At 37.9% G+C, this 143,391-nt stretch overlaps 10 protein-coding genes and 2 pseudogenes across 17 annotated transcripts; 8 read left to right on the forward strand and 4 right to left on the reverse strand.

Annotated features, from left to right (window-relative positions):
- The first annotated feature begins 5,614 nt into the window (after positions 1-5,614).
- LOC126595892 (peroxidase 24-like) lies at positions 5,615-7,559 on the forward strand (annotated as a pseudogene).
- Positions 7,560-18,355: 10,796 nt separating this feature from the next.
- LOC126597174 (probable 1-deoxy-D-xylulose-5-phosphate synthase, chloroplastic) lies at positions 18,356-22,400 on the reverse strand. The gene is made up of 10 exons (XM_050263943.1): positions 22,020-22,400; positions 21,738-21,869; positions 21,472-21,636; positions 21,202-21,352; positions 20,455-20,726; positions 20,074-20,347; positions 19,525-19,832; positions 19,097-19,378; positions 18,715-18,999; positions 18,356-18,605 (listed from the first exon to the last, which is right to left on the reverse strand). Exons 1-10 carry the CDS (start codon positions 22,143-22,145, stop codon positions 18,456-18,458), a joined length of 2,145 nt encoding a protein of 714 aa, XP_050119900.1. The 5' UTR covers positions 22,146-22,400; the 3' UTR covers positions 18,356-18,455.
- Positions 22,401-41,265: 18,865 nt separating this feature from the next.
- On the reverse strand, positions 41,266-42,654 carry LOC126596381 (uncharacterized). Of its 2 annotated transcripts, none has more exons than XM_050262949.1 (2): positions 42,512-42,654; positions 41,266-41,638 (listed from the first exon to the last, which is right to left on the reverse strand). In XM_050262949.1, the coding sequence occupies exon 2, from the start codon at positions 41,634-41,636 to the stop codon at positions 41,463-41,465; it is 174 nt and encodes a 57-aa protein (XP_050118906.1). In that variant the 5' UTR covers positions 41,637-41,638; positions 42,512-42,654; the 3' UTR covers positions 41,266-41,462. The 2 variants fall into 2 exon arrangements, with proteins under 2 accessions (XP_050118906.1, XP_050118907.1); XM_050262950.1 differs by lacking the exon at positions 42,512-42,654 and adding an exon at positions 42,209-42,483.
- Positions 42,655-42,678: 24 nt separating this feature from the next.
- Positions 42,679-44,595, forward strand: LOC126596380 (NADH dehydrogenase [ubiquinone] 1 alpha subcomplex subunit 8-B-like). The gene is made up of 2 exons (XM_050262947.1): positions 42,679-42,958; positions 44,308-44,595. Exons 1-2 carry the CDS (start codon positions 42,771-42,773, stop codon positions 44,438-44,440), a joined length of 321 nt encoding a protein of 106 aa, XP_050118904.1. The 5' UTR covers positions 42,679-42,770; the 3' UTR covers positions 44,441-44,595.
- Positions 44,596-44,719: 124 nt separating this feature from the next.
- LOC126596379 (serine/arginine-rich SC35-like splicing factor SCL28) lies at positions 44,720-48,510 on the reverse strand. 2 transcript variants are annotated; one of them, XM_050262946.1, is made up of 7 exons: positions 48,171-48,510; positions 47,725-47,802; positions 47,372-47,536; positions 47,171-47,232; positions 47,009-47,048; positions 45,374-45,646; positions 44,720-44,940 (listed from the first exon to the last, which is right to left on the reverse strand). In XM_050262946.1, exons 1-7 carry the CDS (start codon positions 48,353-48,355, stop codon positions 44,931-44,933), a joined length of 813 nt encoding a protein of 270 aa, XP_050118903.1. In that variant the 5' UTR covers positions 48,356-48,510; the 3' UTR covers positions 44,720-44,930. The 2 variants fall into 2 exon arrangements, with proteins under 2 accessions (XP_050118903.1, XP_050118902.1); XM_050262945.1 differs by having other exon boundaries at positions 47,171-47,235; positions 48,171-48,508.
- Positions 48,511-58,982: 10,472 nt separating this feature from the next.
- Positions 58,983-61,702, reverse strand: LOC126597710 (uncharacterized). Its single transcript, XM_050264521.1, has 5 exons — positions 61,356-61,702; positions 61,031-61,266; positions 60,704-60,775; positions 60,267-60,345; positions 58,983-59,986 (listed from the first exon to the last, which is right to left on the reverse strand). Exons 2-5 carry the CDS (start codon positions 61,218-61,220, stop codon positions 59,896-59,898), a joined length of 432 nt encoding a protein of 143 aa, XP_050120478.1. The 5' UTR covers positions 61,221-61,266; positions 61,356-61,702; the 3' UTR covers positions 58,983-59,895.
- A 2,030-nt stretch (positions 61,703-63,732) lies between these two features.
- Positions 63,733-73,650, forward strand: LOC126595706 (uncharacterized; annotated as a pseudogene).
- Positions 73,651-79,581: 5,931 nt separating this feature from the next.
- On the forward strand, positions 79,582-85,665 carry LOC126596314 (squamosa promoter-binding-like protein 7). Its single transcript, XM_050262860.1, has 10 exons — positions 79,582-80,308; positions 81,479-81,651; positions 81,759-81,982; positions 82,079-82,153; positions 82,260-82,367; positions 82,481-82,598; positions 82,721-82,856; positions 83,348-83,510; positions 84,091-84,654; positions 85,110-85,665. Exons 1-10 carry the CDS (start codon positions 79,746-79,748, stop codon positions 85,431-85,433), a joined length of 2,448 nt encoding a protein of 815 aa, XP_050118817.1. The 5' UTR covers positions 79,582-79,745; the 3' UTR covers positions 85,434-85,665.
- Positions 85,666-91,236: 5,571 nt separating this feature from the next.
- Positions 91,237-95,259, forward strand: LOC126596315 (sugar transporter ERD6-like 16). Of its 2 annotated transcripts, none has more exons than XM_050262861.1 (18): positions 91,237-91,600; positions 91,939-92,001; positions 92,088-92,177; positions 92,278-92,337; positions 92,468-92,533; positions 92,678-92,743; positions 92,847-92,922; positions 93,023-93,087; positions 93,204-93,296; positions 93,388-93,468; positions 93,573-93,657; positions 93,754-93,797; positions 93,884-93,946; positions 94,035-94,094; positions 94,196-94,249; positions 94,355-94,414; positions 94,509-94,623; positions 94,737-95,259. In XM_050262861.1, exons 1-18 carry the CDS (start codon positions 91,394-91,396, stop codon positions 94,877-94,879), a joined length of 1,491 nt encoding a protein of 496 aa, XP_050118818.1. In that variant the 5' UTR covers positions 91,237-91,393; the 3' UTR covers positions 94,880-95,259. The 2 variants fall into 2 exon arrangements, with proteins under 2 accessions (XP_050118818.1, XP_050118819.1); XM_050262862.1 differs by having other exon boundaries at positions 91,460-91,600; positions 91,855-92,001.
- An 11,098-nt stretch (positions 95,260-106,357) lies between these two features.
- LOC126595265 (uncharacterized) lies at positions 106,358-107,616 on the forward strand. The gene is made up of 3 exons (XM_050261620.1): positions 106,358-106,719; positions 106,987-107,173; positions 107,533-107,616. Exons 1-3 carry the CDS (start codon positions 106,358-106,360, stop codon positions 107,614-107,616), a joined length of 633 nt encoding a protein of 210 aa, XP_050117577.1.
- An 11,828-nt stretch (positions 107,617-119,444) lies between these two features.
- Positions 119,445-124,565, forward strand: LOC126596563 (LEC14B homolog). 5 transcript variants are annotated; one of them, XM_050263188.1, is made up of 10 exons: positions 119,445-119,602; positions 119,881-120,358; positions 120,503-120,622; positions 120,881-120,958; positions 121,685-121,858; positions 122,035-122,112; positions 122,482-122,657; positions 123,242-123,400; positions 123,632-123,692; positions 124,113-124,565. In XM_050263188.1, the coding sequence occupies exons 2-10, from the start codon at positions 119,969-119,971 to the stop codon at positions 124,302-124,304; spliced, it is 1,428 nt and encodes a 475-aa protein (XP_050119145.1). In that variant the 5' UTR covers positions 119,445-119,602; positions 119,881-119,968; the 3' UTR covers positions 124,305-124,565. The 5 variants fall into 5 exon arrangements, with proteins under 5 accessions (XP_050119145.1, XP_050119146.1, XP_050119147.1 ...); XM_050263189.1 differs by having other exon boundaries at positions 123,245-123,400; XM_050263190.1 differs by having other exon boundaries at positions 122,482-122,654.
- A 706-nt stretch (positions 124,566-125,271) lies between these two features.
- On the forward strand, positions 125,272-126,058 carry LOC126596564 (uncharacterized). Its single transcript, XM_050263194.1, has 2 exons — positions 125,272-125,570; positions 125,667-126,058. The coding sequence occupies exons 1-2, from the start codon at positions 125,423-125,425 to the stop codon at positions 125,807-125,809; spliced, it is 291 nt and encodes a 96-aa protein (XP_050119151.1). The 5' UTR covers positions 125,272-125,422; the 3' UTR covers positions 125,810-126,058.
- The last annotated feature ends 17,333 nt before the right edge of the window (positions 126,059-143,391 follow it).

Below are 143,391 nucleotides of genomic sequence, written 5' to 3' on the forward strand. Positions count from 1 at the left end.
TCTCTTCTCCATTTGCTTCTCCTTATCCTTGTTGCTGTTTACGACACAAGGAGAAGGAGAACAATCAACCGGAAGTTGAAGTCGAACCTCTGATCCAGGTTACTTGCTTGGAAGTCTGATTGCTTACCTTGTCTGTTACCTCTTTCGGTAAATCTCCTAACTCGGCAACTTGGGGGACTCCTACTATAGGGTTTTGTATCGCACTTGACCAAGCCTGAAACTACAAGTAAGCTTCAAGTGAAATTGATACATTACCTTGTGCATCTTCATCGGTTAAAGATACCACCCCTGGATAGAGGAAAAGTACTTCCAAAGAACATGCCACATCTACGTATGAGACAGATAAGGCAAGTGAAAATGATACCACACTTCGGTACTTAGAAGTTTCGTGATTACTCAATGGCTTGGATCTTGCAAGTCCCCAACCGAGGAACTTCCCTCACTCGGGAACTTAGGGGAGCATTGTTTGTACCATACTTGACCAATCCTGAAACTACTGAGCACCGGTCAACGTTATACCGTCAAGAACCCAAAAAAGTTTCCCTCCAACCAGGAGGCCAATCACAGCGCGACACGCGTCGACATCAGAAGCCAATCATAGCGCGACACGTGTCAACATCAGAAGTCAATCACAACACGACACGTGTCAATGTCATAATGAAACTAGAAACTCTCTTCTATAAATAGAGATCATTCTCTCACAATATTTCCTAATGTCATTTGTATTAAATCATTCACTAGTACTCACTAAAGGAGAGCTTAAACCTATGTACTTGTGTAAACCCTTCACAATTAATGAGAACTCCTCTACTCCGTGGACGTAGCCAATCTGGGTGAATCATGTACATCTTGTGTTTGCTTCCCTATCTTTATCCATTTACATACTTATCCATACTAGTGACCGGAGCAATCTAGCGAAGGTCACAAACTTAACACTTTCTGTTGTACCAAAGTCCTCACTGATTTTGTGCATCAACATATTTTATTATGGATTTATGAGATGAGGCTTTGAGCTTTTGAGCTCCGATGATTTGATATGAGATTTGAGATACGTTTTCGGTGCTTATCTAATGGGTTATCATACAACACATACACATAACGGAGGATGTAGACGTCTATGGCCATAGGACACAATTGATAAGATTTATGACATATTCCCAGCTTCACTAGCCCGGGGCTAGAGTTGTACAGCTTCACCTTCGGGTGATGGACCCCTATTTTCTTCTCTGGCATAACCCAGAGTCGTACAGATTCACCTTTGGGTGATGGACCCCTATTTCTTTCACTAGCGTAACCCGGTGTCGTACAGCTTCACCTTTGGTGATGGTTATGCCTTCGGGCCACTATGATACCCCTAGTTGAGTACATCATTGATGAGATTTACAGATTTACCTTCGGGTGGCGATATCAACGTTATTGCGCATTATTTTACACGTACATGTTTTATGAATGTTTTCATGACATGCTAGAGTTTTCAGAAAACCTACTATGTAGTACTATATATGTGTTTTCAAAATAGGAGGTTAGTATGTTCAGAAAGAAAATGGTTTTCTTATTATTAATATTAGAATTATAAACTTTGGTCCACTCACCCTTTGTTTTGCGCCCCCTTCAGGAGTTAGAGTAGAGGCATACAATCCCTGCATCAGGGCACTTCCGCATAGGTATCTTCGAGTTTTCTCAGAGTAGAAACCACTCTTTTGTTCGTATCATTTTATATTAATTCTTTCACATTATTCTTAATTAGTTGTATGCTTTGAACACGTTCCTGCAATTGCATACTTCATTGTATTCAAATTTACATATTTTATTTACGTTCGTTCCTTCTTTCTAACTTGCATGCATGTTGAAATAGCTTCGTCACTCTTGGGTGTCAGCCAGCACATGCCTACCCTGGTATATAAGGATATTGGGGTCGGGGCGTGTCATTTCTCCTCGTGTGACTTAATTCCGAAGCATTGAAATTAGAAAAATGAGTGGCTAAAATTGTCTAATACTCTCTAATCCATGTTCTCTTGCAAACCACAAAATTAAAATTTAAAAAGCCACACTTTTTGAGGAACAAGGGATTTGAAGCCATACTTGCTCTCTTGTGGATGCAAGCAACGACACATCCTGAACTAAAACCAATATCTCAAAAAATCACAAATTTGAAACACTCCAATATTTGTCGGTAAAACCCACATTAAAGGTTGGTGAAAACGATTATGAGGGATTTAGTTCAAGATTTCAAGTGTCTTTGCTAGTGCGTTTTCAATAATTACAGTATTGCTTTTGTGCAAATGATGATTAGCATTTGAGGAAAGTAGATCTAATCACAAAATGAAAAGTAAAATTTGGGGATTAAAAACCCATTTAGAATGATAATCAAGTACACGAGTGCTTCATTCCCTTGCTTTATTAGTGCTTCAATTGTGTTGGTTAACCATTTGAGAGATACTTTAAACTGTTGTTACCCTAGCAGTGGATTGCACCGACAAGACGGATCAACTCCTTACTAATCAACACCGATAATTTTTCATAACTTGCATATTGGCATAATATGTGTGAGGAGCACAAAAGGGATCAGTATAATTAGTTACTGAAAGTCATACATTATATATATATATATATTATAATTTATCAAACTTTTGAGGCAATTCTTTCATTTCTTGATATAATTAATAGTGAAACCATTCATTATATTGTAAAGCGTATATAACAGTATTAACTTCCCGAACATGAAATTTGTACTGTGTCTAGATTCTTGTGAGGAAGATGAATAGCAAGGTACTTTGAAAAGATGGAGTGGATGGATGACATAAACCCACCACGAAATTGGAATGACAAGCAAGAATTAACCTACCACATTTTGACCAAATAGGAGTGACGAGTGCGTTTTGTCACTATTGCATCAACAAACAGGAAAAGGAAAACGTTTTAAACCACAGCCCTAGCTATAAAAAAAAAAACTAATCAAGATCAAAACCCACCTAATTAAACCACCACAAAGTTAACTAATTTCAATAAAATAGTAGCGGTGAAGATTATGGCTTGCAAAGAGGGTAATTTTGTTGATGTGTCTTGTTTCTTTTTGTTTGAAGGAAGTGCAGATTCAGAGGCAGCAGATCATCAGACTACTGCTCCTCTCAGAGCTAACAACACTAACACAGCACTGGTACTACTTGAAGATGATAAGGACGCAGAGTCATGTAGCTCTGGTACATTTGGTGTTTGCGTTCATAATTACTCTAAGGATCGCGTAGAAGATCAGCGTCCGCCACAGAGTTGGGGTCGTAGCATGGTGTGGCTGCAGTACTCAGATGGAGCAGCCAAAGGATATGAGGAAGAAGAAGTGGAATCAAAGCTGGTTGGTGTACTTGGCAACATGGATGAAATGGAGGATAGCCTCTTTTGGAAAACTTGCATGGCAGTAGGGTACCCATGAATATTTTATGAATTTAAGTGTTGTTTTTTTAAATAGAGAAAATGTCACGGGATATGTTTATACTACTTATTTTGATGCATGTCATATGTGTGGGCGTTAGTATTACAGTTTAATGTATTTTTTTTTCATTTGTATGTGAGAGATCTTAAGTTCGACTCTTATGGATAATGAGTTCGATACCTAATTGTAGATGGCTCATTGTGTGACTTAGTTCAAATTTCCCCACTAATATTGTTGTATCAGAAAGGAAAAAAAAAAGAAAGACAAAGATCAATGTGTACATAGTTTGTGTTGTGAGTAGAGTGAGAGTCTGGATTCTTGCTCTGACCTATCGTCAAAAGAAGGCACGAGAAAGATTAATATTGGAAATGATAAATTTTTGCAGTTGTGGGTAGAGTGAGAGTCTGGGTTCTTGCTTTGACCTATCGTCAAAAGAAGGTACGAGAAAGATTAATATTGGAAATGATAAATTTTTGTAGTATTGATAATAAAAGTCACATGCATACACTATTTTTCTTGCTAGTTCATGCATTTGTTGCTATTTATGGTGGCCCAGCTTTTTGTTTAAGTTGTTTGAGAATGACTTTAAGGATGGTATAGTGATATATAAACTAGAAAGTTGATTAACATTAACATTAAATTAATGTTATGAATATTATTGGACTATTGACTGCATTTATCCAAAAAAAAATTCAGTATCCGGTATCCGGAATACGGGCATATACGTAATATGTCATTATATAAGTGGAGGAATAAAAAAGAAAACTTCCCTTCACTTGTATAATTATAACATATGACATACATCCTGTATTTTGAGCATACTGAGAAATGTCTCATTTATCTACACAAAGATCATAATTAAGGATCCACACGGAGAGATTAACATGAGGTTAATTGGAAGCCATTCTCAATCTCAAGAATATCCAAAACAAATCTATGATTTGAAGCTATATCCCCAGATCGAAGAGAACATGCTGTATTATGCTTTGAATGAATGAGATCTTCACTAGTATTTGTAATTCATATTTCCCAGATTTTCGCGGATCCTTCTTCATATGCAAGTGTGAACAAAGTCCACGAGCGGACGTACATGGCTCGAAAACGAGCTGTCCTAAATTTTTTAATGGTTATGTGTGCTTTATGGCCGTAAAGCTTCATATATATACACAGACACACACATACATATCAGAAACTAATTACAAAACGTCGAATTATCATTTGCTTTGCTTTCTTTTTACTCTCCATGAAATGTGCTCAGATCTCTTTCCAACAAAATTGAAACTCCACAATTTCCAGCCATTACATATTTCTTATGTTTCTTAAGTAAAAACAACTACAGACAACTTAGATAATTGATCGTGGGACGTGCAAAATCATGCATTATATTAACAGAAAGTATATACCTTGAGCTACCAAGAAACATTGAATTTATGTCTACTTTCCAGACATTTTGCACGCATTTTATGTATATCCCTAAGTGGCCCCAACACTTGCCATGACTGAGTTGACAGTTTCCAGACATTTTCGCTCATTTTCATCTTGTAAGCTTACATAATCATCAATACAGTCTACTTTCTAGTTCACCTTTTAAGATCAACTCTGCAAAAAATTAATTAATTTAAGAATCTTTTAACCGTTCGAATAACGTTGTCCAAATTTCAGTGTTTAACTGAAAAACATAGTTCATGTATTATTCTTGTATAACCGTAATATGACTAATAGATTTAAATTTGGTTGGTTTTTAACAGGAGTTGATCTTTGAAGGACGACTTAAAAAGTAAACAATTCAAATCATTCATTCACATTGTAAAATGAAAAAGAATGATGAGAAAGTAGAACGAGAAACAAAATTAAATAAGAAGATTCCACTCTAACCCTAATATCCCAATTTATAGATGGAAAGTTACGTCTACATTCGTTCCCCTAGCTATTATTCCTCTTTTTGCTTTCCATTTGGTCAATGGCGGCCATTATTCAACGTATAACAAGTGCGATGATTAGCTAGCAGCTGCATCCTGCATGTATGTTGCAATTAACAAGTAGTTGACTAAACCAATCATATACTTCAATCATCAAAATGTATCATGAAGAACATTATAATGTTATACCATTTGAATACCGAGATCACTTAAATAAGTATTTAATTGATTAATTTATTGCTCAAGGAACCAAGAATCTACTTCGAAACTAGGTTTTCCACGGCTATAAATACTCCTAGAGTCCTGTTGCTTTTCATATTGCACCTTCAAAAAACAAACTCATACTCATAAGTTGGGTTTTTGGATACGTATATTTGATAATGAAGCCTAGCATAAATGCGGTGTTAGTTTCTCTTCTTCTGCTCATTGACGTTGTTAGCGTTTGTCATGGCGGTGGTGGTGGCCGTGGCGGTGGGCTGAGTCCGGTGTTCTATGACAAGAGTTGCCCTCAAATTGACAGAATAGTGAGGAACATCACATGAAGCAAGGTTGCAGAAAATTCTACCATGGCACCGAAGCTTCTACGGATGCACTACCATGACTGTTTTGTTAGGGTACGTATATATGAGGACAAATTCCTTTCAATTAAAGTTTATCAACCACATGTTCATGGATCATTTAAAAAAACCTTAAGACACACCTTAATTAGAATATATATTTACACACACATACATGTTATGCGTCTTTGAGAATATGTTATCCTAGTATTATAGAATTGATTTTGGGGGTTGGATACTCTAATTCTATCATTTAGAATGTGGATCGGACTTATTGTCTTGCTATGTATTAAAACCTCATCATGTGTTGACGTTTATATAGTGGCGATGAGTTGTTCTTAATTAATTTGAAATTAATTAGCTTGCTTAATTTTCTCTAGTGTACGTTGTAGGGCTGTGATGCATCATTATTGCTAGATTCAACCAGCGGGAACCCAGCGGAGAAGGAAGCAATACAAAACAGTAATATTAGAGGTTATGAGGTTATTGATGAAATAAAAACCAGATTAGAAGATGAGTGTCCCGGCATCGTCTCATGTGCTGATATTGTTGCCTTGGTAGCCTGAGATGCTGTCTCTTATCAAGTACGTGCCATGCACTTAAATCAGTTTTATTATTAAATAATTGTTAATATAATCATTGATATAGAATATCGTTATTGATGGCAATACTACGTGACATATATTTAATTAGTATGGATCATTGTGTAGTTTGGAAGGCCCATGTGGCAGGTTTTAACCGGGAGAAAAGATGGAAAAGTCTCCCTTTCGTCAGAGGCTTCAATAAACTTACCCTCCGCAGGTGCAAACTTCACCACACTCTACCAGCAATTTATTGGTTTGGGGCTGAACATCATAGATCTTGTGGCTTTATCAGGTATGTATCAAGTTTTCTCTTCTCCGTGGATAATCAAACAGTCACGTCATGTGATATGTATTCAGACAGCTAATCTAAATCACACATTCAAATGAGAATCTATATATATAATCAATAGTTCGGTTTAACGGATTAAATCTCGTCTAATAAGGGAACATTTTTCAATGTGAAATTCACTATGTTAATATATTGTGACGTTAATTTTAAACTTTTGTAGGAGCACATACAATTGGAGTGGCACATTGCGCAGTATTTCAAAGGAGACTGAACGTAACCGGAAAGGGTGACATAGACCCTACACTTGATCCAGAATACGCAGAGTTCGTGAGAACACAATGCACCAACCCGGGCGTCGCCGTGGCACTGGACGCCAACAGCTCAGCTTCCTTTGACAGCCATTACTTTGCGGGGTTGAGGCAAAACAAAGGCCTCTTGAGATCAGATGCTGCGCTGCTCACTGACCCGCGTTCGGCTCACATTGTAAGACGTTTTGAGAAGTTCCCTGTTTTCATGACCTACTTTGGGAATTCAATGAAGAAAATGGGTTCCATTGGAGTCATAACACGAGAAGAGGATGGCGGAGAGATTAGAAAGAATTGAAGGGTTGTTAATGCTAATTAACTGTTAACTAATAAGATTTTCATAATTTGTAATATATATTAAATTCCAATTTCTGTAATGTCATAGATGCTGTAATTTTTTTATATTCTCCAATGGAATAAATAATTAAGCAGGGCTTTGGTTGCAACAGCTAAAAGCTATACTGCAAATTTTATGAAATCTCTTGTTTTTTTTAAGGGAAAACTTAATATAAGTTCAATTTTACAAGCCATTAGTAGTTATAGTTTTGTTTAATTTTTTACTTAAGTCCAGTAATTTATTGTCCACATCAGCTTGTTTGTATTCTCTTGCTACATTTACCTTATAAATTGACTAATTAAGTAATTACTTTTTTTTTTCAATTTGTGAGTAATGTTAATCTTATCCTTAATTATAGGATTATTTTTAGGGATTTAAATCTCATTTTGTTCTTCTCCTTCCACAAACCGTTCATTTTCCTTTTCTTGTTTCTCCCTCACAATATCTTTCTCTTCCTGCGTTATTCTGCCCAATAATCTTTTTCCATAATATTTTTCTTCTGCTCCTCCTCCTTCCATAAGGATGATCGATATACATTTGATTGGATTAAAAAAAAAGAGATTGCACTAGTCAATCTTATGTTTTGGGTTTCTACAAAATCACTTCTTCTTTCTTCCACGAATTGCAGACTCTTATGATTCTCGTTTATGCATATATAATTGCAAGCTCTCACGATTAATTTCTTCTTCAGTTTTTTGGTATGTATTAAGTAGAATAAATCTACTTTGTAGGTATAAAGTATTTGTCTTCCTAAAGAGTAGGTATACATAAAATTGAATGTATCTGGGAAATAAAATCCTAAATGCCCCACCAAAGGAATAAACCCTCCATCCCCAGCACTCATAGTCACCAAACTGCTGCTCCACTTTGATCTGCACCTTCCACCAATTCAGGTAAACAAAATTTTGTTTCGTTTTTTTGGGACAGAAGGGAGAATATTAAACAAATTAAGATGACATCATAATTAAAGATCCCCAAACACGAAGGTACAAGCACAAAAACTAAAACAAGCTTTGAATCAAAGGAGTTTTAACGAAAAGCCCGTGGTACTGTTCACTTTAATGAAAAACCACATTTTACACTCAAAAGTCAAACCTGGTACTATTCACTTTACTCTTTATTTTATCCTTATCGTTAAAACTCAAAGTTTTCAAGCTCTTTTCATTAGTTTTCATTTGAATCAAATGGATATATACAAACTCTGCCATACGAGGATGATGGATTGGGTGCACCATGAATTATACACAAGGAGGATTGAAGATGCATATATCATTCCACCAAAATAGGTAGATAAAAATAAATTAATTAATTCCACCCATAGAGGTAGAATGAAAACCCTTTTCCACCCATAGAGGTGGACAAAAACACATAACTTACGTACCTCTATCACAGGTTTTAATTTTTTTTATCTACCTCTCACAATTGTTTTACTTCTATTTTTGATAAACTTATCATATTTGTTGTATATGGATTTTAAATTTTTTTTTTATGAGAAAGTAGATAAAGGCATTTGAAATTCAAATTTAACAAATAAAAATATATTTTTATTTTTACTTTGAGGGGCAAAATGGACATACTAACGAATCAAATGAAACTGGACTTGATTTGAAAGTAGGTGATTTTTTTGGACTTGGATAAAAATGCCCCTTTTTTTAATAGGATAATTTACACTAACTTCTTTTAAATTATGAGTAGAGATACGATTTTGAACTTGAGATGCAGTGAATTAAACAAGAATGACTTAGCCAATAGGACAATCCACCACTTGCAACTCTCTTTTATGTTTGTCAAGTTTGTTTATGATCTCATTAGGCCATAAATTTATTATCAACTAACCCTTAATTTAGTAGTATTATTTTTCATAATGGTAAAAATGTGCCCTAAATTCGAATCTCCCTATATATCTTGGTATTTTAACGGATCAAAAGGATTAAAAAAAAACAAAAAGACTATAACATGGCTTGGCCCTAAAGAAACAAAGGCAGTCCCAAATTCAAACTAATTAAAACCAAAGTAAGAGTGCTTTTAAGAAAATTTAATTATCATTTCGAGCATTTAGATGAAAATTTTAGAGGATGTTCCATAGTCATGTCGTTTTTAAATTTTTATTTCATTTTTTTTAAATTAAAAACTAAAAATTAAAAGCTACAATCTAAAACTAAAAGCATAAGGAAAAAAACCTTAAAACTGAAACGATTACCAAACGGGCCAAGTAAATTGAAAAGAAAAAAAATAATTATATCCATGTCATTTTATGCTTCCTACTGTTGGAATCCTATAGTTTAACAACATTTAGTCTCAACTTTGTTGAAAAATATTATTGAATTCAAATCTCATGTCCGTCCGGTGTCGTTGAAAGAAAATGTTGGGTAAATATATAACATCTTAACTTACATTCTTAAAGTAAAGTGCTTAAACTAAGTTGGTAAGATTTATGTTTTGAAGTGACAAAGAGAGATTCAGCAGTTAAAAACGTTAGAACATCATTGAAAAAATCGCCGTGAAAAAAATAAGGGACAATAAATAATAAGTTTTAATTCGTTTCCGACCAAGAAAAGGGGCATGTAGGTAATTTGATACTCGATGTAATAACCGCTTTTACCAAACACATGCATATATTTACTGAGCTACCCTTTTCTCTCCTTATATTTACCAAACACATGCAGTTAACTTGCATGTTTTGCCTTCTCGTCGTCAACAGTGTCAATGGGAAAGAATAGGAAGAAAAATGACCAGGAATTCGAAGTAAGATTCTACGTTTTAACCCGGACTTACCTTTTACCTTTACATCTGAGACTCCAAATTACAAAATCAAATTTCGTCTTCATTCATTCACAGGTTGTATACATACAATGTAAAGTATTTGTTTTGTATATTTTATTTTCATGAGCAATAGGCCAAAGTGGCCTGACTTTTCAGTTCAAGGGAATGTTTTGGAGATATCACATACATGAGATATGATTGGAGGACTGAGAGATGTGGGTGTATCACTTGGGAATGTATTTATATGCATCAACAGATTGTTGGTATTTCGTTTTCCTTCGGCAAGAGATGACATGACATTTCATGACACATACTTTGGATAATGTGATTTCAAATCAATCACCACTAACTCATTTCCAGCCTACACATATATGGAATGTTGTGTCTTGGCCAAACCCTCTTAGAAATACCACAAACCCAATTGCTCTCTCTCTCTCTCTCTCTCTCTCTCTCTCTCTACTAAAACATGTCAATAATCCCTTAATAATACATTATTGAATTAAAATATTACCGTGATGTTGAATTCATTCCATATAAATTGCTCTTGTCACTTACGGTCTCCTTTGGCCACGATTACAATATGGAATGCATAATGCAATGCATGTGAAGCTTCCACCATCGACCCACATTGTGGAGCAAAAAATAATCAAGAAAAATGTGGAGGTAACATGTGGACTTTTGGGTAAAAAGACAAAATTACCCTTGAGGCACACTAGGACTCTCATGGGCATGCAATGGACAATAACGGGTCAATCAAGGTCAAATATGATCAAAAGGGTATTTATTCAAACTCTATTTCATCAATCCTCATCAAATCCTCCTCACAAGGCAACCCCTAATTATTCTTTTCAAATTAGGATTAATTAGCTAATTAATTGATTAATGGCCTAATTGATTGCAATTACACTCAAATCACCACCATAAGTGGTCGGTCCCTATTTCTCCAAATAGGGCCGGCCACACCCCTATATATAGCCACTCATTCTCTCCAAAACTTAAGTTCATTCTTCTCCTAAAATTCTCTAAACACTTTCTCTCTCAAATTCTAACTTTGGCATCGGAGATTCTTCGGCCAAAGCCCCCCCCCCCGTTCATCGTGGGCGCTTGAGGCTCTTGGCTTTGATCTTATGTGTTAATTGTTTAGCAGGTGCATTTTCGTCCAAGAAGAAGAATGCGGAAATTTGCATCCACAAATTGGTGTTTTCATTAAGAGTCTTGATTCAAACACTTGTAAAAGACTCTCGCATTCAAGGTTTTTGTTTTCTTGTTCATTTGTAGATTTTTCGTACGTTCTTATTCTTGGAATTTTTATTTATAAAAGTTCTTTGATAATATGTAAAAGAAAAGTACAATGACTAGAAACTCGAAAACCACAACGAACGAAAATTCCAACGTTCAAGAATTGGGACCACGACGATCCACAAGGCTCAACACAACGACAAGTGGAGCGACACCACCACGATGGGGCGCCACCGTAGCAGCCACCACGGCAGTAGCCGCCATGGCCAACCTTGGAAAAGCCCAAAACCACGGTGCCCAAACAACGGCCCAAGGCTCGTAAGACCAAGCCATGCCATTCCAACCTACATATGCCTAAGCCCAAGGCGAGCCAGCCCGAACCGCGATCTGGTGCAAGCCCAGCACGCTCCCGAGCCGAGCCTAAGCTTAGCACCCACATGTGCCGCAACCCATTCCTGTGGTCCAGCCCACTCATGTGGTGTCTCAAGCAGCATAAACCGGTCCAAGACTTGTTCAACCATCCCAGCTCTAAATTTTTGGGCCGATGATTGAACCGGGGGCATTTTCACTATATTTCTCTATAGATTTGACATTTTTCAACTTAAATCTCTCGCCTAAAGTCTACCACACTTCCATTGCTCAAGGAGACTCATTCCGTCCAAGCTCTTCCAACCCAAATGGAGAACAACACTTGTCTCGACCAGTCATAGAGTGACGAGCGCCCTCGCACAGCAAACGACCTTGGTGAATCAGCTCTTGCAGTGCACCGAGATGCAACGTGCCCTTGACGAGGTGTCCTAAAGTAGGACAATAGAGAACGAAGAACCTCTCCAGCAACGTCTCGGCAAACAGCCGGTGATCAACAAGAGAAACCTTCCAGACGAAGTGTTCATTCCCAGTTAGGCCCGTAAGAAGCATCCACCACCTCACATCAAAGTAGGCGGCACAACGAACGGAGAGAAGTAGTCACTCAATCCGGCTTAAGTTCAACTGCAGCCTGCGAGAAATTCACTCGCCTGCTAGGGATGTACCACATGCACTGTAGTCGCGGTATAGATGAGCCGAACATATAAAAGAGCAGCCTAGACCAGCAGGTCAAGATCGGGGGTAGTCGAGAGCTCCGCTACCCTAACAAAGGAAAATTCAGAAAGAAGTAGAGAGGCTCTTGAATGAACGATTGTGTGACTTCCAACGCAACGAGGTCACCAATGAAGCACTACGACGGGACATGACCAACATGAGCAGGTCACCTTTCACTGATGAGATCGAGCCAAAAGAGCCTCCACGCAAGTTCAGCATGCCATATTTCAAATATTTCAAAGGAGTTTGAGATCTGAAAAGACACTTGAAGCATTATCGAAGCACGATGATCCTTTATTGGAACAACGATGCCCTTATGTGTAAGATATTCGTCACCACTTTGTAAGGCGAGGCACAAGATTGATTCCACACCTTACCGCCATGATCCATCCAGAGTTTCGATGATCTTTCTTTGGTTTTCACCAAAGAATACTCGTTCTACCGCTCGATCAAGAAAAAGTCCGACCACTTGTTCACCGTGAAGAAGAACCCAAATGAGTCACTCTGCGACTACGTGAAGAGGTTCAAAGTAGAAAAAGCGAAGATAGTCGAATGCGATAACTCGATAGCAAGTGCAGCCTTCCAAAAAGGACTCCCAGCAGACCACCCACTGTTTGGAGAATTGATCATGAAAGAATATCTAACTCTGGTAGACTTTTTTGCTCTAGCAGAGAAGCATGCATTTTGGGACGAGGCTCGGCGAGCAGATAAGGCGCCTGAACAGTCTCAAGTTGCAGAGAAATTGAGGCAGAGATATTAGACCCCTTCAAAGCAGCAAGCTCATATTCCAACCTCTTGATCTTCTCGGCCGAGGAATAGGCTTCGGCTGCCATAGTCTTTGTCATCCCCTTGGCAGCCTTGGTATCCTCTTGGTCAATGAGCATAGACTTGGCTGCCAGAATCGTCGTTTTCTGCATCATAGCAAGCAGAGCAGTCATCCTATACTTGGTCGTATGCTTCTCAAAAGAACTTGGGCAAACAACCCATTTAACGTCATCAACAAACTTGGCACATGCATCCATGTCTTCAAGCAGACAAGGTTTCAAGAGTGCACAAATCTCAGCAGCCTCTCTGGAAACAGGCTTGGTGGATTTCTCATAACTACCCACACGAACAGTCTCATTCTTCTCAACGGGTGAATTAGTCTCAACAGTGAAGGGAATGGGTTTTAACGCCACTTTAGTAGCAAAGTCCACCTTATCGCTCTTTATAGTAGCAAGTCTCTCTAAATGTGAACCAAACTTAGCCCCCGACAGATGTTTTGGCATAAATTTCGGCATTGAAGGCACGGCGAAACTTCTCCGCTGAGCAATCCTATCAGCAATTAAACTAGCCACCTTTGGGACGGCAGGCGTCATGGGCACAAATCTAGCAGCCTCATCTTTCTCGCCCTTAGAAGAAGTCAAGTCATTCACAAGCCTGGGGGTAGCCGACGAACTCTCACAAGCAACGGAAGAAGTCATTGGCTTTTTCTCATCCGACATCTCTTGAGAATGCAGGGAATATCTCTTTCCACCTTCATTCACAACAGGCTCCACTACAATGATCGGACAAGCTAATGCATCAGCCTTGATTCACTTTACTTCCTTTCTCGGGGGCAGCCCACCTTTATCTTGGCACAAAAAGCTAAGCAGCCAACGCCACTCACGGTACTCAGAAGGAATGCCTAGTGCGATATGCACCTTCTTTATATCTAAAGAAGTCTTAGAAGCCGAGTTGAATTCCAAATCTACAAGAGTAAAGGAAGACAATTAGTAAATCAGAGAATAGCTTAGCAAAAGTACAAAGTATCAAAGGGACTGAGCAGTCTACTTACTGGAGATGAAAACTGTCAGAACACGTAACTCGAGAAAGGAATCAAACTCCCATTTTTCGCTAATTTCCAAAGTCTCCTTGGCCCAATCATGGTTTCCCTTGCTCGAGTAGCCAAAAAGCCTATGGCGAGATCGCAGTTGCCCAACTTCTTTAATGTGGTCGATGTCAAAGAAGTACCAAAATTCGTTGACAGTCAAATCCAAGTAAAAAAATAGGCTTAGATTAAGGAACTCCACCATCACACGAACCGTATTCGGAGAACATTGAGTAAGGGCACACTTCATGGAACAAAGCACATCTTGGAAGAAACACAGCATGGGAAAAGTAAATCCCAACACAAAGTAATAGGGGTGAAATTTGATGGCTCTCTGAGCCCCATTACATGGCTCATGACTGTTATTTTCCTTGACGCACTTCACACGCACCCCAAACTGAATGACATGCCTATAAGCCTTAAGAAAGTCTCTAAACGAGTCATCTGAGCTAATTTTGAAGTGAACAGCCTTGAAGTAGCCCACCTTACTCAAGGGCCCACCTTGACAATACAACGGTGGTACATCATCATTACCCTTGTTACTTGAAGAAGACATGCTCAAAGAAACTCTACAAAGGCGCGAGGAAAATTCGTTAGACGGCTACCCACAAAAAAAAAAAAAAAGCAGTCAACACAAATAGGCCAAGCCCAAAGGCCCAAGGTCCCTCTCTCTTTCTCTCTTAAGTGCACGAACTTGAGCCCAGTAGCAAAAAAAAAAAACTCACGGCCCAAGCCGCAGGAGCCCAGCAATCGCGTTAGGCCCCACAGCCTGGCCTAATACATTGTCGACTTGCAAGCCTCACGACCCAAATCAAATGGAATAAGGCTGGCGCCCCGCGTCTCATCTCTCTCCCTTTCTCGCATGGGCTAAGGCCCAACTTAGCACCTCTACACTCCTATCAGCTCGGCCCAAGCCGAGCCGCTCCTGGCCTAGCCAGCCAACGTCGCGCCAAGCCACACACGGCAACAATCTAAACATGACTTCCCAACCATCTTTTCACGCTTTCTCAACCCTCGTCGAGCCAAATTTCAAGCCCTGAGGCTCCCAAAAATTACGAAGATAAGGAAAAATTAATCTTTTCTTACCTTGGTGTGGCGTGAATATGAAAAAAGCAATGAAAGACAGTCCTTTGCACATGCAAGTGTAGAAGATTGCTAGGTGAGGGGGAACAAATATCCTCTAGCTTTCTCTCTCTTGCAGGGTAGAATAAACTACTCTCTAAAGTTGATTTAATAATCAACTTAAGTAGACTTAAATAGACTTTAGAAGTAATTTATTTCCCTTTCCTAGAATGATCTAATTTCCAATTAAAGAGGGAATATACATCAAAATAGGAAACAATCCTATGTTTCCTAAAGCAAGAAGATCTCTACACCTGCTGCCCTTTCCTGCGAGCAGTCGCATTTGTGGAGCCAAAAATAATTAAGAAAAATATGGAAGCGACAAGTGGACTTTTGGATAAAAAGACAAAATTACCCTTGAGGGACACCAGGACTTCCACGCGCATGTAATGGACAATAACGACTCAATCAAGGTTAAAGGTGATCAAAAGGGTATTTATTCAAAATCTCTTTCATCAATCCTCATCAAATCCTCCTCACAAGGTAACCCCTAATTATTTTTTTCAAACTAGGATTAATTAACTAATTAATTGATTAATTACCCAATTAATCGATTAATTGCCTAATTGATTAAAATTACATTCAAATCACCACCATAAGTGGCCGGTCCCTATTTCTCCAAATAGTGCCCGCCACACCCTTAGCCTCTCATTCTCTCCAAAATCTAAGTTCATTCTTCTCCTAAAATACTCTAAACACTTTCTCTATCAAATTCTAACTTTGGCATCGGAGATTCTTCGGCCAAAACCCTCCCCATTCATCGTGGGTGCGTGAGGTTCTTGGCCTTAATCTTAAGTGTTAATTGTTTTGCAGGTGCATTTTCGTCCAAGAAGAAGAAGGCGAAAATTTGCACCCACAAACATCTAGTTTTAACATATCCTATTGGGATAATTCATACTTCTGAACAATGTTTGTCCTACTTCATCAAATTTTCAGCACAAAATCAAATATGAGAAAATGAATTAAAATTCCCAAGTCTTGTTCCACTTCTTTTATTCCCACTATCTTGTATAGTATGTATTTTTCTCGATACGAGCAATAATTTACACTAAATTAATCTAAATTAGAAAAAAAAATTATTCAAACTTGAGTGCAAAGGGCGATGAGGTAACTAAAGTTAAAAATTCAAGATTGACACCATGCAAAGACTTAGACCAATTCCAACTCATGGCCTAAAACCTATACTAAAACTTGAAAAAATAAAATAAAAAAAGCCAAATTTCGACCAGGTTTTAACCTAGAAAATGGTGTGGACTCCCACCAGTGAGAGTGAAACTCGGTGCTTGAGCGCCAGACGAAGGGTTGCGACGCTCGCATGCAAGCGACGCGCCAAAGGGACAGACTGGCATGGCCCCTCCCACATGGGCATATCAGCCACTTGCGTCAGATTCCAACGGCTAGTTTTTCAACCAACAGCTGAGATCAACTGGCCATTGGTTGATCCAACGACCTACATTCAAATATTTTTTGTTTGTTTTATATTTATATATTTATTGAATCTAATGGCTGAGATCGAATATAATCAAATCTAACAGTAAAAAAAAATTTAACGGCCCAAATTTAAATCCAACTGCTAAAATAATTAAAAAAAATATTTAACTCAAAATTCACCAAAAAAACTCTATAAATACCTATGTATTTGTTCAAACATCCACACAAAACTCACTTTTCTCCTACAATTCTTCCAATTTTTCTTTCTACCATTTCTTCCAATTTCCAAATTTTTCAAGGTGGTAAAAGAGCATATTAGAGGTCGTAATTGGACCTTTGAGGACGATGTTGCTTTATGCTTGGCATGGGTTTCTATTAGCGAAGATGGTGTCGTGGGCACGAATGCATGTGTGAGCTTCTGATGAGGTGATAGACTGTGCCAGCCTACGACATCTATCTTCTTTGCAAAGTAGTGGTCGTGATGGACAACTGCGTTCAAGATGCTTTCAAAAAGCTCTCTGCTCATCCAATACCGCCTCCGAAAATCATGATGAGGATATCTCGGACGTTCAATGAAATAATCTTTCATCATCCGGTCATGACACTCTTCTCTATCATGCTGCACAAAGCAATGTCCCGTGACAGAATCACGATAACTAGATTCGGCATGGTGCTCATATTGCATAAGCAAGTTTGCAAATTTGGCTTCTTCATTGTTCATTTCTACATCCACAATTGCAAGGCTTACTTGGTATTGTGCCATCTGCATTGACAAGCTACGCCTTCTTCTATCACCCATTGATGAGATATTGATGATGTTGAAGGTTTGCGTTTCATGTGTGTAGGTTTGTGTTTCTTGTGTTTTGTATGTATTTGGTATGTGTTTCGTGTGTGTCATGTGTTTCACATGTTTGGTGCGTTATACATCTCTATCATGTGTTTTGTATGTGCTTCATATCTGTTATGTGTGTCTTGTGTGTTTCATGTATTTTGAGTTTATACATCTCTATCATGATTTTCATATTCTTCCATAGTGTTTCATAAGTTTCATGTATCAATTTAGTGATTTTTCAACATTTATCGGAATTTAAATATTTTTAGGTTAAAATGTTCATAAAATTAATTTAGGATAATTTACATTTTTTTTATAAAAAAAAAAGTTAATTTAAAAAAAAATAGCCTAAATTCATTCTTTAATAATCTAGGCTAAAATTTTAGGCCATAAGGGTTGGAGCAGAAGAACTGTTTCTAAGTTAAAACCTATATTGTTTGGGCTAAAAATTTTAGGTTTTAGACCAAGGGTTGGAGATGGTCTTAGAAGAGTTTTCTTCCAGTTAGAAATCAGTTCTTGCATTTATAGGACATGTTAAAAGCTCACGTACCTCAACTAGTTGGAGCTACTAATTGATGAACTGGATTATTTAGGTTTCCTTCAGCTACCTAATGCTACTCCTTGCTCAGATGTGGACTTTTTATACAGATGGAAATAGAGAGGATTACAGTTTCGGTTTTGTATACAGAGAAAAAATGGCGCTGCTTTGTAATTTCTGTTTTCATGACACTATCTCCAGGGCCTCTCTTGATTGTCCAAGCATATTGAATACTGTTGCTGCAATGTGTGAAGGGGTGAGTCCGGCTTCGGCCAATTGATCAACAGGGGAACCGTGGTCAATGTACCGGTCAGGAAGAACAATCGGTCTCCACTACAAGTTATAGACATCAATGTGAGTTTTTCAGGAATTTGAGTATAATGTTAATGCAAGTCATTGAGACATCATACTAAGTATGTCGTAACAAACGACACATTCATACCTTGAGTTTTCCATCAAGAAGGCCATCGAGGGCCAGGAAATGAGCAACGTGAGAACCAAACCCTCCGATGGATCCTTCTTCGACGGTAATCAAAATCTCATGTGACTTCGCAAGGCTTCGAATGAGAGCTCGGTCCAGTGGTTTGCAAAATCGTGCATCAGCAACTGTTAGGCGCAAACCATGGGATTCCACCAAAGAAGAGGCAGCCAAACAGCTCTGTACTGCTGCTCCGTAACCCAAAAGTGCAACTCTTTCCCCTTCGATCAATATTCTTCCCTTTCCTACCTGTAGGCAAATTGCCAAACATTCAATTATCTTGTAAGTATTGAGACATATGTTTGCTATATATATATATATAGTAGTAGAGACTGCTGAAAGTCACCTCGAGAGGAGTGCCTTTATTCCCTAGTGGCAGCTCAACGCCAACACCATTTCCTCTTGGGTATCGGAAACAACTTGGCCGGTCATCTATGGCAGCAGCAGTGGCTACCATATGGAAAAGCTCTGCCTCATCAGAAGGGGCCATCACTACCATGTTAGGCAGACATGCCATGAAAGTGACATCAAAAGAACCAGAATGCGTAGGACCGTCAGCTCCAACCAGTCCAGCTCTGTCCATAGCAAATCTAACCGGAAGCTTTTGCAAATCTACGTCATGTACTACCTGTGGCATGAACGCAGAAGTCAATCTTTAAGTTTATATACTCTTTCAGTAATATTCTGACTACCTAAGAATAGCACCGTATGAGTTTTTTGAAGGACGATAAAAATGATGGAAGAAGTCAAAGATGAAAGAAACTAATAGCTTGCCTGGTCATAAGCTCTCTGCAAGAAAGACGAGTAAATTGCACAGAAAGGTTTTAGGCCTTCACAGGCCAGACCTGCAGCAAAAGTAACTGCATGCTGTTCTGCTATTCCAACATCAAAGCATCTTGTTGGAAAACGGCGGAGGAAGAGATTCAACCCTGTTCCACCTCCCATTGCAGCATGGATCGCAACAATATCTTTGTCCGCTTCAGCTTCGGCAATCAAAGCCTCTGCAAAGTATGTTGTGTAAGATTGTGTACTAGCACTGGCCTTGAATTGCTTTCCGGTTGCAGGATCAAACTTGGCCACTCCTGCAATATCAAAAGAAAACTACTTTATTCATCTTTCATTGACTTTATCCAAATTAAGCATATGCAGACGACATGAATGAGATCTTTTTAACTGCATTAAAGACGCTCAGTCTTCCTTCTATAGCATTATCAGCGAATAAATTGTTTCCATACAATAATGGATTTAATTTCAGAAAATAATTCAATGAATAATAATGCACTCGTGTGCTCAACTGCCTCTTCGGAAAGAAATGTATATTACCATGGTACTTGTCTGCCGCTTTTTCTGCATACGGATATCCCCGGCCTTTCTCAGTGACAAGGTGGATCAGGACAGGACCCGTTGTTTTGGTAATTTTAACCTCTTTGAGAATGGAAATAAGATCATCTATGTTGTGACCATCAACTGGACCTATATAATATAATCCAAGCTCTTCAAATAGTGATGAACCAGTACCACTGATCATTCCTCGAGCATACTCATCAACTTTTGCTGCCAGATTATGCACAGAGCCACCAATTTGTTTGGTAACTCCCTGCAAAAATCTCAAATCAAAGTTGAACCCTAATTAGACTTGGCGCATTTTTGGAATGCAAGTGTTTTCTTTATGCTTAATTATGTTTAGACTTCAGTATTACTTACCTTGGCAACCTCTCTTAATTCTCTGAGTGGCCTGTTTGATTGTAATCTACTGAGAGCACTACTCAAAGCTCCTACTGGCGGGATGGGTCCGTCGAGACTGGCAGTAGGTAAAGAAACCTGCTTATTGTCATTAAGGATAATAATCATGTCAGAATCAAGGTACCCCGCATTGTTCATGGCTTCATATGCTTGTCCTGCTGTCATGGCACCATCACCTATTACAGCAACTACATGATTGTTTCCTCCCCTTAGATCCCTCCCTACTGCCATCCCTGCATTTTCAATAACATCCCAGATTATAAAAACCAAAAACAGGAACGGACCTTGCGACCTAAGAATGTAATCCGGACTCTAGAAATTAAATAGAAGTCAGTAAAAGGAATCTGATTTTTCCAGCGTGAGGATGATAACATTTTTCCATGGCATTAGATGCATGATGCAATATCAATTCGTAAATAGTTACATGAGAGTATAGTAAAAGGAATCTGATTTCTTTCATATAGACAATTATAGACATATTGTTAAAGTTAGGTTTCTAATTTGTTCTAGAATAAATAATCTTATCATTGCAGTCTGCAAAACTTACCGAGGGACATTCACTTGATCTGATCCCGATTGTTAAACGGAAACCTTTTACCTCATATCATCGGTTAATATTCTAATCTTAAACTCAATTGCTAACCAAAAAGGAACACTAACAAGTTCAATACACTTGAGTTGTCAATGTTGAGCAGAGAAGGAAATTACCCAAGCCTGCAGAGATAGTGGTAGAACTGTGACCAGTGCCAAAGCAATCGTACTCGCTCTCAGAGCGCTTAGTGAAGCCGGCCAACCCATTTGTCTGTCTCATGGTGTGCATCTTATCTCTCCTTCCAGTCAAGATTTTGTGTGGGTAAGACTAGACAAATCAATAAACAAAATTCACAATCAAACATGGAAAAAGTTGAAGTTATCACATCAAAGCTTTTTCGATATCAGAAAAAGAGAGCAACCCAAGAAAGAAGGTGAGGTTGAAACCTGATGGCCAACATCCCACAAAATTCTGTCCTGAGGAGCATTGAACACATAGTGAACAGCCACAGTGAGCTCCACAACACCAAGGCTTGAACCCAGGTGTCCTCCAGTTTTAGAAACATTGAAGATCACATCAGACCTCAGTTCATCTGCTAGTTGCTTAAGCTCCTGAATTCAACAGTTAATTACCACAAACAAACAAGAAAAATTAAAACCAATGCAAATATATATTAAAAAAAAAACTAAATTAGGATAAAAAGGTTATGTACCTTGACAGAAAGATTTTTCATGTGAATTGGATAGTTGATGGTGTCCAATAGAGGAGTGGGAGGTCTCTGTGAGTAATACTCCTCTCTCTCTGACAGTGATGCACAAATCCCGCTTGGCCCTTTTCTCATCACCTGCTCCAAATGATAACAAAAAACAACTAAATTTTTTTTCTGAATGATGAAATTGACATTTTAAACAAAACCCATTTATCCAAAACTCAAATCATCCATGAAATGAGTGCCTTTTCTGAAATCACAGGAAAGATGCAAACTTTTTCTGACCTGATTGAGCTTCTGCTGAGATGGGCATGGCAGAGATGTTCCCACAGAGAAGAGGGATTTCTGAGCATCTGCAGATGCTGCTGATCTGCTGATATCTGCAGGAAAAGAGAATGTGCAGAGAGCCATTGCATGTAGAATAACAAGGAATGGAGCTCAAGAACTTCAAGTTTGTGATAAGAGGGGAAAAGAAGAAGAACCCAGAAAAGGGTCTTGAGAAATGAAGGTCTCTGGGACTCTCAAGAGTTTATCCCATTGAAACGGTGATAGTGTCAGTGGGAGTTACAGAATAACATATGAAGAGAGAGAGAGAGAGAGAGAGAGAGAGTGGATGGTTGGAAATTAAGAGCCTTTTTTCAACGACCAAAAATGGTGAGTTTGTAACTGTTATTACTTCCATTCCATAGCTTTGCTGTTTCTGGGTGACTGTTTTGCATGGGCATTCATTGGACCACGTCATCAGAAATCACAGGAAGGATAGAGTGGATGATAGGTATGAATACACCAAAACATTTTTCAAATTGTGTTGAATTACTGACGTGGCTATCCCAGGATTTGCCACATCAGCAATTTAATAGTTGACAAATTTTGTAGCGTATTGTGTTGGAGATCAACTATACACCAATGCAAGAATGCCATGTACTGAAAATGAAATGAAATGATGTTGAATTGTTGAGTTGATTAGTCATACCAAAGAGTTGAAATAAAATGCTAATAACTAAGACATTTATTATATTAGAGCATTACAATTTTCCCTAGAAAAACAATATTACCTACACTAGGAGTGGGAGAATGGGCTAAGCCTCACAATAGGTTAGCCATAATAATATGGTTCAAATTCACGTTTAGTAAGAATCGAATCTAAAATCTCTCACTTATAAGGGAAGAGGAATAGAGAAATTTTATTTGAACCCTGCAATCTTATCTCTATACCCATTGTTTTTTTTTTTTTTTAAATTATATTCCCATTTTGCCCTAAATAAAAAATGGGTGTAGAAAAAAATTATTGAATTAACAACCGACAAATGGGTGGGTCACCATAAATCAAGAGGGATTGTGGAGTTTGGTTGCTGGAATAGGAGGAATGTTGCCAGAGTTGGATTAGATTCGTAAGAGAAAAGAGAGCGGTTATGATGTTGCAGACGACAGCAGCCTCCACCTCCTCCTTGTCGGCCGCCGTCGAGTAGTGGGTCACCACTCTTTCTCTCTCAATTTTGGTCTCTCGTTGTAACTATAAACCCTAATAGAAAAAAGTATGGTGCATACTCAAATTCACCGTTGCCACCCCCACCCAAATTCTCTATTTTTTCACTTTCGTCCATCATCATACCCAAAATCTTTAGAAAAACATCAACCCCATAATCAAAAACCAGCTTAATCCACAACTCTCTATCTCTCTCTCTCTCTCTCTCTCTCTCTCTCTCTCTCTCTCTCTCTCTCTCTCTCTCTCCCCCAAGCCACAATCGGCGAGCTTAATTATTAGTTCATTGAAGAAAATAAAATAATCGGAATAAGATCCATCCCTGTGGAGGTTTCTCAGAAAAACTGAACAGCGGCGAGTAAGCATAAAAGGTCGACGACAGTTGTTGCTGACGTGCCCGGGTTTCTTTGTTTTTTTGAAGTTACTTTTTAGGGTAAATGGGAAGTTCATGAGGCAAAACTTTTAAGTTGGGTGTTGTGAGATAATATTTGGGTTCAAATAAAATTTCCCTATCACTGGACCATAGTACTCAGTAGCCCCTCTTTCTGTTGTTAGAACCAAACTGATCACGACAGAGTTGTCATTTTCCATGTTCATGGTTAAAACCAAACAAATCATTACAAATTCGCCTTTTTCTTTTCATCGTGGTTAAATTTGAATGGATCATGAAAAAACTGTCTTTTCCTTGATTTTTGCAATTAAAACCAAACGAATTACGGCATAGACACCTTTTTTCTTAATTTTTTCAATTAAAACCAAACGGATTACGATAGAGCCACCCTTTCCTTAGTTTTTGCGGTCAAAACTAAACGAATCACGACAGAGCGTCATTTCCTTGATTTCTGAGCTTAGAACCAAACATATCATGACAAAGCCGTCTTTTCCTTAATTTATGCAGTTAAAACCAAATAAATAACGACAGAGCCACCTTTTCTTTGAATTTTGCAATTAAAACTAAACTGATCATTGGCAGAACAACATGTTTTCTTATTTTGCAATTAAAACCATAATGATCACAACAGAATTGCGGTTATAGCCAGCGGAAAGGGATCCTCTCCGGATTCCTTCATCCTAATCAACCAAGTTCGGGGATCCGGGCTATTAAAATTTGATCCAACGACTACAAACAGGGGCTCACTTTAAAAGTTATAATAACTTTAGCTGTTGGATCAAATTTCAATGATCCGAATCTCCAAACTTGATGAATTAGAAGGAAAGGATCCAGAGATGATCCTTTTCCATAGTCGGCACCCTGTTTTCTTATTTTACTCTGATGTTTGTTTCTTAGCATTTTGGTCTCATGGATGTCGAATGATTTATATTTTGGTCCTACAGCATCCCCCAACAAGATTTCAAATTTGAACTCAATGCTTAAACAGTTGCTTCATACATTTTGCAATGTGTTGTTGATCGGATCATATTTATATATATTTTTACTTCAAATTCACTCGTCTTTTCTTAGTTAGTTCCTTATATTTTGAGCTATTTACGTTTTTTTTGTGTTTATAGGATTTGTTTATGCAAAGAAAATAAAAATGGCACAAATGAGTTTTAAATAATAAATTCATCGAAAATTGCTTTAGTCGTTCTCATTTTGTCATGGGTTATTGGTAGAATTATGTCACGGATTATAGGTCATGGAAGTTAGGCTAAATTTATTAGGTATGCATTAGAAATTATATGGCATTAGAAATTATATGATATATCTAAAATTGAAGTGTTTTGCAGTTGGTGAGTAAAGAAAAGAAACATAAAGAAGCTGCCTTTGCAGCTGGAACAAATGGAAAAAAAAGGGATCCAAGAGACAGCAAAACGTGAAAGAATAAAATAAGGGAAGCTGCCTTTGGGCAGTGGAAAAATAAGAAGAAAAAGGAGAATCCAAGGCATGAGACACGGGGGAACAGATTTTATCCTTGCCTTAGCCACACCTCTCCACCACCATTCTCTCCAAATTCAGCCAAAAATCACCCCTAGCCACACCACCCATCAACCCTAAACATTTCCATACCATTCCCCATCCATTCTACACCATAAAAACCACCCAAAACCGTCCAAAACCTCTAGTGCCGCTGCTTGCAAAGAAGGAGGAGTGCTTGGAGTTGTGCTAGCCATTCCATTGGAGTTGTTGGAGCATTCTAGGTGTATTCTACTTTGTTTTTCTATGTTTAATATCAATTGTTTTTGTTTAATTGCAAGTATGAGGAACTAAAACCTTACTTAGCTAGGGGGAAGTTCGAAGCCATGAACATGCTTGAAATATGAATTGATTTCTTCCAATTGTGATTTAATAAGTTGTGAATGCAATTCAATTAACTACTTTCTCCAAAACTAATTCTTGTATGTTGATTAAGGATGCATATTTAGTTTTCATGCATGAATTTGATGCTAGGATATAAATGAGTTTCACCTAATCGTTACAAGTTTATATTCATTAGTAGTAAAGGTTGCTAGTCACAATCACGTTAAGTAAATTCTTGGCAAGAGTATCATGCTTTTCATAGTTACGAATGCCTCGTCAATGCTTATAGTTTTCACAAAGTTTAATGATCTTTGATTGTATCTCTATTGTGCTTTTCACGTAGGGGACTTTTGAAGAATGTTTTGAATTGTTGTATGCGTTTTCCCGTCCAATTCAATAACTTAAGGAAAACTTGAAGATTAAAAAAGTGATGTTCACGGTTAATCTGGAGTATTGAAATTCACAACTTATTGAAAGAACAACTGAAAATTAATTTAGGTTGCATATGTGTCATGTGTGGAGAAGAACCCTCTAGCTAGTCCGTCATTTATCATTTTACCTTAATTTCATGTTTTTGTCAATTCTGTAATTTAATTAAGTTTAATTTACTTTTCATCAAAACCAAACACCCATCCATTATTAAATTATATTATTTATTTAGTTTTCTTTATTGTTAGTCTTTTAATTTAATTTCCGTCCATTTCAGTTCCTAGTGTTTAATTTAATTGTTTCCATTATTTTGAGTCATTTTAAGTGTGTTTCGAGTTATTAGAGTTTTTAGCCTAGTTTTGTATCCTTGAGTCTTGTTTAATATTTTTAAATTAATTTAGGATAGATTAGCAATCCCTCCTAATCCCCGGCCTAGAACGATACCCTACTTACATCTATACTACAATTGTCAAAAAGAGGGTTTAATTTGTGTGTCAAGTTAATTCTCGCACCAAATTTTGGCGCCGTTGCCGGGGATTAGTAACTTTGCTAATCCCTTTATTTTTGTTTTTGTTTATGTTTATATTGGTGTTTGTGTATTTTACTTTTGATATTTGATTTATTTTTCTTTCTTTGATTTTAGGTTCAAATGGAGCCGAGGGAAATTTAAAGGAAAGATGCGTCCGGCTAAAGACGTTAAATCAAGCGCTTCTTGGGAGGCAACCCAAGCATTCAACGAAGGGAGACTTTGGAATTGCTAACCCAATCAGCTTTGCATTCTTCCACCATTATCTTTACTGCTTTCATTTTGTTTTGTTTAGTTAGTTGTGTTATTTGGTTGATTTCTGTGAGTTTGTGTTATTTAGTTTAAGTGTGGGGGAAGGTTAACCAAAGTCTCTTTACATTAATTTACATATAAAAAAAAAAAAAAGGATAAAATTTAAAATTAATGAAAAAAAAAAAACATAAAAAAAAAAAAATTTAAAAAAAAAAAAATTATTAAAAAATAAATAAAAAAATAAAAAATACATAAAAAAAATTACATAAAAAAAAAAAATGCAAATATTTTACAATAATGTAAACTAATAGTATTCATTGGTCGGGTGGTGCTTCAGTAGTAGGCGGGGCTTCAGCAGTCGGCGGGGCCACAGAAGGAGGAGGCAGCAGAGGTTGATCAGTTGGAGCTTCACTACGCGGTGCCGCTCCAGAAGACGAAGGCAGATGTTGTTGGAACAAACCCACAAACCTCCGATGATCAAGTAAAATTTGACCATCGGTGTCCTGCATCTGGTCAATCTTCCTCTTCATGCTGGTGGCATAGCTGTGTGCGAGCTTGTGCAATTCCTTATTCTCATGCTTAAGCCCTTTAATCTCTTGTTTGAGACTCTGTATTTCAACCACCAACGATTCAACGTGACGGGTTCGAGCATATAGGCGTTGGGCCATGTTGGATACGGAACTCGCACACTGCACACTGAGAGCCAGAGACTCCTTAACCGCCAATTCATCAGACCGTCTAGCGAGCAGTCTGTTATCTTTAGGAGTGACAATGTTCCGGGCCACCACCGCTGCTGTCATATCGTTCTTCATCACCGAAGCCCCAACGGTAAGGGGACCAGTGGGGGATATGAAAGAAGGGCGCCATATGTTGTCTGGTGAAGGAGGAGCTGCCTCTTCACGAATGTTCAAGTCAAAACGTCGATCAGAAGGGCCTGCCATTTTCTGAAGATGTTGAGAAAGAAGTGTCGGACTGATCAAGATTTCGGAAGTGCAAGAAGGGAGTGTTTACTGGAGGGATAAGTGTGTTGTGGAGCAAGATTAACGCCTCTATAAAAAGGAAGAAATCAAAGAGGCGCTCCTCAGAAATTGAAGAGGCGTCCTCTCGCAAATCGAAGAGTCGGGGCTCATTTCTCAAATGCCTGATTCTTTTCTCAAAAGAGGAGTTTCCTTTCTCAAAAGCCGGATTCTTTTCTCAAATGAGGCGTTTAATTTCTTAAAAGTTGGGCTTGCTCAGAAACCACGAGCCGAATCCCGGATTTCGAAAGATCACTTTGTCCAGACGTGTCGTCACTCGTCACATGCAACCGGTAGCTTTGCGGAAATTACGGGCAGCTTTGTCAGAAAGCGCGTAATTTGTACTATTCATCCATCCACCGGCTACCGACAATGAGTGAGATAACAGTTCCGGTTGTGAAGAGAAGTCCTATAAGTTTCTACCTTCGCCTTCCACAGCAAAGGCACACTCTCTCAGCACTTCTCTCTCAGCACTTCTTCATCTCTGAAAATGCATTCCCAAAGAATCCTCCTAAGTTACTCTGTGTTCCTAATTCCTTGGGATACTCTTGCGAACAACCCATTTCAAAGCAAAAGTATTTCATATCATAAAGGTTGAAAGCAAGAGTATCTCATATCATGCTTTCTCCATGTCCTTCTCCTTGTCTTTGTTTTCCGACAAGGAGAAAGAGAGCAATCAGCCAGCATTTGGTATCAATCTTCCGATCTGGAGCCAACTGCCTGGAACCCCTTCCTGATTGCTTACCTAGCCTTGCTCTCGAGTACTCATCTTCTTCATCTTATGCTTCCGTTTTGTCTACCACATCTACTTGGGGGACAAGTAAGGGAGGTGAAAATGAGACCTCGAAGCATGGGGAGACAATTTGCCAATTCATCCTCAGCTAGGGAAGGAGAAAGAAAGCAAGAGGTGGGCACTTGGAAAGATTGAAGAAAGAATCAGACCAAAACAACTACCTTGTGCCTGCCCGCCATGCAGAGGAAACAAGCAGAGAAGAATGCAGCTCGTACAATCAAACCAGCACAAGGAGTCCGAGTTGAAGAACTCGAGAAGCTTCAACAACATTTGGAGGGCACCTTAGCCAAAGAGCAAAGCCTCGCAGTACAATAGCATAAAATCATCACTTGCAAGTGAAAAGCTAAGTGTCACCCTGTTCAAGAGGAAAGCTGTGGAAAGTCAACAAGCACGACCAATGATTACTTATTAGTTTTATTCATTATCTTTTATCGTAATTTTCAATTTTTCGTTTGCAATTTTTTTTAATTAATTTTCTTGCGTTACTTAACTGAATTATTTCTTTTCTTTGCAGGAACTTTTGGTTATTTCCACCCTTGAAGTTGATTGCAGAATTTTAGCTTGGGGGGTCATCGCTTGATTTTACTGCAAATTAGGAAAGTTTTCAGTCCAATTGCTTTATTTTGTTTTTTTTTATTATTTTGTTTATTTTATTTATTTTTGCATTATAGTGTTTTCTGACATTGGGGACAATGTCAAGTTTAAGTGTGGGGGTAGAAATCTCTAGAATTTCATTTGTTTCTGTGTTGTGTTTCTGTGTTGTTGCTTTTTGTTTTCTTATAAAAAAAAAAAAAAATCGGAAAATTTAAAAAATCCAAAAATATTGTCTTGTTTCCCTTATTGTTTTGAATTAGATTTTTGTTAGTTTCCCGACCCAATGATATAATTGGATCAAATTTGAACCATGATCATCAAGAACTTAGTTAACATGTGTTTTGTGAAATTCCTAATTCTCTTGTTAGTTTTGTACATGTTTGACCATCTTTGAAAAACCAAATGCACATAGCCTTGTTAATGTGAAATTAAAGTATGATTTAAAGCCTCATATGTGAATTTAGTGACCATATATATCCTATGTGAGTTTTTGAGCCTATTGAAAGTGTGTGTATTTTTCATACACTCCTATTCTTTCATGTGTGATGAACTTATGTGAGATACATCTCTAGAACTTGCGTAACGATCTTTCGAAATGTTTGTCATTGATTGCATGAACTTGGAAATGATAGAGGCATTAGGTTTACCACTATGGCCCAAATAACCATGTTTCCCAAATAAAAAGGATATCATTAGATTGCCAATTTGAGCTGTGTATGTTGAGCCTTTTATTTCTTATCACCAGATATGTCTACCCTTATGCCTGAAACTTTTTTCCTTACCCTTTCCAAGCAAGCTAGTGAGCAATGTGAGATTGTTTTATGAGAAATGTTTGTGAAGTACTTTGAAGGTGTTTGGCAAAAGAATAAGTGTGGGGGTATTTCATGTTTGTATTAAAAAAAAAAAAAAAAAAAAAAAAAAAAAAAAAAAAAAGAAAGATTGTATACAAAGAAAATGAAAAGTTGTTTAATTTTCAGTTTAAGGGTGTGGTTGGAGGTTTAAGAAGAATCGTTGGAGAGCTTGAGTTCTTATAAATCTAAAGAAAAGAATTACTTGCAATGTAGCTTGGAACTTGTGTTTTCCTATTCTTTCAATAACCATATCCATAAGCCTCATTACATCCAATAAAAGTCCTCTTGATTTAAGTTTTGCAATTATGACTGTGGAGAAGCGATCTTTATGCAAGCTTATGGTAGAACTTTCACATTTGATTCTTTGAGCGAAACACATTAAAACTAAACACATGTGTGATTGAGTGCATACTCCGTGAGAATGTTGCTAGTTTGCATATGATGATTTTAAAAATATAAAAATTTTGAAATTGCATTAGTATGGCTATCTCACACACTACACTTCAAGGATGATTCAAAGATTACTGCTAATATTTGAATAAGGAAGATGAACTTGGATTAGTTCCTTGATGCTAGCTATGGTTCTTGATGATTTGTTTTCTTGAATGAAATTCTATGAGGGTCACATAGAGGGAAGCTAATGTTTTTCATGTTATTACTTTTTCATGTTTTCTTTGTTTTGCTCGAGGACTAGCAAAAGTTAAGTGTGGGGGTATTTGATCGGATCATATTTATATATATTTTTACTTCAAATTCACTCGTCTTTTCTTAGTTAGTTCCTTATATTTTGAGCTATTTACGTTTTTTTTGTGTTTATAGGATTTGTTTATGCAAAGAAAATAAAAATGGCACAAATGAGTTTTAAATAATAAATTCATCGAAAATTGCTTTAGTCGTTCTCATTTTGTCATGGGTTATTGGTAGAATTATGTCACGGATTATAGGTCATGGAAGTTAGGCTAAATTTATTAGGTATGCATTAGAAATTATATGGCATTAGAAATTATATGATATATCTAAAATTGAAGTGTTTTGCAGTTGGTGAGTAAAGAAAAGAAACATAAAGAAGCTGCCTTTGCAGCTGGAACAAATGGAAAAAAAAGGGATCCAAGAGACAGCAAAACGTGAAAGAATAAAATAAGGGAAGCTGCCTTTGGGCAGTGGAAAAATAAGAAGAAAAAGGAGAATCCAAGGCATGAGACACGGGGGAACAGATTTTATCCTTGCCTTAGCCACACCTCTCCACCACCATTCTCTCCAAATTCAGCCAAAAATCACCCCTAGCCACACCACCCATCAACCCTAAACATTTCCATACCATTCCCCATCCATTCTACACCATAAAAACCACCCAAAACCGTCCAAAACCTCTAGTGCCGCTGCTTGCAAAGAAGGAGGAGTGCTTGGAGTTGTGCTAGCCATTCCATTGGAGTTGTTGGAGCATTCTAGGTGTATTCTACTTTGTTTTTCTATGTTTAATATCAATTGTTTTTGTTTAATTGCAAGTATGAGGAACTAAAACCTTACTTAGCTAGGGGGAAGTTCGAAGCCATGAACATGCTTGAGATATGAATTGATTTCTTCCAATTGTGATTTAATAAGTTGTGAATGCAATTCAATTAACTACTTTCTCCAAAACTAATTCTTGTATGTTGATTAAGGATGCATATTTAGTTTTCATGCATGAATTTGATGCTAGGATATAAATGAGTTTCACCTAATCGTTACAAGTTTATATTCATTGGTAGTAAAGGTTGCTAGTCACAATCACGTTAAGTAAATTCTTGGCAAGAGTATCATGCTTTTCATAGTTATGAATGCCTCGTCAATGCTTATAGTTTTCACAAAGTTTAATGATCTTTGATTGTATCTCTATTGTGCTTTTCACGTAGGGGACTTTTGAAGAATGTTTTGAATTGTTGTATGCGTTTTCCCGTCCAATTCAATAACTTAAGGAAAACTTGAAGATTAAAAAAGTGCTGTTCACGGTTAATCTGGAATATTGAAATTCACAACTTATTGAAAGAACAACTGAAAATTAATTTAGGTTGCATATGTGTCATGTGTGGAGAAGAACCCTCTAGCTAGTCCGTCATTTATCATTTTATCTTAATTTCATGTTTTTGTCAATTCTGTAATTTAATTAAGTTTAATTTACTTTTCATCAAAACCAAACACCCATCCATTATTAAATTATATTATTTATTTAGTTTTCTTTATTGTTAGTCTTTTAATTTAATTTCCGTCCATTTCAGTTCCTAGTGTTTAATTTAATTGTTTCCATTATTTTGAGTCATTTTAAGTGTGTTTCGAGTTATTAGAGTTTTTAGCCTAGTTTTGTATCCTTGAGTCTTGTTTAATATTTTTAAATTAATTTAGGATAGATTAGCAATCCCTCCTAATCCCCGGCCTAGAACGATACCCTACTTACATCTATACTACAATTGTCAAAAAGAGGGTTTAATTTGTGTGCTTATATATTTCGCATCAGTTGTTGCCTTGGTTGGTTAATAGACAAGAATCTTTGTCGGTTGCTTAATTCTCAAGCAACGTAGGGTTTGGTCTTATCATTAAACTATTTTTTTTGTCGAAATTTGAATATTATTAAATATGAATTGAAATGTTTACATCAGACACCAAAGTGTTAAATAACCATTCTGGTTCAAAACCATCCCATGAATGAACACCCCCCCACACGCATGACATAAGATGCCACAAGATGCGCAACCTCATTACAGGCACGAGGAGCATATAAAAACTCAATAACACATAATTGTTGCTTAAGATTGCTTAAGAAGATTAATATCCCATAAAATACCATCCATAACTGCCTCCGGTTGCAAACTCCCATGAATTATGTCAACAAGAACTTGTGAATCAGTTTCCACCTGAACAGACTCAAAGCCTCTTTCCACACAAGCCACCAAAGCCAACCTCAGTGCATCCGCTTCCGCCATAATACTCGACATACAAAGGATTCTACCCACACCTCCAGCACCTTTGAAAATACCCACAAAATCCCTCGCAACCCACCCAAAGCCACACATACCAGTATAACTACACCATGCTCCGTCACAATTAACTTTTATTGTTCGAAAATGTGGCTTTATCCACCCTTGAAGGATCTCCCTTCTCCGTTGCAGCCCACGGGTTGGCTACTACAGTGGTTCCCCCTCACACATTGTTATCTCTTCCCATTGTTGTTGAAGTAATTGTAACACGACGATAGGCTCTACCTTAATCTGATCAAACACTAAACTATTACTACACTTCCACATCCTCCACAAACCACCCACTGCATAAGGTTACTAGCATCCCCCTCCTTGACATATTTTTGCACACAAACACTTCCAACATTCTAAGAAATCCTCACCTGCCACCATGGTCACATCTAATTGTAACGGAGAACCAAACCAGAAAACACGAGCAAATGGGCACCTAAAGAAAACATGTACATGTGTTTCCACCTCACCTTTGCAAAGCGGGCAACTAGTCTCCAACGAAATCCCCCTATGTTGCAAATTTGTATGCACTGGAAGGATGTTCCAACACCCCTTCCAAACAAAATGACACAACTTAGGCGGAACCTTCAACCTCCATATATCCTGCCACACCGAATCCTTGTTGTCGGCCCTACTAGATTGACCCACTCATTTCCGTCCAAGCTCCCCATTCTGATTCATTTCTTGAGCCACCATATACCCATTTTCACCAAGTAAATCCCATTTCAAGTGTAATGCCACATCATACGGTCCGAACATCCAAACTGACTAAGCGGTATACTTAAAATAGTACAAGCTTCCTCTTCATTAAAACACATCTCAACAACCTCACGCTTCCATTTACCCCCTTGAACCACCAAGTCGGCAACCATAATAGGCATCTCCTCATGTCATGAAATAAGCTGAAACATTCATGGTATAGGCAACCAAGGATCCTTCTCAATCTAAATATTTCTCCCATCCCCCATGCTCCATCATATACCAGCCTTCAATATTTTCCTTCCCTGCAAAATCCCCTTCCAACCCCAAGAAGTATTCCTACCCATCGGTGCTTCAAAAAATGACGAAGAAGAGTAGTATATGGCTTGCAGCACTTTAGCTAAAAGCGAGTCTGGATTACATATGAGATGCCACCCCACCTTAGCCAACATAGCTAGGTTGAAAGCAATAATCTCCTTGAAACCAAGACATCCAGAAGCCTTTTTTTTTTGCAACCTTATTCCAAGCAAACAAATGAACGCCTTTCTTTGTCTTCTGATCCCGCCACAAAAACCATGCAATAATTTGTTCAATCATAGGCAATTGGAAACATGACATGGTATAGATAGGAAGAGCAGCCGCAACACTCTTAATCAATACCTTATTTCCCACTACCGACAAAAATTGCTCCACCCACCCATTAATTCTCTCATCCAATCTATTATGTACTTCGAACACCTTTTTCTTCAAGGCCCCAAAAACCACTTGAATACCCAAAACCTTCCTGATGTCTAATCCCCAAAACCTGTAATAAATGAGCCTTCAACCCATGCGAACACCCTACACTAAAATGTACCAAGCTTTTATCCAAATTAATGAACTGTCCAGACCCGTCAACATACCGTTGGAGCAAAATTTTAACATTTTGAGCCTCAATCTCCGTAGCTCGACAAAATAAAACTGAATCATCCATAAAGAAGACATGTGATAAAGGCTCGGCGAATGCATTAACAGACATACCCTGAATGCAACCAACCCTCTCTTCATTATGAATTAAGGATGAAAAACCCTCCGCACAAATAAGGAAGAGAAAAGGTGATAGCGGGTCCCCTTGCCGGATTCCCCTACTAGGCGTGATATAACTTGTTGTCTCACCATTAACCACCACACTATAGGACACCGTTTGCACACACTCCATCACCCATTGGTAAAAATTATCTTCAAAACCCAACTTGTGCAACATAGCATTCAAAAATGACCATTCAATCCGATCATAAGCTTTTGCCATATCTAATTTCATTGCCATAAAATTAATACCATCCTCATTCCCATGTTGCATAGAATGTAGGAGTTCATGCACCACTAAAATATTATCAGAAACTTGCCTTCCCGCCACAAAAGCTGATTGATTCTGACTAATCACTTTAGGGAGAACTCTCTTCAACCTGTTTGTTAGAACTTTGGAAATAATTTTAAACACCACATTACAAAGCGAAATTGGGACATTTTCGTGGGATTATCCACTTTAGGAATAAGCACAATATTAATATGGTTCAACTCTTTTAACATTCTTCTCGAGCAAAAGAAAGATTTTACCATACCCATAACCACACCTCCAACCGTCTCCCAATGATGATGGAAAAAACCCGCATTAAATCCATCCAGACTCGATGACTTCGTTAGGTGCATATGATAAATAGTAGTTTTACTCTCCACATCAGTCATTGGGGCAATCAACAAATTATTATCCGTATCCCTCACTTTTGTCGGCACACATTGCAGGATTTCCATAAAATTAGCAGGTTAATCCGTGGAGAACAAGGATGTGAAGTAATCAACGGCAATGTCATGGATTCTGTTCTTATTCGTACACCATGTCACATCATCCTCTTCTAATCCTCGAATAGCATTATGTCGTCTTCGTTTCAACGTTTACACATGGAAGAACCAAGTATTTTTATCACCTTATCATAACCATTGTACTCAAGACTTCATACGCAAATAGACTTCTTCCCTTCTAAGTGCCCGTGTAAGCTCCTCTTCTAAACCTCAAATCCGATGACCGTCAAACACCGGTTGCTGACACGTATCACGAAGCACTTCCTTCAAACGACAAATTTCCTTATGTTCATTGCGCCCCTCCTTTTTCCTCCACATCACCAACCTCTGCTTGACCTTTCGAAAATTATGCACCAGGTTATGTGCATGAGACACACCATGTGCACCACCTTAATTTTCATGCACAACCTCATCACATTTTGGATCCTGATTCCATCGAGGGTCATACATGAACCTTTTCGCTCACCTAGGTTGCTTTACAACCATTGATAACACTAACATTGCATGGTCTGACCCCTTCAACACAACATGTTTTACTATTGCTTGCTGATAACATTGAACCCAATCAAGTGTAGCAAGCGCACGATCCAATCTTTCCTGTATAAAGCCATTCTCCCATCAATTCCTCCACGTATAAGGGTATCCTTCAAATTCCAAGTCCAACAATCTCGCTTGAGCCACAAAAGTTTGAAAATACCTCATGCTAGCAAATGTTCTTCCATTACCCCTTCCTTCTTCGATTCCAATAATAAATCATTGAAATCACACATTAACAAGTATGGCTCAGGATAACACGCAATACGCGTCATTAACACCTTAAATTGTTATGCTCATTTACGCATATCCGTGCTAGCATAAACAACCACCAATCGCCATCTAAGATGTCGCACCCCATCCTCAACTAAGACTTCAATAAAAAAAATCATTATACTTAACTAACACCACATCCTTTACATCCCTCCAAAAGACACGCATACCTCCGGCAATTCCACTAGGCTCAATAGCATGCATACATGACATGTCGAACCTATGCTTCAATAACAGTACCTTCGACTATTATTTTAGTTTCTAATAAAGCCACAACCTCGAGGGAGTGGAGCCGATTTTTCTCCAACCAATCATCAATTGTCAGGTCCGCTACCCTCCGATACCCTAACAGTTCCAACATATAATTTTCATTGCAATCGCAGAGACCCCTCACAGGTGGCCTCCGCTTGGTCTACTACAAACCTTTGGATCTTGTGCACACGAGTCAAACCATCTTCTAACACCGCCTGATCATCACCAGCATCCTCCCAGATCCATTTCATCTCATCCTTCGATACAACCTCAATGATAGGAAAAAGATTAAACGAATCTGAATCCTGATACAATAAACCTTGGTCCATATCCCCATCTACACTGTCCCTACCAAGGACCCCTTCAGACACCTCATCATTCGCTCCCACAATTGGCATATTAAGGTCAATATCACGGCTTGGTTGCAACATTTCAGTACTCTCCCCATTAACCTCAACTTCTTCCGGATGATTCACAAACTCTATTGTCCCTGCACCAGTTGCAATGGACCCTTATGGGCCAATAAGTCATGCATCAAAGGCCCTTTCTCGTTCCAACCACTACCTCTCCTTCTCATCCGCCTCCAAAGTATGTTTTCCACTCGAATTATCATAGATTCTCCCATTCAACGAGGAAGTCGAACTACTCAGCCCATGTGGTCCCCGCTACCCATCTCCTCTCCCCACGAGATAGTTCCCTATCAGGTCATACTCCTCATTAAGCCCTTTGAACGCATATAAAGCCTCTGTGTTAACCTCAGATGCCTCATCCCCAAGTCGTTCCACCTTACACCATCTAATAACTTGCCCTACCTTGCCACAAATAAGACAATAGTTAACTAGCCCCTCATACCGAAAGTCTACCCAAATTGTTCCATTCTTAGGGAATTCCACATTAGTTCCCCGCATAAGCGACTATCGGACGTCGAAAGAAATCTTCACACGTAAGAAACGGCCAACGCAATCCCTACCATCATCCTTATCAACCTTAACAATTGTACCAAGCAAGCCGCATATTGCCCTAGCAACCACCTCAGTGCCTATGACGAGCATCATCTATAACCAAAACCAAATCATGCCTGAATAACCATGGTTTCTCTGCCTCTAACACGCGACACATATCTCGCCGACCCATAAAACGGGCCATGAATTGTGCCTCACCCAAAGCGTTAATGGAAACCCCCTCTCTTCCTCTCCATAGACTCGTGAACTAGTCAATGAAACCATTCTCATTGTCAGGGTTTCATTGAAAATACCTCTAGTACAACACTGTAATGGAACCCTAACAGTGATCCCTCCACCGCCTTCTTTTCGATCTTAACCCCACCCTTCTCCCTCTCCGACAAAAAAAGACTACTTCCAAATTTCGATGCCAAACCCTCCATGTTTTGCATTCCTGCCATAGCCGTGTCCGCAAACCTCAACCCTAACAACCTTCTGCCCAGCACCTAATACTCCATACAGTCCATTTGCATCACTATTCCTTTTACAGCAAGCCTAGTGATGTTGATCACAGTTCCCTAAGGCGCGCTGTCGGCCTTACTTTAGGGTTTCAAAAAACAAATCGCTAATTCCTTTGCTCCGACTTTCTCGGACATAAACTCTTTGCAAGGACATGAAGTCACCTTCAATTTTTTCATGAAACTGTTTGGGTTCAACATTTAGCTGAACCACGGCAGAAGAAGAATAACAAATGATCTTAAGCACATATTCGATGCCAAACCCTCCATGTTTTCCTATTCCTGCCATAGCCGTTTCTGTTTCACAGAACAAAATTTGAGGAGCGGGATACAAATACGGGAATGTAAGTTCAAGAATAAATTATCTTAAGCACATGTCGTTACAATAACAAATGAGAAATCATTGTTGTACTTTCAAAAGTTTTATGTAATTACTTATTAAACATCAAACAGCTAGCTATTCGTCCACTTACCACCATGAAACTAGTACATTGAGACCATCAATATCTCAACCAAGTCAATTGAAGTCAACACAGGAACCTGATACATGTATAAAAGAAAGAATAAATTGTAGCAATGATCCTTTAACTTTAACTGAGTGGAGAAAGAGCACTTTGGTGCCTATCTACAAGAATAAGGGTGACGTACAAAATTGCATGAACTATAAGGGTATTAAGCTAATAAGTCATACAATGAAGCTCTGAGAGAGAGTCATAGAGCATAAATTGAGGCAAGAGACACGGGTTTCGGACAACCAATTCGGGTTCATGCCAGGGCGTTTAACCATGGAGGCAATCTATCTCTTACGAATATTGATAGAAAGATATAGAGATAGGAAAAATGATTTACACATGGTCTTTATAGATTTGGAAAAAGCGTATGATAAAGTCCCAAGAAACATTCGTTGGAGGATTTAAGAGAAGAGATTAGTACAAGTAGCATATATCCAAGCTATAAAGGATATGTATGATGGAGCAAAGACTGCGTAAGAACTCATGAAGGACAAACCGAAAGCTTCCCCATAACTGTTGGGTTACATCAAGGCTCATCCTTAAGTCCTTACCTTTTTGCATTGGTAATGGATGAGTTAACGGGACATATTCAAGATGATATTCCTTGGTGTATGCTTTTTGCAGACGATATAATGTTGATAGATGAAACTCAGGAAGGGGTAAATGCGAAGCTTAACCTTTGGAGAAAAGTGTTGGAATCTAAAGGTCTTAAGCCGATCAAAGACAAAATATATGGAGTGCAAGCTCAGTGCAAATAGAGGCCAAAATGAGTTAGGGGTGAGGATCGGAGATCAGGAAGTACCAAAGAGCGACCGCTTTCGCTACCTAGGATCTATCTTGCAAAAGAACGGAGAATTAGATGGAGACTTCAACCCTAGAATACAAGCTGGATGGATGAAGTGGAAGGGTGCATCTAGTGTGTTGTGTGACTGCTATATGCCACTGAAGCTCAAAGGAAAATTTTATAGGACGGCAATAAGATCGGCGATGTTGTATGGCACGGAATGTTGGGCGGTGAAGCATCAACACGTACATAAAATTGATGTAGCGGAGATGAGGATGTTTTGTTGGATATGTGGGCACACAAGAAATGATAAGATTAGGAATGAGGATATCCGAGGTAAAGTATGAGTAGCTGAAATTGAAGGAAAGATGAGAGAAAATCAGTTACGGTGGTTTGGACATGTGCAAAGAAGGTCTACTGAAGCTCCGGTTAGAAGATGCGACTACGGGACAGAGGTCCAGGGCCGAAGGGGTAAAGGAAGACCTAGGAAAACTTTGGAAGAGACTCTAAGAAAATACTTAGAGTACTTAGATCTAATGGAGGATATAACAGAACCGACCGCAATGGCGTTCTATGATTCATATAGCCGACCCCACTTAGTGGGAAAAAGCTTTGTTGTTGTTGTTGTTGTTGGTCATTTAACTTTAACTCAATTGGAGCAAGAGTCCGTCAAATAAAAATCCATTACCATTGGTCATTCAACTCATCAAAACGTCCAGCTATGGTCCATCAACTAAAAATCCATTAGCATTGGTCCCTCAACTTTAATCCAATTGGAGAAATAGTCCCTCATTTTTAACCTAATTGGAGCAATGGTCTCTCAACTTTAATCCAATTGTAGTAATGGTTCTTCCAATATAACTCATTTTGACAAAATTCTGACGAATTTGAAGAAAATAACCATAGGTACACGTTTTGATGAGTTGAGGGACATCAATTGTAGCCATGGTCATTCCAACATAACTTATTTTGACAAAATTCTGACGAAGTTGACAAAATAGACCGTAGCTACACATTTTAATGAGTTGAGGGACCAATGGTAATGGATTTTTAGTTGATGAACTATTGCTCCAATTTGATTAAAGTTGAAAAATCATTACTACAATTTACTCTAAAAGAAAATACTCAAAGCCATAACTTGTTTTTGGCTTCTGAGCAGAGGCAAGTGCGGCCCTCTTTGCCCGAGCTTCTCTTGCACCCTACTCGACCGGCTTCTTCTTGACATGGAAAAATCCGGTGCCAGCCGCTGAGATGAGTAGGTAGCCTTTCACGACAATTTGACTTGGAGCCGGCTGATCACCTCTTTTTTTAGTGTGCTTTTGCACAACAATTTTGGTCGGCATGTTTAACGTGGTTTCGAGTTTCTTCTTGGTTTCATGATATTCATGATTTTGGTACCCCACATTTTCCATTACCACAAAGAAATCAGTACACTGACCATCAACATCTAAACCCACACAACCTGAAATGTACATTTGCCTCTTTAGATGGGACATAAAACCTAATCAAACTTTGGCGGATGAATCTCCAATCCCAACTCTGGTGACTAGGGCAAATTCTCAGGTACTGGGACTGTTATCCCCAATCGGTATCTCTCTCATCACGTGTACATGCCAGATTTTCTCAGTGACTACAACCCAGAAAACAACCATAAGACAGAAAAGCAAACATCATATGGCCGAGACACAGAACCAAAGAAGACATAACAATGCTATGATAGAATGATGGTCTTCCAAAAAAGAAACCACAACACATTAACTCTTAATAAAGCGAATGCATTTTTGCTCACCATCATTTAGTGTAGGGTATGCTCACCACCCAATTTATCACCATCAGATGAGTTTAAATTTTGAGATTTGTGCTTATCCACTACACGAATCTCGAAATTCAAACTCAACTAACGGTAATAAATAGGTGGTGAGCAAAAATGCTCCCTCATAAAGCTCTTCAATATTTCAATCACCCATGTTTTCGAACAGCATGAGAATAGTAGATTAGCAATCGAAATTTGAGCTTATTATACTTCAGCTAGAGAGAGAGTGTGTGAACTTTCATCAAGATACAACAAAAAACACAAATAATTAACTCAAGTTTTTAGGAGTTGGGTCTACCTTTAAACAGAGTGCCTAGAAGGACTAATGGAAAAAAGATGGACAACAGTGAATAAATCCACATTGCACTGGCAACTTGCTCATTTCATTTTTGCCTCGGTAAATAGAACATGACGATTTACCCGAGGGTCGAATTTCCGGAACTCAAGCTTCTCTTGGACCCTACTCGGCTTCTTCTTGACATAGAAAAAACCAGTCCCAGCTGCTGAGATAAGTCGGATGAACAAGGTAGCCTTCTTCTTCTTTTCACCCATTCCTTAATTCAAACAACAGAAAGAGAAAGCCAATCAAAAGTGACAGAAAACAAAGTTTCACTACACAAATAAAAATATGTTCACACTAAATTTGTGCATCTGCAATCAAAAACAAAATTCCTATATGGGTTCAATATCGCCCCCCAACAAAAAGGAAAAATAATCAAGAGGAACAACAACTATCTGTAATCCAAATCAATTCAAGTAGTTCTCAGAACAGAAAATCCCATCTAATCACACGGGGAGAGGTGTAAAATAGCATCCCCGAAAGGAACCACTTGGGGAAAGTCATAAACATAGGCATAACATCAACAAAGGCCTTTGCACAAACAAGTTTACAGCTTTACATGGCTGAGAATCTGAGATTCATTTTCCCAAGCCCACAGAAAAACAAGGGTTGAATTTCTCTAAATGTAATCACTTAGGTTCATAAATCTGAATAATATCTGAGAGGGAGGTGATTTGTACACACTCTAAATGTAATCACTTAAGTTCACTGCCCCTCAATTGATATGATATTTACCTCTAGACAAACACTCATAAACACAAGTACCCTAGAACCATAATAATACCTTTATCCAACCTCCTTTCAAATTGCTGCAACCCAACTCAAATTACCCAAATCTAGAGAAACCCCAGTTGAATTCTGAGCAGAAACTGTTTCAGATTGGGAAAAAAATAACTGGGTTTTGGGAATCCAAGCGGGTTTTGAACAGGGTCAGATTGGTTTGGTTCTGGGTCTGGTTCAACCTTCCATCGAATCACAGAAAACAACATAACTCCTACAACCATTCTCATTTCAAAACAAAAAACGAGTAAACAGAAAATCAAAAGAAAAGGAAAAGCAGAAATGATTGAAGGAATTTCGGACTTACCGTTCAACTTTTGTAAGCTGCAATCGTCTGAGAGGTACAAAAAGCCGAAATGGAGTCTGAAATACGAGAGTGCAAAGCCGCGGTGAATTCAAGGGCAAGGGTTTAGGGGCTGTTGAAAGACGAAAATGCCCTTTTAATCTTTTCTTTTCTTTTTGGCCCTCCCAAGTCCCCTGGTGTTTGTGGACTTTTCCGAATTAACATTTTTTAGCCTCAAAGTTTGGATCTTTTTTGTCGGGATCGATCGGAGGAGGAGCTGGAGATGGCGAGCGCGGTGGACCCAGCGGGAGATCCAATCCCAACGTCGGCGGTGCTGACGGCGGCGGCGAAGCACATTCAGTTCAGCTGCCAGGCCGAGAACGTGGCTTTCCTCAAGTGCAAGAAGAAGGACCCGAACCCCGACAAGTGTCTGGACAAAGGTCGTCAGGTCACCCGATGCGTCCTCACCCTGTAAGCCAATCTCAAATCCGCTTCCTACTTTTTTTCAATTTTCTGAGTTTGTTGTGAATTCTTACTTGTTTGTATGTGAACCCTTTTGAATCGAAACGTTTCGGTGTTTTGTGAATTGAGGCTTGGTTTGCTCGATTGAGCTCAACGTGGTTCATGGCTTATGCAGCATGCTCAAATTTTTGGGAGACAGAGAACTGATCAATCGAAAATATAACTAAAGGACACTAAACAGATAATAAGCCGTATATAAACCGCGGTTTAATATAGAATTGGGAGAAGGTAATGCCAAAATTTGTAAGGTCTAGCTGGATATACTTTGTATTTGAACACTTTTCTGTGCTTAATTGTTCACCCTCGGTGTTGGAGTCGGTTAATCCCGAGGCTTAATTGAGTTTGGACTTGTATCATATGCCATAAATTTTGAAATCATTAGCTTCATATCAGTTGTGGGGAGCAGATTTCAGGAACTTGGTTTCAAACCTTGTTGAACTTGATTCGACTTGATTCACCTGATGGCTGCTATGTGACCGTTAGTCCGTGTACCCTCAAGTTAACATAGGAAGACCGTTTGGTAACCATTTTTGTTTCTCGTTTTGATACATATTTCCTTGTTAGATAGAGAGGGGAAATAGAGAAAGTGGGAGCGAAGAAGGGGACAAAAAAGGGTGATGAGTAGCAGTTGGAAGAAATGTGTAGAGAACGCACATAAAATGGGAACTAGAAACGATTTTGAGCTGCTTTTGTTTTCATACATTATCTTTCATTTTGCCCTTACTCCCGTCACCCTTATGTACCAGGAAATACTGTATATTTTCCTCTGTTGCAACTTGCATCCATTACAAAGTATAACCCAAATAGTATATTGAACTTGGGTTTTATGACAGTATAGTACAGTGTTCTTTTGTTCAATTGCTTTCATGTTTTTCTTTTATATTCTGAACTCTATATCTTCATTTTTTATCCCGCGTAAACATTTCTTCGTTGTTCCGTGGTGGTGATGCTTGTATGCATCCGTCCTCATTCTCTTACATGACATATAAGCATTTTTCATGTCTTATCAAGTAGCCTAAAAACACTAGAGTATTTCCCCAAAGAGGAAAAAATAGAAAATCCTGCCGGTCTTTGCTTGAATAGAGACACTCCCTAACTAACAGCGTTTGAATTGGATCAGTTTTCAAGCATAATCATTCCCTTTACGTTCTCTTGCCGCAACTTTTTGATATCTGCATCTCGTTCGTTACATGTACACCATTTTCATATTTGGAATTTGTTGTGATTTGATCATCCTGTTAGTTTCACGAGCGGTATGCCTTGTTACGCAGCTAAATACGAGACATTTCTCCGTGCAGGCTGAAAGATCTTCATCAGAGGTGCACAAAGGAGATGGATGCTTACGTCGGGTGCATGTATTACAATACAAATGAGTTTGATTTATGTCGCACAGAGCAGGAGGAATTCGAGAAAAAGTGCCCATTGGCATGAGAATTCGACCCCTAGTTGCTTGGGAAATGCTTCCTTTCCGTGCGGGAAAATTTACACCCTTTTAAAGCATGATTGATTTCTCTTGTATTGCAGTTGGTACTGTAATGGAATAATTGGTTTAATCATGAAAAAACCAATCCTTGGTTTCCTTTTAACTTTAGTATTACGAAAAATCAAAGAAAAATATACCCCCTTCTTCCTTCCTGGGCGTGGACGTGGGATTTATAAATCAAACAAGACTCAATGGGACGGAAACAAGGAGACCAGACAAGGAGTCACTAAAGTGAGAAATGCCAGCAAAATTATCAGTTAGAAAACGTAGATCCACTCGACTAACATATAGATAGAATAAATCCATAGCCGAAAACCGATATAGTCCAAACCTCATATTTACCAAATATTCATCATCTTCCAGAATACTAAGCATATCACTCTAGCTAGCAATGCTCAGAGTACACTTTGAAGCAGCAACCAACGTACCCGACAGGCATCAGCGAGGACTGCAAAGCCCAAAAAAATAATAATCACCACAGTAGTTACGTCTAGCCAACAACAACAACAACAAAGCCTTTTCCCACTAAGTGGGGTCTGCTATATGAATCCTATAACGCCATTGTGCTCGGTTAGCTTACGTCTAGCCAATGTAATTAAATCGATAGGATATAAATATGACTGTACAGCAATAGTTGTAGATATTATCACCACTGTTACCTATTTGGTTAGCCAATTTAAGCATATAGGGTCATACCCGCACACAACTTTAGGGAACCTCAATCACCACCCACGTAAACTCCACTTCCATAAGGGTACCTCTCGCACATAATATGAAACTATACTCCGCAAATTTAAGACCATACTCAGTGGCCTCAACCAATCTTATTAAGATTACACTAGAAATTCTTTACATGAGTACAAAGTGGAAGAGGCACCTACCTGTATGATCGCGAACGAGACCTTGACGGACTGCGACTGCCACCCCTAGGACTCCTTGATCTGCTGGATGCATACTCTCTCACATCACGAGGACTCCGACCATTCTCCCTCGGACTTGGGGACCTCCTGTAGTCTCTAACTTCACGCGCACTTCGACCCTTCTCTCTCGGACTTGGGGACCTCCTGTATTCTCTTCCATCCCGTGGTGAGGGTGATCGTGAAATTGATCTAGACTGTACTGGCGAGCGATAATCATCCCTAGCCCGATGGTCCCTTCAAATGGAAAGAAACACCTTATTATGTTTTGAAAGAAAAAAAAAATTGCAGATGCAACAAGAGAATAAGATATGAAATATTCCAAATGAATAAGAGATACCAACTAAAACCATGTTCATTTTTCACAAGTAAAAAACTTCCCCATTAATAATCCACTACAAGTGCACAAGAAAATGTAATGTGGCCATAGATCAACAATTCAGAACCAATTATCAGTTTCAAGATAACAGAACAACTACTTACATCCTCTTCAAAATCTAACTGATCAAGATATGACCTTTACTTTACCTGAACCTTTACAGGGTTCTGAACAAAAAATATGACACTTGGTCCAAACACTCAGAGTTAGGCTAGTACTGGTTGATCAGCATCTGAAAACTTCATAGCCCACTTTGCCCCAACTTTTCTAAAACCAGATAATATCTTTTCCTTCAACATGTCACCATACTCTACCGGTAAAAACTTTGAGTGGCTTCATTTCTTTGTAGATGATTTCTTTCTTTCTTTGGCCAACTATAAGCTTTATATTCTTTCTTTACTGGATGGTATATGCAAAACAAGATATCAAACTTAACAAATTTTCTTCAAAAACTTACTTAAACAGCTAATATAAGAAGGAAAAGTAAATATATACTAGTAAAGATTCCAATATCTCTAGCACCCTGTTTAGCTTGTCAGTTCAGTCGGTCGTAGAAAGGTCTCACAAACCGAAGTCATAACAATAGGATCCCAATGCCATTTGTAGATGAAAGTTGATGGTGGATATAGATGGTACTTATGGAGAGCATAGGTGGAAGGTAAAGAAGTTGCCCATCACTTGTATGATCTCTTTTCTCATTAAACTTTACTAATCCAGAAGTCTTTAAATATCCACCATAGTACTTATGGAGAGCATTGGCGGAAGATAAAGAAGTTTCCCATCACTTGTATGATCTCTTTTCTCATTAAACTTTACTAATCCAGAAGTCTTTAAACTATATCTGTATAACAAGGCCACCAGAAAATATTACACAATTCACTAAACACATGATACATGCAAAAGATGCGATCTCCATACCTAAAGAAGATTTCATTCTGCAATTTCATCAGAAACACAGGTATGTGAACATAAAAGTTGGATTCAGAGATTTTCCAATGAAAATGTGATCACCCTCTATTGTACTCATTCATGAAAACAAGAATTCAAAAACTATAACCATTAATCAATTTTGGAAAAAATTATATGGCCACATGAACCTGTCGCTGATGAATCTACCCCACCTTTGAAAGGAGTAACCACCCATCCACACAGACTACGGTGTAATAGAAAAGAAAACAGTGTTAATGAATAAAAGATACATCTAGAGATAATATACAGACCTTGAATCACGCCTAACAGGTGATGGTGATGGCGAGTAAGCTGTGACCAAAAAAGTTTGACAACGGTTTAGAAGAAAAATAGGAGCAAAATTATTTCACAAAGGACTTGAAATAAAATCATGCATGTCGATCAAAAACTGCCAAGTAAAAGTTAAAACTGACAACGATATTGCCGTCTTGGGGACCTCGGTGGAGTTCTCCTTCTGGAGCTTCCTCCATGTCGACTACTGCAGATAAATATAAAATAAAATAAAAATTGCATTATAAAATAAAATAAAAATTGTTTTCATGAAGTGAATATGTAATTATATTTGGGGAGGCATAATAAACTATGGGGTAGTATTGGAGCCAAATACAATGTACCTTACGCGAGTAGTTGTGCGCATTTCTTGCGGAGTTTTTCTATTCTCCTCAGCAAACACAATTCTTATCTCACGCCCACCAATAACTGTATGATTCAGTTGTTGCTTTGCTTCTGCTGCATCCTCACCATAACGGTACTTCACAAACCCAAAACCCCGTGGCTCCCTATGGATGGAAAGTAGAAACGCTGAGTAAAAATAACTTACATTTGTGTTATCCAGAAAACCCAGAAATATATCAACTTTCGCAGGAGTATCTATTCCAGCGTGCAAGTTTTACACCACTGAACCACGGCAGAAGAAGAATCGCATTACGTACAATAATTCACGCCATAACAATCAAGAACGGCATACCCTGTGTAGTAATTCTTAGGAAGATACACATCCTTTACTGGGCCAAATCGCTCAAATGGGATCCTAAGATCTTCTGGCCTGCACATAACAGGTAAACAATGAATAAGCCTGGATCTTTAGTAATGAAAAAATAAATAAAAAAGACATGTATCCGTAATTTGGGGTTAATGAACTTGTTGTAATTAACTCAACTAGCTGAAGGATTAAGTCTATAACCATGTAATAATATACTTATTCTTCGATAATATACTAGTATTACCATTAACAAGAGATTAACAGACAATCCCATATTTTGAAAAGTAAAGCACAAAACATTACTAAAAGAATACCAATCATTCATAATTACAACCCAATTTTAGTCACGCATTTGAAGAATAAACTACATAAATATATATACATATCTATGCATACACAGAGATGAGAGGGAGATACATATACATATATACCTAGCGTCGAGAGGGAGATTGCGAACGAGCAAACCGGAAGGGGCGGGAGAACTACGGTCTCTGTGAGACCTACTGTCACGGTGTCGATCACGCGGCTCGTCGTCGTATCGCTTGCGTCCGCGAGGCGGAGTCCGACTGCGTCGACGAGGGCTGTAGCTTCTGCTTCGGCTTCTGTACCTGACCATTGTTGCAGCTAGGACTTGAACCCTGAGCGCGCAAACCCCTAACCCTAGGTCCCCAGTATGATAGTGAAGAAGAACCGAAAGGAACGAGCGCTTGTTGTTTGTGTGGGGAGTTTTGGGTTTCGGATTTGGAAGGAGGAATTGAGTGCGGAACAGATACCGATCGAATGATGCGCGCTCTTCAACTAACTCGGTTCAGTGTGTTGCCCAAATAGTATTAACCTGGCCCACCTAGCTATCAAGGCCCAACCCAATCGATTTTGTTATATTTCTTTATTTACAAGAAACTTCTAAATGCACCTAAGAGCAACGGAGTATAATTCTCTCCCCTCCTAATCTCTCTTCCCTTCCATCCCCTTCAATTTAAACGGTTACGATTACGTCATATCTACATTTTGTTTTGAATTTTTTATGTAGAGAAAAACATAAAAAGAAGAGTAGGAGGGGATGGAAGAGGATGGTAATGGTAGGGGAGAGAAACTTACTCCAAGAACAACTCCACTCCAAGCAATTACTGCCCAGGCTATTCAGCCAAGGCAATTATTGGCTTAAGTGCATTTTTATCCCTAAACTGAATTGTCCAAGCTATTGTTATTAAAATATTACTTTTTTATTATAAAATAGTAAAAGTTAATTTTACCTTTAATTTTGGATATGATTTTTAATCAATCTCTTCACGCCACGTTTCATTATCCGAAAGTACAATTTTTATGGATAGACTTTTTCAAGTACATTTATAGGAAAAATTATAATTCTTTTTAATATTTTTCTGAGTTGTTTTATAATTTTTATCTGACTTAATTAATATGGACCGTTGCATTACATTGTATGTTTTTTCCAAAGACCCAGATTTTGACATGTAATCCCAACAATAATAATAGTTTTTTTTCTGATTTTTTTTTAATTTATAAGCCCAAAAAATTTGGACCGTTGATCGAGATATCTAACCGACCAAAATTCGCCACATGTCCTCGCCGTTAGATTTGAATTCAAATTTTATTAACCCTTGGAAATCCAACGGCGCAAAGTGAGCCACATAGCACCCATTTCTGAAGTGCTTAGTGTGCCTACAGCGCAAGCTTCAACGGTGTTTTCTTGTTTGCTCACTCGCAAATTATTGCGCGTGTAATTCATGTGCCTAGCACAAAAAAAATTAACATGACTAACGTTAGCCTGACATCAGACGCAATCACAAGGTTGGGCTATTCTAGCCCGTGTGCTTGGTCGGGCCTGCTATAGCCCAGCTAATTGGGCAGGGTGGAGTGCTTTTGGGGAGCTTAGGGGATTGGATGGTCTAATAGCCCAAGCAATTTGTGTGAGGTGGAACTGCTCTAAGAGGCTAAGACTCGAGCAAAGGCAGTATAAACTCGTCATTCATATGATTTAAATTTGAGACCTCATACTTATAGGAAAATGCCACTAAATTGGAGTGCTAATGAATATTGGGGTACAACTTTCATCTCTTCACATAACTTGAAATCTCCTGCATTGAAAGTTTTTCCATCATCACATGTTTATTTACTATTAGTGAAAAGGCAAGGTATGCAAGTCATTTTTATCATTGACAAATTATTCGTCAACCAACCAACAAAGGCATGAAAGAAATAAGTCGGCCTCATGCTGAATTATGTGTTCCTTTCCCAATTTCTACAAAATATCATGACGAATTGAGTATGTTTATCTCATACTTAGAACAATTTAAGTATCATTTAATTTTCTAAAAGTGTAAATAAGCTTGTCCTAATTTAATTCAATCCATTATGTTGATGCACAAAACCGGAGGTCTTGGAATAACGTAAACCCGACCGTGAATCTGCAAGTAATGTAAATAACACAAGATGTATCCACTCAAAAGTTCGCTGTGAGCCAACGAAGTACTCCGAGCTTCGTGAGAACCTCCTAGAGCTCGCTGTGAGCTTGGATTGTCCTAAAATGTAACCATTCAAAAGTTCATGAATAGTGCTTAACTCGGAGCTTGAGTTTTCAACGTGATATCGAACGCGTTCTTACCTGAAATGGGTACCTTTGAACTCGTATGGTCCTCACGAACACAATGGTACCATTTTCTTCCTCGATTTGTGAAGATTTGGCTTGGTTCAAGGTTGTCCGTACGAATGAGAGGGAAGAGAGAGTGAGTCCGAGAGAGAGTACGGGAGATAAGAGAGAGAAAAGGTATGGATGTGTGTGTGTGGTTCCAAAATGTACACTAATCAAAACTCTTTAATCTTTTAGCTCTAATTAGGTCCAATTAGTTAGGGATAAAACTAATTGACGCAATTTCTTAACCCAAAATACAAACACACACCCAACGCTCAAGGGTAAATTCATCTTTTCACAACCACGATAATTATTTCTTGGGACGGGCTGTGACAATTTTTCTATCATTTTTTGTGTTTAATTTTCTATTTATGGTTGTCTGAATATTCAAATAATTTTATTTTCTATGGACAATATTCAAATTATTTAAAAGTTGAACCCGTAGCTTAATTTGAGCCCTAATTATACCAATTGAGCGTATTAAGAGAATATGGCATATACTCAGGACTCTGTTTAGTGGTTGCTAAACCACCAGCATACGTGTAATGCCATATATCAAAATCATTGATTTTATTTATTTAGTACTACAGTTTAGTGGTATTCCTTTTCACTTGTAAGTGAGGTTTTAAGTTCGATTTTTGCCAAAAACGAATTTGAACAACATTATTACTAATGCATTGTTAGGCTAAGCCCACACCCTCCCATTTAGTATAGACTAGAAATTAGGCCCGCGCGTAGCCGCGGGAACCAGCTGGTTCAAGCGTAATCAAATGAATAAAACACATTTAAGTTGAATAAATTCACCACAATTATGAACAAACAAAGGGATACATGAGTGAATAAGGTCGATAAGATAAGCAGTTTTGCTTTTATATACATTCAAGTGAGTTGGCATATAAACACATTGTACAATGAGTGGGAATAAACTGAATGTCTTTGATTAGAAAGAGATGGTTTCCCAAAAAGTTCTGTTTCTTTAAGAAACAGAAGAAACATTTAGTTCACATATAATATGTGTCATGCAGTGTAGGCAGCCATTTGAACAGGTAATTAAAAATAGAAAGTGTTGAGGACTTGTTCAAGTATCTAATTTTGTAACCACAACTGTTCAAAGGCTAAAAAAAAGTAGAAGGTTTGTTTGCATATGAAACTGAAGAAACAGAAGCAAGCTGCAGTACACATATTTTGCCGCTGCAGTTAAGACGGCAAAATATATGCCCTGCAGCACATACCTCACTTGTGCAACATATGCCTTAAACTGGAAAAACATCAACAATCGAATACAAATTTGTAAATCATGGACGGATTTTGTTTTACATTTTTATAATCAAATCAAGTGGCAGTGTAGCACATAAAATTACAACCTTGAAGCAACCAGAGAGAGCATAAATTAAGATGTAGAGATATCCTCAAACTTGCAACATACTGTATGAAAGCTAACCGTAGAGGTTTGTGAAGCAAACTGCGGCATGAGTTGCAGTTAATTGAACAAAAACACAGTAGTTTAACTTTGTAGTAAAAACTGTAGGCAAATGAAGAACAATGTTCTCTTTCATAACGAAAAATTTATCTTAACCACTATCTTCATTAGCCAAATCGTTTCACAAATCCAAAAACACAGAATTATATCTTGAACAATGCCAATTAATGATTTCCCATTTACTTAAGCCCAACATCAAAGCCAATGAACTAATGAAAGAGCGAAAAAGAGAAACAAAAAACCTCAATTAAGCAATTAAATGGAGTATTACTTGATAAAGCTGGAAAATTACCCAGTTCTTCAGAGAGAGGATCACGAGTGACTGATGAGAGTTCAGAGAAACGAACGATTGAGAAATTCAAGCTCTGAGCTCAAAAGTTGGGGCTTCCACTTTCCAACTGGGGGAGAAATAACAGAGAAAACACAGAGAACCAATCCACCAAAAATATTAATCAAATGGGTTTCTTCTAATTCAAAATTTGGGTCACCCAAATTCTGATGAAGCAATAACCATTCAAAATTCCAACAGATTGAAGCCCTCACAGACTACAAATTACCAATACCCAGCAATAAAAATTTTGAAACAGTAATAATGAAGGAAAAAGAAAATAAAGCTGCGAGCCATTCTCTAAATCTCAGGCACCAATCCAAATTGCCAGTAATTTGCACATAATGATAAGAATCTAGCAGTATTTCCATTGTTTAAAACCCAAATTCAAGGAATCATGAAAAATGTAAACCTTATATGGTAATTGAAGTTTTACCTGCATATCAGCAGCAGCAAACGAAATCCAATGGCATGTACCTCAAAAGTGAGAGAGAGAGCTGAGAGCTGAGTGAGAGAATCGATAAACAAAACCTCCAAAATCACAAAAGGAAATTTGAAAAGAAAACAAATTTGCAAATCCAAAATCACAAAAACATTGAGAAAGCTGTAAAACTCATCAGGAAACACTGGCTTTTCTGGGTAAAAAAATAATTCGAATCAAATTGAAGAACTGAGGCATCCGTCTCAGCCTTTCCAGCAGCCTTTCCCTGGCGAGCAGACAAACCCAGGAAGTTTCTCGCTCCCGCTCAAAATGCCACTGCTTCCGGCGACCCTATTTCCAGACCCTGGTGGATCCCACCCTGCTTGAGCCCAATTGCTGCCCGCTCCTGCAAACAAACCCAAACACACAATTCGATCAATTACCAAATTGAATTGCAAATTACGAAATTACCAGGAGGTAGGTGCGGTGGCAGTGACTATGATTAAGGTTGTGACTGGCAACTGTCGGAGGAGGAGGGACGGAGTCGAACCCTAGATTGCTGGCGGTTCGACTATTGTAGCGAGACCTCCGGTCGTAGAAAACCTCTGAAGCGCACATCATACACACCAATCGCCTTGTTTTTTTTTTCTTCACCTTGTCCTCTTCAAAACGTGTCTATTTGTTTCAGATTTTTTGACGAATTTATAGTGCTTTTTCGCAGAAACGGTTGGAACGTAATAGGAATGTACTGCTGAGAAAAGGGAGGGATGAGGGGATTTGACGGATGGTTGCAGAGAGAGTCGGGAGAGGAAAAGAGGGAAAGAAAAGGGGATGGAAACGGAGTTGAAGCAATCCACGATCATTGACGCATGGGCGCCCTACATGGATAGCTGAAGCAGAACTGCCATTGTATCCAACATATAACAAATTCGCCAAACTTCAGTTTGGATTTAACAGTGTCATGAGGGCCCACTGGAATCACAAAAAAAAAAAGAAAAGATATAGTTACAATTTACAATTGGCTTAAGGAGATTCTTTAAACAAAGACTATCATCCAAAATAAATGGAAAAAAAAAATCATGAAGAGCATATGTAAGCTAATTTAAACAGGGTAGCAATGAAAACGAAGATACCTCAGACAAAAATGCATTAAGAGGTAAATTCCCACATGCCGTTCTCTCTGCAGCATCCTTATAAGGAGCTTCACTCCAAGGACTGAAATTTTAGTAAACAGCATATTAAAATCTATTTTTGGAGAATAAAAAGAAACCATGATAGGAACATAAATTATTTTATCCACAAATAACAAAAGGGTAAAAGGAACATACTTTATTTTACCCTCACCAGTCATTTCTAAGTCAATCCATACCCGTGGCATTTTGTACTCTTCTGGAGGTATCTCCGTAATTTGCTTACTCTGCTTCTCATTTACCAGCTACGACTCATTTCCACATAAAGATACAAAATCTAGATAATAGCAACTAATGCCAAACCACCCAACTGTCCTTTTACAAACAGAACTGTTTACAAGAAGCATATATAACATGATTTGGTCTGCAGTGCTTTCACCAATAGTTATAAAAACAAAGATTCTAAAGATATGAATGCAATAGAATGACTATTACCTCCAAGTAAGCAGTTGCACGGTTGCAATCATAAGTTGCACATATCATGTTCAATCTGATAGCTTCAGTATAGCACTCGACAACATTATTTCAGGCTTTTCCTTAAATGTAGTATTTCCCTGGGAAAAGATGAGTAAACATAGAAATTGAAACTATACCCATTAGTACATTGGTATCACAGTTCTTTTGCTGATAGAAAATGAAATTAAACAGATATAAGCATAATATTTGACAAACAAAGCAAAGGGAAAGTAATTTTCTGATATTTCATTTAATTACGGGGATGCATATTATTTCTCTTATTTTCCCTCTCTTTCTCAGCAACCAAACAGCAATCGAAAATTACCAAAAACTGAAAAGATTGAAGCACCTGGGCAAGTTGGAATGCCTGGGTTGCCATCACCACTTGGTGTAAAAAAAATCAGGGTGGGCATCTTCAAGAGCACCTAAACCCTTCATCCACAAACGTATGTATAAAAATCAACAAAATAATCTTGTGATTACATTAATCCGTAGAAACAAATATGCTAAAATTCATAGTTGGGGTGCAAAAACCTAATTTTCAGCAATCCAGAGTCACAGATCCAAGGCATTCAAGCACACAACAGAGAAGAGAGTATATTTTGAGGCACAAACCGAGTCTCCACTCCTATCAATCAAACCCTCAACCTTACAATGTCTTATAACTATGCGATTGATTCAAGCATTTCTTTTCTTTTCTTTTCTTTTCAGATACAACCAAATTATGAAAACAAATCATTATGATGCAAATTAGATCAGTTTTAGTTGCCTTAAAGCATTCGAGTATATATTCTCTTTGGATCCGGTAAAAAGTGCGCATAAACAACTTTCACCACTTTGATCATATAGATTATTATATAAATGTAACAGAACAATCAACCTTTTCTTTTTCTTCACTAAAGAACATATTCTCCTTAAACTAAACATATACAGATCTAATCCAATCTATGAACATTATAAATTAGTTTAAATCAACTTTGCCTAATTTACTATTTAGCTACAAAAAATAATAAAACAGAAAATTCATCCGCTGTGAATGCGGTATCTTTCACAGTTCCTAAAATCTCACAGGAAAAGACTCTGTTTGCATAGTTCGTATATGGATGTACAAATCTGTGGAATGAATTCCTTTTATTTCCAAAACACACACCTAATTTTATCTTAGGGCAACACAACAACTACCCATTGATGCTGCTTCCATTTGTATTTGTCTGTAAGAGATGAAGGTTTCTACTGAGAAACTTGTTTGAGAGGAAGGAGACTGATCAGGTTTTATTCATTGTTAACATCACTAATTACTGTGTGAAGCTTAATTACCTTACTACTCCTTATATGAGTCCATATATATATTAGAGTGATGTTCACAGATAACTCACCAGGCATGATCCAGCCTAGAGGTTATAGATGCACTGTTCAGTTTAGAGATTCGAACAAAATACATCTCAAACATAAACAGACTTTATATAAGATGATCAAATTAGTAGTCTTTAATTGAAATCAAGCAAGATGGTATCTTCTCGAATATTCAATCACATATTCAATCCAGACAACATGGCTAATATTCAAAAACATGTGCAATCTTTAAGCACATTTACAAAACAGATTTAGAACATTTTAAAATCCTCTTAGCAGCAGAACATAAACATAAAAATCCCACAGAAAGATAAAGCAGCATACCAGTTCTCTATCTTCTATGCTGTTTTCATGTGGATCTTCCTAACTCATCCCAAAAAACCGTGCACCTAGTTCACCTGCAAGCATCATCCCACAACCAAAAATTAGACAGAACCAACAAATACATAAGGAACCAAGAAATGGGAAAAAAAAAATCAACCAACAGAGGAATGAGAAGCAAACACCAGAAAATTTTGAAGAAGCACAGAAATGAGGACAGTGAAACCCAAAAATCGAATGATGGTTCTAACAAAGCAAAAGGAAAACAAAACAACAAACAATTATTGTCAAACAGTGCATAACCTATTGAATCAGAGGGAAAAACCGAAAGGCCATAACCTGCCATACACCCTTCTCTGACTCTCTCCTCACCGACCCTGCGCACTAACCCATTAATTAATCCCAACAAATGCACACAGCCATGCTTTCTCCTCTCTCTGTCTATCTCTATCTCCCTATCCATCTCTCTCTAGAAAATGACAAATCTCCCAAAACCAGACCTAACATACTAAAAAAATCAGAAAATCCAAGGCAACATTAAAGAATACAATTAAAAAAAAGAAACTTATCTTTGGATTTGAGACATGCAGCGCAAGATCCTGCATACCTCACTCTCAGTAGGGTTTGTTGATGACCCCTACCCCGTCTCCCTGAAATCCCGACGAGCCATATGGTCTTCTCTGACCATACCGACCCTCCCATCTGCATCAACAGTGCCGAGACCCCTACCCTTCCCCCTCGCTCTCCTTCCATCGCCATCTCTCTCTCTCTCTCTCTCTCTCTCTCTCTCTCTCTCGCAAACCCTCCCCGAAACCCTAATTGAACGGCATCAAATGATAGCTGCCCGTTGACCCCCTATCTCACCCAAAACAGAGAGGACAAAATTGCCCTTCTTAATAGACCATCCCCACCATCGGATTGTAATCTTAGATGGGAAAAAATGTAGTTAAATAATTTGGGCCTCACTGAGAGCCGGGCTTCCCAGCCAAAACCAACACATTTGGGCCTGTTTCACACACATAATATGTGTCTTGCAGTGTAGGTAGCCATTTCAACAGGTAATTAAAAACAGAAAGTGTTGAGGACTAACAGAGGGACACATGAGTGAATGAGGTCGATAAGATAAGCAGCTTGGCTTTTATATACATTCAACTAACATCTTTTATTGGCGTAGTCTCCAATATATACGTAAGGTATGTAAGCTGAACACGGAAAGAGAGGAAATGACACAAACGATGTTTTGAGGGGAATGCCAGAACTGAACCATGAGGGGAAACTTACACAGAAAATGACCAGATTTGCTGCAATAGAAATTAAATTAATTTATAGTAAAGTCCAAGTCGTTCATTATACATAGGTAAGGAATTATTATTTTTTTTAGAAGAAATAATTTTATTAAAGAATAGAGTAATACACAGAAGTGGATAAGAAGTCCACCAACTTTATTAGAAAGGAAAATCCCATAGGATTTGGCTACAGCAGCCATTTCTAGACCTAGCTCACTTAACTGCTGCTAACAAATCCCACAATATTTGAGATAGAGAGTAATTATTAAACTCTTTAGTGACCGAAGCCCAAAAAGCTGCCCAATATTTTACTCTCCCCCAAAGTACTTCTGCCCCCACTCCAGTTTAGTCTTCAAAAATCCTTTTGTTGCGTTCCAGCCATATATTCCAAAAAATTGCCGATACCAGGCAACCCCACAAAGCTTTGGATTTTTTCCCTTTTCCAAGTGCCTTAAAATTTGTACCTAGTAGCTCGAAACACCCTTTAGGAATGACCCAACTTACTTCAACCTCCTGAAACAGTTTCCACCACAGTTGGATCGAGTAGGAGCAATGAAGAAAGATGTGATTTACACTTTCCTCCTTGGCTCTGCACAAACTACACCAATGTGGGGATAAACACATAAAAGGGTTTCTCCTTTGAATTATGTCGCAAGTGTTGAGATTCTCATTGACCACAAGCCATACAAGTATTTTAACCTTCAGAGGAGCTTTTGATTTCCAAATCTAAGAGTAGGGTGGATAATAGTGCACAATCCCATTGTTGCTCAGTAATGAACGATAGGATTTGCATGTGAACAAACCTAAAGCTTCCAGATTCCACCTTCTGTTATCCATTTTTGATGGAGACAAGCGAACCTCTTCCACTTTCTGTAATAATGTGGCCGCCTCTTCTATCTCCATCTCATTCAGATTTCTCCTAAAGTCAAAGTTCCAACTCAAGGAATTTGACGAAACTTCCACGAAGCTCGAGATGTTATGACTGTGCTTCCTCGATAGTAGGAATAATCTGGGGAATTGCTCCTTCAGTGGTCCCCCTGCTAACCACCCATCCTCCCAAAACCTCACCCTCTCTCCGTTGCCCACCTCAAACTTGCAACATCTAAGAATGATTCGTAGTTTTACATATTCCTAAAGCGAAGTGTTACCGTGTCACTCCAAAAAGTTCATCATAAACTCCTCGATGTGCAGTTTTGTTCTTATATTTTTATACAAAAACTTAAAAATCTTGGACAACCAAAATGCAAATTGAAAAAAGACCCATATCATGAAAACATAACAAATTACCTATATCAAAGAATGGAAAAGCATCAAGAAAACACATGAAATCAGATAAAAAAACATAATATTGGACAAAACATGAAGAGGGTGAGAAAAGGGAACTGACATGTATGAAGATATTCACCTATGGTAGTGGCCTCGCTTGTCGCAGAGATTGGAACATATCCATGTGTCTGAGTTGTGTGCAAAGAAATGTTGTTGGTAGACTGAATGTACGTAAACTTGTAATCACATTTCCAGAACCATTGACACATTTGAACTATCGTCTGCACAAAACGGAAGCACATAGAATGCAGATGATGAGGTCTCAAGAAGCCGTAACAATATGCAAAATCCACAAAGCACCAACATTGAAATTATTTTGCTACCAAATTTGTTAGATAACCAGCTCTGGAATGCCATTAGTACGTTATTGCTAAAAAATTAATATATAACCACTCAATCAAACCAACTAATCAATAATCACACACCAACAAATTAAAAATGCAAGCTTTATTAATTTCTCACATGAGATTGTATCAATACATGAAATTAATAATTTACCCAATTAAACCAAGCAAGAAGAACCAACCAATGATCTAGGAAGTGAGAGGAGGATGCTCATATCTACTGAGAAGCAAAGAAAGGAATTAACATTGTGACCACGTTAACAAACTGGTCATTACCAAATGCTTCAATCGAAACACAAAATAACCACCAAACATCAGAATTCCAAAAACCTAAAAGACAAAGCAAACAATTACAGTTAAATTAATATTTAGCAAAATCAAGTTAACAAACAATGTATACAAATTCCTTTTCCTATTCTCTCTATTTCCTCTCAGATTCTCTCTTATCCTGCGGCACATATGCTCATCTCAAACGTTAACTCAACCTATTCGTTTATAGTAACTACTATGTGCGCACAATATCAAAGAAGAGCTACCAATTTTCTTAAGTATACAACTGTCCTTTAGTAGTTAAAATTTGCTATAAAACCTGAGTAAGTACTCCAATGAACGTTTTATATTCAACAAAAATGATATAGACAGAGCCACGGTTTCACCATTGCTTTTTTTTTTTTTTCAATAATCATGAAAGTTGAGGTGCATAGCGGTGAGCACAAATAGGGTGATACCTTTAGAAATTCCCTCTGTTCTACATATTTCCTGAGAATAGTTTCCCCAGTAGCATTGGTTTCTTCAAGCATGTGAGCAGAGTTACGAACTGAGTCCCCTGCTTGCGCCTCCTTGTCGAAGATTCTCATAACATGAGCACCATCTCCATTCTACATCACAATAATATAGGCATATATAAAACAAAAGGCATACATGATACTGAAGCAGTAAACAGAAAGTTCAAAGCGATTTCTGGTTTAATACGGCTCTTCCAAGCAACTCTGCCCTCTCTCTCACTTCGTCACCCTCTTCTGATTCCTCGCATCATACCTATCCAAACTCTCTTTCAAAGACTGAGCCTCTTCCGCTATGTGTTTCACTTTTCTGCATAACAAAAAGCAAATCAGGATCCAGTTCAATAATCCCAATCACAATTACAACCACCATATACAAAATTGACAAAATCTTGCCTCAACTTTCAAGAATTAATGAACAAAAAACCCCATTCCAATTACAATTACAATGTCCAAAAATAACAAAAACCCAACTCAAAGATCATAGTAATTAACGAAATTTAAAGAAACCAAGTCGAATTCCAATTGCAAAATGCAAAAATGACAACAAACCACGTAAAGGTTAAAGGGATCAATGCAAGAAAACCAACCTTTTCCAGAGATCGCGTTGGGATTTGGCGCCAACAGATTGCCCTCTCTCTCTCTCGAGTTTGGGTACAGAGCTTATCCCTAATCTTCCCACCAGTAAAGAAGAACATGAAAAAATTAATCGGAGTTTTCAAAAAATACAATACCTAATTACTTGCTATTGGAAACAAATAATAAATATACAGGGAGTTTTATAGAAAATTACAAAATAGTTCAATTGCAAGCAATTTAATCGAAATTTGCATAGGAAAAAAAAAACTCAAAATCTTAGTAAAATTAAGAACAAAATTTACTAAACACTTCTCATGATTTCATCCAAAACCATCCAACCAACTGTTCTTAAGTAATCATTTGAATGTCTCCATAATTCTTCTCAGCAACCAATCATAAGGTAATTTTGTGAAGAAAGACTGTAAATTTGACTGTAAATTTGGCTAACCTTCCACATGAGGCTCTCCATGGTTGAACTCTCCCACAACCAATTGCTTATCCAATACAATGAAAGTTTGCTCTGCAAAAACCATTTTTAAATCTTCAATCATTCACCAAACCACTAATACAATCACACAAAAAACCCTCAATCATTTGTCAAAACTAAATTGAACCCTTTTTATAATTTTCCTGATAGATCAAACCTTCAATATCAGATTCCACAATTACCACTTTTTTGTCAAACCCAGAAAACCCAGTTCAGTTTTTGTTATGAAAAAGCAAAGGAATCTACCAAAACCCACACAAACACATGTAAGAGAGAGAAAGAGAGTACTGTTGGGGTCTTGGGTCCTGGTAAGCTGCATCTGGTATTCCTGGTTGAGGGTGAGGGGCTCGGAGCCGGTGGCTTGGAGGAGAGCTGTGTCTTTCATCCACTCGTGGTATTTTGGAACGTGTTCGTTCATGTACGGCACCAGAATCACTCTCCCTCCCTCCAAGCTCACTCTCTCTTTCTCTCGCTCCATCGCTGGTTCCCTTGCTCTCTCTCTCCCTCACAGTCGCACGCACAAACTGACAGTCACAATTAAATTACTGAAATAAAAAGCCAAATTCTAGAAATGAAGAAAGATGGAACCCTAATATGGAAATTGAAGCTTTACCTGTAGATCAGCAACAGCACATGGAATCCAACAGCAGGTATCTCAATAGTGAAAGAGACAGAGCTGAAGATGGGTTACACAACGACATGCACCTCACCATTGATTCGAGTTCTGGTAAGGAGTGCGACGAAGAGAAGGCGAGGTGCGCGACACGGAGAAGCCAAGGAGGGCTTGAGAAGGAAACGGAAAAGGCCTGCTTTACCATTGTTATTCCCTTCCCGCGATCATCAACGCGTGTGCAAATCAGCGGCAGAGAGAGCCTGTGGCAAATTTGTAAATAAGTTGAAATTCACCCCAAAACACTGTTCATTTCTACAGTGCCAATTATAATACTTTCTTTAGACTAAAGTAATAATATCGTTTGTTCCAAAAAATACAAAAAAAAATCATTGACTTTATCCCACACAATAATTCACATTGCACAAAATCTCGTTGACCTTGAAACATAAAAACTACCATGTATCCAAATTCTTCCAAGAAAACATCAAGTACCAATTAGTAACCAGTTTATTTATTTATATGATGAATCATCCATCATATTCGTATCATTAGATGATTTGAAGAGGAAATGAATCTAAATATGGTCCCGCCACTTAGTACTAAATGAGTAATGATGTTTCTCCATTTTTTTCTTCTTAATTTCGGTAACAAAACATTCAGGAGGAGGGGAGGCTACACCATCATACGTGGGCATATCACAAGCCTATCTGAGGACTTACAAAAGAAGTCTTAGCTTATTTGATGTTTCTCTTTGAGGACTTACAAAGAAAATTTATAACAAAAATCAATCTACGAATTCATTAGCGGACATGTAAAAGAAGTCATGAAACAAAACAAATGATGAATAATTTAGTAGAAACTATAAATACTAATCCAAATTGCAACAACAAATGATATTAAAGTGATCATATCTCTATATACTAAAACCCAACCACGTGGTACTGTGGATGACCAGTGGTGGGACGATTTTGTCCCTGGATTTTTCCTCCGGCTGTTCTTCTCTTTCTGCATTTGTGCAGTCGAATGACTGTTGTACCCATTCACTCCACGCGTCCATCATCCAGTCACCCTCTATTTGGGTTGTCTTCTGAATTTTCTGTTTGTTTCCTCATTTTGTTTAACTGTTGCTCTCCCTGTGTACCGATGTATAGTTGTTGGGAAAACAAAAAAAATAATTAAAAAATGTGATTAAAACAGGGCCACGTCGTTTGTGGCACAATTAACAATAAAAATTTATATCTTCTTAATTTTTTAAACCCATTAATAGTTGTTGGGAAAACAAAAAAAATATTAAACAATTGTGATTAAAACAGGGCCAGTTTGTGGCACAACTAACAATAAAAATTTATGCTTTCTTTATTTTTTCAACCCAGGTATAGTAGGTGGGAAGACAGAAAAAATATTAAAAAATGTGATGCATAGTGAATTTAACGGGCCTCTCTCATACCACGTGTTGGTTATCGTGAGATTTGCTTCTCACCCTGTAACTCAGTTGAATCCAACACTGTTCAGAAATAGTAAAAGGGCGAAAATGCCCCTCGGTTTTTGCTCTGTTTCTCTTGCTCTTTCTGCATTTGTGCAGTCGAATGACTGTTGTACCCATTCACTCCACGCGTCCATCATCCAGTCACCCTCTATTTGGGTTGCCTTCTGAATTTTTTGTCTTCTGAATTTTCTGTTTGTTTCCTTATTTTGTTTGACTGTTGCTCTCCCTGTGTACCCATGCATATCTGTTGGGAAAACAAAAAAAAAATAATAAAAAAATGTGATTAAAACAGGGCCACGTCGTTTGGGGCACAACTAACAATAAAAATTTATATCTTCTTAATTTTTTAAACCCATTAATAGTTGTTGGGAAAACAAAAAAAATATTAAAAAATTGTGATTAAAACAAGGCCTGTTTGTGGCACAACTAACAATAAAAATTTATGCTTTCTTTATTTTTTCAACCCAGGTATAGCAGGTGGGAAGGCAGAAAAAAATATTAAAAAATGTGATACACAGTGAATTTAACGGGCCTCTCTCATACCACGTGTTGGTCATCGTGAGATTTGCTTTTCACCCAATACCCACCCTGCTTTTTGTTCCGTTTCCCATACCCATTTCTGCTTTTATATCGTTTTCCGATACTAAAACTCAAACGCCTGTTTACTATTCACGAATAGTGGAGTGGCGAAAATACCCTCCGTTTGGTTTGTTTCCAACTGTGTTTTGCCTTGATTGAATAGTAAAAAGCCGGTTTTACCCTCCTTTCCCACGCTTTCATCGTCTCTGTTCTCGAACCTGTACACCAACGGTGTAATGGCTTAAATGCCCCTTTGTGTCTTCTTTGTTTTCCTTTTCTTTTTCGTTATTCTCTGTTTCTCGGTACAGTGGAAGGATGAGATTGTCCCATCCACGTGTTGATGATCGTCAATTGGTTCTTTTGCCTTCTCTGTTTATCTTTTCTTTTCGTCTTTTAATTCCCGTTTGGTATTCTCTTATCTCTCTCAAACCTTTTTTTCTTTCACTTTCCGTTTTCTGCTTTCCCTTTGGTCTTCTCTGTACCTCGCAAACCTTTTTTTCTTTCACTCTCCGTTTTCTGCTTTCGTTGTTGAGGAATCTGTGTTTTGTCGCTGGCCGTCGTCGCCTCAAGTTGTTCTGAAAATTTAGCTTCCTCAAAGATATAAAACGGTGTGAGTTTTTTTCAAATTTTTACTTTTCCTGCTGTTATGGGTTTTTGTGACGGATTGAATAAGACAGAGTTTGGTTTATGTGCAGTCTTAGTGTCTGCAATTTTGTTGTTGCCATTTCTTTTTTGTGGTCGTTAGCTTCGTGATTTCATTGTTGTAGCTATTGCTATTAGTGATGGTGGCCGAGTTGTTCGTTTCTTGGTGTTAAAGTCTCCATGTTTCCCTTTCAGACCATGGGTGAATAAATTGTGGATCGTTTATAGTTTTTGTCATTTTTTCTTTTTGTAGTTTTGTGGGAGTTTCTGATCTGTCGTTGAAATTCCCTTTTGATAGGCTAAATGGAAAGCGTGCGCCCAACTCCTATTAATCAATTAAGAGGATACACAAAGGAGGACAAAATCAGAATTCGGATATGCAGGATTTGGAAATCGACGATTCCAGGAAATGTTCAAAAGTACACAAACCTGCACTGTATATTGGTTGACGAAATGGTGAGAAATAATTGTCTAATTATTTTACCCAAAACTCGAATCAACAACTATTAATTCACTGGATAATGTTTATGCTGGCATGGTTTTTTACATGTTAGAAGGTTAGACTTATATTGAAGTTTTATATATTTATTTCATGACTAAAATTGTTACAAGTTGCAGCATATAAGGAAGAAGAAACGTGAAGAAGAGAGCAGGGAAGATTGCAGCTAAGCCAACATCATGATGACATGCAATCCCTCTAAAACTTAATCTAATATCCTGCTTTTGCTTTACAGCATGAAGAGCCGAAAGCAAAGAATAAAAAACAGTAAGTGAGGGGGGAATCGAAAGTAACAACACCACTAGACAAAAACTTTCTAATATTTTAACCCTACTTTCAATGATGACTGATGACATCCAATACTCCCCCTCAAGCTGGATCCAGTAGGTTGATGGATCCAAGCTTGGAGATGAGCCTTTGAAACTGATGGGAAGCCAGAGGTTTAGTGAATATATCAGCCAGCTGATCGAAGCTTTTTACGTAATGCGTCTGAATCACCTGCGACTGTACTTGTTCACAGATATAGTGACAGTCGACTTCAATATGCTTCGTCCTCTCGTGAAAGACGGGGTTTGATGCTATGTGCATGGCAGCCTGGTTGTCACAAAATAATGTCATTGGTTGAGCTGTGAACACTCCTAAGTCACATAAAAGTCCTTTTAGCCATATCAGCTCACACGCGGTTGAGGCCATTGCACGATATTCAGCTTCAGCACTTGATCTTGCGATGACAGTTTGTTTCTTGCTCTTCCACGTGACCAAGTTTCCACCAACAAAGGTACAGTAACCCGTGGTGGACTTGCGATCGATTGCGTTTCCTGCCCAATCAGCATCACAGTACCCCATGATTTGAGTGTTGTCATTCTTTGCCATGAGGATGCCACGACCAACAGACCCTTTTAAGTAACGTAAGATCCTTTTGACAAGGTTCAGATGCTCGATGGTGGGAGAGTGCATGAACTGACTGGCGATACTTACTGAATGTGAGATGTCTGGTCTAGTGATCGTTAGGTAGATCAGTTTGCCGACAAGCCTCTGATATAAGCTGATATCCGAGAGTGACGTGCCTCCCAAGTCAAGCTTGAGCTTGCTATCAAGAGGGGTAAGTGCAGGCTTAGCATCACTCATATTAGCATCTTTAAGTAGGTCCATGACGTATTTTCGTTGATTAAGAAATAGTCCCTTGTAAGAAGATGCCATTTCGATTCCAAGGAAATACTTCAACACCCTAAGATCTTTGACTGCAAATTTTTGTTGAAGTGACTGTTTGAGTGTGGTGATTTCAGCAGCATTATCACCTGTAATTATTAAGTCATCCACATATATTAACACAACTAATTTGCTCGCAACTCTTGTGCGAACAAATAATGATGAATCTGCATTACTCCTTTTGAAACCAATGCTATGAAGAACGGTACTTAGTTTTGCATACCAAGCACGTGGCGATTGCTTCAATCCATAAATTGACTTATGTAACTTACACACCAAATTAGGCTCTTGGCTTTGAGGGTGTCCTGGTGGCAATCTCATATAGACTTCTTCTTCAAGATCACCATGTAGAAAGGCGTTCTTCACGTCCATTTGGTACATAGACCAACCTTTATTGACCGCAACAGACAATAGAACCCTTACTGAGTTCATTTTTGCAACAGGAGCAAATGTTTCCTTGTAATCCACCTCAAATGTTTGAGTGAATCCTCGAGCCACCAGCCTGGCTTTATGTCTCTCAATCGAACCATCAGAATTAAACTTGATCTTATAGATCCACTTGCAGCCCACTGCCTTTTTTCCTTGTGGAAGTTTGGTGATGCTCCAGGTTTTGTGTTGGTCTAGTGCTTTGAGTTCATCTCTCATTGCTTCTTTCCACACAACTTGGTTATTAGCCTCATAAAAGTTTTGAGGCTCACTGTGACTTGAAATATTGTTAAGAAAAGCAGCATGAGATGGAGTTACCTTTTGATACGACACGCAATTTGAAATTGGATGCCTCGGTTTATATGTGACAAAATCTTGAAACCTTGTGGGAGGTTGTCTATCACGCCGAGGATTGCGTCGAGGTTCTGGGAGGTTTATCTCATCCTCGTTCAAATTTTCATCCACACCTTGAGGATTTTCTTGGTTGCCGTTGTCATCATCATGCACAGAACTATCAGGATGAGTACCTTCATTATTGACTTCAATGAGAGGTGTAGAAGATTCATCAATGTGGTCATGGTTAGCACCTCTGTCATTTAAAACATCTTGAGTACAGATTCTTGGTAGAGGAATTAGGTCTAAGATGCACTCCCCCTTACTTGTGGCTTCATGTGATTTGCTGAAAAAAGGGTTAGCTTCATGAAATCGAACATCTTTAGATACAATTATTTTTCTTAGTTGAGGATCATAGCACTTATATCCTTTTTGTGTTGATGAATAACCAAGAAAAATACATTTGAGAGCTCTAGGGTCCAATTTATCTCGATGGTGTGACTGTATATGAACAAAACAGACACAACCAAAGACTCTAAGATGTGAAAGGTCGATTTTTCTTCCTTTCATGACTTCAAGTGGAGATTTAAACCCCAAGACTCGGCTAGGAAGTCTATTGATGATGTACACAGCCGCCATGACTCCTTGTGACCAAAATCTCTTTGGTACGTTCATTTGTAACATTAATGCTCTCGTTTTTTCCAGTATGTCACGATTTTTTCTTTCAGCTACACCATTTTGTTGAGGTGTGCCGACACAACTTGTTTGATGCATGATACCGTGCTTGCTCAAATATAATGACATGATATGGGACATATATTCGGTGCCATTGTCAGATCTTAAGGTTTGAATTTGAGAGGAAAAATGATTCTTAACAAGATTGTGAAAATCCTTAAAAACTTCAATCACTTCACTCTTAGACTTTAAAAGGTATAACCAGGTGGCTCTAGAGAAATCATCAACAAACGTTACATAATACTTATAACCATCAAAAGATTCAAACGTTGGTCCCCATACATCTGAGTGAACTAGTTCGAAAACTTTACTAGTCCTAGATAAGGATGAGGTAAAAGGTAATCTGGTGGCTTTAGACAAATGACATGTTTCACACAAAATTAAATCATTTCCTAAGTTTGGAAACAAGGATGACAAAACAGGTTGGGCAGGATGAGCTAAACGTTGATGCCACAATTGACTATCTTGGGATGGACTGGACTTGGCTTGAAATCCTCTGGGACTGCTTTTTGATATGTAATAGAGGCCATCAAGGTAAAACCCTTCACCAATCGTCTTCTTGGTGAGGCAATCCTGAAAAATGACATTGTGAGGGGAGAAAATGGCTAAACAATTTAAGGTATTAGTGATTTTTCCCACAGATAGAAGTTGAAATGGAAAAGAAGGAACAAATAAGGCTACTGACTCAATTTTGTCCGACATTAAGTTGATATTTCCCTTCCCTAAAACCTTAGAACTCTCACCATTGGCAGTTGAGACTTGAGAAGGTTTTGAAAAATTTTCAAACTTGTGAAACTTAGAAACATGGTTGGTCATATGATCTGTGGCACCCGAATCAACAATCCACAAATCATGCATCATATTTACATTAAGAGCAGTTTTGAAAGCAGTCATGATACCTTGCATGTCATCTCGGGTCATGTGTTGTGTGTCTGTCAGAAATCCAGCGAACTTGCCTAGCAAAGCTATTGAATTTCCATCTTCAAAGCCAACCTCTTTCTTGCTTTGAAGATACACTGCAAACTCATTTATGAGTGCAGCTGGATTTGCAGTGAAATTCTTGAGTGCATCAGAACCATGAGATGTTGAGGCAGTTGCATTGTTGGCTCTGTGTGGTGCACGGTTCAGTCTTTGTGAGCCCTTGTTATCCTTCATGAACTCTGGCTTTAATTCTGGATGTAAAATCCAGCATGTCTCCTTAACGTGACCAGTATAGTTGCAGTGTTGACACTTTAAGTGTGGATTCTTCACTTTGTATTTTCTTTCGTTGGCTAGATAAGCCCTTGCTTCAGTTACACCGGTCTTTGTGCCAATGTTCATGACTTTCCTTCGTACTTCTTCACGTTGGATTATTGCACATACGCTAGTGAAGGAAGGTAGATCGGGGTTCATGAGTATGTGGCTTCGTAGGTCTTCGTATCCTGAATCGAGGCTTGACAAGAGTTGGAATATCTTGTCTTCTTCTGCCCTTTTTAGTAGCAAAGACGCCTCAGTTGTATGAGGCCGATACATTTCCAGCTCATTCCACATGCTCTTCATGCTGCCCAGAAGTTGAACAAAGGGCTTTCCTTCTTGTTGTAGGTTGGAAATGTCCTTCTTCAATTGAAACACACGTGCAGCATTGTTCTGGCTGCCATACATCTCCTTGACTGTCTCCCATAGCTTGAATGATGATTCAGAATAACTGAATATTTCAGCTAGTTTACGTTCCATGGAATTTAGAAGCCATGACATAACTAGCTGATCCTTGCAAAGCCAGATTTCATAAGTTGGTGAGGAAACATCTGGGACTTCGATGCTTCCATTTATGAACCCTAGCTTGGATCTTCCACCTAGGGCAAGACTCACTGCTCTCGACCAAGGTAAGTAATTAAACTCATTTAACAAGACCGAGCTTAATCTTTGATTTGGATTTACATCCACCTCAGACACGGTTGAGGAGGAAGGCTGGGGATTTTCATCTCCAAACGAATAAGAATGTTCTTCCGCCATGTCGGAGATGGAATACGATCAGCTAGAAGAAATGCAGAAGCAGGTTATTTTTCCTGCTCTGATACCATATTGAAGTTTTATATATTTATTTCATGACTAAAATTGTTACAAGTTGCAGCATATAAAGAAGAAGAAACGTGAAGAAGAGAGCAGGGAAGATGGCAGCTAAGCCAACATCATGATGACATGCAATCCCTCTAAAACTTAATCTAATATCCTGCTTTTGCTTTACAGCATGAAGAGCCGAAAGCAAAGAATAAAAAACAGTAAGTGAGGGGGGAACCGAAAGTAACAACACCACTAGACAAAAACTTTCTAATATTTTAACCCTACTTTCAATGATGACTGATGACATCCAATAACTTAGATATGTTATGATCAGCAAAATGTGTGCATCGCGTATGTTTTCCTCAATTTTTGCCTTTCTTTCCTTATATTTGCCATGTGGTGTTTTCTGTTGTAAACTTTTATGTGTTGATGGAATTTTTTTTTAGATTTTGTTTGAAATAATTTAATTGCGTTCATTCGTTGTATTTACTCATGGTAACAATTTGATTCATCTCATATTGTATGTGTTGTCGAGTGTATAATTTGTGTTTTCATTTATTTCTTAATTGATTTTTGACTTTTTTTTCCTCTTTTTTAATACTATGTGAAGCAAAATGCAGTTGAGGCCTCTACATTCGATGTTGATTATGATGTCATGGCTTCAAAAATTGAAGCTGGTGCATGCTATGAAATCACAGAATTTCGAACTATTAAAATTATGGGACATTACAGGGTGGTACCGCATGAAACTCAGGTTTTGTTCACCTCGAAGACAGCTTTCTGAAAATTAGCAAGTGTGTTTCCACCCATCCCTCACCATCGATTTTTCCTACAAGACTATAACAAGTTGTACCCTCGCTTAAACAAAGTTGACATCCTCACAGGTACTGTTAATGTCTATTTGCATATGCGTGGCTTAAAGTGTGTGTTTACTTCCTAAAATGGAGTTTAATAATGTGCCTGTGTTTTTTTTTAAATGATAAGATGTCATTGGTCGTATAAGCAGTCTGCAGCAGCTGGAACCTAAACACATTAATCAAAGGGTTGTGTACAAGTGTGATGTGGTTATCCAAAATATTAGGTTATTTTTCACTTCTTATCCCTATTCTTACATAGTGTTTTCAATATTTCTTGCTTTGCTGGTATAAAAAGATCAAAATTTTATTTGTCGTTTCTTTAGAGCAGTTCCACCGGGGAACCTTTAGGCCAGCACCCAGCCAATCCATTCCAGCCGAGCAGATAGGCTGGCACCCAACCCAAGCTGGTCTCTAGGCCGGCTCAGAATGTGCTGAGCCCTTGCCCGGCCTACATGATGCCAGGCGATACCGCCACGTCTCCTTGAGCTGAATACGAAGCTCTCTGATTTCCTTCCACCACCACCCCAACTCGAGCTTCCATATCCAAAACCCTCCCTCTCGGTCTTGGGCTGTTGCTCGGAGCTGCAGTCATGGTCTGAATCGGAGGCGGCGTCGGAGAACCAGTCGCAATCGGAAGAGCTCCGGGGATCGAGAGGATCGACGGCGAAGGGTTTGCAGTTTTGGTTGGCGCACCAGTGGGTGAGGGGATCGGGGAGGAAGGTTGGGTGGGATTGTGGGTTGTCGGGTTCGTTTGGTGGTTGCGGCTTGTGGGGTAGGGCCAAACTTGGCTAATCTCACATGGGTTTTGGTGGTTTGAAGAGAAGAAAAAGAAGAAGGGAAGAAAAAATGGTGAAACTGTGCTTGACAGCACAGTTGGAAAATCAGGGAAGAAAAAGAAGAATGGAGTCCAGAGAGTACTTTCATAAAAATTATTATTTTATAATAAAAATTAATAATATTTTAATAAAATTGACTAGGCTATTTAGTTTTAGGGGTGGAGATGCCTTGGCCTATTACTGTTCATTGGAGTCTGTTACTGTTCACTTGAGTCGATAAATGCGCTGGGTGCTGGCGCAAAGTCCACAGGGGTGGACTTGCTCTTATATGCAGAAAAGAGGAACTAACAGTAACGTTGTGGGTAGACGTTGCTGAAGCTTTTTCTTCTTTGTCAGCAGAGGAATTTTCTTTGCCAATCATTGTTGTTTTCACAAGTTTGAAAGTCAAGATTTACATCGGTATTCCGTTTTGTTAAAAACTTATTTTTACTCTGTTTATTTTGGTGTGTGCACATGTTGTTTCGTTCACATTATTTGGATCTTTTGTCATCCTAAACTTTTGTTATCTTTCTTTCATCCAATTCCCCATTATATGTTTCCTTCCTTCTTGGCCAGTTAATTTACAAATGTCTCAATCTATCACTGGTTGGTCACTGTTATTAGTCGTTTTCTTACTTTATTTCTGTTTTTATTTAGTTCTGTGTGCTAGATTGATTTAAACATGTTTAGTTTTTCATTAATAGTTATAAAGTAATTCATATTCTGTTATGAGCCAATTGTTTCGTCTCGTTTGTATTGTCTTTTGTTTTTTAACTGTAATGTCATTAATATTGTTCATTAATCTTTTTTTTTGTGGTGTGGTTGCAACACACAGAAAAAATTTATTTGAGCAGTATTGCTTCGTCTCTGTTTTTTATTGATCCAGACATCCCCGAACTGAATACGTATAAGTCAGTGTGAGTATATTTTCTGTTTTTAAAACTAAGTAACACTATTTTTTTTTCGAAGTACGAAACATTTGCTGTTTTTTTGTTTGTTTATGATTGTTTAACTGATAAAATGTTTTGAATCCTACAGGTTTTCTGATTGTAAAGAAGCTCTGGAAATACTTCCCCCCTCTGCAATCCAAGGAAACGAAGCTCAGATTTTGCAAAGCGCTAAAAAAGTTACAATTGATGAATTGGCTTTTTTGGATCCAGAATTGCATAAGGTATAAAACATACTTTTATTTTTGTCTTTTCTTAAAATCTTACCATTGGATTTTAACCTTTTTAATGAAACTAAATTATTTTGTTCTCACTCTTATGGCTATGTGACAAAACACATCACAGGACGATACATTTGTGTGTAGAGCATCTATCAAGCGTTTTGACACACGGTTCAACTGGTGGTACAGTGCTTGCCCAAACTGTGTCAAACAGATGCAAAATGATCCAACCACTAGGCAGTTTATTTGTCAAAAACATCCAAACCAAATTCCAACACCATGGTTTTTGGAGCAACACTAACAAAAAATTTACTCTTTCTTCATACCGTGTTGTTTGTTCTCATTAACCAAATACAGATAGGGTTATTCACTGCAAAATTTACAATTTTGGTGTAATAATTTATGCGATCACACTTAATTTTTTTTTTAATTTCCAGATCATGAAAGTATTTTTATAATAGATATACGCAGTGGTTGCCAACATGGTGTTCTTTAAAAAAAGAAAAAAAATTGTTATTTTTTTTTCAACTTCAGTTGTACAAACCTAAATCTTATTATTGTTTTCCTGTTCTGACAAAAATATTTCTTTCTTTGTTTCCTTTTTGTTTTTTTTTGTTTTTATGTCTTCCCATATTTGGTCACACATGATAACCATATGATTATGTAACATTACCCCACATTTGTGAAAACCTACGATTCTCAAAAATCTCATTAGCTTGAGTTTCTAAATGTAGGTACAAGGTCAATCTCATTCTTTGAAACAAATGAATTGAATGCTTTGATAATCGGTAAATTTGGTGAAAAGTTTTTTGGGATGCCTTGCAAAGACTTGGTATTAAATCAAAGACTGGTGGAACAACGACAGTTGCGAGATGAATTTCTCAGGCTTATTGGATAGAAAAAAAAATTTCACTTGCGATTTAGCAACAAGAGGAATGTTTTTAATTCAAATGATGTCCTCATTCATAACGTGACTGAGGATACAGCTATGCAGCCATCAACTCCACAACCTTTATCAAGAGAAATCACAATGTTTTCCACCACTGTTTCATCTTCAGCTTCAATGGTTGAACACACCGAACAATCATTTAAACGAAAAAGGGAATCAATTAGGCGAGCTCTTTTCACCGGCGGTGAACATAGGTTTGTCCCATAACTACCTTTGTAAGGATAAATTTCAAATTTGTCTGTAGTTATGTTGTTTAACATTAATTCCTCATTTAAAACAGTGGAGTAGACCAAATTTCAGACACGGATCCAAGAGAGTTCGATGAAGTCCCCATTAAATTGCTCAAGAAGAAGGCATCCCCAACTGCTGGAAAACCGGATGGTACCCCTCCAAAAAAAACCTAGGTCATTATATTTAAACCTTCGTTTTTTATTTTTTTGCTAAAAAATTTTTACAACACGGATTTAACTGCCATCTAACTCTTAATATCATTTTTTTCTCCCTAGGTTGGTTTCTTGAAAGGGAACAATACAGCAACAGAAGTTGACCTCCACCGCTAAAAAATGATGATAGTTTTTTGTTGACATGTTTGAAACAATATCTATGTTATATCTATGTTATGTAAATATGTTTCTGATATAAACTTCATAACATTTTTGGCCTGTACATAAACCAGCATTTCCCCATTTTTTGTATCCCAATGCTGGTTATGGTTGAAAAGTAGTTCCAGGTACTAAGATCCAACATATGCCAGGAATATTTTTTGTGTATGTAAACAACCAACTGGTAACCTTTTTTTTATCTACATTGTACAAAATAAAAATTTCGTTTGTAAGCCTATTGGAACCTGTGTGTTTTCAATGGTGTTTATATTTTGTGATGTTATTTTTACATCTTCTGGTCATGCTGCCAACTATACTTTGAGTTGAGACCTACAATCTTTTTCGATTGGCATACAACCGAACTTCTGGTAAGCCTTTCTATCTCCGTGTTGCCAATTTCTTTATTTATTCTTCTTCTTATTTCAGTGTTCGATTTATAGATAAACTTTATGTTTAAATTTTCTTTTTTGACTGCAGATTTTGTCTCCACAATCAGATGCTACATGTCACCGTCTCACCTCATTTTTCTTCGCTTTTAGCAACTGCCAGCATTCCAATTTCCTCTTTTGTTCAAGGTATATAATCTATTGAAACATTTAGTTTTTAATATATTAACCATTTTGCAATATCTATATTTTGTTAGTTTTCTTACTGCCTACCTTTTTCTTCCTATTTTTTTCATTTTCCATCCATTTCTATTTGACTTTTATACAACCCATAATCCTCAGTTTCTAATCTTTAATTGCATATATTTGATTACCCAATGTATATCCAACCGGTTTAATCTTTAAATTGTTTAATGTTAACTCCAACATTTTATTTTCATACTGTAATCATTTTGATTTTACTTTTGGCTTCCAATCTGCATTCATTCACATTAAGTTTTTGTAACAACTTTGTCTCAACCACTTTCTTGAAAGGTTCCCTTTGGAGACATTAAATGCTAATTTTTCTCAAGTGGATGCATTAGGAGCAGACTTAATTACTGTTGAAACATATAAAACCTTTAACCATACCATAAGTATCATGTTAGACAATAAATGTGTATGAAGATTGAAATCACATAATCTTTCATATAGTTTTCAATCCCGCAGCAACGCGCGGGTACAAATCCTAGTATTAGCTAAAATTTGGAACGTTTTGGAAGAAGGAAGGGGGTGGGGGGGGGGGGGGTATGTGCAATTGCGTAAGTTGCTCCTCCTCAAAGTTGGAACTGTGTTTAAAATGGTTTTTAATTTTCATTTTATGTACATTTTTCTTGCACATATATTTACATCTACGACATTATCCTTCTCCACTCCTAATTTTTCTTATACACATATATCATATTTATATCCTAGGCAGATTTAGATAAATCTACTATATTTCTTGTAAATAAGTGTTTGTTTATATTTAAAATATATATAATTTCATCATAAACTACAAAATAGAATGATATATATATTATGAAGTATTAGACATAATTAAAACATGAGGAACAAACATATAATGTGTGTTCATTTAAGTATTTAACAAGTATTTACAATTGATTGAAAAAATAAAATAAAATGAAAGTTATTTATTTTCTGTCTAAGTGAGTCGCAACCTAATCGGTGCCTAGATGTGTCTGGACGGGTTAGACGGGTGCCTAGGCAGTCTAGACACTCTTTCTTAATTTTTAAGCACCTATACATTAATTGGAGCAATGGCCAGCCGCCTAGCGGAGATTTTTCATGACCCCAAATCTGATTGGAATTTGAAAAGTGTGTGTGCATGTCTTTTCCGCTAAATTGAATTTGATAAATGCAAGGTCATTGATTGTTGTGACATAAATTCTTTAACCAAGGACCAGGATTCTCTCCGTATCCTTTATGTGCAGACTCTTGAAATCAATTGATCATGGCCGTTCACCACATATCGAAAGGGTACGATCAAGTCGATCTCTGCTTTTCTTCTTCCTCTTTTTATCCACCTTCACAGACCTTGAACTCCCCCTACAACCCACCACTGCCTACTCCAACCCCTTTTCTTCCCCTCTCAATTTCGGATTTGGATCCTCTCCTGAGCTAATGGAGAGGATCCTCCTGATCAAGTGTTATGGGCCGTTGGATTTTCACCCAACGGCTATAATTATATTAACTTTAAAAGGACCCACCTGTTTGTAGCCGTTGGATAAAAATCCAACGATCCATAACACTTGATCAGGAGGATCCTCTCCATTAGCTCAGGAAAGGATCCAAATCCCTCAATTTCCCTCTCACAACACCTACCGCCTCTCAGTCCTCTATTCGCATCGTCGTGACATAATCACCCCGTCCTTTACGACCTCTTCCGCCTAGTCTAGCAAAGAGAAGCTGTTGGCGTGGAGGTGACGAGATGATGCCGCACGAGCGAGGATGACGGAGAGAAGGGGGGAGGAGAGGGAAAAGTAATTGTTGGTGTTAAATAGTTTTGAGTTTTTTTAGCCAAAATGATCATTGAGATTGACATAATATCATAATTCTGCACTTTGGTCCATGATAATGAAAATTAATAGAAGTGGTCATTGAGTTTATCTACCGTAACTCATTTTGGTCATTCCGTTAAATACTTGTCAATATTCTAGTTAAATTGTCACGTGAACACCCTTTTAAGAATTTTTTTTTATCAAACCAATCCCTCCACTTAACAAGGATATTAACAGTTTTTTTACGGAATAAACAACTTGATTTACAACGGACAAACTCAATGATCACTTCTACCAATTTCATTTAGAAACAAAAATACGTCAATCTCAGTGACCATTTTGGCTAAAAAGCCAATAATTTTGGGAATGGATTGGTGAGAGAACGGGAGAAGAGAGAGAAGGCAAAGAACAAGAGTTTGGGCGGGATTGTAACCGTTCAATCTGTGGTGAACGACCAAGAGAGTATCCTGATCCCTTAACATGCATCACACTTATGTATTTACTCCTCAAAACTTTTTTTTTTTTTTTTTACAAAGTATTTTATCTTAAAAAATTTCTCTCATTTTATTATTTATTTTTTTCTATATAATTCCTGGTAATAAAGGGCAAAAAGAGAGCATCATTTTGCAACCTTTTGTTGTTTTACGCTTTAAGAGCAATCTATAATTTGTATAGACAATTCACGTAGGCAAAATTGTATTATCCAAGACTGATGTGGCATGTTGCCTATTCATAAAAAACGAGATGCGAGGTTCAATTTGCCTATTTATGTTGAAGCAGGCAACATTCTACTTATTTTCAAAGAGTAGACAAAATTTGTACTCATCATAAAACAATGGGAGTTTTACCGAAAATCTCGCGGTACTGTTCACTTTAACGAAAAATCATATTTTTACATTAAAAAGTCAAACATAATACTATTCACTTTACCCTTTATTTTGTCCTTATCGTTAAAACTCAAAGTTTTCAAACTTTTTTCATTAGTTTTCCTTAAAACAATTAGTAGTTGCTCTCATACTTTGTTATTTTGCAACACAGAATATTAGGGGTGGACACGGTTTGGTTTGGTGCGGTTTTGAGTGAAACCAAAACCGAAACCAAAATTTTTTGCGATTTGGTTCGGTGTGGTTTTGAAGCCAAAACCGAAATGAAACCAAATCGTTTGGTTCGGTTCGGTGTGGTTTCAAACGGTTTTGGTTTGATTTTTAAGAAAAAATGTACAATTTGCAATTTAACATATTAATAAGCATTTCCTAGTAGCAATACATTTGTTACATAAACAATTAGCATGTTGTATGCAGTTGTGATGTTAAAATATGTTTGTGCAACAAAATGATGTCTTGTACAAGGTATAACATAAAACAAGTTGAATAACTTTGAATTCATTAAGCATGAGCAAAACTTTCATACTAGAATATGTGATATTATGCTTCAAATGAGTGAACTTCATCAGATCATTGTTCAACTCTTGATAACAAGATTAGTCCACCTTTGTACATATATGTGTGTGTGTGTGTGTGTATGATGGTATAAAATAACAAAGGTCCTTCAAGTTAATGAACAAAATAAAGTGATGAATGATGATATTTTAGTGTGGTTGTGTTCATACTAAGTGCATGAATTCTAACCAACAACCAATTAAAACATGAAATTTAATATAGACATTTAATTAAATGTTTATTAATATTACGGTGCGGTTCGGTTTTCAAAAGCCAAAACCGAAACCAAACCGTTTTCTATGTTGCGGTTCGGTTTCAAAACCGAAACCATTCAAAAACCGTAAAACCAAATCATTCGGTGCGATTCGATTTGATTCGTGTTTCGATTTCGATTTTCGGTTCTAAGTACCCATCCTACCGAATATGCTCTATGATTTTTATGATTATATTCGTGGGGCCGCGTTAAGCTCTCAAGGTCCCCTTATCTTACTTTTGCGTTTGAATTTGATGTTTTTGATAGATGCACATGTCCTCACCATTTCACCACCAGATTTGGCAGCAACTCCACCTCAAACCAATAACTTCACCAACCCACTCTCTTTGAAGCTTACGCGCCACGCACATCGCCACAATCTCACCGTGCAATTCGCGCGTAAATGGCAAGCGAGCCTAAATCAACGTCCTTCGCCGCAAGGAATTAACACGAAGTGTCGTCATAATTTGCCACGCTCGTCCAAAACGAGCACGCCACGGCCACGCTACCTTTTTTATTATCTTCAACCAGGAAAAAGGGGAAAATAAAAAATGGTTCGCCCAATCCAGGCGGAACACGACAGGCTCTCCACTCTTAAAACAACGCCACATGCTTTATCTTGTTTTTTTATTGTCTCATGATATTTTTAATGTTTTATTTTTTAAATGTCATTAAAAATTGCATTGGATCCTATTAAGCGGGAGGTGCATTCTGATGGATGAGGATTCTCTTTGTGGGGATCTTAAAAATTTTCACATCATAACCGTTTATCATATATTATATGATTCGTTTTCATCTAGTACTATTTGTGTTTAATTTTAAATAAAAAAATTTAAATAATTTCTGACGCCCTATGTACAATGAATGGCTAAGATGTGAAGATTACTTAGATTCTCACCATCTAGATCTGGATGAGACCCAAATCCCATTTTGTTCACCGTTGTTATGTAGTTGTAATGTTCACCATTTTATTTATTATTGTCGAATGAATATAAATTTTGAAATTTATATTTAACTATTACATAGATCTAAAAATTTAAATTTATCAAACACTAATAAATAAAGTAATTAGTATCAACACCAGTTTTTGAACACTAATATTCGTATTAAGTTGTTAAAAGTATATTTTTTATCCAAAGTGGTTACAAGTGGTTGAGATGTGATATTTGTTGATCTTGAACGTGAGAAAGCTTCTGGGCATTTACATTTACAAGTTTATCTCCTTGAAGGTCAAACCATTTCAATTTTTATTGGTAAGGGATTACGCGGAAATATGATAACAATCATTTGTCATAAAAAATTAAACCGTAAAAATTATTTAAAAAGCTGAATTACTTAAATATTTTAACTTCCAAAGACGCGAAAATGTGATAACAAACATTTGTAATAAAAAATTGAACCGTAATAATTATTCAAAAGGAGAATTTTAATTAAAAGCTCCGAATACTGTTTATTTTAACGAAAAATCATATTTTTACGCTAAAAAGTCAATTCTGTATTATTTAATTTACCTATTATTTTATCTTTATTGTTAAAACTCAAAGTTTTTAAATCATTTCCATTAGGATTCTTTATTTAAAAGGTCGGACTACTGAAATATTTTAGGGAATTTTAACGAAAAGCACCTGGTACTGTTCACTTTAACGAAAAATCACATTTTTACACTAAAAAGTCAATCCTAATACTATTCACTTTACCCTTTATTTTGTCCTTATCATTAAAACTCAAAATTTTCAACTCCTTTTAATTAGTTTTCTAATATTTTAACTACCGAAGACGGGGAAATATGATAACAATCATTTGTAATAAAAACCCAAAAAGTTGCCATTTACTTGTAGCGCGCCGTTGGGAGGAGGAGAATCTTGACGTCTAAGGTTAGGAGGCATTAGGTCAGCTGCCACTGCCAGGTTTAGGTAATTTTGACCCATAAACGATGGAAAGGCCGCCCTCTCTCCCTCCAACGCAACCGCGACGGCACCGTTTAGACCAACCACCTGGAGTTTCACACATGGAAATTCAACCGCCGCTGCCCTCCGACGAAACCTCCACAGTCTGGGATTGGGGAGATCTCTTGGATTTCACCGTCGACGACGACTTGTCCATCTCCTGGGGCTCCGCCGAGAATCCGGACCCCGAGGTCGGCCCGGCCCCGGAAGACCCGCCGGAGGATCCGAATTCCAATTCGAGTCGGATAAGGAAGCGGGACCCGAGGCTGGCTTGCTCCAACTTCTTGGCGGGTCATATCCCCTGTGCGTGCCCCGAGGTCGACGCGAGGATGATGGAGCTAGAAGAGGAGGAAGCCGGGCACGGGAAGAAGCGGGTTAAGACTGGTCGGGCTACACCCGGGACTGCGCGGTGTCAGGTCCCGTCTTGCGGCATCGATATCAAGGAGCTGAAGGGGTATCATCGGAGGCACAGAGTGTGCCTTGCGTGTGCAAATGCGATCACTGTCGTTATCGACGGTGAGACCAAGCGTTATTGTCAGCAGTGTGGCAAGTAAGCTTACTTTTTTACTTCATTTTTTAGGGTTCTCGATTCTGTTGTTTCAGTTATGGAAGTTTCGGTTTTGTAGCTTTGGACTGTTTCACTGAGTAATTTTTCGGATAAATTGGTTTTTTCTAGCTCAATTCGGGGGTAGTGATTGCAGTCAAACTTAATCTCTAAGTGCCAATGACGAGAACAATATCCACAAATCGTTTTGGCTTCAAATTGACTGTTAATTTGAAGGCTTTACCTAAGTTGGGGCAGAAGGGTTTCGCTGGACTCGTTTAACTCCCAAAAATGTGGAGTAGGGAATGTTTAGAAGCAATGCTGACAGTATCAACCTGCTACTGTTAGACGACCCTGAAGTCTCTTTGTGTTCGTGAGCGAACACAGTAGAGATAAATAGTTACTCAAGGCTTAGATTGATATAAATTAGTGCCGCTAAGCAAATTCGGTAACGATAAAGCACATGATTTATCTTACTGGGAAATCATTTGAATTTGTTGGGCAGAATTTGGCTTCGGAAGTGTTTAGGTGTAGGCAATCGGAGAAATTTTCTTAGGAACGAGACAAGTATCACTTTATCAGAAAGGATATGCGTTCTAAGCTTTATTCTGCAACGCTGGAAATATTGGGGAACTTTCAGTGAAATAAGAAAAGCAGTTAGGAGGATGGTAGCACATAGCTCGACAATAAAAATAAGAAAAGCAGTTAGGAGGATGGTACAATATAATGTTGGGGAGACAAAATGAACGCAACAGACGCAAGTGGTTTACTTCGCAGTTGCACGGATGACACTATATTCATTTGTTGGTTCGGAGGTACTGAAATAAGATATTAATATTAAGTTGTTAGCTTCTTTTTTCTAAGGCCCTTTTATGTATAAAGATGGATGCTGAGAAAAGTGAGGTAACCCCTATTAGCAATTTAGCACATTTGTTTATGCATACTGCGTGCTGTTTTTTGGAAGTGTGGCAGGTTAAGAAAAGAAATACTTTATACCATATAGAAGATCAGCTGGTCTGAGATGAGAGAGTTGTAGAGTTGTCACTGCTCTATTTTATTGAGGAACTGCATGTATTATTCTTGTTATAATGTGCTGGGATTATTTTGATATTGTTTTTGTAATTTCGTTATTGTTTTTGTAATTTCGTTTCTGCATGTATGGCCATTCTTTGGCAGGTTCCATGTCTTACCAGACTTTGATGAAGGTAAGCGAAGTTGTCGAAGAAAATTAGAGCGTCATAATAACAGACGGCGAAGGAAACCTAGTGATTCTAAAGGAGCAAGTGGAAAGGAATCACAAAAGGAAAATCAAACTGAAGAGACCAATTTTGATGGTGGAGCAACAGAAGGTATTTAATGTTTGTTTTTTATGCGAACAGCTTGTAAAAGAGTAGTAAAGCTGCAACACTGCTTTGGAAGAAGAATCTACTAGTCTAATTGTATGTATAATGTACAGACAGTCTACAGTTAAGTAGCCAGCTGAATGAGAAGGAAGAATTGCTGGTGTCTGAAGGTGGGCGAACTCCTATCCTCTGTTCAGTGCCTGAATCCGAGAATGCCCATAGTGACAGTGTTGTATCAGTTATGGCTTCTGGTGAAACCCAAAAGGATGCAAGAAAACATGATTCTAACAACTCTCTTTCTCCGCCTAATTGCGACAACAAAAGCTACTCATCTATGGTAGGTTTTGCTAATGTTGTAGCTTTTGCATGGCTGACTTCGATTTTAATATGAGGAGCTCTGTTTGAGGCATACTGATTTGATACATTCTTGTAGTGTCCGACAGGTCGTATATCATTCAAGCTCTACGATTGGAATCCAGCAGAATTTCCTAGAAGACTTCGGCACCAAGTACTATTAAAAGATTGTCATTACAGTTTAGTATATACAGGGAGAATTTTTTTTCGATGGAAAAAACATCAGGAATCGATTAACAAGTGGGCGTATGTTTTTGCAGATCTTCCAATGGTTGGCCAATATGCCGGTTGAGTTGGAGGGATATATCCGCCCTGGATGTACTATCTTGACTATTTTTATTGCAATGCCTAAGTTTATGTGGATGAAGGTAATGGTGTTGACAATCTTTTTTGTAAGATTGAGTTTGTCACAACCTTTCTCTTACCTTCACTCTACAAATTTTGTTCAACCACTTTGGTTTTGACGATATTTATTTTTCAGTTGCTTGAAGATCCTGTATCATACATACATGAGTTTGTTTCTGTACCTGGGAAAATGCTATCCGGGAGAGGCAATATACTTATTTATCTAAACGACATGATTTTCCGTATTGTAAAAGGTAATCTGATGCTTCATATCAGTGTTATGTTTCTATTAGTTTATTTCGTTTTATGGAAAGTAATTGGTCTTTACTAGTATTTTGTATTACTGACTTGCTTCTTTTTATTTTGATGTGCACAGATGGGACTTCTGTAATAAAAACAAAAGTGGAGGTGCAGGCCCCAAGGCTTCATTACGTTCATCCTACATTTTTTGAGGCTGGCAAACCCATGGAGTTTGTTGCTTGTGGAAGTAATTTATTACAACCCAAATTTCGGTAGGGGCTTCCAATCAAGGTTTTCCACCTATTTTAGTAGTTTGTTGTGTTGTACCTTTGATTCACTCCTTTCAGCTCTGTTGTGTAGCTTGTCTCAAATTCTCAATCATGTATTATTATGATCAGCTTGCTTTTTATTCACACACCGTTTCCTATAAACTGTAATTTATTTGAACTGTTAATAAACTTGATGGTAGCCGACCCCACTTAGTGGGAAAAGGCTTTGTTGTTGTTGTTGTTAATAAACTTGATGGACACTCTCAACACTCTACATAGACTTGTCACTATTTGATAGCACATAATTGCTACTCTTCTCTGTTGCTCCTAAACTTTAAAACTCATGGTGATCTGGAGATGTATCTCAAATATGGAAAATATCTATAGTTGTCATTTTGGTGTATCTTTTATACTATTCTGTTAACTGTTCCATGCATGTAGAGAGTAAAATTGTTGTCACATAAGCTTCTTAATAAAGATCTTTATGGTTACAGATTTCTGGTATCCTTCTCTGGAAAGTATCTGGCCTATAATTATTCTCCTCCATCTTCTCATAGTCGGATTGAAGGGGACACTGCTAGTAATTTAGACCATCAATTGTGCAAGATACAGGTCCCTCAAACTGACGCAGATTGTTTTGGTCCTGCATTTATTGAGGTCAATATTCTGGTTTCTTCTCTTTTTTACTTTTTTTACACCATGTTCAACTATCAGTTGGGACATTCAATCTATCTATATAGTTGTTGGTCATATGTAAATATTTCTGGTATATATTTAGCCTCGTTCTGGTGTATATCTTGTCTAATCATTTTTCCAGACTCCAGTGATCAAAATAGCATTATAACCAGGGATTTATAAAATTGATATGTGGTTAGTTTCTTTAGCTGGTCATGCATTTGAGAGCGCTTGGTCTTCAAACTGGCATCTCGTGTGGTATATGGCACAATTACGTAGGTTGCTGATAACATTAGCATAGCCGACCCCACTTAGTGGGAAAAGGCTTTGTTGTTGTTGTTGTTGTTGTTGCTGATAACATTAGCCATAAGCTTTAACTCTGGACCAGAATCTGCGATATCTGTACTGTACCAGATTCATGTAGATAAAAATAAAACTTTAACATTCATACAGAGATATAACCATGGTTGACCGTAGCATTTTAAAGCATGAGACTTGGTTTTGAAATTACCAGGAATTTTTCTTGTCTCCTAATTTATTATTGGTGGAATCTATGTTGCAGATTGAGAATGAATCTGGCTTATCCAACTTTATGCCGGTACTCATTGGGGACAAAGAGGTTTGTGCAGAAATGAAGACTATTCAGAAGAGATATGAAGAATCTTTCTCTTCGCAAGGATTACGCTTTTCTTTCACCGGTTCTCTTTCAAACTCTTGTGAAGCATCTTCACTGAGGCACACAGCATTTTCTGAAGTTATTTTAGATATAGCATGGTTATTAAAAAAGCCCTCGTCAGAAAACTTTCAACAGATCATAACTGCTTCACAGATTCAAAGATTCAACTATCTATTGAACTTTTTGATATCCATCAAGTCAACAACCATATTGGACAAAGTTTTACAAAATCTGGAGACTCTGATGGCTAAAATGGAGTTGAACAGTGCAAATAATGGCAGCATTGATGCAGATATGAGGCTATTACAGAATTACATGAATTATGCCCGTGATCTTCTTTGTCAAAAATTCGAAAGCTCTGGAAGGTTGGTGAAAAAAGAGGATCTTGTCTCTCAAAGTCAAACCTGCTTTCAGAATGATGGAAAATTGGTTGCTCCATTCCACTGTCAGGTGAGGGCTTCAGTTTTCAGATTTATATTTTCTGATATCAGTTAATCCTTTTTTTAAGTTAGCTTTTCGCTTTACATTTTTCTCATTTTCAATTTAGCATTTAATCTCATCGGGTGCTACAATTCCCTTGTACTCATGAAGGAATTATTTGATTCTACAGTTTGGCTAGGTTGTGGTTGAGCTTGCAATCCTTTGTTTTTTTTCCTTCTCCATTTTTACAATTGAGATACCAGTTTTACATTTGCCATCTATGATCTTATAACTATTTGAAGAATTCACCATTGAATTTGTATCTGTAAAAGGTTTTCGAACTTATAGCTGGTATAAGAGATCTTCATTGGGAGTATGGTGGTTTTGTTGAGCATGATTGATGACTGTATATGTTTAAAATTTCATGACTTGTTATTTTCATAAACTGATACGTGTTTTGTTACATGAACTGTTATTTAAAGCAGGATACGGAGATAACTGTAGACGGTAGGCTGGGTGTGATTGTGGGTTCAACTTTTGACGAGAGAAGTGAAACTGTTCCGCTTTTGAGTAAAAAAGCAGTCGGTAAAGCTAACCTCATCAAGGAATTGCCTAGTTTGGCTAAGCGTTGCACTTCTGGGGAGGTCTTAAGGTCTCGCTCTGGTGGGATGTTCTTGAGATTTCGCCCTACGCTTCTCGTAATTTCTGCTACAGCTATCTGTGTAGGATTTTGTGCGGTCCTCATCCATCCTCACAAGGTTGGCCAGTTTGCAGTAACGATACGCAGATGTTTATTTGACAAATTTTAGATGTTTAAGCATTTTTTTCTTCGCCCTTTAATGTATTCCGCAGCCCCTAAATCTTCTGTACATATTATCTCCGTTGTACATAACTTTCTAACACTAGATTAAGACAAGCCGCTATAAAGTTATCTTGTCACCGTTGTAGTTCTTGCTGGAATCGGAAATTCTGGAGGCGATGTTTGCCCACGGCGTTTGAGATGGTTATACTTCTTTTCGAAAATGAAGCTTTTGCTCGAAATTTTGTTGTCCTGTTGGGCTTAGTTGACAAGAAAACCTGGTTTCCAATCGGTTTGCTTCCAAATTGTAAATTTGTGAAGATCTGAAATCAAGGGTCTCCTGCTTTTTGAATTCTAGTTTTAGCCGTCTTTGTAAGAGGAAGTTGTCCCAATGGTCTCTCAAATTTAACTCAATTAGAGTAATGGTTTTTTAACTATAAGTCTGTGACCATTAGTTTCTTAACTCATCAAAACGAGCAGTTATGGTTTTTTTTGTCAACTCCATTAGAAATTTCGTTAAAATGAGTCACGTGCTACGTACGTGAGGCTGAATTAAGGGGCAAATATGGAAAACCAAATGAGAAAAAATTGTAGTAATGTTCTCTCAACTTTAATCCAATTGGAGAAATGGTTCCTCACCTTTAACCAAATTGGAGTAACGGTCCCTAAACCAAATCGTAGTAGTGGTCCTTTCAACATGACTCATTTTGATGGAATACTGATGGAGTTAACGAAAAGGACCATCGTTGCACATTTTGATGAGTTAAGGGACCAATGGTCATGTATTTTTAGTTGAGGGACCATTGCTTCATTTGGATTAAAGTTGAGGAACTATCTCTATAATTGTTTTGTCCTTATAAAGAGAAGTGAACTCATTCCAAAGAAAAGAGTGACACCATATTATATGGGGTGCATTTTTGCTCGAACTTTAACTCATCTGGCGGTGATAAATAAAGTGGTGAGCGTTACTTTCATTTGAGAGTGTTGAGCAAAAATATCTCCTATTATATGGAGACCCTCAAATAAATTGAAACTTCTCATTGGCTGGCTACAATATTTACATGCATTTAATACAATCATCATTTGATGGTCAGATATAATGTATGTTAACATATGTATTTAATACAATCATCATTCGACAGTCAAATGATGTTATATTAAATTCACATGAGTATTGTATCCAAATCCTAATTATAAATTTTCAGCATATATTCTATTTAGAATCTAGACTATAATTTCAGGATATAGTATGTGACATGTTTCAATGTTCTAGTATAATTGGAGCTTGAAAAAAAAAAAAACTGTGAATGGATGAGTGTTTATACTTTACTTTAAGGCATAATATTAATAATTAACATGTGTTAAAATGAGTAGAAAGTTGCAAAGAGTTTGCATAATGTTCGGTAGCTTAGAGTATTCACTCACACATTTATTCTCTTTGTATGATACTAAAAATGGTTGTATAGAGTGGAATTTATTCTTATCAAACAGAAGACCAGCCTCAAGTACCCATCTACAAACTTTTAAAAAGAATTTTATAATAAAAATATGAGTAGAAAATTATTCCGCGTCACCCTATTGCAGTACTAGAACATGCTCACAAATTACAAATTAAATGACGCAATTAGATTTAGTATGTTCATTTATTATTTATTTGCTTGATAATTCATTGGAAAATTGTGTCTTTGTCGCAACGAAATCTCAAAGCATACTCCCTTTCAACTGATCATTCATTATACCACGCTAACCATTAAGTTTAATCACCAATAACAAATTTGCATAATTCGGCCATGTTCATATTCGCGCAGTTGGATTTGTAAAAGCTAGATTGAGAACTACTTCGGATCTGTGTGTTCGGAGCATGCAAAGTGAGGTATTCAAACCACTCAGTTTATGTCCCACGATCTCCATTAGTCCATCTTACTAGCTCACTTCACAAAAATTCAAAAACTTGAATGGTCAGAATTGATCTGCGAACTACAAGACAGAAATTCAGAGTAGATCTCTTTCTACGTGGTTTAACTTTATGATGATACTCTATGGCTGGGAACATATTTAGAGCTGGTTTGGTATTGCTGTACTTTGAAAAGAAACTGCTTCTGTTGTGCTGTGAAAATAAGCAGCAGTGTGTTTGGTAAATTTTTTTTTGGAAAAGTGTTTTTGGAAAAAAAAAAAGTATTATAGTGTTTGGTAAATTTTTATGTAACACAACTGTGACTGTGTGAAATGACCAAAAGGGGTATAACACTAGATGTGCCATTAATTTAATTTTCTTAACAAATAAAGGTGAATTACTAAATATACTTTATTTTTAAAAGACAAAAATGTATAAACTTTATCTTAAACTTATAATCCAACATTTAACAAGAAATCTTAATCTAACATTCAACATATAATCAAACATTTATGCTGCTTCATGTTTTCAGTTTTTTTTCAAAGCTCATTTTTGCTGCTTCATGTTTTCAGCTTTTTTTCTTTCATCCAAAACTGTGAAAATAAGTTATTTTTAAGTGTTTACCAAACACCTTTTTGAGCTCAGCTTTTTTTATATCCATTTTTTATAAAAACACTTCAACCAAACCAATACTCAATATTATAATTCGTTGAGAATCAAAAGTGCGAGAAACGTACATCTACTTGCTTGTGGGAAGAAAACACTCAAGCAATTAACTTTATAGAATCCAAAAGCTAACGTAACCCTCAAACACTTTAGAGATTTTGAGAATCATAAATGTGAGATAATTACATACGCCAAGGCCCCAACAAAACTGAAGATGATATTTCTTCACATAAGTGTATTGTGTGCGACGATATGGTGGCTACTTTCAAATCACGATGTGACATGGGATATTTTTACTCCTATGTTAGAATTCATTTGTCCCACATCGGTTAGAAAGCTTAAGAACAAACCATTTAAATAAAATTATTCCACTTTAACTAATATTGAAGCCTTTTGTATTAAAACCCGACACCTGACGGATTGAGCAGGTGGCCAAGTGGGGACAGTATCGGTATTGTTGGAGTGGACCCATGACCTGTCTACCTAAAATTTAAGATGGTTTCAGTGCCACGGGACGGGCCCATACATCCACGTGGACAGGTGGGTCCCCTTTGACCTCGCGTGAATGGGTGAGCCCCAACTTGACTCCACGTAGGCCAAGAGATGCCACGTGAATGGGTGGGTCCCCATTGATCCCACGCGAATGGGTGAGCCCCGGCTTGGCTCCACGTGGTTGCTGATGTGTGAAACTTCACATGTGATCCATAAAAATGGGGTCTCATTTGTGGGGGAGTGTTAGAATTCATCTGTTCCACATCGGCCAGGAGGCTTGAGAACAAGCAATTTAAATAGAATTACCCCATTCTAACTATAACCGAGACCTTTTGTATTAAAACCCCACACCTGACGGATTGAGCAGGTGATCAAGTGAGGGACAATATCAATATTGTTAAAGTGAGTCCATGGCCTGTCTACCTTAAATTTAATATCCTCTCTCGCCATAAATCCTCCAAATACATAATCACTAACGTAAAGAGACTTTGAATTATTTTGAAGGTCGTAGAAGATAAGGAAAGATCTCAAAAGTAAGGAGACATTGAATTTTGAAAGTGACCCACCACTCCCATCATATGATATATGTTGCATATTGATGTAACTCACCACCAAGTTTCATTTCTATTAAGTGAAATCGATTCTATGTATTTAGAATATCACTGCTTTACAATAATTAATTAACATGGATCATATCACAAATTAGATCACACACTACTCAACCAAAACGTGAGGAAAATTATATTTTGTACCACGTTAGTTACTATATGATGTAAAAAATGGTGTATATATTGTCTTTGTAACTTGCAAAACATAAAACTTGCATAAATAATGAAGGGATTTTAAGAACAATAAATTACAAAATTTATAACAAATGTGTGTCAAACTATGAGTGGTTCGTTTGTAAGGAGCTTAATATTTTCCACGAACAAAAATTGGACCATTCAATAAACATCTTAAATGAGCTTTGGAAGTTAGGAATGCATACAATATTATCTACATGAAAGATGAAGAGTAGACTAAACCTCACAAGTTGAAATTCTAAATTTACACAAATTATATTTAATCAGGCTCTTTAAAGAAAGAGGTCTTCATTTTTTTCTATAAAAAATAGAGATTAGTTATGAGATCTGTTCCATATGTAACTTCATTGATCCGAATTATCTATTTTGTCTTTATTGATAGATGATACTTGCAAAAAATCTATTCAATCCGAAACCATTTGTCGATTTAATTGTCGGAATGAAATTTTAATAATTTTTAGAATATAGTGTTCTTTAATTACTTTAAACTCAATTAGAACCTAAAATATTTTCGATTTGATTAATATTTTACTAGAATAATCTAGGAAGTGCAACTTAAAAAATACACAATTATGATCAATGAATTTTGATGTGAAGTGGACCCAATAGCTGATCTTATTATTATTATTATTTTTAAACATAGACATCCTTTTCCTTAAAAAAAATTAGAATACTTAGGGCTGGTTTGGTATTGCTGTGCTTTGAAAAAAAATTGCTGTGAGAATAAGCGGCTGTGAAATAAATCAGCAGAGTGTTTAGTAAACTTTTTTGTAAAAGTGCTTTTGGAAAAAAAAAGCAGTCTGATAGTGAGTCTTTTCATTAAAGGAGCACTGTAGCTCCATGTGCTTTGAAAAAAAAGGCAGTTTTCCAAAGTTGCAAATAGCAGCTTCAGCTTTTTCCTTTGATTTCAGCTTATTCTCACAGCAGCTTCCAAAATAAGCAATTTTTTTCCCGTTTACCAAACATCTAAAACCCCCACAGTTTTTTTTCATAGGTGTTTTTTTTTTAAGCACCTCACTCCCAAACTACCAATTAATTATTAGTACGAGTGATCGGTCAAATTATACGCACCGTTTATTTTATTTATTAAATAAAATCATCTCTCTTACTTGCCAGCTCCATCTTTGGCAACAAAACACGACACACACAGTGCCTTGCCGCCCACTGCCCCGTTTGATTTTTGTCATCGTCCTTAAACTGCATTAGGTCCACGTAAGCATGCGCAATCAATTATCCTTAATTAATCATAAAATAATACTACAGAAACTAAATTTGTAAACTAAATGATGTGTTACCAATACGAATGTGTAAATTTATCAACACTTAATAAACCAATCATCAACCTCTATATCCTTTAGTTTTCCAAAATTTTATCTCTCTACTCTCCTTGAATAACATAAGTTTGATCACATGCATAGTTTGCTTAAAATTTCTTAATTATCAGTTAACACCAGACTTATGTTTTAGTCTGCTCCACTTGTTCAAAGAATTTTTTCGGTGTGCCAAAACGGTTCGGTTCCAAAGGATTTGGATCTCAGATCTAGGAATCCTCATATTTTAATCACTTATCGTATATCGTGTGGTAAAAAATCATTTGATATTTTTATTTAAAATTAAGTACAATGTACGATAAACATTTAAGATATAGAAATCCTTAAGATCTTTACAAAATAAATCCGGAAAGGATCATCTTCCAGTACCAAATATCATACAATATAATTAATTAAAAATTTTAAACTTTTCAACGAATTATGTTAGTACACTTAACAAACCAGTTCTTGGTAGTCTAAAAATCTCTGGTTCATCTGCCACAACCTTCTAGCGTTGCCCTTTACCTATTCATCGGAATCAATTGGTAGCAGCCAAGCTTATAAATATCTAGATGCATTTTATAATTGTTTATTATTTTTAATTAGAAAAAATCTCGAGATGCATGCAGTTTGACATGTGTATAAATACATCACAACAAAACCAAAGTTCTGCATCCCAATCCCACCAGGATTCTGGAGGCCTACCGGAGCAAAACTCCTCCAATTTGCTCCTGTTTTTCTTCTTCTTTGTTTTTTTTTTTTAAAATTAAAATTAAAATTTGTGATTAGTGTAGTGAATTAAAACATGGCAACTGGGGAGTGCAGAGATGTTGAGAGTGGGGAAGGTAATAATCTTGGGGATTTAGATTTAAAACAGCCTTTGGTGATTAAGAAAGACAAAATCTTTGCTCATGAAGATGGTGATCAAGGGAGTGACAAAAGTGGATCAATTGGGATGGTTTTGGTCAGCACTTTTGTTGCTGTTTGTGGCTCTTTTGAATTTGGATCGTGCGTAAGTACTATTCTTAAAAAAACTACCTATAAACATTCTTGTTCTTTTTAATTTATGAAGAATGAAACTCCAAGTTGGGTGTAGGCACGCTGTCCTGACCAATTTGCCTAACCGATCCCTGTTTTGAATTTGGCCTTCTGTTTTCTTGGTCTTTTGCTTTTGTAATTAGATTTCCTGCAGTTTTGCTGGGTTTAGAAAGCTGCCTGGTTTACTTATGTGTTATTATTGTTGTTTGTGTTTCTTCTGATAATTAGGGGGCAAAAATACAAAATAATCCAAAAAAAAGAAAAAAGAAAAAAGAAGAGAGGTTTGTTTAGCTTAAGTTATTGTTTTGGCAGGTGGGATATTCAGCACCCACTCAATCTGCTATCAGGGAAGATCTTAATCTCTCTCTTGCTCAGGTAAGTTGCCTTCTTCTTCCTCCTCAAGAACATTTCTTTTTACAGTGAAGTGAATTGGTTACTAATAATTTGAAGTCGTATGGCAGTTCTCCATGTTTGGATCAATTTTAACAATTGGTGGAATGCTGGGTGCTGTAACAAGTGGCCGGACTGCAGATTTTCTCGGCCGAAAAGGGGTATGGTAAATGTTAATTTCTGATGTAAAAGTTGTAAGTTTGGAAGCTCTGGTAATTAATTTTGTACTAATTGAGTTTCTTGAAAATTATGTGAAAGTAGGCAATGAGGATGTCAGCTAGTTTCTGCATCACAGGATGGCTAGCAATCTACTTCTCTAAGGTATATGTTTGCACCATTTGTAATTCTTCAATTTATTTAACTAAGTTCAGTTAAATGGGGTTCACATACTGATCAGGTTTTTTTTATTTTTTTTATTTTTTATTTTATTTTTTTTATAAATCTTGTGCAGGGAGCTTTGTCACTTGATGTAGGAAGGTTTTTTACTGGATTTGGAATTGGCGTTTTCTCTTATGTGGTATGCATATTTCCTTAAAACTCGAGTTCTTGTGTTTGCAATGTATGAGCAAGGATGTGTGAGCTGGTGATTGTTTTCTTATTGGAACCATTTATTGATGATTATTTCGAAGTTTTAACAAAAATCAGCAATCTGGATGGACAGGTACCCATATTCATAGCAGAAATCGCACCCAAAAATCTCCGCGGAGGGCTTACAACGCTAAATCAGGTACGAGGGTTTAGAGATTTCTGTGCGCATAATTTCCTCCCTACTTGAAAAGCATATGATCTTTTAACATAATGTTATCTTTGTCTCTCTACTTGTTCTGCAGCTCATGATTGTAACTGGATCATCAGTTTCGTTCGTAATAGGAACAATAATAAGTTGGGAAACACTAGCTCTGACTGGTAAGTTCTTATTTGATAGGATATTTGTTGTTCTTAATTACAATAGGTGGTTCGCGTAAGTGCCTTTGAAAGGAACTGATAGTTGTGTTTTGATCTGAAGGAATTATTCCTTGCATTTTCCTGCTTGTCGGTCTATGTTTTGTTCCGGAGTCCCCTAGATGGCTGGTGAGGTTTCAATCGAAAATGATGCTCCGGGCTTTTTGTTATCATGTTTTCACCATTATAAAGGACGAATAAAGAAGAACAAGAAAGATGTTTATGGCTGAAAGCATTGTTTTCAGGCAAAGATTGGCCGTGAGAAGGAATTTCAAGTTGCGCTGCAGAGACTCCGCGGAAAGGATGCCGATATATCTGATGAAATGGATGAAATTCAAGTACTTGTTTTGAACCATAAAAAACATTGGTCATCTTTTATATCTATCAAAATTAACATTTCTAACAAAACGACCGTCTGTATCTTGACAGGAATATATTGCTACCCTACAAAGTCTTCCTAAAGCCAACATGTTGGATTTGTTTCAGAGAAAATATATTCGAGCTGTGATTGTACGCGTCCCTCTTTTCTGTCGATTTTCATTATTTCCTTTCCATTAAGCAAATGTCATCCATTTTTTTTTAAACTGAAATCCTGAACATGGTTTTGGTTCTAGATTGGGGTTGGATTAATGGTGTTTCAACAATTTGGAGGCATTAACGGAATAGGATTCTATGCAAGTCAAACCTTCGAAGAAGCTGGTATATATACATATTCAACCAGGGCTTTCCTATACCTCGTTTCATTTCGCTAATCTTTCTCGTAAAACTTTTCTCCTTCTGTAATGTCCATTGCAGGAATTTCAAGCAAAATAGGAACCATAGCTTATGCGTGCGTTCAGGCAATCATTTTCTCCTATCTTCCGTTAAATCTCAAATGTTTGAGTTTGCTCATCCAAAGCTCATCTCATGTAAAATTCATTGACAGGTCCCGATCACCGTAGTGGGAGCAGCTTTAATCGATAAGTCAGGAAGGAGGCCTCTTATAATGGTAGCAATTGATCTAGAAAACCTGACCGCTTACGAATGATCTTTATATGTATATACAAAACTCTGAGGATTTTTGTTTTGGTATGAAGGTTTCCGCAACCGGGACATTCCTAGGCTGTTTCCTTGCAGGAACTTCTTTCTTTCTGAAGGTACTAAAAGTTCAAAAACTATATCCTGCAACAACATTGTTCTGCGCCTGAATCCCGTTACATTGTGGTCTAATGTTGTACAATTCATCTTTCAATATCAGGGAAATGGATTGTTGCTCGATTGGGTACCAATAATAGCTGTGTCCGGCGTGCTGGTAAGTTAACCATACTATACTGCATACTTCAATAGTATCATGTAACTATGTTATTCCAGCTTCTCAATGTACTAAATCGTTTGTTCTTTGTCCCTTTGAAATCAGATTTACATTGCGTCTTTCTCGCTTGGAATGGGAGCAGTGCCTTGGGTGATCATGTCTGAGGTAATGTTGAAAAATTAACCTGTCAGTTTCTCAATGCGACCGATAATATGATACGTCCTTAAGCACGCTGAACCGAGTGTGATTCCCTTTGCAGGTTTTCCCAATCCATGTGAAGGGAGCAGCCGGAAGCTTGGTGGTGCTCATGAACTGGTTGGGAGCATGGGCAGTTTCCTATACTTACAACTTTCTTATGAGCTGGAGTTCCTCAAGTAAGTAAACAACTTCTGCACCAAACACACCACGTACATTATACTGATTGGTTAGCGCGTGCCAAAAAATGTGTTCCCTGATCCCGACCCTATATACTTGATTTGTCGTACAGGAACTTACTACATTTACGCCGGATTCTCTTTGTTGACCATCATATTTGTGGCCAAGTTAGTCCCGGAGACCAAAGGCAAAACACTAGAAGAAATCCAGGCTTGCATCAATTCAGATAAAGGAGGACAAGATGTTGTTAACTGATAGCATGTAGGAGTAGAGTTGTTAGAAATTTGTATCTTGTGTTTGGCTCAAAGTGTCTACTCCATTTTGATTTGGAGGTGTGAGAATTCACGTCATTGGAGCGTTACGAGAGGATTGCAGGCAACATATTTCATTCTGCGTCAAATTCTTTGGCTTTCAGCTCAAAATGGAAGAGACCTTGTGGCAAAATGCGCTTTTGTATTATGCCTGTATAAGGGCTTGATATAATCCCTAATAAGAGACTAAGGGGGCGTTTGTTTGCCCTCACTAAGTGTCATTGGACTAGACTGGACTAACAATTAGTCCAATCAAGTGTTTGTTCTGTAATGGGTTTGATAAAATTAAGTTAATTTGGATTAATTTTATTAATTTTTTATCAATTACTTGGCTTGATTTGTGATTTTTGCTACTTAGTTTCCTTGTCGTCACTTTTGAAAGAGGCTATGGTTTGATTTTGACCCTAATCCATCACCAGCGCCTTACCTTTCTGGAAGTGGATAACCCCAATTAAAGTCCTTAAATAAGTTAGTCATACCACAGTATATCTTTTTTTTTTTGGTACAGAGGATGGCAAAGCCAGACAAGCAAAACAAAGACAAACAGAACTAGGCAAGAACAGCCCTAGGAAGGGCTCTGCCAATAGAATCAGAAGCTAGAAAATTAGTAGCAGAGGAAGGAGGAGAAACAAAAACATGAAGGCCAAGGGATAGCCCATGACCCAATTCAGCCATATGATCAGCTGATGCATTCTTTTCTCGATAGATATGAATGACTTCGCAACTCTAATTTCTTTCAATGGCTTCTTTGCAGTCAAGAATGAGATTGTAAAGTGGGTGCAAAGCCAATATAGGTTTTTGGATTGAAATAACAGCATCCCAAGAATCGCATTCAAGGATCACGTCCCTGCAACCCTCGTCCCAAGCTATAGAAAGGCCCATGAGAACACCCCAAAGCTCAGCTTCCATGATGGTTCCTCTGCCTAAATTAGCAGCAAATCCCTTAATCCAATCCCCTTCAGAATTGCGAATCAAACCTCCGGCACTTATGTGGCTAAATGGATCTTTACAACTCCCATATGTATTGATTTTATATCTACCAATTGGCGGACGGATCCAATGGATTGAGATGATTTGTCTAAGAGGCTTACTAGAAGAACACTTGTTGGCATCATACCAATCTCTTGCAAATTGAAAAATAACCTTAAGGGGTGGGACAGGCGGTTGTTGTCCATTATTGAAGACAAACATGTTCCTCCTTTTCCAGCAATACCACAAAGTTGAAGCAAAGATGAGGTTCTAGGGTAAAACATGAGTGGTAGAACAGTGTGTCCTAAGATTTATGGCCATCCAACTCTGAAAATCAAGAGCAAAGGAATGGGCAACTTCAGGTGGGATTCCAACATTATTCCAGAGGGAAGGAGAATGCCTACAATACCTGAAGATATGATCCATTGATTCCTCAACAGTAGGGCAGATTGGACAACACGGATCATTTGTAAAACCTCTTTTAGCTCTTTGCACATTGGTGAGCATTTTCCCATGACCAATAGTCCAGAGAAAAGTCACTAATTTGGGGGGCAACTTGAGTTTCCAAATGAAGTTCCATTTCTAGGGAATGATATCATCATCGCTAAAAAGAGAGAGATATGCAGTTTTCACGGAGAATGTTCTAGAATTGGTGAGGCTCCAAATTATCTTATCTTCCATTTGATTCGCAATTCCAGCATGTAAACTGAAAATATGTTCCACAACATCAGGAGGAAGGCAGGAGTATAACAAATCTACATTCCAACCAGAATCAGTAAGGAAGTCTTCAACTGTCCAGTCAAGCATGTCGTCTGAAAGAGAGATGGTAGCAAAATCTTTGAGCACTCCACACTCAAGCCAGTTGTCTTTCCAAAAATGAATTTGGCTTCCAGATCCGACTCTCCATCTCATACCATTAGGAAGGATTTGGGCACCAAAGAGGATTCCACGCCAAGTATGAGAACAATTAGTGTACTTAGCAGAGCAAACACCCACCATGTCATGGTGTTTGAGATACTTTCCCTTTAAAACTTGCGCCCATAGTCCCGAGTCTCTTTGCATAAGTTTCCAGCCAGTTTTAGCAAGGAGGGCTTGGTTCATAACATAAGTATCTTTCAATCCTAACCCGCCCATGAATTTAGGCGTGCAAATTGTCTCCCACTTAACAAGGTGAACCTTGGAATTTCCCTCAGTGTGGCCCCATAAGAAATTCCTGTTCAACTTATCAATTTTATCACATATGGAAATTGGGAGGCGAGTAGATTGCATATAGTAGATTGGAATGGCTGAGGCGACTGATTGGAGGTAAACAAGCCTACCTGCCATAGAGAGGGTATTGCTCTTCCAAGCAGAGAGTCGACGTTGAACTTTTTCCACAATGTTGCCATAAGTCTCTTTGTTGACTCTATAATGCAGTAGCGGCACACCCAAGTAGTGACCTAAATCAGAAGTGAGAGGAGAACCACAGATGTTGGCAATTTCAGTAGCCTTACTTCGAGAGATATTCGGTGAGCAATAGATACATGATTTATCAAAATTCACCTGCTGACCGGACACAGCACAAAAATTATCAAGACAATCCTTCAAAATTTTAGCTTGAGTTGAGGAGGCTTCCGCAAACAAAATAAGATCATCCGCAAAAAAGAGATGAGATACAGAAGGCCCATTTCTAGCTAGCTTAACTGGCTTCCATTTCTTAGTGGTGATGCATCCATTAATGATATGGGAGAGTTTTTCCATGCAAAGCACAAATAAATAGGGAGAGATGGGATCTCCCTGTCTGATTCCACAGTGTGGGGAGAAAGAATCAGTGAGCTCACCATTAACAATAGCTTGGTATTTGACTGTGGTAACACATTGCATGATAAGTTCCAAGACTTTCCCTCTTAGCCCAATCTCCCATAGAACATCTCTAATAAAACTCCACTGAAGCCGATCATAAGCTTTGGAAAGGTCAATTTTCCAAGCAATGAACCCTTTTTTACCTTTGGTGTTTCTGTACTTATGGAGGATTTCTTGAGCAACAATGATATTATCAATAATTTGTCTACCCGGGACGAAACTCACTTGAGTAGGGCTAACAAGTTTATGGAGAAGCGGTCGCAATTTCCCCACCAAAGTTTTGGAGATGACCTTGTAAAGAGTAGAGCACAGACTAATAGGCCTCAGCTGAGTCATGCTTGTAGGATTATCAACCTTAGGAATCAATGAGATGAAGGTGTTGTTGATGTTGTCCGGAAGTTGAGTTGAATTGAAACAACCCTTAACCATATCACTAATATCCTTTCCACAGAGATGCCAAAATTTTTGGTAGAAACGAGCAGGGATACCATCAGGTCCAGGGGCCTTGAGACCACCAATAGCAAACATACAATCTTTAATCTCATCATCGGTGACTTCCCCGTTTAGGACAGCTAAGTCATCACTACTAAGACAAGGGAATAGATGGGGCAAACTCTCCATATTTGTCGTCGTTATGCGAAATGAAAAAAGATCTTTGAAGTAATTGACAACAATCGACTTTAAATTCTCTTTTCCATCTGTCCAAACTCCTTCAGAATTATTAAGGCCTTCAAGTTTATTTTTCCTTCTCCGCACCACCGCAGAGAGATGGAAAAACTTGGTATTTTTATCTCCCTCTCTAAGCCAAGTATTTCTTGATTTTTGAAGCCAAAAGAGTTCTTCTTGCTCAAGGATAGTACTATACTCTTTGGCGAGCTGATTTTCCAAAGCAAACAGATACGGCACATGTCGATCGCATAGAGCCTTTTGAATTCCGCAAATACGAGCTAAGAGCCTTCTTTTCTTTTGAAAAATACATCCAAAGACATTGTGGTTCCAACTTTGAAGAGCAGAAGAAAGAGTGAAAGATTTGCAGCTAGCATCACCTTGAGCACTATTCCAAGTATCATTAACAAAAGGTTCAAATTCCTGGTGAAGCATCCACATAGCTTGGAATCTGAAAGCTTTCAAATCAGGGTTAGGAATATGTTTGGAATGGAGGCTGATAAGCAAGAGGCAGTGATCAGATTTCACTTTAGCAAGGTGCCTAACATAAGCCTCCGAGTAAAGGTGTCTCCAAGCTATGTTGCAAAGGCCTCTATCAAGTCTTTCCCAAACAAAATCACCATACTCGTTTTTCTTGCTCCAAGTAAATTTAGCACCAATGAACCCAAGGTCTACCAAGCTATTCCTAGAGATCCAATTACCAAGACCACTATTTTTATTAATAGGCCTACCCCCCTTTTTCTCTGAGCTATGAATCAATTCATTGAAATCACCTGCAATAAGCCAAGGCATATTAGAGACTGCAGAAACCCCATCCAGATAAGGCCATAAATGGCTCCTCACTCGAGGGCAGGGAGAGGCATACACCACCGTTAACATCCACCGAGTCTGCCCATCCAATACAACAGCAGTGATTGTTTGGGAGGAACAAGCCACAACTGTTAATTTCGCAACCTCATTATTCCATAGAAGCCAAACACCACCAGAGAAACCATTGGCATCAACAACATAATAATTTGAGAAACCCAAACCTTTTATGACTTCAATTGCCCTCTCACCACTAATCCTGGGTTCTAAGATAGCAAAGATGTTCACTCTGTTCAATCTGACGAGATCCTTAGCAGTAACAGAGAAAGATTTCCCTCCCGCACCTCTTACATTCCATACCATAATCATCATAAAATAAGTAAAGATGTAGTATACCTGGGGGATGAACCCAATCAAAATGGGGATATTGACGTCTCTACCAGAGAAAATGGGGCACCCACCACACCAGTTTGAGCATCAATCATGGTTTCATTAACAAGGCTTCCATTCTCCAGCGAAATCATAACTGACATATCCATATCTTTTTGAACAATATCTGGCGGTTCGTGTCCATAATTTTGAATACCTTTATCTGCTGCATCATAGACAGCTTGAGGATCAGCAACATTAAAGTCAAAGCTCCCCAAATCACTCTCTTGTATGTCCATGCCATTAACTTGGACGCCGTTGGAAGGAGTTGTGGCAAGCCGCGACTTGGCATTGACTTTCCTCAGAGAGGATTTTGGTGACTGGGATGAGGTGTTTCCAAGCTTTAAATTTGCACTAGTCGCCCCCATATTAAAGCCACTAGATCCTCCATTCTCCTTGTTAGAGATGTCCCCTAGAGCCTTCCTAGGTCTACCTCTTTTTTGTTTCTTCTTTTCAATCCCCACAGTATTCTCCATTGTGTGTTCTTTGCCATGTACAGACTTAGCTTTGTCAATAGTGGTCGGATCAACATCCTCCAGCACTAGCGAACAGAATCTTGAGCCAGAATTACTCAACTTCGTGTCATTTTGATCCAATTTAGATTTATTGCTTAGCTTGGCTCGACGATTATATGTCACAATGCTCCAGGGCCCGATCAAGGCAGAATCATGAAGCTTCATATCCTTCTCAACCTCAGTAGGGCAGCTCTTATGTGGTTTACCAACCTTTGAACTCATAACTTGGTCATGGACTGAAGCCTCATCCATAGGTTGGTTGGTCTCTGTATCTGGAACCAGAGTTGTAGATTGTTTCCTGATCAAAGAGGGGCACTGTTCATGACGATGGCCATAGCAACCACAGTTGAAACAAACAAGGTGTAACCCCTCATACTCCACAGCATACCAACAGTTCTCAACTTTGACATTAGCAATTAAGGGCTTTGTTAAGTCCAATTCCACACAGACTCTAGCATATTTGCCTCTAACTTGGGAGGCAGTGTGCGCATCAACACGCAAAGTTGTGCCAATAAGATCCCCAATTCTTTTCATGGCTTCCGGATTAAACCACTCAATGTGTAGCCCAACAATTCTCACCCAGACAGCCATACGGTTGATCGACTCACTATGAGGGTCAAACCCAGCTCTCCATTTTTGCATAACCACATATTAGCCTGCAATAATCCAAGGTCCTCCGCACAAAATATTTTTCATATCACTTTCTAGAGCAAATTTCACAATAAAGATATTATTTTCCAAATCAATTAGAGAGAACCGCCCTTGGAGCATGCTCCACCGTTGTTGCAGACGACCAAGGATGAAATTGTGAGTATGAGACTTACCCATGATTTTGATAATAATGGCATTTCTCCATGGACGAAGGAGTCGAGATTTGACTGGATCCGTGAACTTGATGCAGGGTCCCCGTGGTTCCTCATAGATTTCAAAATCTCCATCACCAATTTTAAATTGGTTAGTCTCCTCACCTGGGATCCCTTCCATCCGTGGGTTAGCATCTACCAGACCCATCAATTTGGCCTTGAAATCCATTTTTGGAAGTGGTTCCAAAGGATAGTTGATCTCAGGACCCATCGCGGACATCTCACGCTCGGGCGGGTTGTCGGTTCGAATTCGTTTCATACCAATCGAATCAGGTTTTCCTCTGCTTCCCGGGAGACCCGGAGCAGAGAAAATAAAACTTGGGTCAAGATTCGCCACCGCAGAAGGCGGCAACGACGCACGGAGGAGAAGAGAGAGGGTCGGTCATACCACAGTATATCACTAGTCAATTAAAGGTCCTTAAATAAGTTCTTTGAGTATTGTGCAATCTTACTTGTTCAGGTTTTTTTCATGTGGAAACATTACAAATCTATGGTATTAATCTGCTTCTTGTGTTAAACTTTTGGTCTTTATTTGTTTGCCTTGTTTGAATGAATCTGAAAATTCTTTTGAATGTAGCCAAGATGGAATGTTTGGGGTTGTGATGTTGGTCTCCATATGTGGAGGAAATTGGTGTGTTTTGGCATTGGGTCTTCAATGGTCAAGTATTTTGGGATCAATTTTGTGGAGTAACTCAGATTGTGAAGATTTTTATTTGAAAAGAAAAATGATCAATTGCAGCACTGTTGTTTCACCTTCTTTTTGTACTAGGAAAGCTATCTTAGCTATGAGTTTGGCTATTGTAGTTGATATGGTTCTGATAGCACGCCAAGCATTATTTGGATATGGGACATGTTACATACGCCATTTTGAACTCGCTGCTATCTTGATATAGAAATATCTTATTCATGCAGCAGTTTGGGATCCTACGTGCACCTGTCCTGTTGTTTGCACATGAAGTTCTCGTTTGTACATATAGACTCTTGGTATTGCCTACAGTGTGAGCATCCTGCCCTAACCATAATTTAGCATACTTGATCTAAAATGGAATTGAGTTGGAAGCTATCTCCTATGTTGCAATTCTTGAATTGAGTAGATATAGCTTGAATGATTGAGGCAGTTAGCTATTTTCCAGAGTTTATTGTAAAAAATTGTAGAATGTACAATTAAGCAGTTTACCTTGCTCTGCTGTGTACTATATTAATGTAGTATTGGGATCTTTCTTTTGTTCTAGTTGGAACATCCAACAGTTTGATTAAATTGGTGACCTTTCCCTCTCTCATTTGTTTTTCCTTTCAATGGATTAGCACTAATGCACATGGAATTGACTAATTGACTTGCTTCATTGTCAGGGAAGACATTTTAATTGCTTAGTTTTATATACAAATGGAATGCATAAATTGTTCATGATCTCTTCCTTTTGCATATTGTTACTAGTTTCCTTCAAACTAGTTGAAGCAAGCCAATTTACATGCTAGAAATCCAAATGTAGCAATGATCAATGCGCATCTATCCATTTGTCATTGTGCCTCGCATCATTGTGGTCTTGGGATTGAATGCAATTGTCATGATATGGAATGAAATTGGCTTATACATACAAGAGCAATTCCAAGTAATTATTTCACAATTGAGTAAAAAATTGAACTTGTCAGACATCAATTTTCGTTCTACTCAAATACAAGTATAAACCAACACCTTGAACTTTAATCTACAACTTTAAACCAAAGGTGAATAATTAAGAAAAGAATCCTGAACCCTGTCGATTGTTGGGAAAACACTTTATTATATTGATGTTTGGAACAATGTTACTCTTGAATCATGTATGTTTCTTTCGTTGGCAAGAAAATTTGGTTTTTGTATTTTTATTGAGTCTCACTCTCAACCAATATTATTAATTTTAATAATATCTTTAATAAAAAAGCAATTAAAATAGAACAATAATGTAGTCTTAGTTTGAGCCAACATCAAATTGGTGACAATACTATTTTCATTATCCTGCTTCTTAGTCCGATACTGCACCAAATGCTTCACTAAGTTAGTCCAACTTAGTCTAGTCTAAGCTAGTCCAGTTTAGTCCCTGAAGCTAGTCAAGTCCGAGACAGTCCGCTGCAACAAACGCACCCTAAGTATGCCCTTGATCTTTCCAAGTTTTTATTTTGTTAATTTTCCTGTCTTTTGATTCTCCTTTGATTGGTTAACTACGCCGCATCAAGATTGATTGGTTGATCAATTCCATTCGTTAAATGGTGCGGCTTGGTTCAAACCGAACCAAATCGAAAATTAGTTTCGCCCTCAAACTAAGACTAATTGATGGTTAATCGTTTTTATGCCAAAAATTCTTCATCGACCGTATATCTGAAAAGAGAGAATTTAAATATTCTAATTTTATTTTAACTAATATCGAGTCATTTTGTAATAAAATCTCATAATTGTTGGACTGATTAATTTGACATAGTATTAGAGCCAGGGACTAGGCCAATACTCCCACGTGATGGGTGGGTTCTCTTGCCCCTGGTGGGTTCCTTGACTCTACGTGTAGGGTGAGTCCTCTTGGTTATACGTGGTTGTTAATGTGTAAATCTTCTATGTGTGACCACTAATTGAGTCATGTGAAAGGGCGTGTTGAAATATCATTTATCGATTGTATCAAATTTTTTATTTATTAGTACATTGATATTTTTACACTAATGGGAGGCGGAGTTCGACTAAAACACACAATGAGCAGCCTAATTTAGTATCAAATTCTTCATTTATGTGTTGGGTGAGAAATCCGATGGTCCACAAATAATCACAGCAGGCAACGGTCCCACTCTTCGAGTCGAAGACTTTCTATGCTCTTTTATCATGGAGGAGGATTCTCTCTCATCTTAATCTTTTCCCCTTTCTCTCTCATCCGATTTGAACGGTTATGGTTAAGCCATATCAATATTGATTGTTTTTATTGAGATAATAAAACAAAAATAATATGTAAGAGGAGGGGAGGAATGAGAATAGGAGGAGATAATCTACTCCTCTCATCATCATTTGTTCGTGACCACGCCCTGTTGACTTTTGTATTTTAGGTAGGATCCCTAATTGATATGTAATCCCATGTAATCACTTGTAATTAGTTTTCTTTCCTTTTATGTTAGGGTTGTACACCTATAAGTTCCTCATATAGAGAAGAATATATCATCATTCAAAGCATTCTTTTCTTGGCATCAGAGCCAGGTCGAAAAAAGGAAAAAAAAAACCCCATAGCTGCGATAGCACTGTTGCGGCTCAGCCGTGTGTGGTGCGCCGACCTCGATCAGCGAGCGACGCTGTCGTTGCTGACCCAAATTCATCGAATCGTTTCACTTTCTGATTTGATCTGAAGTCGTGAAAGATTGCACAGATTGCAACCCAACGGACTTGTGTTGCTGCGCCGTACCCGATTCAAGGTCCGACTGACCCAGGATTGCATGCCCGCTGCTCATCACATTCTTGTTGCACTGCTGCACAGACTACCACCGCACAACCGCTGTTTCTGACTCGCAGACCCGCTACACCATAAACCAGACCTCGATCGAACCCGCTTGCATCCGCATATGCACCCAGATTTGTAGCTGTTGTTGCCCTACGTTGCTGCAGTCCAACTCGTTTGCATCTGGACCTTGTTCCTGCACTAGCACAGTTGCACCTTGTTTCTGCACTCGTGTTTTGTAGGTTCTTTCTGGAGCAGACCACGTAAAAAGGAGGGAGAGAATAAAGGAAAAAAGAACAAATAGAAAAGGGAAAAAGGAAAAGGGGAATCAGAATTGGTGGTGTTGAAAAAAGAAAAATTGGGCTATTTGATTAAGGCCCACACGGCAAAGAAAAAGTTGTGGTTTTTTTTTAGATTATTATTATTTGTACTTGTTGTTGGGCTATCCTTCTTGTTGGCCCGTGCAAATTGACACTTCTTGGACTTGGTTTGCTTGGAAATTTAGGCTTTATCAATCACCGAGTGACGTATTGATTGAAGTTGCTTGGGAATGGCAATCTGGACTTGTGATTCTGCTAATACAGGTAGCAATGGTAAGGCTTTAAAGGTTTCTACCTCTGTTACGAATAATACATGGATAATTGATTCTGGTGCTACTGAACATATGACTTGTGATTCTAGACAGGTAGAAACCTTAAAACCATCCACCAAAACTGTCGTCAGTGTCGCCAATGGTAATCCTGCCCCTGTTATCAGGGAAGGAACCGTCTCCCTTTCAGATACTCTTAGTCTTGATACCGTACTTGTTGTGCCTTCTCTTGACTATAATTTATTATCTGTTGCTCAAATAACTGTCGTCCCGCATTGTCTTGTGATTTTTTGGCCTTCTTTTTGTGTTTTTAAGGACATTCGGACTCGCAAGACGATTGGTTATGGTATTAGGAAAGGGAAGCTCTACTACTTGGAGCTGACATCAAACAGTTCTCGAATGTTGACTCGAGCTCTTACAGTGGACGAAAATCCGGGGGATAGGAATAAAGCTTCGAAGGTTTGGTTGTGGCATCGTCGACTTGGACATGCTTCTTTCGGCTATCTACAGAGGTTGTTTCCTAGCCTATTGTTAAGCATGATGTTTCTAGCTTTAAATGTGGTGTTTGTGAACTAGCTAAAAGTCATCATGCTTCGTTTCCATCCAGTTTGAATAAAAGTTCTGTTCCACTTATGATAATTCATTCTGATGTTTGGGGTCTATCTAAAACTGCTACATTTGGTGGTGCTCATTGATTTGTTACTTTTATTGATGACTGCACACGTATGACTTGGGTTTGTTTGATGAAATCCAAAGGTGAAGTTACTTCTTTGTTTCAACAGTTTTACAAAAATGGTACAAGTACAATATAAGTCACAAATACAGGTTCTTAGGAGTGATAATGATGGCGAATATGTTAACTATGAACTTCGTGCCTTTCTTGATCATCATGGGATTGTTCATCAAACTACATGTCCATATACTGCACAACAAAATGGGGTTGCCGAACGCAAGAACCGTCAGCTTCTGGAGGTTGTTCGTGCCTCTTTACTCGAGGCTCGTCTCCCGTTATCCTATTGGGGAGAAGCTCTCACCTCAGTTGCGTATCTTATTAATCGTGTTCCATCCTGATCGGTTGATTTTCAGACACCCCTTCAGACACTTTCTTCACATGTTTATGCTCATGCAGTCCCTAATCTTCCACCTCATGTGTTTGTTTGTGTGACCTTCGTTCATCTTCATAAACAATAGCGAAGTAAGCTTGAACCTCGAGCCTTACGATGTGTGTTTGTGGGGTATGCATCCAGGCAGAAAGGATACCATTGTTATCACCCACCGACGAATAAGTTGTTTGTCATTATGGATGTTGCGTTTCATGAGAATGATATGTACTTTGCCAATCCCGAGTCTTCACTTCAGGGGCAGAATCAGAAAGAAGTTCAAACTCTTGATTATACTATTCCAGATATAGATAGAGTGAATGATTTGGATTTAAGTGGTGATGTCTTGGAAATAAGTGGTGATCATTCACACGAAAATAATGATGTGAATGAATTGGAATTAAGTGGTAATGTCTTGGAGACAAGTGGTGATCATTCACATGGAAACAATGTTGAAAATCTTGAAAGGGACGAGTCGACATCGCCAGATAACTCACTGCCTAATAGCTCACTGCCAGTTTCCTCACCACCGGACATCCTTGTGTCGCCAGCTACCTTATAGTCGATCTTGAGTCCCAATAACCATAATCAATCGTCTTCGATCCCGGATGCACCACCACCACGTCGTCTCCTTGATCGCGTCAACCGAGGTATTCCTAAACTTACTTATGAAGCCGACCCTAAATGCAAAACTAGGTATCCGGTGAGTAAGCCCAACCCCGAGTCTAATCTATTATACCCGTTAAGTAATTATGTGTCTACCAGTCACCTGTCAGAATCAAATACGTCATTTGTGCATCAATTATCTATTGTATCTATTCCTAACAGTGTGCATGAGGCTTTAACTGATCCACGTTGGCAAGTAGCAATGAATGAAGAGTTGAAGTCTTTGAAGAAGAATGCTACCTGGGAGATCACAGATTTCCCAGTTGGTAAGAAACCTGTGGGATGCAAATGGGTCTATACTGTGAAATACAAAGCAGATGAGACGGTGGATCATTTCAAGGCAAGACTGGTAGCAAAAGGATACACTTAAAAATATGGAATCGACTACACAGATACATTTGCACCTGTAGCCAAGATCAACACAGTTCGTGTTTTGTTGTCCTTGGCTGCAAATCTTAATTGGCCCTTCCAACAGTTCGATGTGAAGAACGCCTTCTTACATGGAGACTTGACATAAGAGATTTATATGGATATTCCACCGGATGTAATGCTCCAGATAAATACAAAAGAAAAGTATGCAGGTTGAAGAAATCCTTGTATAGCTTGAAGCAGTCCCCTCGAGCATGGTTCGGAAGATTCACAAAATTTATGAGAGCATTTGGTTATAGACAAAGTAACTCTGATCATACTTTGTTCCTGAAAAGACAGAATGAGAAGCTTACTGCACTTATTGTGTATGTAGACGATATGGTGGTAACAAGTAATGATCTGGAAGAACGTGCGGCCTTGTAAAGATATCTGTTTGTACCATACTTGACCAATCCCGAAACTACCGAGCACCGGCCAACGCTATACTGTCAAGGACCCAGAAGAGTTCCCCTCCGACCAGGAGGCCAATCACTACTCGACACGTGTCAAGATTAGAAGCCAATCAGAGCGCAGCACGTGTCAACATCAAGAACCAATCATAACATGACACATGTCAATGTGACAAAGCTACAAGTTTTTCTATAAATAGGGGTCATTCCCCCACAATATTGCCTAATGCCATTTTGTGTTAAATCATTCACAAGAACTCACTAAATTGAGAGCTTGATCCTTTGTACTTGTGTAAGCCCTTCACTACTAATAAGAACTCCTCTACTCCGTGGACGTAGCCAATCTGGGTGAACCACGTACATCCTGTGTTTGCTTTTCTGTCTCTATTCATTTACGTACTTATCCTCACTAGTGACTGAAGCAACCAAGCAACCAAGCGAAGGTCACAAAACCTGACACTTTCTGTTGTACCAAAGTCTTCGCTGATTTTGTGCATCAACATTTGGCGCCGTCTGTGGGAAACGACACTTATTCCTACTCTCTTCAGCTGTGTCAAGCTGGTTTCTATCATTCGTACACTTTCTTTTGATCAGGCATCCCTCTCCAGCATGGGAAGCGAAGGAAGCCACAGCACACAGAATGACACCCCCCTTGCACATAGTGCGAAACAACGAAAGAAGGAAGGAAAACGAGTTCTTCTTCAAGCTAAAGTCGATGAGTTGGAAGCTCAGTACAACAAGATAGCAATGAGGAATGAGGTCCTCCAGGAGCAATATGAGAAGCTCTTCGAGACACTCCACGAAGCTAGGCAAGCTCAGACACGCGAGCTTGTTGCCCCCGTGGAAGTCAACCATCAACTGGGTGCCCTCCAACATGGAGGGTCACATGCATTCGACATAGATATCCCTGATAGGGAACAGATTACCCCTCGACTTGATAATCAACATGAGGCTTCTCTTAACCCAGTTGCTTCGACCCGAACCATGAGAAGTGGAGGGAGACACCTCTTTGCTGAAGGGGCAGAAGGATCGAAAGCCGTCTTTCGCGATTGTCGGGATTTCCTGAAGCAACGTCGAGAGAATTCCATCCATATAAGCTCAAAGATTAATGACCCAAGGATTTCTGAGAGACTCGGTCCCCTGCCACGGCCCAAGCCGGCCACCAATTTGGGGAAGGGGCAACAAGTCCCAGAGAGACATGAGGGTACAGGGGACTCAGAGGTGTTCCGACAGACATACCCTGGAAGCCAGTACAGCGAGTCCAGGGAAAAATCACATGCCCTTGATCAAACCTTCCTAATTCCAATAGGAGATGGAGATTTACGAAAGAAAGCTCCAGTGACACATAACTCCGCTCAGGACCCCCTTGTCCTACAACTTCTTGAGGAAGTAAACAAGTTGAAGGCTGAACGTCAGGCTGAAATACCTGACTGGAACCAACCCAGGCCTGGCCCTCTTACAAGGAGGATCCTCAACACCCCCCTTCAAGCAAAGACAAAGCAAAAGCTTGGCTTGCAACTTTATACTGGAAAAGAGGACTCGATTGAGCACCTTAACCTCTTTGAATCCACCATGGCATACCGGATGCACACCGACGAAGAGCGATGTCTTCTCTTCCCCTCCACCCTCTCTAGTGGAGCTCTAAATTGGTATTGTCGTCTTACACCTGAGACGGTAGACTCATTTGAGGAATTGAGGAAACTATTTGTTTCCCAACACATTTTCCAAACCGATCGCTTGCACTCTGCAGATGACTTGTACACTATCCGCCAGAAGCCAGACGAGTCATTACGTATGTATGTTGGCCGCTTCAGCCATGAATACTCCCGGTGTGCCGAGGCAGACGACAAGACTGCCCTCAAAGCCTTCACGGCAGGCCTACGTGATTGTTTCTTTAAATACATGATCAATGCCAATACTTGGAAGACTTACTCTGAGGTGATGGCGCAGGCTTATAACCATGCCTCCGCCGAGGCAAAGACATATCAGGAGAAACCCCCTACAACCATCCTTTATCAACAAGTGGGAGGTGGAAGCCAGACTCACCTAAATGAGAAGACCTCGACTTTCCAAACAGCAGTGGCACCTCCCCATGCCTTGCATAATGCTTCACCGAATCAACAGACATATCAATTTCAAGGCAAGATGAAGGATTTCCATCCTCACCACTCTCCTTTCAGTAAAAAGAGTAAGGGACACTATCCCGATAACCAAGGGTATCGCCACAATAGCGCTCGCCCCCAGGCAGTCAATGCAGTGGGTCAAACCCGCGTCAAGGGTATCGCCACAATAGCGAGGTTTTAGCCTGCCATACTTAAGGTGTCTTACGCCTGCCGAGGCGGAAATCGTCCTTCGGGAAATACATGAGGGAGTCTGTGGAGATCATGCTGGATCTCGGTCCCTAGCACACAAGACTTTTCGCCAAGGATATTACTGGCCAACACTCCACCAGGATGCCATCAAAGTATCCCGCTCATGTGACAAATGTCAACGATATGCAACTATTCCTCATTCCCCTCCAGAGCCTCTTACTCCTATGATCAGCCCTTGGCCCTTCGCCCAGTGGGGACTTGATTTGATCAGCCCAATGCCGGCAGGGAAGGGCAAAGTCTGTTACGCAGTCGTTGCAGTGGACTACTTCACAAAGTGGGCCGAAGTAGAACCCTTGGCAACCATTACTGAGGCAAAGATAGAAGACTTCGTGTGGAAGAACATCCTTTGTAGATTCGGCATTCCCAATGCGATAGTCACTGACAATGGGCGACAGTTTGACAACAAGAAGTTCAGGTTGTTCTGCTCTAAGTTCAACATCAACTTATGCTTTGCCTCTCCAGCTCATCCCCAGTCTAATGGACAAGTTGAGGCCATCAACAAAATAATCAAGCGCACTTTGAAAACCAGCTTGGACAAAGCTAAAGGCTGTTGGCCAGAATTTGTACCCCAAGTTCTTTGGTCATATCGCACTTCATATCGGACTTCAACAGGAGAAACTCCATTCTCACTTGCCTTTGGCACAGAGGCGGTTGTCCCTGTTGAGCTCGAGCAAGCAACATTCCGAGTCCAGAACTACATTCAAAGTGAAAATGACAAACAACTCACCCTCAACTTGGATTTAGTCGAGGAACACAGAAACCAAGCTCACTTGAGGAATGTCGCCTACAAGCAGCGCATCTCCAACTATTATGACTCTAGGGTCAAGCCTCGTTCTTTCAAAATAGGAGACTGGGTCTTAAAGAAAAGATTACTCTGCGACAGAGTCCCGAGTGAAGGCACACTTAGTCCAAACTGGGATGGACCGTATGAAGTCATTGGCATCAGTCGCCCTGGCTCTTACACACTTAGAAGCTCCGATGGCAAGACCCTTGGCCATCCATGGAACGCTGATCACTTGAAGTACTACTACAAATAGACTCACGATGTACAAGTGTTGAGCTATAGCCGTTCGGCATCCTATGTAATGAAGGCCATTTGGCAATGAATTCAATAAAGAGGTAATTTAGCCAACTCAGCCCTCACTCTTTTACATTCATAGCAAGCGATGCCAGAACCCTTCTCAATCAGAAAGCAATCCGTCTTCCACAGTCACTACAAAACAAGCAAATGAAGACCGTGTCAAGCGCCAAAAAAAAAAAAAAAAAAAAAAAAAAAAAAAAAAAAAAGCTTCATCCAAAAAGCTTCACCCGAAAAGCTTCACCTCCAAAGCTTCACCCACAAAGCTTCACCTAAAAAGTTTCACCCAAAAAGTTTCATCCGAAAAGCTTCACCTCCAAAGCTTCACCCACAAAGCTTCACCTAAAAAGCTTCACCCACAAAGCTTCACCTAAAAAGCTTCACCCAACAAGCTTCACCCGAAAAGCTTCACCTCCAAAGCTTCACCTAAAAAGCTTCACCTAAAAAGCTTCACCCACAAAGCTTCACCAAAAAAAAAAACTTCACCCGAAAAGCTTCACTTAAAAAAGCTTCACCTACAAAGCTTCACCTAAAAAATCTTCACCTAGAAAGCTCCCTCTACATACTTTCACCATCAAAGCTTCACCTAGAAAGCTTCATCTACAAAGCTTCACCATCAAAGCTTCACCTAGAAAGCTTCATCTACAAAGCTTCATCTACAAAGCTTCAACACCAAAGCTTCACCTACAAAGCTTCAACACAGAACCTTGCTCCAAATAAACAAATTTTGTTCACAAAACCCAAGATGCCCTTGAACTTGTACAAAAACACTTGGGTAAACATAAACATTTTTTGTTTTACACCCACAAGGGCCCAAAATTTTCCTTCTTATTTATTCACTTATATATGTTCCCAAACATATTATAATAGATCCAACAACAAGCCAAAGTCCCAAGTTTCATAATGGACAAAAGTACAAGCAATTCATCAATAATGAAGGTTCTACGAAAATTGGAATCTGCCCCAAAATAGAAATCCAACCCAAGAGACTTTTTCTCTCTCTCCCTCTTCCGCCTCCTTTCATCTATCAAATTTCTGCAACCTCTGCTCTTCTCCAATGGAGCTGAATTTTGGACACCCTATAGTTCTTGAGCATATGAACAACTTTCAAGAAGGAACCATTTCTGTTTGAGCGACGGAAATTAAAGTGTTGAAGCTCCAAACATGATAGTCGGCTTCTTGCAGATTTCGAAGCTGTTGTGATGTTTCGAAGATCTGGAAATATTTAACCGTTAGTTCATCCTGAATTTTTGATATGTTATGAAAGAGTCGATGAGGAACAACTTCAATGAAGAAAGCATACCGATCTGAACAAGAGAAAATGGAGTTTCGAAGCTCACAACAAATCTGACGGGTTGACAGAAAAATAATAACCAGTCATTCATCATACCTGGATTTCTGGAGTTATACTGCTCCGAGGGATCTCAAATTTGGATATGTTGTAGTTCACGAGCTGAGGAACAACGTCAATGAAGAAAGCATACCGATCTGAACAAGAGAAAATGGAGTTTCGAAGCTCACAACAAATCTGACGGGTTGACAGAAAAATAATAACCAGTCACTCATCATACCTGGATTTCTGGAGTTATACTGCTCCGAGGGACCTCAAATTTGGATATGTTGTAGTTCACAAGTTAGGGAACAACTTCGATGAAGAAAGTATGTTGATCTGAACAAGAGAAAATGGAGTTTCGAAGCTCACAACAAGTCTGACGGATTAACAGAACATTGATGAACAGTTACTCATCATACTTGAATTGCTGAAGTTGTACTACTCCGATGGATCTCAAATTTGGATATGTTGTAGTTCACAAGATAAGGAAAAACTTTCATGAAGACGACTTTGCAATCTGAGCTATAGAGAAAGGTGTTATCTTGCATCCACTCAGGCTGATTAGTGGAAACGAAAAGCAATTCCCCCAAAGAAAAGATGAAAAAGAGAGAAAAGCTACTAATTGCACTTGATCTTGTCTAGTCAATAGCATGCAGCATCAAACACACAAAAGTTGGAAATATTTTTAGATAAAGCATATACGAATGTGTGACATCGAAACAAGAATTCGTTACTTTGACAAATTAGTAACACGCGAGACACCTCATTCGGCAACTCTCTTCGCCTGAAGACTTGGGGGACTCCCACCATATGCTACTGCACCTTGATACTCGGCAGTCTCACAACCACTCAGTGACTTGGATTTTTCAAGTCTCCAACCGAGAAGTTTTCCTCACTCGGGAAATTAAGGGAACACTACCTCAAACTACATGCTTCACTCACAAAGCTTCAACAATACAGGTTTCAACAAAAGCAAAAATTCAAAGAACTTTATGAAGAAGGCTTTGGTGTATTTAACACAATATGTTGAAATGAAGCAAAGCTTATTTATTAATATTTTCGATAAGCCACAAATATGTACATATACATGAGTCAAAATAAACAAACAAAAGGGAGCCTTCACAAAGGTTGCTTAGGGGAAGTCTCAGCAGTCGGTAGAGCCCCAGAAAGAGAAAGCACCGGAGGGTGGTTATCCGGAGCCTCAGTACTTGACAAAACCCCAGAAGGAGGAGGCATTGGAGGTTCATCATTTGAAGCTTCATTACCAGGTACAACCCTAGAGGACGAAGGCAATAAATGCCTTTGGAACAAACCCACAAACCGCTGATGATCAAGTAAAACCTTACCATCAGATTCCTTCATCTGGTCAAGCTTCCTCTTCATGTTTGTAGCATAGTCATGGGCAAGCCGGTGCAACTGCTTATTCTCATACTTGAGCCTTCTAATCTCCTGTTTGAGACTCATCACTTCAGCAGCCAATGATTCAACTTGGCGGGTTCTAGCAAATAGGCGTTGGGCCATATTAGACACAGAACCTGCACACTGAACACTAAGAGCCAGAGAGTCCTTAACAGCCAACTCATCAGACCGTTTGGAAATTAGTCTATTATCTTTGGGAGTGAGAAGGTTCCTGGCCACCACTGCAGCGGTCATATCATTCTTCATCACAGAATCCCCAACGGTAAGAGGACCAGTAGGGGATATGAAGGATGGGCGCCATATGTTGTCTGGAGAAGGCGTGGCTGTCTCTTCTCCAAGGTTCAAGTCAAAACGACGGTCGGAGGGTCCAGACATTTTCAAATGTGTTGAAGAAGGAAGAGGTCAGACAAATCAAGATCTTAGAAGTGCAAGAAATGAGCTTCTACTGGTAGAGATTCAAGTGTGCTGTGGAACTTAATGCCAGCCTCTATAAAAATCTGCACTCGACGGAGCTTCAGAAATCGAAGAGGCGTTTGCTTTCTCAAAAGCTGGGCTGCTCAGAGACCACGAGGGCCGATCTCAGAAATCGAAGAAGCACCTGCTTTTTCAGCCTCGTCAGCACCTGTCACATGCACACTCAGCTTTGCGGAAATTACGGGCAATCTGTCGAAGATTTCTGGTGAAGTAGAAAGCACGTGAATCTTACTGTTCAATCACCGCTCTCCATATGCACCATCAACTCCTCGGGTACCACATATAACTTTGTCAAAGATCTCTGACAAAGTTTAGGCACGAGAATTTCGAAGTTCCAGCTACCCTACTATTATCCATAAGGGTAAAGGAACAGCACCACTGCTTGACAACTGGAAAGTCCCTATGTGTGTCGACCTCCGGGTTTTGCGGCAAGACAGGTTGGCAAGAACGTCCAACCTTTACTCACATTCGAGAAAAGACTCCCAACATAATTACTTTCTAAAAAACCGGAGTAGCACCGCTTTCCGAATCTCGAGAGTCAGATCCTCGACGGGATTGCTTGTTCGAAAACCGAAGAGGCACAACTCTCAGAACTTCGAGAGCCAGATTTCCTTAGATAAAGCTTGTCTGTAATCTTCACACGTAACATCAGCTTTCCAGATACCACATACCACTTTTTCAAAGTGCTCTGACAAAATTAAAACACGTGAAGCTGGCAGCTCCCACTACATTGCTGTGACCAAGAAGGGTAAAGGAATAACATTACTACTTGTTATTGGGAAATCCCTATATACATTGACCTCCCTCCTCAACGGACAGGCAAACCTGCAAAAATGCTCAACCCTTTCTCGCATTCGAAAAGGCACCCTCAACATAACCTCTCGAAATACTCAGCTTTATTTCCCCCCGATAATATCTCAGCAAATAAGCCACACCAAGAACAAGAGTATCTCATATCATCAGGGTCGAAAGCAAGAGTATCCCATATCATGCTTTCTCCCTATCTTTGTCTTTGTCCTTGTCCACACCTGCAGGACAAGGAGAAAGAGAGCAGTCAGTCGGAACCTGAAATCAAACCTCCAATTTGGAACTGACTGCCTGGAGCCTTTGCCTGGTTGCTTACTTAGCATTGCTCTCGAGTACTCATCCTCAACTGCTGTCAAGGTCACGAATTCCACCGGCAAATACCTCATGACAGTTGATCAGATATTGGCTCTTTACACTGAAGCTGCCAAGCGTGGATGAGTCACTATGAAGGAATGTTCTGAAGGACCATTTAAATGCAAAGGTTGCACACCACTTCTGCCATGCAAAAGATTGAAGCAGAAGGTTCAACGGTGAGCTGAAACAGATCACTACAGCACGACACCTTTCCATACCACATTCATTATTCCGTCAACAGCAAAAGTATCCCATATCATCAAGGTCGAACGTACTCTAGATTTGATGGACTTGTTTTGACCCTCAAATTTTTGAGTCGGCCTTATACTCTGAAGGGCACCAGAAAACCCTCCAGCACAGTTCAAGAATAAGCCTGTGGAAAGTTACTTCTTCAAAAGCAAAAGTATCTCATATCATCTCTTATCCATTTGCTTCTCCTTATCCTGGCAGTTGAATGAGAGACAAGGAGAATGAGAACAATCAACCGAAAGCCGAAGTCAAACCTCTGATCCTGGGTTGCTTACTTGGAAGTTTGACTGCTTACCTTGTCTGTCACCTCTTTCGGCAGATCTCCTAGCTCGGCGACTTGGGGGACTCCTACTATAGGGTTTGTATCACACTTGACTAAGCCCGAAACTACAACTAAGCTTCAAGTGAAATTGATACATTACCTTGTGCGTCAACATCAGCTAAATACACCATTCCCGGATGGAGGAAAAGTACTTCCAGAGAAGGGCAGATGAAGATCAGACCACACTTCGGTACTTAGAAGTTTCGTGATTACTCAAGGGATTGGATCTTGCAAGTCCCCAACCGAGGAGTTTCCCTCACTCGGGAACTTAGGGGAGCACTGTTTGTACCATACTTGACCAATCCCGAAACTACCGAGCACCGGCCAACGCTATACTGTCAAGGACCCAGAAGAGTTCCCCTCCGACCAGGAGGCCAATCACTACTCGACACGTGTCAAGATTAGAAGCCAATCAGAGCGCAGCACGTGTCAACATCAAGAACCAATCATAACATGACACATGTCAATGTGACAAAGCTACAAGTTTTTCTATAAATAGGGGTCATTCCCCCACAATATTGCCTAATGCCATTTTGTGTTAAATCATTCACAAGAACTCACTAAATTGAGAGCTTGATCCTTTGTACTTGTGTAAGCCCTTCACTACTAATAAGAACTCCTCTACTCCGTGGACGTAGCCAATCTGGGTGAACCACGTACATCCTGTGTTTGCTTCTCTGTCTCTATTCATTTACGTACTTATCCTCACTAGTGACTGAAGCAACCAAGCAACCAAGCGAAGGTCACAAAACCTGACACTTTCTGTTGTACCAAAGTCTTCGCTGATTTTGTGCATCAACAATATCTGTTTACATAATTTGAAATGAAGAACCTTGGATCCCTGAAATATTTTTTAGGGATTGAGGTGTCGAGAAACAGTTCTGGAATTTTCTTGTCTCAGAGGAAGTATATTATTGATTTGTTGCACGAAACTGGCATGTCAGTTTGTCAGCCAGTAGCTACACCATTAGAAGAAGGATTAAAGCTTAGTGTTGATCCTAATGAAGTACCAGTTGACAAAGATACCAAAGGTTAGTAGGCCGTTTGATGTATTTAGCACACACAAGACCGGACCTTGCTTATACCTTGAGTGTAGTGAGTCAATACATGCATGATCCCGGAGAACAACATATGAATGTCGTGATGAGAATATTGCGATATTTGAAGAGAAGTCTGGGCAAAGAAATTTTGTTTAAGAAGAATAATCACTTTAGTGTTGAAGATTATATTGATGCAGACTGGGCAGGTTCCATTGATGATAGACGTTCAACATCAGGTTACTTTACGTTTGTTGGGGGTAACTTGGTTACATGGAGAAGTAAGAAACAGAATGTGGTTGCATGTTCCAGTGCAGAAGCAGAATACAGAGGTATGGCTTTGGGGATTTGTGAAATTTTGTTGCTTAAGCTTCTATTAAGTGATTTGGGTATACAACATGATCAGCCCATGAAATTATTTTGTGATAATAAAGCTGCTCGTGACATTGCACATAATCCGGTACAACATGATAGAACAAAGCATGTTGAAGTTGATCGGTTCTTCATCAAAGAAAAATTGGAAGGGAAAATAATTGAAGTACCGGCGATAAGAACAAAAGATCAGTTGGCAGATATCCTCACAAAAGCTGTTTCGACTCCCAAGCTTTCAAGTTTATTACACAAGTTGGGCATGAGCAACATATATGCACCAACTTGAGGGGGAGTGTTGACTTTTGTATTTTAGGTAGGATCCCTAATTAATATGTAATCCCATGTAATCACTTGTAATTAGTTTTCTTTCATTTTATATTAGGGTTGTACACCTATTAGTTCCTCATATAGAGAAGAATATATCATCATTCAAAGCATTCTCTTCTCGCCCCTACACCTTAACGACCTCTCCTAGACCTAGCATACGTGTTGTGTTTTTCGTGTTCGTGTCGTTTTCGTGTCATACCCGATATCTTAACGGGTCGTGTCGTGTAACACCCGTTAAAATAAATAGATAAAATGACCCGACCCGAAATCGACCCGATAATATTAATAGGTAATATGACCCGACCCGTTACCCGTTAAAGAAAATATATTTTAAACCAATAAATGATCAAATGAAAATCATAATACTAAATAAGTATATACATACTATATTATCACATTCAAAACATAAAAACACATTTTTCTTTTAAGTATATTTTCACTTACCTAAAGTCTTTAATAGTTTTTTAATTAATGTAGAAGTGTAAAAAAATATAGAAAATATGTACAAACGCTCGTAATGACAAACTTTACAACTTTCATGAAGAGCTTAACTTTGAAATTTGTCACTATAATCATATAAATCATAGATAAAAAATTAACCGTTGATTGTTGTTTACATTTACGTTTCATTGTTCTTATCAAATTTTGTTTTTTTTCAGATTTTGTTTTTTGAAAACTTGATCTATTAAAGGATGTAGGAAGATGAACGGTTTGGAACGTTGATATTATATTCAGAGTTTTACGGTTAGTGAAAATATTGCTTGATGTTTATAAAGTTTTTACAAACTATATGACATCGACTCATATTTCAGTTAACCGTAAATATCAAAACTTGATATCAAAGATCTGAACCTTTCATCTCCTTACATCCGCTAGATAATCATGTTTTCAAAAAAGAAAATTTTAAAATGAAATTCAATAAGAAGAATAAAGCGTAAATGACAATCGACGGTTAAATATAAATTTACGGTTTATGAATTATAGTGTTGGATTTCGAAGTTGACATCTCCATGAAAGTTGTAAGGTGTGTCACTATGAGTGATTGTATATTTTTTTTTACATTTTTTACACTTCTACAATAATTATTATTAATTTTATTAATTTTGCCCTCAAATAAAAAACATTATTCATGAAGATTTGGAGGACTTTAAAAATATAAACAATAATGTAAGTGTAACCATTATCTACTCGTAGATGAATAATGATGAATCACGAGTGTTTATATATTCTTTCACATTTTTCATACTTGTATGTATATCTTCTTAGTCTTTACCTATACAAATACTATATTTGTTTATTTTAATTTTGGACAATAACATGTTAAGTAAAATAAATTTATCCTAGTAATGATAATAAGGAACTCTCATAATAAAAATAAATAATGACTAAAACTTTTTTTTTAAACTTATATAGAATAATAATACAAAACTATATATTTAATATAGAATATATTGTATATATTAATATGGCTATTGTATTTTATAATAAATCTTTTAGTAATTAAACTTTAAAATTATCAAAATAATTTTTTTCTTAAAGGGTTGAAATGGGTTACCCATGTGTGACTCGTGTGTATACCCGTTAAGAATCCGTTATTAACAGGTCACCCGATAATGATCCGATAAATTATCGTATTGATCCTAAATCGTTATTTTCGTGTCGTTTTCGTGTCGTGTCATCTTATCAGAAAATGCCGGGTATCCTTCCACACAAAACCCATTCATGGCGGCGATCGTTCCACTCTCGGGCTCAGTTGAAACTCGCACGTCCTTTCTCCTATCCTCCAATTCGTAGAGATCGAAGCTCGATTCGCCAGGTAAGTCACTGTAGCTCTGGTTATCCTTCAACGGTGAAATTTGTAATCCTTTGCCTACAAATGTTGAATGGGAACTCAGAGTTCGAATCTTTTGTTTGAATATTGTTTGGGTTTTGATGAATTTGAATTGGGTTTTACTGGGTTTGGTTTAATTTTCTAATTGATTTGAGCTGTGTTTTTACTGTGTGTGAACTGTGAACTGTGAGTAAGATGGTTCAGGTTTGAAGTTTAGGGACTTTTAAGGTCTGAGCGCTGAATTATACACTTTTACTGTGCAGGTTTAACCATGATCAGAACTAAATTACGTTGATAATTTGTTATAAAGGTCCATTGAGTAGTGGGTATTGGGTTAAATTTAGAAAAAAAATGAGTTACAGAGCGAGGTTTGGTAACGATAATAGCGCCTGTGATAGCGGAAATTCTGCTGAAGGTTCCGGTTCAAGTAAAGGACCTGATGAAGTATCCAATGATTTTGATCATGAAATTGCTCAACTCACTAAGCATAGATCAAGACCCCACCGACTTTTGAGCGGGGATATGGCTGGGAAGTCGAGGTTACCGGTTTCAACGATGAAAATGCTGGCCGGCCGTGAAAGTAATTATTCAGGGCGGGGAAGATTCTCGTTGGCAGATTGTTGCCATGTTTTGAGCCGGTATCTGCCCATAAATGGTCCTTGGGGGGTGGACCAGTCCAGAAGTCCTGCTTATGTTTCTCAATTTTCGAATGATGGTTTGGCTTTTGTTGCTGGATTTCAGGTATTGTAATTTATTAGCTTGATGTTATAATTCATTTTTCTTGTTGTGATTTTGAATTGTTCTACTTAAAAATCAATTTCCCAGTACTCATGCACACAACTGCAGTTTTGCAATCTTAATTTTCTTCTTTTTTTAATGAAACAGGGAGGCCATATTAGAATATATAATGTTGAAAAGGGATGGAAGGTTCAGAAGGATATCCTGACCAAAACCTTGAGATGGACTATTACCGATACATCTCTATCACCGGACCAACGTTATCTTGTGAGTTTATGATGTTTGGTTTGTTGAATAAGAAGGAGCTTGTCTATATAACTACGACTTTACAATCTGAACTTATTCTTCCTTTATGATATATGCATAAGTGTAAATACTGCATGGTCCTTTCTGAACCCATGTTTGTTTTAATGCCTGTTTTTGCCGATGGAGCATCATGTATAATTGTCATCTTTTGTAGTGATTTAACTTTTTTCTGAGTCTCTTAACTTAATTAGTCACACTTCTAAGTTGATAAAATTACAGGTTTATGCTAGCATGACACCGGTTGTCAATATTGTGAATGTGGGATCTTCGACGACGGTGTCAGTTGCAAATGTTATGGTATGTGAAACTAGTGGTCCTTATAGTGCTACTAGCTTTGAGTTTCATATGAATCACTTACTAGTTTAATTGGTTCATCTACAGATTTGGTAATCAATAATGTCCCTGGGGATTCTTTTTTAACTAACCGATGATTTTTTTCAGCATAATCTTGTATGAATCTTTGTTGTCATCTTGTAAAGTAGGTTACCAAATCAACAATGTTCCTGGGGAATCTTTTTTATCTAACCGATAATGTTTTACAGCATAATCTTGTATGAATCTTTGTTATCATCTTGTAAAGTAGATATCTTTATCAATGTTACCAGATCACAAGATCTGTAAGATGTTTATCTGAAATTGGCTAGGGGTACTTGTCTTGGATGATCTGTTAAAGGTGATGGTATCTGAATTGTAGTATATGCTACCATCTGTTGAATCTCGAAGTGGAGATCTTCTGGTAAAGGAAAAGAAAGTATTCCAATTTGACGATGTTTACATTTCCAAATTATTGTTTTTCTTGGATAATCTATTATGGCATATTGATGACTTCAGATGTTACAGCTCACCCTATAATGCTCATTATAACATGAATTTGTACTTTTTGGAGGGTACAATTTTTTTAATCAATTGATTATTCACGTTTAATAGTCGGTTTCTTTGCTATGATGATTGTGTGCTACAAAGAGTCACTTTCTAGTTCTTACTAGTCTTTTTTTTAGCATAAAAAACTTTCTTTTAATTCAGGAAGTTCATGAAGGTCTGGATTTTTCTATTGAAGGCGATGAGGATGAATTTGGAATTTTCTCAGTTAAATTTTCAACTGATGGGCGAGAGCTTGTTGCTGCAAGTAGTGATGCTTCAATATATGTTTATGATCTCCAAGCAAATAAAGTTAGCCTCCGAATACCAGCTCACCAGGCAAATGATCTAACAATATAATATACTCGAATTACTTCTTGATGGTGGTTTTGAAGAAATTTTTCATTTACTTTTAATTTTAAAGACACAGTCTCTCCCATACTAGTTCCTTCCCTGGAGACTCTGGATGGCACTTAAAAGCATCATTTGATTATTTTGTTCATCGTTTGTTGCAGTCTGATGTAAACACTGTGTGCTTTGCTGATGAGACCGGCCATCTCATATATTCTGGCAGTGACGACAACCTCTGTAAGGTAGGGTTCATCTCTGGTCTTTATATGGTATAAGATGTAGAAACCATGATTGCTTCATTGTATGGCACTCTTTTTTTTCATTTTTTTTGAACTCTGGCTTTCCTTATTGTAGTCGTTGAACTGTCACTCTTAAATGCTGTTATGTTTTCACAACATGTTCTTTGCTAGAGTTGCTCAAATCTTGAGATTCAATATTCCAGCCTCAAATCCTAAATTTGGTGCATAAGTGTTGTTTAACTAATGGGATGCTTTTCCTTTTTATGTTGTCATTATCTCTCTCATGGGTGTGGGGTTAAGTGCTTAATATGTTCTTTACTATTGAGCTATGAAGTCCCCATGAAGTTTAGGCGTTTCTATTTTCTTGCACAGGTGTGGGACAGACGCTGCTTAATGACGTACGGACAAGCATCTGGGGTCCTGATGGGACATCTTGAAGGTGTTACATTTATTGATAGCCGGGGAGATGGGCGTTACTTAATATCAAACGGGAAGGACCAGACAACCAAACTCTGGGATATAAGAAAGATGTCCTCTAGAGCCATGTAGTACGTCTGTATTACTTGTTTCCCTTTTCTGCTCATTTTAACTTATTGGCTTTCTGTTTGGTGCTGTAGAAATATGAAATTTACTGCTGTCAGCATGAGATAAGTCAACTTAATTTTAGTATATTGTCCTCCAATTATTTTGACTCTATAATATTCTAAAGTGTGGAAAATAGTTTTGTTGTATTTGGGCTAAGAATAATGTGGTTAAATTGATGTTTAATGCTTCAAGTTTATATGGTCTAAAAGACCGGGGAACATATAGTAGCGGAACGGAGGGCTATTTGTGAATAGTACTATAATTGATTTTGGAATATTTCTTGTTTTTAGTGAACCATTTATCATATTGTTTTGTCATATTAAAGCAGCTTTGTGAGATCAAGCGAGTACAACAGCTTCTATTATTAGAGGGTCTTAAGTTAATTTGAACCTGTCTGCTTGTGCTTGTCTGTGCACGGAATCACATTCTTGTTGAATAACTTTTGTTATTTAGATACTGTGGCTCATGGCCTAAAGTCCAGAGTCTAGACCCTTTCTTGGTTAAATGTAATATTTTTGTGGTCTCTGATTTTCAACTTTCCAACCAGCAGCCCAAGGCTTACAGATCGTGACTGGGATTACAGATGGATGGAGTACCCAGCTCATGCAAGAACTCTGAAACATCCAAATGATCAGTCATTGGCTACATATAGAGGCCATGCAGTCCTGCGCACTTTAATTCGCTGTTACTTTTCTCCAGCATATAGGTAATTTTTATTTCTTTATTCTAATCCTGTATGTGGAATTTGTCGTAATAACTTTGTGCGAATTCAAAGATGCTGGAGTACGTGTATTTTCCGCAATCTTATTGGCTATTGTTTTGGATCTAAGGCTTCTGGTTTCATCTGATGATATCATATAATCAGTTGGCTGTGTTGACACACGGTTGTTTAGGAGTATCAGATGATGTTTCTAACTTTCTATTCTGCTCATTGCAGTACTGGACAAAAGTACATCTACACTGGCTCAAGTGATCATTCCGTCTATATATATGATCTGGTAAGTAACTGGCCTTTAATGTTTCTCATCACCAAGATCATGTTCTTCTCGTGTCATTCTGTTAAGGAAAATGTAATGGGAATTCACCTGCCATCTGTTTTCATGTTCATTTCTAGGTATAAAATTTCATGTGCATTTCTACGAACCGTAAAAAGGATGTTGATACATAATTGGTTCGTTTTCAGACTAGTTAGGAAAAAAAAAGATGATTTGAAAAGTAAATGATGGTACGTGAGTTCCTTGTAGGAGAGCAAGAATCATGGTTGGCAGTCCTTCATGAAATTAACACTCCTGTTACTTTAGCCTGTAGGCTTGTTATTACTACAAAGGCCAGTAAAACAGGCCATCCTGCTCGCTTCAAACTGCTATATCTTGAGAACGTGATATTCGATCTCTAGTAATTTGTTTGTTTCTATAAAGGTAACCGGAGCTCAAGTTGCGAAACTAGATCATCATGAAGGACCTGTGAGAGACTGTAGTTGGCATCCTCTGTATCCCATTTTGGTCAGCTCGTCTTGGGACGGGACCGTCGCCCGATGGGAATTTCCTGGTGATGACCAAGTTCCCACCCTCGTGAGGCCGAAAATACGCCGGAGGAGAGGCTTCTATTGAAGAAGGCTCGTTGTTTTGCGCTTCACAAGATGATTTGGTATTAAATTGGTTCATGATTTTCATACGTTCTGTGAAGTTATACTGCATTTTTTTAAAGAACTTTTGCAGTAATTACAGAGAAATTATAAACTTTAATTTGGTTCCTGGCAGCTTTGTAATAGCTGTCCACATGTAAAATATGTAATTTTATGTATTTAAAATCGAATTATTGTTTAAAGTTTCACTCTTGTTCAAATAATGTATTTCAAATATTCATTCCAATTGTTGGTTTTTAAAATCGATGAGGCATGTTGTAATTCATTAACATATCTGAAAATGTAATCTTTTTGCAGTAAACAACTTAACAACATACACGTTCCCCTCCCAACTTTTGCAAAGTAGAAAGCCTTATTGGCTTGAGGTCGTTCCCTTTTTATCTTGTAAGAGCTTTGCATGAATGAGGATCCTCTCCGGATTCTCTTTGTGAGGATCCCGGGGATCCTCAAATCGTGTCCGTTTATCGTACATCGTGCGGCTAGTTTTTGTTAAGTACTATTCATATTTAATTTTAAATAAAAGTATTTAAAATGACTTCTGATCACACGATGTACGATGAATGGATACGATTTGAGGATCTTCGAGATTCTCACAAAGAGGATCCGGAGAGAATCCTCATTCCATCTGCATGGAGAGATACAATTTATGATGTAAAAACCACTACTACATCCTGTCTATCTTTTAAGGTAATGAAAATGATGTTTTTGAGAGCAATCCAAGTGTGGAATAACGTAACTTAGTATTTTTTTTCTTTTTTAAAAAAGAGATCAGCTGGTGGTTTTGTGATTGCATTTCATTGTTTTGGAGGTCAGAGAAACTCATAAAGACATTTCAACCTCCCTAACTATTATCGTGTGATTCACACACGAAAAAAATTAAACTTAAAACATATCTGAAATACGAATTTAAAATTCGACCCCAACCATTGAGACTTGATAGTGATCAACGTAACCATTGAGCGACTCGGAACCTCCCACCTCCTTACGCACACACCACCAAACAACAAAATCTATTTTCCTCGCCAACGCCAACTGACATAGCCAAAGCACCCAAGCAATCGAGAACACGAAAAGCAGACGAAAATGGCGTCGCCCGCCGCAAGGATCACCTTCCGCATAGTATTCGTGGCTCTGGTCGTTCTCGTCCTCTTCTACGTCGGCCGCCCTCTCTACTGGAAAATCTCCGCCACCATCCACGAGATCCGCCAAAACAAACAGACCGTTAAGCAAGGTAGCATTCCTCTCACTTCCCAATTTTTTAATTTTTTTTGTTTCCGGGTGCGAATTTTTTCTGAAATTTGTGATTTTGGGGCCGAATTCTGTTCAGGTATATCGCAGATTGTTCTGGAAGCTCAGAAATCGGTCGGTTGGTACCACGACGAGTCGGATTCGGGTGCCCGCTACGATAGGGCCGCGAAGAATGTCGGGTTGGCCACGACCCGGAGGCTGCTGCTCCGCCAGGTTTCGTGAAATCCCTTGATTTTTCCAAAATTTACTGCTTTGTAAGACTGAGGTTTCAGTGGGTCTGTTCAAATCTGGTCACATTTCGAATGAATCGGTTAAATTATGTTGAATTAATGTGTTTAGGGAGTGAAATACTTCTTCCTGACACTACTAAATGTTAGAAAAGTTTGCACAACTGCAATGCTGGATATGTATCGGTTTCGGAATATATATAGAATTTTACTGAGTATGATTATATATATAGTATTTTGGGTTTTTTTGGTGCATTGGATTAGTGATTGCCTCTTATTTTGAATTTTGTTACACTTTTAATTTAACTTAAACCCAAAAAGGCGATGAATTGGATTATTCGGAAGCTCTGGCTTGATTGCTTGTACATAGCATTCATCAATGATTCCTCTGCAAGAACAATTTCCTCCATTCTGCAAATTGTTATGTTACTTTCAGCTGATTTTGTGTTGTATTTGTTGAGGATACGCGTGTCGTCTTAGTCTTCAATGCTCAAGAACTAATGGTAATTTGGTTATGATCCAACATATGATAATTCATTTGGATTTGGATAATTAGTTGTTTGATTTTGGTTCAATAGTGAATGAGCTTGAATTTCGTGTTCGTTGATGTTAGGATTCTAAAAACATTTAGGTTTCCCTGATTGTTTTGGGAATGTGTGGCCCGACTTCCTAAATCAAGTGAGTTTGTGGACCTCAAGGACCTCAACAAACATTATGTAGGGGTACATATAACTATACATATCCTCAAAGTTTAGTGAGAAGGTCTAAGATGTTCGAGTGTTCTTGTTTAGGCTACTACAAGTCTTGGACCATATTTACTTGTTTAGTGATGTAAAGCATCAGTAAATGTTGAGTATACCTCAAAACTTCCTTGGTTTGGATGAGGCACCTTTTGTGAATGATTTCATTAATGGTTTGTTTGCTAAACTGCGCTTAGAAGCTTCACTTCTTTCTGCAGTAGGTGTCCTGGTGTTCAATCTCTTATAGGGGTCGCATGTGTAAAACAGAGAGGGTAAGTGAGAATCTTGTACCTACACTGATATTCGATGTTAGAACTTGGACGGTATATTTTTGCAAGATTTTCTGTGCATAGATTGGTTAAGAAACTGAGTAAGCCAGTAAGAACTTCCTGTTGTAGGTTTATTTTCTTTAGCTAGCTGTTCTAACTTTTTGGGCCACTAGATTATGTTGTATTACAATTTCTGTAGGTTGCGGCCCAACCGAAGCTCTAGTTCTTCCAACTTCCTTTCAAATTCAACAATCAAACTGGCTCCCTAAGAATGGAATGGATGACTTAATTTTGTTCCTCTTTTGGGGCACGGTGTGAGTAGTCTTAGAACTTTGCTAAGGTCAGTCGCCCAAGCGCGCTATGATCATCGATCAAATTTGGGTTCCACAGTAATCTGCAGTCAGGAGTTGTGGCATGTGACCGTCAGCATGATATAGGCATGAAGCAGGAGCCACGAGATGATCAAAGACTAATAAAAACGGGCCATAAGAGAGATTTGGAGTAATGGGACTTTGAATGTCCTTAGTACATCAACTGGAAGTGCTTCTTGAAGAAGCATTTGGTATGTACTTTTCCATAAAGCCTTTCTATGATCCCGAAGCACTTTTTTGTTTACTGTCAAACGCAGGCGAGAGTGCTTTTGGTTGTCATAAAGCACTTTTAGCATTTCCGTATGCAATTCCTACATGATACTCGAAGAATGTTATATTTTATCTGGAGGCATCTTCGCTCCGCGAACCTGGCTGCTATTGAAGCATAATCATCTTCTACTTCAATCACCAGCAACACAACCCTTTTAAGTTCTAATCCATTAAAATGATCTTCTCTTTCGTTATTATTCAAAATCAACCTATTATACATCCTGTAGTGGAAATTAAGACATCAGTGTGAGGTTCACTCTTGCAACCTAGACGATCTTCTTAAGTGAAATTGATTCATCTTCCATGGATTAAACTTTTAGCTTTTAGATTCAGGTTGTAAACTACGTGCGTGTGCTTGAGCGAATGTTCTTAACCAAATTTATGTTCACAATTATATTCACAAATTATTAAACATCAAGGAGGTAAAGAATATATATCCAAAATTGTTTTTTTTGTGTGAGTAACATGATACTGACATGTATCTTTTGGAACTTGCACCTTATATAAATTATACAAGCCCATGTTAACACAATATATACTTTGAAAAGGTGGTTGACAATTCTGCGCAGATCTTATGCATCTTCAAAACGTCCAAGTTTTCCGATTCACCTTCATACACACATGCATGCACCATACTTGTTCTGCTAGAATTTTCAAACCTGATTCTTGACATAAAACGGGGTAATTAGTAGGAATGATCAATTTTTAGTAACGACAACATTGTTGACTCAATGACGACATAACAACTACGAAACGATGATACAACGACAACATAACAAACACTAATTATTTCCTGCTAATTGTCCTAAAAAAGTTGAAAACAGAAGCATATAAAAAATGAATGGAGATGGAGAAACCCATAACCCATGCATTGACTTTGAGTTTTCTTAATTTTGTTTAAATTTCCAACTATCTAGGGTTTAGGTGTATACATTATCTTAGCACGCAGTTTTAGCTACAAAACATGAGCTTTTGGCTCAAATGATCTCATTTAGAACCTGACTGCTGAACTGATCAAAATTATACATGAGCAACACATCAATAGAAATTTGACAATATAACGATCAGAAACTGATAACATACTAAAAATTGATCATTTCAGTAATTAGAATTTAAAAAAGAGCTTTAGACTAAATGATCCACTTTTAACGTTTGATTGTTAAGCAATGATCTGTTTTTAGCATGTTGTTGGTATATAATCCATCTATCGTCGATACTTGATTCAAACATTTAAGCAATCAAACGTATAAAATTGATCATTTTAGCTAATTACCTAAAATGATCATTACCAATTGCGGACAAAATATTGCAAAGTGGATCATATTTCCCCGTGCAGATGGAGCCATCATTGCCCCCCATTTTCTATGATAAGCAGTATTTTATTTCATTTTCAACATTAATGGAATCGATTAATTTGCGATCATCCGGAAGACTAGACGTGGATTGGCTAATTTTAATAATGTTTAATAGGTATCTATTAGTAGAAATTTAAGTGACACCCTTATGCTTAAGCTTATGGAGTATGAGTTATATGAACACCAGCAACTGTTGTTGCTTTTATATGTGGCCTTGACTTTGTATTCTCACTTTAATTAAGCTACCCTTGAAAAATAATTAGAGTATAAATATATTCTTAATTGTATTGGGATCCTACAAGTTGACCTCTACAATTTTCTAAATGTAATAATTTCTAGATTAAAGTTTGATATGTTGGAAGCTAAGATCTTTAGAGGATCTTAATCTTTATCTTGCAATGGTATTCACTAACTTAATAGTTCAGTTGACTTATGTTTAAGCCTTAGAGGAATGTTATTCAAACCCGCACTAGAGTGAATAGGTATTATTACTTTCTGCAACTGCGATAAAGTATTATCTACAACATATACTGATTAATTCCACTCTAACTTGCCTTTCTGAAAGTCTAAATAGAATTCATCAAAGAAATATATCACTTGATAATTGATCCAATGTTGGATACATTTTTCTCATCCGGTGTAGGATACATCATTCTATCCATAATTTTTAACAATATTCACATGAAAATAATTATGACATACCCTATTATTTAAAACCCTCTTGATCAAATGGATAATAATTGGAAGTCTAACTCCATCATGGGTCACGTATTGTCTTTGTTCCCTACATACATATGATATAAGATGACTTTAAATTTACAATCATAACCATCATCCATGATATATATGTACCACTCACTTGTCTGGAGAAGAGGCTCGACCTACGGCCACCATAAAACGATATTATTATCTCCGACTTAACCATTAAAATTGTGTATGGGGTTTATGTTTAAAGGTTTTGGCAGAAATTAAGGGGATGTCTTGCTTGATATATCAATGATGGCAGCTTGATTCATGCTTCCTATACTACCTTTAAATGTAATTGGGTGGTCGAGGCGTATGATGACATACAATCTGTCTAAAATCGATCAAATTGCCATGCACCCTACCACCCCGCAATGAATATAAAATGTAAAAACCCCTCCTCCATTGTTAAGGGCCATCTCTCAATTGAGATAGAATAATACATACACACACTAATGCAAAGTAATATAATATAATTGATGCAAAGTAATACAATAGAATAATGCGATATTGAAATTATAACTTTTTATTTATTCAAAATGAACTTACAGAAACCTTGACTAAAAGATTTTATTGAAGAGTTGCAAGAAAATAAACCGAAATAAATCATAGTAATTGTACTAATTTCTCTGAACTTGAGAAAATAAATCTTGAAATTAAAAAACGTTATGTCTAAGTATTTCGAGCCTTGTATTTATAGGCTGGAGCTTGAGTTATTGAAAGAGTGATTGTTGGAGCACACGTGAATAGAGGCTTGTCCGAATAATTAACTTTTACTGTTAATTTTAGATGTGTAATAATTCTGCAAACGACATCACTGTAGATAAATAGTAACTTGTTAGAACACTATTTGACATTTTTTGTCCTAGATGAATAGCGACCGAGAATAATTGTCTTCAAAATTCCTTGTCTTCATTAAGATCATATGGATCTTTAGAATCTTGATAATATGCCCATCTTAACTTCTGAGTAGGAGAACCAACCTTTTGACTGGAAGATGAGGCTTGCCAAGAAGTTTGTTGTTCTTCTTCGTCTTCTTTGCCCCATTTAGGAAACTTGGGGGGTGTTTGTTTGATCTTCTTAGGTGGGATTGGACTAGACTACACTATAGTCTGATGTTGGGTATGGGCAAGGATTAGATTTAATGGGATTAGATCCGACTCGCACGGATTAAACCCCTCGCTAGGAGTTCCTAGCGAAGCACCCCAAAAACGCCCGGATTCATAAGACCTCATGCGCTCCTATGAGAGAGAGCCTCGCTCATCCTGCGAGAGAGTGTCGTCGACGGCCTCCTCCCTCGCCTTCTCCTCCTCATCGCCTCTCATCGCCCACAATCTCATATATTTCTTCCTGTCCCTCCCAATCATTGAAGAATCTAGAGCCTCCCTCGTCGTCCACCTTAGCAAGCTCCTCTTCTCTGGATCCCCAACGTTATATGGTTCTTCCTATTCGAATAGCCGAAGCCCTCAATTCCCGAGACTTGGAGCTCGCTCGATTTGACCGAAGAGGTGGGTCTTGCGTTTGTTGCACCTGAGCTTGCTCTGATTCTGATTTGCCAATTGATGTCCAGCTTGAAAGCTTAGGTGCAGGAGAATCATAGCAACATTAAGAATTTGGAATCTGGTTTGAGATCGAGAAGGCAAAGATGGAGAGGGGAGAAAAAGAGGGAGAGGGATGGAAAAAATTAGGAAAAAAAATAAGAATTTGAAGTAAGGGACTAGAAGCACCTGCGGGGATAGCAGGTAAAGAAAGATTTAAGATTCATAAGGAAGAGAAAAATAAGAGACCAGAAGCCTCTGGAAAGAAAAAGAGAGAAAAAAAGAAGAAGGTAGAGAGCGTGCAGAGAAATAATTAAAAAAAATGACAAAACGCTTCACTAAACGCTTAGTCTATAACTTAGTCTATAACTTAGTCCAACACTGCACTAAACGCTTTACTAAGCTAGTCCAGCTTAGTCTGGTCTAAGCTAGTCCAGCTTAGTCCCTGCAGCTAGTCCAGTCCGAGACAGTCCGGTGCAACAAACGCACCCTTGGAGGATTAACTGTCAGGCTATTTCTTTGGTTTTTACCTTGATTTTCCATCGATTGTGATGGAAGAAGTAGAGGCTTCTTGTAACGTCCCACATCGTCCAGAAGAATGATCCTTAAATGTATATTCTCATCCCTACCTAGCACGAGGCCTTTTGGGAGCTCACTAGCTTCGGGTTCCGTAGGAACTCCGAAGTTAAGCGAGAAGGAGGTCAGAGCACTTCCAGGATGAGTGACCCACTAGGAAGTTGCTCGTGAGTTCCCAAAAACAAAACCGTGAGGGAATGGTAAGCCCAAAGCGGACAATATCGTGCTATAGTGGTGGAGCTGGCCCGAGATGTGATTCACCCCAGGTCGGGATGTGACAAATGGTATCAGAGCCAATCCCTGGCCGGAAGTGTGCCGACGAGGACGTCGGGCCCCTAAGGGGGGTGGATTGTAACGTCCCACATCGCCCAAGGGAGTGATCCTTAAATGTATATTTTCATCCCTACCTAGCACGAGACCTTTTGGGAGTTCACTGGCTTCGGGTTCCATAGGAACTCCGAAGTTAAGCGAGAATGAGGCAAGAGCACTTCCAGGATGGGTGACCCACTGGGAAGTTACTTGTGAGTTCCCAAAAACAAAACCGTGAGGGAATGGTAAGCCCAAAGCGGACAATATCGTGCTACAGTGGTAGAGTTGGCCCAAGATGTGACACTTCTGAAGTAGCAAACCTTTGTTGGAGAGGTGTAACTATAGGGAATTCATTGTTAACTTGTTCAATTATCTTGTAATGTTTGAAGTTATCCCACCATTTGACTGTGATTTATTTGGCGGAACACATCACTTTCTTCCCAATTGGAATTATAGTACAATTTGAGAATCTAGGGGACCTTATATTTTGCAACAAAAAGTAAAAGATTGGGAAAATTTGTTTCTTCTTTCTTGACTTTGTAAATTGAAAAAAAAAAAAAAAGTTTAGAATCGGTTTGGTACTCTACTTGAATCCAACTTTTTAAACTCAAAAAAAATTTCAAGTTTTAGACCTTATAAACTTGTTTGGTAGGACTATTTTCAAAAAATGAACTTAAGACTAACAAAAAAATATAGTCTATTATCTAAAAACATAAAAAGTGAGTTTTTAGAGTTTTTAAACTTAAACTCACTCATTTCTTTTCTCCCTCATCCCCTCTCACTCCAAATCTATCTCTCTCTTTTTTCTTCATTCTCTCTCCTTTTTTTTTTTTACCTTTTTCGTCTCTCTTTCAATCAATTCTCTTCATTTTCTTGGTTATTTCTCTCACTCATCTTCTTCTCTATCTCGTCCGATCCTCTCTCTTTTTTCTCTTTCCTTCAATCATCTCTTACTTTCTTTCCTCCTCTCTCCTCTTTCTCCCTCTCCTACGATCCCCTTTTTTCAGATCTCTTTGTCTAGTTTAAGTCGTAACATTTAAAATTTTTAAATTGCAAACCAATCAAGTTTTTGAGTCTTACAGAAAATTGTTTTCAAGAAATGTTTTGAGAAATGATAAAAAATTTCAAATAGGATACCAAACAAGCCCTTACTGATTTTTTGAAACTTTCAGAAAAAAGATCAATGGATGGTCCATGCCATGCTTATCCCACCAATATTTGAACAAAGTTGGGAATTGGCTTTGGAACTTACTGAGTGACTAAAATCTTCTGTTTGGTGTAGGAAGATATTATGCCATGCATCAATAAAATCATAAATTCATAATAACTGCATCAGATATTTGATTCAAGTGTTTTAAAAGAAAGTGGATGACCTCCCCATTGGGAATGGTAGAGAACTTTATTGGCATTGTTTTTGTTTTCGATGGGTTTAATGACTATGGACTCAATTTCAAATAGAATATCTCTATAAAACTTAAGTGACTTTTCTGGGCATGGTGGAATGAAATGACAGTTTGGGAGAAAACAAACCTTGGCAGTTTGAGCTAGATTTCTAAGGTGAAATGATCATAGTTGGAAACAAGAGCTGACTGGTAATTGTTGGCTATCCCACATCAGTGGGGGAAGTCACAAATAAGGACTTTAAATATGATTACCCCACTCTAACTAATATCGAAGTTTTTTGTGATAAAACTTCACACCTAACGGATTAGGCAGTAATTACTAAGTTAGGGACACCTAAAAAATTGGGTAGGTGGTAATTACTAAGTTGGGGGCACTATCGGTATAGTTAGAGTGGCCCCCATAGGCCTGTCGATCTAAGAATTCCAACATAGTATCAGAGCCCACGATTATGGGTTCGTGCAAGCCAAAGGCTCGTCACTAGGAAGTGTGGGCTTGAAAACAAGTTTGGCCTTTTAACATAGAGCCAGCCTCTGAGTTCTTAAGAAGCACTTCTTGAAAATATTGAAAACAAGTCTGGACTCCATTGGAGCCAACCTCGGAGTTTCAATCCAAACCTCCATTGGAGTCGACCTCTGAGTTTCAATTACCGATGTACGGATCTTCACGTGTGAACCACTACATGGGGTTTCCATGTGAGGGAGCGTGTTGGCTAAGGATTTTAAATATGATCACCCCACTTTAACTAATACCGAGTTTTTTTGTGATAAAACCCCACACGTGACAGATTGAACAAGTGGTATTACTATGTTGGGGACAATATCAGTGTAGTTAGAGTGGCCCCCCCTCAATATAAGAATTCTTATAGTAATTAGGTTGAATGCTACTAGCATTAGACCCTAAGCTAGTAAATCAATTGCCGATGTGTGGATCTTCACATGTGAACCACTAAATGAGGTTGGTTATCCCACATAGATAGGGGAAGTCACAAATAAGGACTTTAAATATGATTACCATACTCTAACTAATACCGAGGCCTTTTGTGACAAGACCCCACACCTGACAGATTAGGCAAGTGGTAATTATTAAGCTGGGAACAATATCGATGTAGTTAGAGTGCCCCCCTAAGGCCCGTCAACCTAAGCTAGTAAATCTATTGGCAATTTGTAGCGACTGACTCTGGTGAAGAATGTGAACTATATGTGATGAAAATTGACTAAATATTTCTGACTGAAGGCATGGATGAGGGAGTTTTCTAGGTTACTGTTGTTGTGCTAGCTTTTTGTTCGTCATGATTTTCTTGTAGGAATTCCTTGGTGAGAAAATATGGTATACAATTGTCACTGCCTTTCAGGTATAGCTTGCCATCTTGTAAAAAATTGTTTTGGATGTCTTTTTCTAAAACGAACAATTTGCTTAGGTTGATCTGTAGATATTTTCTATTTGAGGATGCCACCATAACCAATTTAAGAGGCATCAGTTTCAACAATTTTTAAAAAGTTGAATGAAGGAATGCCAAGACAAGGTAATGTTTTAACATATTGTTTGATGTTCTTGACAATTTCAGTATGATTAGAAGACCAAGGAAGATGATTACTTCGGAGTCTATCAAACAAGGGTTTACATTGTTTTCTTAGATTTTGATAGGAGTTTGCAATATAATTAAGAGAACCTAAGAATATCTGAAGTTGGCCTTTGTCAAGAATTTCATCTGGAAAGTTGTTTACAAATTGTATGACTCGATCAATTGGGTTGATTTGGGAATGGTGGATATTAAATCGAAGGATTCTGATTGGTTTGAAACAACTTTATCTTAATGGCAGAGACTACCAGTCCATTATTTTTTACTATTTTTAAGAATTTATTCAAATGCTTCTAATGTTGCTCAATTGACTAGGAAAATATAAGAACATCATCAATGTAAACTATGAAAATTTTACTTAATGGGTTGAATATTTCATTTATTATATTTTGGAATTCGCTAAGTGCATTTTTTGATCCAAAAGGCATTACATTCCACTAGTAATGTTCAAACGGGTAACAAAAGTAGTTTTGTACATTTTACCCCCTCAGGTTTCGGTGCAATTACAATCTCATATAATATCTTTAAAACATTTCAATCTCATACATTTAGTATTATTTTTTTTTCAATTTCATGCAACTGTTAAAAAATCTGTTAAGTTAACCGTTAAGTGATGACGTAGCAAATATGGGGTCCCCATTTGTACTGACGTGGCTGTCACATTTATGCCATGTGGCTAAACACTTAATAAAATATTTAAAAATTTAAAACAATTAATTAAAGAAAAGCTTAAAAACAAAAAAAACCCCAAAATCCCCTTCGTCTTCCCCACCCGAGCCCACCCCCTTCTCCCATCCCCCATCACCACCCCTTCCCCCATTAATTCTACACCTCCATCTAACCCAAAATTCCAAATTCCCCTACCCAAGCCACCCCTCCATCAACCCACCGTTCTGTTTCCCGCATGTGGCCCCCTCTCTCGCTTCTGTCCCATCTATTTCCCCTTCCCCATTTTCTCTCCCTCAGAAAATCTAAACCCAAACAACCCTAGAGATTTTCAGAGCAAAAAAAAAAAAAAGGGCTTGAAGCTTGAATCGGCATAAAAAAATTAGGAGGTTGAGCTGGTTTTGGGGCTGTTGATTGGAGGCAACTTCCGAAAACCGGAGAACTTGAAGCTGGCCAAAGGGTTCGACATAGATCCGAGAAAGGATGAGCACCAAATACCACCATCCTAACCGAATGCGCCATCTTCGTCGCCGTTTGAGTCGTTGGAGCCGGAGAGCACGCTTCTAGATTCGCATACGAAACGGTAGATGCAGACGTTGAGAAGGCAGGAAGTGAAGAGGAAGCGGGAGTAGAAGAAAGACCGGGGACAAAATGATCCCTAATTGGAGGAATAGCCGGCCAAGAGGGTCAATCCAGTTGGCAGGGATAAGGGGGTAGGCTCAGGTAGGGAAGACGAAGGGGATTTTGGGATTTGTTTTTTTGTTTTTTTTACTTTTCTTTAATTAATTTTTTTAATTTTTTTAAATTTTTATTAAGTGTTTAGCCACGTAGCATAAATGTAGCAGCCACATCAACACAAATAGGGACCCATATTTGCCATATCATCACTTAATGGTTAACTTAACAGATTTTTTAACAGTTGTATGAAATTGAAAAAAAAATACTAAATGTATGAGATTAAAATGTTTTAAAGATGTTGTATGAGGTTGTAATTGTACCGAAACCTGAGGGGGTAAAATGTAATTTATCTTTGTTTTTTGGATTTGAATTTGCCAAAAACTACTCTACATATCAAAATTTGAAACAACTACTGACGTAGTTAGTCTTTTTATTAAATCTCTTTTATATGGGATTGGATATTTTATCCATTCTAAAACAGGATTGAAGGGGTTGATGACTAGTCCTGGTGCACCTCATTCTAATTCAACATTTTCTGGACATAAAACCCTGAGCAAGACCAAGGGGATTTACTTTTACAAATTATTTTTTTGTTGAGTAATTTTGATTTTCTTTTTTTACAAAATTTCATTATTTGTTTGCTCATTTAAATTAGTCAAGCTTTAGTGGGAATATTTTTCTCATAAGCCCCTTGTCATATCGAAGGCTGTAATATGTTGTTTCCTATGCCAGAAGCAGTAGGGATATTGACCCCAAAAAAAGGCAGAACGTATATCAGCACAGACTTCTGTTTTAAGTTTCTCTTAAAATTTTTGAATCTTATGTTGAATGGTTATCAATTCTTTTAAATCTAATTTCTTGTTTGAGAAAATCACTTAGTCTAGAAACTGCATGCCGGCGTCGTCCCAGCGCCGTGTTGGGTTTTCCGCCTCGTCGTCAGTTGGTCGTGGTTCGCTGCGTTGGTTGCCCATTGACGTTGAATTTTTCTACACTTGGATTGTGACTTCTTTTGTTACTTCGTTAAATTTTTCTACACTTGTGTTTTTAGACTTATTTTTTTGGGAGGTATTTTAAAACTACTTTGGCCTTCTTGGCTCATACTTTCCTTAATTTTCTTAAATACTCTAATTCTTAATTCAGGATTTTCAACTTTACTGATTAATCAATTGAATGATACAAATAGCATAACAGTATCAGTTAATTACCATATATTAGAGTAAAATCACTTTCTCTTTTTAGTTTATACGCAGTCTTTGTTAATATGCAGACAGGGACCAGCGACCACCTAATTCTGATATAATATAAACTTTGATTTAATTACGTTTTCACAGAAGTACTTTGTGTAGGCTCTAGAATTTGAACTTTTCTTATTGTTTTGTTCCTTGCTTCACAAACAATCGCAGTTGGCTAACGTGTTTTTCATTGTTTTCCATATCTCTTGATACAAAATAAATCTGGTTAAATCCAAGAATTATTGAGAAGGACTTGTATGGCATTGTTGAATTCGACTTTATGCTACGATATGAATGGACAGATTCTTGAAATATACGAAGGACATATAGGAAACTTAATTGGACTTGGATATTCTGCCCTCCCCATCCTATATCCTCCCATGCCCTCCTATTTTTGTGGTCACGGTTAAGCCACATCATATTTTATATTTTCATTACTTTTTGTCTTATTATTTCTATAAAAAAAATAATATAAAATGTTGACGTAGCTTAACCGTGATCATAGAATATATGAGGGCATGGGAAGGGTATGAGATGAGGAGGGCAGACAATCCAAGTCCAACTTAATTTCAAGGTGATTTGATTTTTAGTCCTAAGAATTGTCAGTCCCATACATACTAGGTTGTACGTAGACTCGGTAGTTTCTGACACGACATGAAAACGACACTAAATAACTGGTTTCGGATCAACACGATAACTAATCGGGTGACCCGTTAAGAACCCGTTAACGGATATACACGCAGATAACACGTGGGTAACCCGTTTTGACCTGTTAAGAAAAAATTATTTTGATATTTTTAAAGTTTAATTACTAAAAGATTTATTATAAAATACTATAGCCATATTAATATATACAATATATTCTATTTTAAATATATAGTTTTGTATTATTATTCTATATAAGTTTTAAAAAAAAAATTTGTCATTTTTAATTTTATTACGAGAGTTCCTTACTATCATTACTAGGATAAATTTTACTTAACATGTTGTTGTCCAAAATTAAAATAAACTAGTATAGTATTTGTATAAGCAAGAACTACGAAGACATGAAAAATGTGAAAGAATATATAAACACTCGTGATTCATCATTATTCCTCCACGAGTAGATAATGGTTACACTTACATTATCGTTTAAATTTTTAAAATCCTCCAAACCCTCATGAATAATGTTTTTTATTTGAGGGCAAAATTAATAAGAATTATTGTAGAAGTGTAAAAAATGTAAAAAAAAAATATACAATCACTCATAGTGACAAGCTTTACAACTTTCATGAAGGGGTCAGCTTCGAAATCCAACACTATAATCCATAAACCTTAAATTTATATTTAACCGTCGATTGTCATTTACACTTTATTTTTCTTACTGAATTTCATTTTTTAGATTTTCTTTTTTGAAAACAGGATCATCTGGCGGATGTAAGAAGATGTACGGTTCAGATCTTTGATATCACGTTTCGATATTTACAGTTAACTGAAATATGAGTCGATGTCATATAGTTTGTAGAAACTTTATAAACATCAAGCAATATTTTCACTAACCGTAAAACTATGAATATAATATCAACGATCCAAACCGTTTATCTTCCTGCATCCTCTAATAGATCATGTTTTAAAAAATGAAAATCTGAAAAAAACAAAATTTGATGAGAACAATGAAACATAAATGTAAACAACAATCAACGGTTAATTTTTTATCTATGATTTATATGATTATAGTGACGAATTTCAAAGTTAAGCTCTTCATGAAAGTTGTAAAGCTTGTCATTACGAGTGTTTATATATTTTTTTCTATATTTTTTACACTTCTACATTAATTAAAAAATTATTAAAGACTTTAATTAAAAATGCTAGAGCAATCAATTTAGGTAAGCGAAAATATACTTAAAAGAAAAATACTTTTTTATGTTTTAGATGTGACAATATGATATGTATATACTTATTTAGTTAGTACCATGTTTTTCATTTGATTATTTATTGGTTTAAAATATATTTTTCTTAACGGGTAACGGGTCATGTCATATTACCTGTTAATATTATCGGGTTGATTTCGGGTCGGGTCATTTTACCCGTTTATTTTAACGGGTGTTACACGACACGACCCGTTAAGATATCGGGTATGACACGAAAACGACACGAATACGAAAAATACTACACAAATACCAGGTCTAGTTGTGCCTCTCCAAACACCCCCTTACCAAGGAAAAGTGACATTGATTCATTCATTTGATAAAAAAACAGACGATATATTTGTCCTTGTGGTAGAAAGTAAAGCACCTTTAGTTTCCTCTTCTTTTTTTGATAGAGATGTGTATGAAGAATCCATGTACAAAGATGTCTACAATATATTAGAAAAATAAACTTTGTGTATAATGTTGATGAAATTGTGTACACGCTTCTTACACTCCTATGGTGAATTTCATGTATTATTTGTTAACTTTTCTTGTGCCCCTAGCCATTTAAATTTTCTCGTAATAAAATATTTCTTGTGCATCAAGTAGAGTGCGAAAATTCTTGTATAAATATTCTATATCTCGCATCTCATTATTCTTTCACATAATTTTATCTCATCATTCCTTCACTTTTTTGCCCATTAACTAATATGTATATGTACATTAGAAGTGGCCCAAATGGGGTATCTTTAATTTCATCCCAAATATTCTTAAATCTTGATTAAGCTCAAACTTAACCTTTCATTCTTAGCACTTTGATATACCAATAAATTATTGGAAATTGATATGACTATGGAGTATGGATTAATGTTGAACATTAAATTAATTAGTATTATTGACTGTAGTCCTCCATCTTCGAGTGCACAATAATATGGCTTTTATGCTTTTGCCCCTTTAGATATTGCTTCTAAAATCTTCTAATCACTTCTTCGCTATGCGCCTAATTATGTTTCAATAGTCAATATATTCTTAAATCTTGTATTTGGATCTTGGTTTTCAAACCTAGCTGTCAAATTTTCAGTAATCGTGATTAGTTTATGGGTCTGATTTTCAGATTTTACTCAGGCTTGGACGTAATTAACCAAGTTATTTTTTTTTTGGTCAATTAACCAAATTACTTAAAAGCCAAATGCTCATCGAGTATTAAAAACAAAGTAATAGTCTCGTCAATCTGGTTAAAGTTTTCAAGTGCGGATCACTTGTTCATTTGGTGAGTTCCATCCTCGTTCCTAAATAGTAATTAGTGGATAGGGTACGTGGTAGCAAATGTCTTTAAACTTTATTTCATATTTAGTTTACATGAACTCTAATATTAGTTTTTTTTCGTCCTCCAACTTAACTCTGCGTTGCATGAGTGGTCATTCAGTCAAATCTATCTTCTTTTCCATCAAATTTAAGGATATTGTGGATTTTTCAACAGGAAAAAAAAATGTAATTTATTTAAAAAAGAGGAGCTCGGCTCTTAAGATTAAGGAGGAGTTTCTCCTCAAAATACTTCTTTATCTACTTAGAAGTTAGTGCTTATGATATGAACCGTTTATATTATAAATTATTATGTAAAAATCATCTCTGCAGAAAATAATTAAAGCTAAAATTGTTTAGTCATATCCTTAAGGAGTTTCAATCATAAGCACAAAGTTTTATGAACTGGTCACAAGGTATTTTAAGGAGGAGTTTCTCCTCAATCCTTGAGGAGCCAAGGATCTTTCTAAAAAAAAAAATATCATTTTCTTATTGTTTGGATGAAATTCTAATTTTATTCCTCAATTAGAATGAATATAATTTAAAGACAGAAGAAACTATTTGTAGACTTCAAAGACGAAAATTAAACTGGTAGTATAGATCAGAGACCTTGCTACAATTTAGTCTTGTGGATATTATGATACTCATGTGTATTAGTTGGATTTGAGGCCGACCAAAATGGTATATTATATATTAATGGAAGGTTTAAGTAATGGATTAAACAATAAAAAGGAAAGTGAAAGAATCAAATATATTCCAACCGCCAGAACTGAAAGTGGATGCTAGGATTTGGGTTTTGATTTACAAACCAGAAATGTCGTGGGAAGCTGGGAATCCCCACATTAAACGACGAAAACAGAAAATTGGAAACGCATAAAGTTGTCGAAACATGGTGACTGATGAGGTGTAAATGTAGAGTCCCACAAATGAAAATGGAACTGCGTGCAACACCTGGGTAGATGCCATTGGAGAGCAGAAATTTGGAGGTTTTTTTGGGAGGTTTTATAGGACGAATGTTTTAGTGTACATCATAAGCATAATGAATGAAGAGTTGAATGTACAATTAATGATCTAATGCTCTAAGATCTAACAGCCAATAATTTAAAATAATTGCGACAGGCGAAGAAATCCAAAATTATTTAAACAACAAAGGCAAAACTTCCTCTTTCAATGAGCTAGTAGTGGTGAAGAGAAAATAATAATTTATTATTGCTAGCGGAAAGTTTCAAACAATGTGTCTCCATAGTCTATAAAGAGACAAATGACACATCGCAACATAAGTTGTTGGCCTCTCTATGAATCCCAATGCAGCATTTGCATTAGCCAAACATAGTTAGGCGTCAAATTTGTCATTCATAAAAGCAATACTTCATACTTCCATTTACAAATGATGAAAAATAATTTGATAAACCTAGAGATTATACTAGATTTTAACAATGTAGGTAATCAAATGAGTACAATCAAAATCTAATCCAACACATGAGCTTAGTCAAGAAACCATATCATCGAAGATAAAAAAGAATTCAAATACACCAAACTAGTCATATATTAGGTATTCGGCTCACTTGGTAACAAAAATGAAAACAGATAATATATCTTAAGAATCTCAAATTCAAAAGTGAACGTGTGTTGGGGGATTTTTGTGAAATCATTTGTCTGCAATTTTTTGGATCACTAATATCTCTGTAGGTCCCATGATTACCTTTCTCTCTGTTTGTTGTGGTCTCTTGTCTCTTGACATGTGTTCCTTGTTTGGATATCTGTCCTCCCCTGGTTAATATTTTCTTGGCCAAATTGTTTTTATGGTCTATGTGGTGATACGCCATTTTTAATATCTTATGGTGTTGAAAAAATTGTTAACTAAACTCTCGTGGTAAAGTTTGTTAGCAATTGAGGTCTAAACCAAACTTCTGTTAATCTTTTTGTTAAACAAACTCACGTGATAGTCACATAAGTTTGTTCACCAGAAGATTAAAGAACGTATGAGTTTGGACCTCAATTGCTAACAGGCCTCACCATGGGAGTTTAATTAATACATTTTTCACTACGAGGGTGACATTAAAAGTGACATGTCATCGCAAGGGCCATGAAATTTTTTTTTGGCCTATTTCTTTGAGTATATATATATATATATATATATATATATATATATATATATATATATATATATTATTCCTACCAGGGCTTATTTGTTCATCTTTTACACAAGTTGAAATAAATGTAACGCATCTTATTAAATAAGACAGAGTCTATACAATCAATTACAACAAATAGATAGACAATTTGTAACACTTTTATCAATCGTGACCATGTGTTTTATACAGTTTGGTGACTGAAAAATAACTTATTTGATACATTCTTCCTTCAAAACATTGAGTAGCCTAGTATTATTCTAATGACACGTTTACATAAAGGTAATCAGAATCAAAATAGGAATTGAATTCCGATTATGAGATAATCCAGTATTTACCAAATATTGGGGAACAAAAAATTTGGTGGGACCCACTCGAATTTTGGAATACAACTCCAGAATTTGAATTCCCTACATTTAAGCGGGAATTGAATTCCGGGTTGTTGGGGGAATCGGAATAGATTTTTATCCTCACTTATTTCTAAAATTTCAAAATTGTCCTTCACATTAACCCAACACCACAA

Source organism: Malus sylvestris, chromosome 13, assembly GCF_916048215.2.
Source record: "Malus sylvestris chromosome 13, drMalSylv7.2, whole genome shotgun sequence".
NCBI classification, from domain to species: Eukaryota; Viridiplantae; Streptophyta; class Magnoliopsida; order Rosales; family Rosaceae; genus Malus; species Malus sylvestris.

Excerpts from the sequence above, each read along its gene's own strand:
- LOC126597174 (XM_050263943.1), bottom strand. The coding sequence starts at position 22,145 with ATGGCTCTCTGCACATTCTCTTTTCCTGCAGATATCAGCAGATCAGCA. Across the intron at positions 21,637-21,737 it reads TGAAAAATCTTTCTGTCAAG|GAGCTTAAGCAACTAGCAGA; the intron begins GTACATAACCTT and ends TGTTGAATTCAG. Across the intron at positions 20,348-20,454 it reads AATTAAGAGAGGTTGCCAAG|GGAGTTACCAAACAAATTGG; the intron begins GTAAGTAATACT and ends AGATTTTTGCAG.
- LOC126596381 (XM_050262949.1), bottom strand. The coding sequence starts at position 41,636 with ATGGGTGAAAAGAAGAAGAAGGCTACCTTGTTCATCCGACTTATCTCA.
- LOC126596380 (XM_050262947.1), top strand. The coding sequence starts at position 42,771 with ATGGCGAGCGCGGTGGACCCAGCGGGAGATCCAATCCCAACGTCGGCG. Across the intron at positions 42,959-44,307 it reads ACCCGATGCGTCCTCACCCT|GCTGAAAGATCTTCATCAGA; the intron begins GTAAGCCAATCT and ends TTCTCCGTGCAG.
- LOC126596379 (XM_050262945.1), bottom strand. The coding sequence starts at position 48,355 with ATGGTCAGGTACAGAAGCCGAAGCAGAAGCTACAGCCCTCGTCGACGC. Across the intron at positions 47,537-47,724 it reads CCTAAGAATTACTACACAGG|GGAGCCACGGGGTTTTGGGT; the intron begins GTATGCCGTTCT and ends TTCCATCCATAG. Across the intron at positions 47,049-47,170 it reads CCCAAGACGGCAATATCGTT|CTTACTCGCCATCACCATCA; the intron begins GTCAGTTTTAAC and ends TTTTGGTCACAG.
- LOC126597710 (XM_050264521.1), bottom strand. The coding sequence starts at position 61,220 with ATGGAGCGAGAGAAAGAGAGAGTGAGCTTGGAGGGAGGGAGAGTGATT. Across the intron at positions 60,776-61,030 it reads CAGGACCCAAGACCCCAACA|AGCAAACTTTCATTGTATTG; the intron begins GTACTCTCTTTC and ends TGGTTTTTGCAG. Across the intron at positions 59,987-60,266 it reads CAACGCGATCTCTGGAAAAG|AAAAGTGAAACACATAGCGG; the intron begins GTTGGTTTTCTT and ends TTTGTTATGCAG.
- LOC126596314 (XM_050262860.1), top strand. The coding sequence starts at position 79,746 with ATGGAAAGGCCGCCCTCTCTCCCTCCAACGCAACCGCGACGGCACCGT. Across the intron at positions 81,983-82,078 it reads ACAAAAGCTACTCATCTATG|TGTCCGACAGGTCGTATATC; the intron begins GTAGGTTTTGCT and ends ACATTCTTGTAG. Across the intron at positions 84,655-85,109 it reads TTGCTCCATTCCACTGTCAG|GATACGGAGATAACTGTAGA; the intron begins GTGAGGGCTTCA and ends TATTTAAAGCAG.
- LOC126596315 (XM_050262861.1), top strand. The coding sequence starts at position 91,394 with ATGGCAACTGGGGAGTGCAGAGATGTTGAGAGTGGGGAAGGTAATAAT. Across the intron at positions 92,338-92,467 it reads TAGCAATCTACTTCTCTAAG|GGAGCTTTGTCACTTGATGT; the intron begins GTATATGTTTGC and ends AATCTTGTGCAG. Across the intron at positions 94,415-94,508 it reads CTTGGGTGATCATGTCTGAG|GTTTTCCCAATCCATGTGAA; the intron begins GTAATGTTGAAA and ends TTCCCTTTGCAG.
- LOC126595265 (XM_050261620.1), top strand. The coding sequence starts at position 106,358 with ATGGATGTTGCGTTTCATGAGAATGATATGTACTTTGCCAATCCCGAG. Across the intron at positions 106,720-106,986 it reads GTGTCGCCAGCTACCTTATA|TGTGCATGAGGCTTTAACTG; the intron begins GTCGATCTTGAG and ends TATTCCTAACAG. Across the intron at positions 107,174-107,532 it reads ATCATTTCAAGGCAAGACTG|AATGAGAAGCTTACTGCACT; the intron begins GTAGCAAAAGGA and ends CTGAAAAGACAG.
- LOC126596563 (XM_050263188.1), top strand. The coding sequence starts at position 119,969 with ATGAGTTACAGAGCGAGGTTTGGTAACGATAATAGCGCCTGTGATAGC. Across the intron at positions 122,113-122,481 it reads GTGACGACAACCTCTGTAAG|GTGTGGGACAGACGCTGCTT; the intron begins GTAGGGTTCATC and ends TTTCTTGCACAG. Across the intron at positions 123,693-124,112 it reads CCGTCTATATATATGATCTG|GTAACCGGAGCTCAAGTTGC; the intron begins GTAAGTAACTGG and ends GTTTCTATAAAG.
- LOC126596564 (XM_050263194.1), top strand. The coding sequence starts at position 125,423 with ATGGCGTCGCCCGCCGCAAGGATCACCTTCCGCATAGTATTCGTGGCT. Across the intron at positions 125,571-125,666 it reads CAAACAGACCGTTAAGCAAG|GTATATCGCAGATTGTTCTG; the intron begins GTAGCATTCCTC and ends AATTCTGTTCAG.